Here is a 144,179-nt window from a genome sequence, read left to right as displayed (position 1 = left end):
TTTGGAGACAAAGGACACTACAGGCAAAGATGCAACATTGCAGTCCCCCAACCCAGGATACTCCAGCAGTGGCTGGTGCCGGACTCCAAATGTGTGTTGCTGTGAACAGCACACACCACCTAATCTATAAATATAAGATTAAAAATCAATCTATCCATCCATCACGAGCAGAATAATGGAGTGCCTTCCATTATTCTGTTTGTTACACATACTGTTGGGAACAGCACCAGAGCAGTCTTTGCCGATTATTTTATTATACACACACACACATATATATATATATATATATATATATATATATATATATATATATATATATACATACACACATACATATATATATATTTTTTAAACGAACAGGGTTGCACGGCAACCCATAAAAAGAAGCCAAACTCTGAAGGGCACTTAATACAGAAGACCAAGGGTTGCAGGGGTGGAGAAGCTTCTGTCTTACGCTATAGTTGTATATTAAAGTGCGAGCTCCAACAGACCCCTCAAGCAACCCATAGTAAGCAGTGTTCCCAGGTTGGATGACGGTCAAAAATAAAAATCCCATACCACTATATACAGATCTGTGGCAACAAGCTGTTTACATAGGAAAGCAGTTTTTGTACTGCAACTTCCATTCAATGCTGTTGCACTACTTCAGCTTCATACATGCAGCATGGACACCAATAGGAAACTGGCATTTTTTTTTATTCATTTAAAGGAACCGCAAAAAAAAAATAAAAAAATACACGTCTTTTCATATTACACAAGTATTTGGGCTAAAGGAGCAAGTTTATTCAAGAGAATGTCATAACATTAATTTAGCCTATTTCTGTGAATTCTAAAATCAAAACAAAACAAAAAAAAAAAAAAAAAGGGGGGGGGGGGGGAGGGGGGAGAACAAAAATAACAGTAGACCAGCATTTCTCTATAACTTAAAAGCTATTCATATTAACCCCATCAGTACTGTGGGGTCTGCAGCATGATATGGTACACTCCCAGGTGGAAATGATTTACAAAATCAATCATGTATGAAGAACTAAGTCATCCCTTTACTGTATACGTAACTGCCTTACATGTTTATTGCATTGTAAGAAATGGGCTAGATGGGGTTTTTCCAATCACCCAGCAGCTTTTTTGTCCGCTGCAAACTGAGCTCTTCAAATGGGCCTTGAATACAGCAAGTCTCTTTATCGTAGGTTAATTGTCCACCCAGGGTTCTCTATGTACCGTGGGCACTTCAGTCATGCAAATTAATTCGCCCTATTCTAAATGCAGGTTATACTGAGGAGGTAAATGAAAAGCCCCCACCTCTATCAGCCCTTAGGGTGAGGAGATAGAAGCCAGATTTCCTTACAGTATAAAGAGGAAGAAGGCTTAAAATATATGGATTAGTGGAGAAGACAAGAATTAAGAAAACATGAAATTTCAGTTTTAGGTTAACTACGACATTGGGGGGGGGGGGGGGAAGGGACAAAAACTCAGCAAAGAGAAGTGTGAGCAGAACGCATTTAAGGGAATAAGTGACAGGAAATGTTGGCTGGGGTTCTCACCATCTTTCACAGTGTGACTGCCCACCCGCACAATGGTTACAGAACATAATTGTAAAATTAACCCGGGTAGTCCGAAATGACGTTTTAAGAATTAACAAAGTTTAGTCTTATAAAAGCCCCAGATAGAATATACATTGTTACCATCAGACATGTATAAACACTGCTCTCTACTGTAGAAATCTGAAGATTCTTAAAATGTATCACCTGATCTTGTTCTCCCAAAGCAAATATTCCCAGGTAATAAAATCGCTGTGTTTAGTATATTGAAAACTGTTTTTTTTGTTTTGTTTTAAAGGGAAACTGTAATGTTAACACTGAAGGAGAACAGTAGTAATCCTGACAGTCTAATTGTTTGCAGAATCAGCCTGACGAGACCAGGTTTCTTCTTCCACCCCAGAGTCATAGTCCTCGTCCGTCATTTCCCGATTTTGCTTTCTGGAAAAAGAGGATGCAAGTATTACAGAACAGTGACAACACTAGGCAGGGAATAATCGGATGTATAACACATATTGAGTGCGTTTTGTTATGCGGAAAGTAAATCAGTTTACCTATTAAATTCCATAAAATTGGCATAAAACCTCGCTATTGGGTGAAGAGGGGTGCAACTGAAGCTTAGGAGATAACGATAAATACAAAGCATATGACATACTGACAAAGGCCATGGCTAAATGAATTGACAATTCAAACAATAAGGATAACCACCCCACCCCCTGATGTCTTTAAGAAGCCAGCATAGCTCATAGTAATTTAAAATGACATTCGGGCAAGTCAGTACTTGCAACACCAATGTTTGACTCTAACGTACCAAGTTATACAGAAGCCTAAGAATCCTCCAGTATGGTCTTTAGTTTGTAGAAGTCTAAAGAAACCCAGGGAAATATAGGGGAGAAGACAATGGTCTGACTCAAATGCTGCTAAGCAGTACTTCTAAGCACTGTGCAGCTTCTACTCCATCAGTGTTAGGAGTCCTGTACAACTCAGAGAGCATAAAGGACACATGGCCCAGTTGAAATCTGCAGGTGATCCTACTGATGAACAGTGAGGGATGCCCAGTATTCTGTAATATTCACTTACCGAATATATCTGGGTTCTTTCTTCCCTTCAACCACTTCCTGGTCCAATTCTACACACACTATGTCAGAGTTTGGAACTTCAAACATGGGTTCAAGAAGCAGTTTCTCCTATAAAATAAAATAGGACATTTAAAAAGGATGAAAAGATTAAGAACCCCAAAACAGCCTGCATGATCACAGATTAAATCACAATGACACAGGCAAAACACAAGTCTATTTCTGAGCCATTACTGTGAAGTAGTTAATAGGCGGACACTGAAAAGTCCTTCCATTGGACCCTACATTGTGCTAGTAAGTTCACAGATCTGCAGTTGGGAGTCCCTCCATGGCTCTACACACCTTCTACTAAACTATTGTAGGATATTATCAGACCAGGCAAAAATTTGGCTACAACATTAAAAGACTCATGTTAACAGCTGAACGAATTTGGTACAGACTCTGTAACCTTTGCTTTGGATGAAGAGCTGGGCTCTGAGAGGGAAGTAGTTGCTAACTCCACAAAGACTTCAACCAGGTCACCTCTATACGGTATAAAAGGCAGAAATATCACTAGAGTGACTAAACAATAACAAGACGTGAAGTGTGCTGGTAGGGGATGAGGGGCTTATAATTGAATTATCTCCTTGAGCCCAAGTTTAAGTAACAGGAGCAATAAGCACGTCTTTGTATCATCCAATGCTCCATGAGAGAACTAAGGCTACACAACTAGTAACAATTAATTGGGTTTGTCCCCTACCTATCTTAAAATAATAACAAGAGAAAGGTCAGTCTGGTATGGTCTTCCGTGTACACAATACCAAAAATCCCGTTGGAACTAAGAGAAATCAATCTTTTAATTACATTACTAGGGAAGCTGTATTAGAGAGTCTCAATTGAAGGTGAAAACTCCATTATGATAAACCGAAAATCCAAATGAAGAATTTTGAATACAATGAAGGAGTTTTCTGAGAAACACGACCCATCCCTCACAATGTTGTGCTCAGACAGATGAGACACTTGGAAGCAACACAACAGTGATGCAGTCTGAGGTATACAAACATTTTTCAACCATACCGAAAAGGAAAATCGGGAACAGGTGATTAAGGGGCCCATTGATCAAGAATCACGTACTCAATGCGATCTGGGCGCGATATCACCGCCCATGATCGCTTTGAGTAATGTGCACGGAATGAAATGACAGCATCGGCTGTCTCTTCACATGCGCTCTACAGAAAACGCATGTGCGTCGCCCATTGCCGGGGAGGGTTCCCCAGTAAATGTTGTGAAGTGCTGCCCATAGGCTACAGCAGTACAACGCCATCTTCAGAGCTTGTTAAATCTGACAGCTTTGCAACCCTCATAGAAAGCTATGGGGGCTGCAGCTGCTATTGGAAATATTTAATGATAAATAGGCCCTCATACCACTACAATTTCCTACTACAGTTAAGGCCAATCCAAGAAGGGATGTCTACACCCTGGAGAGGGCCTCCATCACTGACATAAGAGCTGAGTATAGTAGAAACAGTCTAGTCTCTTTGAGGAAAGTTTATCAAGTAAAACAAAAAGTTGAAATGATACCATGCCATTTACCGGCAAGTCAGATCAGTGACAGGCAAAAGATGTTCTTCTGTTATTTTCCTCAAGATATATAATAGGATTTATAACTAAAAGAATCCCAGGACCCTCACCATGATTGAGCGGAGTCCTCTAGCACCAGTCTTTCGTACAAGAGCCAGCTTGGCGATGGCCCTCAGAGCACCTTCAGTGACATTTAATTCACACTGCAAGACAAAAACACATTTCAATGAATCGGTCAATTGACCATTATTCAGGTGTTCTAAGCTAGGAGCGCCAGAAAACAGACCAGGACCCTAAAGTAACAGCCAATGAACAGATGCATAGAAAAAAAACCCACATTGGGGCACTCATCGATACGGCTCAAAGGCTGAAACGTTGATTAACTAGTGCAGAGATTCTAGAATAAAATATGCCCCTCTGCTGCAAATATAACCACACTACATGTTCTAGAGGCAGAGAATGGACATCAGATTTGCACAATATAAAACATATACAGATGTGTCCTCATTCACTGTGGCTTCACGTCAAACAGCCCTTCTCGGCACTCCGGGGTGACTCGGCCTTGCCGAGTAGCTTTCTCGCTCAAATTGTGTGTCTCCTATTCACAAAACTACTTTGTCTCTGAATCAGGGCCAGTGTTATCTAGCAGACGCTCTGAATCAGGGAGTTTTTTCTTTTTTTTTGTTCGGCCTCCTGGCCGCTCGCATAGCTGTGGGTGACCACCCACAGCTATTGTGAGCAGCCAGGTTGATGGTCGCGATGGTCAAGACCATCGCGACCATCGGGCTTGCGACGAGACCCTTGTGGTAGGGTCTCGTGGCCGCAAGCCCCAGAGAGCTTCTAGCTCTAATAGAGCCGTAAGCTCTCCCACTGATATCACTGGAGATATCAGTGGGGCCGCCTCCAAATGGCAGGCGTTCCTTCGGGAACGCCTCTGTTTGGCCACCCACCCCCCCTGCCCGCCTACCAAACGGGGCGAGCTGTCACTCACCATCGACAGCTCGCCCCCTTTGGTGCGAGACCCGGAGCGACGGAGCACCCTTTGCTAGCCGGGTCTCACGCATGCGCATGACGGAGCAAGCTCCGTCGTGCGCATGCCCAGTGGACAAACATCGACCCAGTTGCGAGAGCTCAGCGATTGCGACTGGGTCTGAATCAGGCCCACTGATCAATTTGATGTGTGACGTGTGTATCGGTGTGTGGAAGATCCGAACCTGTATATGAACTTCGATGATGCAGCTTTTTTTCATAACAAGTTTACGTTGTGCTTCATCAGAGATTTTGTACGCGTGTAAAAGCAATTCCTGTGCGGTTATAGTCTCAGCCCAGCGTCTCTAGCATACTGAGTGGTGTTTCACTGTGTCAACGATGGCATAAGACAAAATAAAAAAAAAAACCCCACCACACTACTCCTCTCGGAGCGACTCAGTTGCGTTCGGCGTCTTGCGCCATATTTTGTATTTACAGTAGGTGTATAAGGACACATCTGTATGTAGTGGCAGTCAGGACAAGATGCCCCCAAAAAATGAAATTGCTTCACTGTAAAACATTTATAGAAGTGATGCAGAGCAACACACCACACAGATCTTACACTGAAACACTGGTTTGGGCGGAGGTGCCTAATTAAGCAGATTTTAAAGCAAGGAATAATAATCAAACCTTATCCATGTTGAAAAGGGCTTGGTATTGTGGCACGACAGCATTACGTGGCTCTGTGAGGATGCGCATGAGAGTCTGCTCATCCAGACTGTGAAGAGGCACCACTACAGGAAGACGCCCTACAAACTCCGGGATCATGCCAAACTCCATGAGATCCCTAGCCTCAACATGTCGTAGCAACCGGTCCTTCTCTTCAATGTCTTGTTCAGCGTTAGATTCAGAACTCGAATTTGCCAGTTCTGCTGCTGCTGCCGCTCGACGCCCTTTGCCCAGGTTAGAGGGTATGCCAAATCCCAGATACTGCCAGAGAAGAAAAAAAAATTAGATTTCAGTAATACGTACAGCAGGACAAAGCCAGTTTTTTAAAAAAGACATTGCATCTTATGAATTGCCTTAGTTTTGCCTTTCTGAAAAAAATAAAATAAAAATCACTAAGCTTAAAATACACTTTGCCCAACATAAAACATAACCGAACTAGTAGTGACCACCTTATCTCTACATGTAGAAGTCCTGATAACCGGACAGAACCAGAGATGGTGGATCTTATTTACAATCAGGTATGCAGCTATTGTCCAACACTTAAAGAGGTTACCCCCCAGTGCTCTTCAGAAAGACAGGAAGTCTACTGTGCATAAGAGAATACATAGCCGCACAACTGGTCAAGTTGGTTTAAATTAATAGCATATATTCTACTAAAAACTGAACTACAAGTTGCATTAACCTCTTCTGACCTGAAAAGTTTGCACTAAAGAGTGATGCAGGCAATTTAGTCATTCAGAACAATAAAAATATATGGATCAATAAAGATGAGCGCATAGTGCCTATTGGCTTGGACATGGATTTGACAGACTTGTCTCAGAGAAGGAAACATCTGTCTCTGGACTACCCCTGTTGTCCTCTAAAGGGGAGAGAAAAATCGTCTGTGCCCTGATCAGATGGGAGTTCTGGAGGAGCAGGTGGCACTCTTAGTTGGCTGTTGGCAGGTCTCCCTTGGGTAGGTAGGACTGAGAAGATGTAGAGGTTGATGAGGCAAGCTGAATGAAGTGTGAAGGCTTGAAGCACTTATGCTCCAAGTCTTCACACTGTTGAGATATGCAGTAGCAGGCACAGAACCCGGTAGCACTGATTGAACACTTACTGCCTAGGAGAGCTGTCAACCCACCATATCTGTTACAGGTTGGTCTGGCTTGTGTACAGGACCCGATTGATACTACACTATCTGAGACTCCAAGGAAGCAGTGCTGCGATACCCCAGAATATGTGTGAGAATGACAACACCATCAGACATGCCTCAAAGGGCCATCTGAAGCAGTCACACTAAAAACTCGAAAAAGGAAATTTTTGTGCCCATCTCCAGGACAGGGCAGTGGAGAATAGACTCCGGGAGAAAAATATGGAGTTATGTGAAAGAGCAGAGTCAACCCCACAAATGCTGAAGGAGAAAGCACGGAGACAGGTACACACCAGCTGCACACTCTTAGTAATAACAGGAAGGCTTTTCCTTACAGCATCTAGAAGATTTGTACCTAGAATAAGACAGGCCCGGAGACAGGGGGTGTACTAGGTGGACATCTATTACTGGGCCCCAGCCACCCAGGAGTCTGATAGTCCAGCCCAGCACCTGATTGCCGTCGCCTACGAAGCCTACCTGTGCTGCTGCAGTGAATACTGCAGGGCACTAGCATGACTTTTTTTTTGGGGGGGGGGTGTTGTTCTGGTGCCAGAGAGGGGACAAAGGCTGGAGATGGTGAAACAGGGGGATGAGACTGAAGAGAAACATGGGGGATGTTTCTGAAGACATTGGGATGGGTCTAGAGAGACATGGAGAGGGGTGTGTGAAGAGATTGAGCTGATGGGCGGCCGGACTATACTTTCCAGGGTGGGATGGGGGTCCCAAAAACTTGTGTACTTGGCACCAAGATTTCTGTTGCAGGCCCTGAGAATAGATCACAAATTAAACCCTATAGTAAGGCCAAATGAAATACAACTGCTCTATAGTAAAGTGCAGATAGCAATGATTAACGCCCCAAATATTAGGGTAAACAAGGCAATGGTTCCTCAACGGTCCCTCCACAGAATAGATACCCCTGACTCATGGTGCCATTTACAGTTCATCACCATATAATCTGCACCACAATGGATGTCAGATGTTTTGAATAGTAAAATCTGCTATTTAACAACACTTCTGTCAATATAATAAGCATAGGGCTGAATTCAATTAGCCTCAGTGCTTACCTCGGGCTTGTAGCTTCAGGCTTTAACGCTTGGAATTATTCAATTACAAGCCCATTTGCTAATGTGCGTGTTAACCCACAGATTTTAATGGTAAAGTGTCCAGAGTGATGAGTTAATGCGCTTATGGCGTTTGCAGTAAAGGCAGCCGCCATAAGCATCGACTTCAGTCAACAGAAATCTGCTGTAAGTGCAACCTGCGGGCTGCAACTACATAGCCCGGGGCACTTAACCTGGGAACTATATGCCTGTGGTAAGCACCGTGGGTAACTGAATCTGGTCCATAGTAGATATGAGCACATGGTTGCAGAAAAAGGAAGAATTTTATATAATATGGGTTATGCCAAGTGCTTTCCACTCTGCCATTTAAGCAACAGCAATAAATTCGTAAATGTAACCTACTGTAAAAACCTTAATGGAAGGCTAGAGAAACCCCTCCACCTGTGACCACAAACCTTTTCATTCTTCCTCCTGCTGATGACCCTGTCCAGGCCATTGAAGGCTCCAGATGCTACAAAGAGAATGTTTGTTGTGTCAACTTGTACAATTTCACCACGTAGCTTCCTTGAGTTTTTCTCTGGGACATTGACAATAGTGCCTTCTAGAAGCTTCAACAAACCCTGCAAGTAAACAGCAGTATTTTTACATTTATAGACCCACATTATGTAAATCTGAAGCATGTGAGCTACAAGTAAAAGGCAGGCAAAGGATTTATCTCACCCTGCATGTACAGCAGCACCACCTACAGGTCATAAAGGGAAAAACAGAAAACACTAAAAAGGTTATACTGTAGTTAGAATAAATTACCTGCTGCACGCCTTCTCCTCCCACATCCCTCAGCTGGTGGATTCCAGGAACACTGCCTATCTTGTCAACCTCATCCAAAAACACTATTCCTGAAAGGAAACGCACAAAAGACACTTATTAACTGTGGCATAAAAATGTATGCACTTTTCAATTATCTGATATTTCTAAATTTTGGTTTTGTTTTTTTCCTAAAGACCTAGATGAAATCTATGAAAAGGGATGGTTGTACTGGTCACTGCACAGACAGTGGATTATACTTCACCCTACAGTAGCAGATAGGGCATTGGAGAGTCCTCTCTGTAACACCCTGCATCTACTCAGGTTCAGCAGAGAGATAAGGAAGGAGCAGAAGAACCCAGATACACATTCCTGGGTGTGTTGGTATCTGTCTCACGCTTAGTAAAAGGTATGTTGGCATGACCAGGTGGCTGCATCGCAAACACAGCCTGCTGATGACCCAAGACATACCACACGAGAGACTGACTGATTTCTATTCAAGAGCCATAGAAGACGCACTCAATCATAGAACAAATTGGGCATCTAAACATTTGAACACATACATATCCACAGACCATGCATCATATCTAAGTAGTAAGGCCATGCAAGATCATAGGGCCACAAAGATGAACAACCCTTGGCCGATTTATAAACCAGAAGACAACCTGGGATTGGAATGATAAACCTGAACAATGGACCGCTTTTGTGCCAAAAAGTATGCAAAATTTGCCAGCTAATATGCTTTGCCAAATTAATAAACTAGGGAAAAAAAAAAACAATGTTCCAGCAGAGAAAACAAAGGGGAGCAGACTGTAGATTCTCAAATGAAGCATTGCAGAGTACCTTAAGAACCAGGTTCAAGTTCGACAGAGACAAACAAGAGACGCAGATAGGACAAAAATAACCTGGTCATTGCATAAACACTGCAATCTGGAAGCAACTGTTGCTGGGGAGGGTTAAATATAGATCAATACTTATTTCAGGTCTCTTGGAAAGGGGAATGTCCTACCTGTAAAATCATTTTTCTGAGTCCATGGGGGGACACTGGGACTGTGGGTATAGGTGGAGCTGCAGAAACCTGGGAACCAAGGAGGTAACTTCTTTGTAAGCAGCACAGGCTCCTCCTCCCCATACCCCACCTGAAGCTCAGGAAGCCACTTATTCTTAACATGCCTGAGAAACAGGAACGAAGAAGAGAAGACTGGCACACATGTACAACAGACAGACTGACCAACTGTCTTGGAACCGGGTGCCGGAACTGTGAAACTCCCAGCCAGCCAGCCAGGGGTGTGAGTGTGTCCCCTATGGACTCAGAAAAAAGGATTTTACAGGCAAGACAAAAATCCCCTTTTTTCTTTCATCCAATGGAGGACACTGGGACTGTGGGATATCCCAAAGCTGTCCCTATAAGGACAAAAGTCATAATGGCAGAGGCAAAGGTGTCAAAGCTGTAAAATTTTATGAAAGTACTGGCAGAGGAGCACATGTCTGCCTTACAGAGCTGATCCGCAGAAACACCACCGTGTGCTGCACAAGAGGCCCTCACAGTCCTAGTAGAATGAGACCTCATCAAGGTCAGGACATGCTTCTTTGCCAAAAGATAGGCCTGACAACTTAGAAGACGACGCAACTGCCGTGCCAAAAGTTTGTTTGCAAGCTTGTGAAAGTCAAAGGACGAATAGAGAGTCAGACTTCCGAATATCCTTGGTCCAGTCAACATAAGAGCGAAGAAACCTGACCATGTCCAACGTGAGCAGAGATTAACTAGAGTTCATAGAATCAGAGGTTGAAAGGGAAGGGACCACGATCTCTTGATAAACGTGATACCACCATCAGGAGATAGTCCAGATGGGTGCAAAAATGAGAGCGGTCAGGATGGAACACAAGTAAAGGTACGCGATGGGACAACTTCCTGCTTTAACTTGCAAAGGACTTGTGGAAGGAATGCAAATCGGAGGAAAAAAACAAACAAAAAACACACGAGTGAAGATTCACTGTACCATGAACGCATCTACCAAGAAGGCTCCCAGGTCCCGAAAGCCATAGGTGAGGAAGTTTGTGGTTGTGCCGAGAGGCCATGGTTCGGTTGGCCCCGCGATGGATCAGCACCTGGAAAACCCCAGGATACAGAGACCACTCACCCGAGTGAACGTCCTGCCTGCTGCGGAAGTCAGCATCCCAATTATGGACTCCCGGAAAGTAGACTGCCCACAGGGCTTGGAGAAAGAATTCCGTTCAGCGGAGGATGGACTGACTTCCTTCAAGGCTTCAGGACTCTTGGTACTGCCTTGATGGTTTATGTAACAGACCGCAGTCATGTTGTCTGATTGTCAAGCACGGCCCTTCCTTCAACACAGAGCAGTGAAGGTACAAAGTGCGCGGTGGACCATTTGAAGCTTCAAGTACAGTTATCGGCAAGCCCACCTCCCGAACCATCCACCTGCTCTGAAAGGTATGGCTGCCGGTGACTGCTCCCTAGCTACAAAATTCCCAATTTTTCCGATCTTCTGGAGGAAGTGGATAAAAAGGATGAGACCCGCTTGGACACACAGAATTTCAAATTAAAATGTGACCAGGATTCCGCCAAAATATCCTCAAGCCGGGGAGGGGGGCGCCGGCTCCTTCTTTCATTTGAGAAGGGGCTCTTCTGAAGCCGGGAGGCATCCGAATCCTTAATAAGTAAAGCAGTTCTAACTTTTACAAATGCATCAACGTCAACTTGAGCTAGGTCCTCGTCGTGAGCGGAGGCATAATCCATTTCCGAGAACTCACCCTCTTCCAAGGAATTGTCAGACTGTCACGGCCTGAATGGAGAGGCATAGAACTATCCCTTCAAGGTGCCTTGCGTTTAAGTTGGGGGCTCCAGCATGTGATGCATGGAGGGTTGAGATTGGGACAACCCTTGAACCCAAGCCGCTTCCAGAAGGTCACTGTTTGTCCTGAGAGTAAGGTGAGAAGATCCGCCGGAAGCCACTGATGAGAAGGGCACTGTTTGGAAGACTGCTAGCTGAGACGCCAACTCCTGCATGGCAAGAGACAAGGAGGCTTTTCCTGTGGGGTCACCACCTCCAAGAGAGATTCATACTACTCCTTCACAAAACACCAGTTGCAAAGGCTAGTGTGCTCCATAGCAGAGCATGAGAAATTTTCTTTACAGGTCTTGCAGGTATAAGCACGCAGCACAAGAGCACCCCCTACTGGGAAGCCTTTGCAGAGGTACCCTAGGAGGACAAAGTTTAAAAAAAAAAAGTAGGAAATAAGTAGCTATGCACTTCTTAAGCCAACAATAAACAATGAGTAGCAGACAGAAATAATCAGACAAGAGATTCTAGAAGAAAAAAAAACAAACAATTCGAGTGCTCAGAAATAAATAAACCAGGCACAATAGTCCCAACAACCAAACACCAAAAAGGTGAGGAAGGGGATTAGAAAGAAAAAAAAAAACAAAAAAACAAAACAAACAAAAAAAAAAAACACAACTGGCACCACAAAAATGAGGTATAGGAGGAGGTAGGAGGTCAGGCAGGCATTACTGTGAGGCAATATGGTTGCTCAGTGTCTGAGAGTGGGAGGAGAGAAGAGCCTTTGGCGGGGAGCCAAGACAGGAACTAGCCATAGGAAGGATGGAGAGAACAGGGGAAGTCCCCACCCCCTTATGGCCAACCCCAGGGACCTGCCATCTAATAATGGTGCCCTCATTGCAGCAGTGTCCCTGGTGGTCTAGTGGTAGCACAGAAAGAACTGTGCACCCTTGCAAGGGACGGTGGCTGCCCACCCAGTTGGTGGCATCAGCCGCTATAGTCCGGCTCCACACAGGGTGAAGAGCCGCTTACCTACTCCTTCTTCCAACCGCGTCTGTGTGCTGAGGAGGTGGCCGGTGACACAGACTCAGTTGTCAGCACGCCAGCCGCCGGAGGGGGGTTATGGAGCAGTCAGCAGAGCGTGTAATGGTTAACGATGACAGTCCAAATTTAAACAGAAGTTTAAAAAAATAAATAAATTAACAGATGCTGCTGCGCAGCCCTGAAAGTGGCTGGCATGAGCTATGGTAATTTCTGTTGACAAATTCGTTGCGGGGCTTCAGTGATTCGCCCTGGGATTCTCTGCTGAATTGCCGGGACATTCGTGGCAGGCTCTGTGTGGGAGACCAGGCAAGACGGAACACTGGTAGCTTCCGGGTTTCAGCTACGGCCGGTTTGGCTTGAATGGCCTTTTTGGCTCTGGCTTTGCATATGCATTTATTAGCATATTGTTCCTTGTTCCTTCCACTATCTTCTGTTTGGTAAGGACATCTCTATTGGCCAAAATTGGATATTCCCCACTGGTCGGGAAAGCACTCTTCTGCCGATGGCCGTCCACAATAACGGGATCCGCGTTTCCAAGTTTTCGTTCCTAGTTTGACTGCTACAAGGCTCATTCCGGCCGATCTGGTCTCTGTGCCTTGAGCACCTGGAAGTGGGTAGTTCAGTTCAGGGATCAGGGATCCACAGCACGGAGGCCGACAAATTCTCGCTAGCCATCTGGAACGTGTATCTACAGGTTCCGCTTTGGGCAGGTCGTCCTTCTTCCTCAGTGGGTGATCAACTCTGTTCAATCTGTTCTAGGCCCTACCATTTGGTAGAGCCCCAGCTCCGTGTGTTTGCAACACAATAAAGGTCTGTGCTGGCGTGCATATTGCACACAGAAAGTATCTCAATTCGGCCCTCTTCGGAGGTTCTGCTTGTGACGGAAACTTCGGCTTCACAGTTACAGCCTTCCTAGGTCGCTTGTTTGAGGTACTTTCGTATCAGTGCTGTATCCCGACTTTTGTAAGATCTCCTTTGCTTCCTTGACTGCGCCTTCAGTTCTGGGGGTGGCACTCGACACGTCTCTCCAGCAGTGTTTTTCTTGCGGTGGGCAATGCACAGACCCTACCGAACTTTGTCTCAACAGTTCGGTCATTGCCTCGTCCGTCGACCTTGTGGAACATTCGGTTGTTGGGCATGATGGTCTCCACTTAAGGACCATTCAGTGGACCAGGTTTACTCACGGGAGTTCCAGTGAGTAATTCTGCAAATTGGAAGGGTTGCTCGGCATCCCTCTCGTCTGTTTCTCATTTGTCCGCCAGCACTAGTCAACTTTCAACTTCCATTGGAGAGTTTCCGTTCTTCTCCTTCAGGTCTAATCCTTGGTCCTCCAGGATTGGCTCATTGTAACCATGGCTGCGAGTCTCCTGTGCCGAGTTGCAAGGAAATTACCTTTTCGGCTCCAGGGCCTTGGGTCACCGTCAACAACGGCTCGGCTGATCGATGGGCTTGAGCTTCAATCCATCTTTTTGGTTCTCTTGGGGGCCCTGTACATCCTCACCGGCTAGCCGGTCGGACACTAACCCGGCGGTGGCATATGTACAGTTTCCTGCCAGCACTAGAGTGCATCGCCGATGGTGGAGGAAGCGGTGGTCATACCGGTAGTGGGAAATTGGACAGCGGACTTCCTCAGCACAACCATGTTTCTCCCAGGGCAGTGGTCTCTCCTTCTGCGCAGGGATTTCATAGCCTCTAGGCACAATTTCGAGGCACCACAGTTTTGTATGTGATCCAGGTATCCGGTGGCTTCCACAGTGGATGCCTTTACGGTTCCGTGGACTTTTTTTTTTTTTATCTAGAGCATCGGTTTCTGCTGATCCCACTGTTCCCTGAGGTCTCCAGGTGCATCAAGGCTTCCCGTGTGAGAGTAATCCTAGTGGCTCCAGCCTGGCTAAGCAGACGTTCTCCCAAGGTCGGTAGGTCCGGGGTGGTGTCTTCCACTTCGTCCAGACATGCTGCAACCCTTTTCTACAAGGGCACTTTTCCCGATTGGTTTCACAACCTGACTTGTGTGACAGAGTAAGAAAGCTGCAGATTTCTCTCTCTCGGTGGTCCGTACTCAGCTGCGTGCCTGGGCAACGTTTCCATTTCGCGCTTACCTCAGAGTTTGAAGATTCTACCTCTTGTGGTGTAACCATTACAAAGTTTTGTCTCATGTTTCTTGGCCTTCCTTCTGGAGGATTTGGAGGCCGGTTGATGACTTAGTTTAGTGACTATACAGGCTTCGGCCCCGTCATTTTCTTTCCAGCAGCGTTTTACTTTTCTTCAGAGAGTCCAAACCATTTTCACAAGGTGTACTGCGTATTCAGCCACAGTTTCGTCCATAGGTGGAGCCTTGGAATCCTAATCTAGTCCTATCGGCTCTCACACAGACTCCATTGGAGTCGTTGCGTTCAATGGATCTTCAGTTATTTGCTTGGAAGCTGGGTCTTCCTTATGGCTGTTGCCTTCCCTCTGCATAGTTCTGTGTTTAGGGGTGGTCTTCCATGAAGATTGTGCGGTTCTCCGTACAGGTTTTACGTTCCAGCAGACACGCGGTTTCTACCTTGAACTTACACCAGAATATTGTTCTTCCGATTCTGCCTTCTTCTGCGAATTCCCAGGACTGGGATGATCTTGCTTTGCTAGTTGTGCTGAGCTCTGCAGATTTCCTTGGACACTTCTTTGGTATGCCGCACTGTTCTTTATGACACAGGTACACATGGTTGGCCAGCTACTCAGCAGACCCTTGTGCGTTGGATCCGCTTGGTCATCACTCAACCCTGTTCTGGTGCGGGGCGACCGCCACCGGACCAGGTGCCAGCACCTTCCACTAGGACGGTGGCGATCTTATGGGCAGTGCAACAGGGGACTTCAGCCAGCACAGTTCCATCCTGCTGCTAACTGGTCTCCTATCCACAAGTTTGCTAATTTTTACAGTTTAAAGTGTTTTGCCTCCGGCAGCACCCACTTTGGGCGTACAGTTCTCCCGTCAGGCAGCCTGAGCGTTCCCTCCCTTGGGAGCAGCTTTTGAACGTCCCACTGTCCAATGTTCCCCACCCTTGCTGCAAGAGAAAATACGATTTTTGGTCAACTTACCGTTGAATCGTTTTCTCTTTAGCAGGCTGGGGAACAATGAGATCCCTCCCTCATGCTCAGTCGTGTGAAGTTTTGGTTCTTGACAGTTTTTTTCCCTACTGGTTTGTTTGGTCATTCTAACAGTTTCATGGGGTTCCTGCTACTCCTCTCCAGACTCTTTTAAAGCAGTACTGGTATTCTGGGACTGCAGGGGTAGAAGTGGGGGGGGAGGGGGGGTGTGGAGGAGTTTAATCTTTAAATCTACAGTCTCATTAAGTGCCAGCACCAGCCCTAACCTACAGTGTTCCCCACCCTGCTATAGAGAAAAGAATTTAACGGTAAGTTGAGGAAAAACTTATTTTCATAGCATTATCTCCAGGAGATAGGTTGTCAAGCTCCTCTTTAATCCTGGCTGTAACTCCAGTTCCTCCTCCACTGATCCTTATGGCGCTTGTCACTATCCGTTCAATAACAAGAAGCAATGCATCACTGGCTGGGGTCACTTGCACGAGTGTTATGGACATGCTCTGCTATTGATGCTCTACTTTCCTAAATACTATGACAAATCAGGGGCAAGTTATTTGAAGAAAAAATTAAAAATACAATAAATATAATGATCATAGCCAGTAACTAAATATGGACAGACCTGCCAGCATATATTGCAACATCATTCATTTCTGATTTAACCAAACCTGTTCACATAAAGACGATTATGATGCAAGACCACTTAGGAGGTGTCCACATACATCTTGCTTCCTTGCGCGTTAAACAGCCCTTCTGGTCGCCCCATGCAGAGGCGTGATTCAGTAGCGCTGAGCGTCTTTTCATGCATCCTATTACCTTCAAATGCGCCTCATTCACAAAGCAAAGCAAATAGGACCCACTAGCAGCTTCTGACGATTAAAATATGCGGCATGCCTATATACTGTGTGCGACAGCCGCTGACACTGTACCGTAGCATTTCGCATGCAGATGCATCCACAGTTGCACATAGAATATAAGCATGTCGCATATGATTTTAATCAGTATGAGATGCTTGGGTTTCCTATTCGCATCACTTTGCGCACGCTTTATGTTTAACGCGACTTGTAGTGTACGGAAGTAAGATGTATGTGGACACATCTGTACAGTGGCAATGGTTTAAACAAATGATGGCAAAATGTAATCGGCTGGCGGTACACTTGGACGGATCTCGGTAACAACAACAACACACCTTGCTGAGCCTTCTCCACATTGTAATTGGCATCCTGTAGCAGTTTGGCAATCACCGACTCAATATCCTCTCCCACATAGCCAGCTTGAGTCAGAGTGGTGCAGTCACATATAGCGAAGGGGACATCCAGGCATTTTGCTAGTGTCTGTGCAAGAAGAGTTTTACCTGTGGGACAGAAAAAGCAAAAAAATGTAAAAAGGAAAGGAAAGACCAAGTGTGGACAGCTATGTTGTTATTTGCACAGTGACAATACTGCTCTCAAGGAAACTACAAACCAATAAAAACAAAAAAAAACAATTTACATCACTTATTATAGGTTCTGAATGATTGCTATAATGGGATCATGGACACTACCACTCAAGTCTATGGGCCTGATTCAGAGCCGGATGCTCTGACCAGGCCCATAGCGGACTCGCTCTGAATCAGGGCCCTCTTCCATTAAAAAGGAGCGTCCTCCTGGACGCTCGTATAGCTGTGGGTCACCACCCACAGCATATACAAGCGTCCAAAAATATGGTCGCGATGGTCTTGACCATCGCGACCATCGGACTTGTGACGGAGACCCTGCGGTAGGGTCTCCCTGCCACAAGCCCTGGAGTGATTTTGGATCTATCACTCCCACTGACATCACTAGTGATGTCAGTGGGGCCGGCTTCAGACGGTAGGCGTTCCCATGGGAACGTCTCCGTCTGGCAGGCACGCCCCCGGCACGCCCACCAAAGGGGGCGTGCTGTCAGTCACCATCGACAGCACGCCCCCTTTGGAGCAAGACCCGGAGCGACAGCTTGGCTGTCGCAGTCCGGGTCTCACGCATGCGCACGACGGAGCTCCCTCCGTCGTGCGCATGCGCAGTGGGGAACATCGACCCACTTGCGAGCGTACTGCCGCTTGCGAGTGGGTCTGAATGACCCCCTATGTTTGCAGTCACTAGACGGGACATGAAGATTATGTTCATCCTGCTCAGCATGAAACAAATAAAAGTTTAGCGTTAAAGCTAAAACCAGTTTATTACTTTGACAATAGCTATATTTAAAAAACATTCTTGTATTAAAATGAAACTCCAGTCTACATCTGGTGTTTGCCTATAGTATGGCTAAAACAAAAGTTAGCCCCACCAGAAAGACCCAACTGCTAGAAAGGTTACATTTTCAACAGGATTAAGATTTATCGGAGGTTCAAAAATGTATTTTGAAGGTAAATACCATCACCTATGTTACTGAAATAAGAGGGTTTCTTACCGGAGCCTGTTGGGCCTAGCAGCAGGATGTTGCTTTTCTCTAGTTTGATGTCGTCGTGATTGGAATCTAGCACATCCCCTCCTCGCCTCTCCTGGGGCATGTGCTGGTTCACCTGATGTTGCATAGAAGCTGCTCCAAGGGCGTTGGCGTGTTGACTGATCCCAGCAATTTGAAGCAGCTCTGATGAGAGAATAGCGTCCGGTTAAAAAGGTATTTTATTATCCCCATCTTAATGTGTCAAAAAAAGAAAAAACCCTGACAAAATCGGCGGGTTTAACACTGGAACACAAACCAGAGGTTATACACACGACTATTGCCAATAGGCTTTATATTCACATATGTATGTAGATAGATCTGTTACCCAACGTATACATGCACAATGTGAGGGTGGAACATGCAGGGTGCTTAGCATGGGAAGAGCTGGCAGACACATTGATAGCATGATAAGGGTCACATTTGTCCAAAGACTGTAACAAACACATCCACCATAAAAAAATTTCACACTTCTACTTAAGTACAGCGGTTCCAAGAATTTGGATGAAAATGAATCAGAAGTGAAAAGGGTCACAATGAGATCACACTCCTTGCGGCTCAAATTAGCCGACTGCTCTAGTTTTGAGGGATACGCCACAGAGGCTGCTCCAGTAAAATCTACATAAATTTCTGGCTGCAATCACACAACTTAAAACACACAATCTGATGAGAGACGTGGAACCACAATGCTCAGCCAGACCAGTGCTGTAAGATTGTGCTCGGAGGAGAGGGAACTTACTTGTGATTCTGTCATCCTCCCATCTTCTGATCTCTAACTCTATAGAAAAGGGATTGAAACAGTGAATGAAGCGATCATAAACCGGCTTAGAAGAGAAAAATAAGAAGCTGCTATATGTAGGAGCAGTGGTCCTATTCTGTGCAAGGGTAGACTACTATTCAGTTTCGAACTTGTTCCCAATACCAGAAAAATTGGTACCACTCAGATGATCCTAAAGTTCAGATTACATCAAACATCTATTTTTATATATATTCAAAACTGGGTGTGCAAGATATATATTTTCACTACTGGAGTATAAAGTGTACCTTTCACTTATAAGTTGAGGTGACAGCTATTTAGTGTCTTGAACTAATAATCAGCATATCAATTCTTAGATGAACTACCAGTAGCACAGAGGCAGAGAGATGTCTTATGCCCCAAGGATATCACTGATCGCAATAAGATGTTTTTCTAATGGTGCCACCAATGTAGGCAAGCATCAGGCACACGTTAAAGGAGGGACAGACAATACTAGCCCTTGTACAACTTAACCGCAAATTACACTTTTAATAATTGACTTTCCAGGATATCTGCACACAGCAAAGCCCAGTCGTGCCAGTATGATGGGAAGGTCAGAGGTAGAAAGCATGCACAAAGAGCAAAGGCAGAGGTTAATCAGTACACAAAGCAAGCAGCGAAGAGTGCAAACAGGACCATGCATACACCACGTCATTCACAGGGTCACACAAGAGGAAGGTGGGGGGTGAATGACAAAAGCAAAGCCAACATTGGAAGTAATTGATACAATGACAAAATACATTTACAATGCATGAAAGAGACAGCCAGCGTGTAGTCTGACGTGTCATCAGTACATAAAGCTTTGCAACTACTGCAAGAAATTCCAAAAGTATAGAAGGCAAGTAAAATAAAGAGGTTTTGTACTTACAGTTACAACAATGTCTAAGCATATGGTGGACTACAAACTAAAAACATCCATCTCCTGTCTATAACTGTCTGCTCCCACCATCCATCAGCATGCCACCAGCCAAGACAGGCAAATCTAATGGGAACAGCAAAAAGTCTCTTGGGAGGGATGCTGGGTCCCTCTAGTACAGTGATTCCCAACCTCGGTCCTCAAGGCACACTAACAGTCCTGGTTTTAGTGATATCCATGATTGTGCACAGATGGTTAAATCAGTATAACTGAGGTACTAATTAAGTCACTTGTGCTCAAGTATGGCTATCCCTAAAACCTGGACTGTTAGTGTGTCTTGAGGACCGTGGTTGGGAACCCCTGGTCTAGTATGAAGAAATGGATTTTACAGTAACTTTTCTTAATTCAGCATCAGGGAAATTAATCTGCCAGCCAGATGATGAGAGCCAAGAGTCAGACTAGAGCCGATATGCCAAACAGAGTATATACCTTCCCAACTGCAGGCTTAACCTATCTAGATTCAAACAGAGCAGAAAAAGTGCTCTTTTGTAAATGTGATACAGAATAAAGAATCTACTCGTAGAAACAGAAAACTGCCCCAAATACAGCTTGTGCAAAGTAGTTTCCAGCACCATCTCCTAACTGATGAGGAAACTGAATACTACCTTGGCTAGGAACAGGATAGACTGTCATAGTGAAAGACTAGAAAGTAACAATTTAGTGACAATTGAGATCCCCTTGTGCATCTCTTTATTCAAAACAGAATGGGAATTGTTATTTTTTATTTACAATGTGCCAGAATCCACAAATGTGCCATAAATCCTATAACCACCATGCCAACAGACCTTGCAAGAGAAAATATATACCCTGACCAGTGCAGCAATCAGCTTCCATTTAAGGAACAAGGTTTACAAAAGAGAAATCACCAAACACATACACACACACACACACACACACACACACACACACACACACCCCCCCCCCATTAAAAACACATTCACAAACAGAGTTGCAAGGCCTCAATGAAAAAAATAGTGATAAAATAAATACAACATGGAGCGGGGCAAAGAATATTTGTGGAATTTGGCAAGAAAAGATCTGAGCAGGTCAGAGGTCTCCACAGTCCATCAATTCTGTGGTCCAAGTTGTCCGATAACCAATATCTAGTTAGACACTACAGGACCAATAGGATTGCTTTCATTCTCCCCTCACGAGGACACAAGGATGGAGGGAAATGGTTGGTGACCAGTAAACACAAAAAGGTAACTGGAGGCCACCAAAGTGTCCACTAACATTCTTCAGCTTCAGCATCCTCATCCTATTTATGATCAGCTTAAACAGGATGTGAGAAGAGGCCCTCCTGTAGGTTCCCCAAAAATCCATCAGCTATTGGGGGGAAAAAAAAGAAAGAAAAAAAAGTCTAGTTATTACAAGCCTGCTGCCTATGATAGAGTCTGGCAACTATAGAAGACTGCCACCCATTGTCTAAGCCTGGGATATGAACCTTTCGAAATAGTCTACCTATTGGACTACACCCAGGACAGAATCCATAACGTGCATTTGGTGATTTATAAATAAACTGCCATGATTTGTCCATTCGCACCCACAAAAAGTGCCCCCCTCAAATGGATAGTTTATGCTGGAATGGTGCAAAAAAAAAAAAAAACCCATAAAGCTCTATGGCTTAATCAGGAGGAGAGATTTTGCAGAGATGGAATATTAATATGGTGCCCTAATTCAGTAGGTTGGTATCCATGACAACGGCTACCAAACACCAAAGTCAAAGGATCAACCCATGAGACACATCCCCAGCCCCACACCTAACTAGAGAAAATGGACAAAGTCAAAGAGGCTATGAGAGCTGAAAGACTTATCCAAGTGCCTGAGTAGCCATTTGTAGGATTCTGTAGTGAAATTTGGCAATCAGGACCACCTCTACTGTGGACGCCGCACTTCAAAATAATGTACAGAGGCTTTTGGTGGGGGGAGAATCAGAAAAAAAGGGAAGTCATCTTCCTCTGTAGACAGTGTGTCTCTTAAGCTTTGACGAAGTGCATTCTTTTGGACCAGATCATAGATGCTCCAGAAGGATCATGGTTAGTTGCAGGAGTCAGATCGGTCTCTGTTGATCATCCACTCCTGACATAGTTCTAGACATGTCAGCACCAGATATAACAATTGTGAATTAAGTCACAAGATCCTCCTCCTAGCTGCGTTGTCTGATCTGAGTGCAGAAAAAGCTGTTCAACCATGACCAAGTCTTACAGATCCTGCATTTGGCATCAATGTTCAGCAATTTAGACAAAGGTCACAGGTATCCTATCAAAAATATCCACAGGTGTTCTTGCTACACCTGGAAGACCTTGGAAAGCTATGGTAAGGTGGCTCTACTGTGTCTGAGATACGGTTGTCATCTGCGGGCAAGCAAGGTAGAGGAAAGTCTCTTAAATTATGAGATCCCCTTTAGTCATCCAAAGTATACCTAACGGTCTAGCTGCCAAGTACCCATCAGGACCCACTGTCAAACATGGAGCGCATTACCCGCCTCAGCTACAACATGGTCAGTGACCTGTTAGCACCAAACCACTCACCTGGCATGGGGTGAAAAACGAATGCCCAGTAAGGAGTGAGCCCAGCCAGGCTATGCCATATATTCTCCTATGCATTGCTTTCTGGTCCTAAGAATTGGGTTAAAACTTGTGTTAGATGTAGCAGCAAAGAGGGATCCCATGGTGGCATGCTGATGGTGGGATCACATCTGGAATTCTGCCGCCCTACTCCTAATGTCAAGCAGAGAGTCCCTGCACTTCCCTTACAGAGATGGATTTTTTAATACCATTTTCAATGAATAGAGAGACAAGAGATGCAATTCTTAAGTCACCCTGTATTGTAGATATGTACACTGCATACAGAATTGTTACAAATAACAGGATCGCACCCACCTCTCTGAGTTGATGAGGCCGGTTTCTCTAGATCTGCTTGGTGTTTGACGTGAATTGGGATGTTACTATATATCCGCTTGTAATGATTGTACACCGCAACAGCAAGCACCTTTTTAGCAAATGACTGGCCCACAACATACTTGTCGAGGTAGTTATAGATCTGAAAGAGAATCACAGTATTCAGTGAAACAGAATTAATGCAATAACTGTACTGCATGCCTCAGTAATGCCACTTAGCTGCAATAAGGATTCTGGCCACAAAACAGCTCCCTAAACTGAGTGCAGGTAACAGGTGCACCTTACATATGTGGAGTACTTGGACATGACTTATAATTCAGTAAGAGAAGGGAATCGCAAATTTACCAAGGGATTGGGGGCCTGATTCAGAGCCGGACGCAATTAGCGCTCGCTCGCCCAGAAAATAGGGGTGGCTATTCAAATGAACCGTTCGCTCTTTGCGGTCTGTTCACGCCTCTAGGTCTGAACGAGCGACCCAAAACTTGCGGTTGTTTTTTGGAAACATACGCCCCCTGGCCGCTCGCATCCTACGTCATGTCCGCTATTTATTAGATTAATCGAGTACATCGACCAGCGTATGAACTGCTCGCTATTCTTGTGGTTGGTTTTTGCTACCACAATCTTGCGAGCAGTTATGGCTATAAAATAACCCAGTGACGTGCTCAATGACGCTGCTGTTTTAATTATGCACACCCATAAAACACCCGTTTTGACCTTTAAGCACGCCTGCGTTCGGATGTCCACTTCCCGTTTTCAAGCACCTTCCCCTGTTACCACCCACATACGCCTCTTTCTGTCACTCAAATTATCAGGCATTCGCTATTTTGCGAGCACATGAATTTCGACCGCACTGACTGGTTCGCACATGCGTATAACGATCCGTACGCATGCGCAGTTGGGCAAACATCGCTCGGAGCGAACGAGCGGCCGCTTACGAGCGGCTCTGAATCAGGCCCTGGGTCTCTTCCACTGAGAACAGTGATGACAGCGCAAGTGAATTAAGTAAAGTAGCTTAACAAGCAAATAAACTTTAGGTAGTTGGGATAAGAAAACAAAAATGTACTATTCAGTTAACGGGTTGGGTATAAAAGTCGCCATTTAAAATCCTGACCCAGGGTGCCCAACAGATCAAAATTCAGATGCCGGCTGGTAAGTATACTTAACCATCCCCCCCCCCCCCCCCCCCCCACTGGTGCCTAACACTAACCGCCCTTTTCGGCACCCCCAACCCAGCCCTGCGCGGCGAACTGCTCGTGAAGTCCTGGTTACCTACGTTCACTATGCCAGGCGTCTGTATTTAGATGCCTATATTTAGTGCCATGCCAGGTTTTCTGGGTCAGGACTCTGAAGGTCGGCATTTCAACTGCCCTCATCCTGACTACATCACTCAGTCAAAATATCATAGTGTATCTACTAATTGTCGGAACAAGTCACCACTGCCATAAAGATACAATACTTGGCAGCAAAATTTGGTACATGCTTCTCAGATAATGATAGAGTAGCTCTCATATGGGCGATTGTTACAGAAGAAATATCCCGCTCGCTATGCCGACACAGGCAGAAAAACATTTTGGCAATGAGGGTTCATGCACCTTTTTAGGGGGTGGAGGAGGTTTCTGTTGAAATGCTAGTTTCACAGCTTCAGCAGCAGTTTCTGGTTCCCGGTTTATAGATTTCTTTGAATCTGCCCCTGACAGCACAACAAAAAAGTGGTGGCATGTCCCACACTTCACAAAACGGGTAGAGGCTGCAGTGAGAAGATGGGTAAAGTGATTCAGAGAAAAACAGGTCTAAATGATCAACGTGTGCCTGGGTTAGTACAAATCACGGCTGTGGCCGCAGGGTAGAGGTAACCAGAACTTACAGATGAAGGTATGTACGTGGGTGCACAAGTCTCCGCACTTTGGGCAGTGGAGCTGATTTCCTCCTTTACCTGAACTCCTAGAGGTTTTCTTGCCGCCTCCTTCACTCACTGTCTCCTGTCCATAAAAACGCACAAACATGAATAAAACAATCAATACAAGAACGGAGCTCCAGTAATAAATAAACGTTCCTTCTAAATTTGGTAGAAGGATTTTGCGGCTCTCAATATTACCGTGTTTCCGTCACCAGATCCATCTTTGCTGGCTCCGTCTTTGGAGGCAAAATACACAGTCGCTTCGGAGAAAGTCCTAAATGGAATTTTCCTTAGAACGTGAACTTCGAGAGTTCCAGGTCTTCTAAAAACAGACAGATGCCCCCGACTGCACACAGCACCTAAGGTGAAGAGGACAACAGCAAAAAATGTAGTGAGCAAGGACTTCTCCCATCCCCAAGTGTATTGCTGTTAATGTAGTGGCAAACGCAGGATTTCTAGAGGGGGGTTTCCAAATGCTTGATTTTAGAGTGATTGTGGCCAGTCCAAGGAAGAGGGCATAATTACCACTTATCCAGCTTTAATATGCATCATACAAAGTGTATTGTGTGTCGTAATTCCAGCATATACAGGACCAGAGATCATAGTAAGCCATTAGATGCGGCAGTAGGGCCATCCTGCCTGAGCTGAATGTATTTATTTTAGATGTGGGCACCATTCCAGAGTATTAGAGTAAGTCCGGGAGTAGCAGAATAACCTAGCACTGCCCTGGACATATATGTACATATTGGGCTCTATAGCAGCACATCCCTAACAGTGCATGTTTTCCAGATCTCCTAGTTGATGCACAGGTTATTTATTAATAGCTGATACATGTAAAAAGAACCACACTAATTATTTCATTTGTGATACTGAGAACAACATGTAGCACTTGTAAAATTCTATTATATTGTGGTCATGGTGTGGGCTGGGGAGGGGGGTTTCCAGGCAGACGGAACCCCCCCCCCCCTGCGTTTGCCTTTGTAATGTCTACACACAGTGAAGGCAGACATTTGTGTTACAAGCCTAGAGGTAGTTCAGCAATTCATGTATTTGGCAACAGTTCTGATGATGAAATTGATATCAGAGAATATGAAGAACCTGAAACATGAAAGAAGTCTGGTCTGCATAGAATATGCCTGATACCCACACAAGCATTAATTTAATACCTTTTACCAACATCTTTAATGTTCACAAAAAGCATGTAAATGGGTCTAAAAACAAATAAAACCCAGGGTTTGCATTTTTACTAGCACTTGGGTTGTTGGGAGTTTATTTTTTAAAAATGTATCTTTTGTGCAGTCAGTTGGAAAGCCCACAGGGGGCCACCAAAAACTAACAAGTGTTTCTTAAAGAGAACACAGGTGTAGTGCGGGGTGAAATCACCTGCGGCCCCATTTCCATCAAGGCAGATGAGTTTGCAAAGCAAGATCGCAGCGTTTGAGAAGGAGCAGACGTTTAAATAGGTTTGGCGGGGTGGGAGTGGAGTTACCAGGGCTTTAACTGCCAAAGAAAGCGTAGCGCACATCAGTTTTGCAGAAGATTAATTAGTTTTCTTCTTTTTGCAGAATGAGATTTAAAAAGGAGAGAGGGATGGAGAAAACACTTTATTAAGGGGTGTACTTTAGCAGAGAAGCACATTTCCAGGGGCAAATAACTTCTCATCCATATTTAATAAACACAACCCCGATAACCCCTCACCAACTCATTTCAGTAATAATTTAGGCTAAATACAGTAGTATTTTCATTAAAATAAATAAAAAGTTATTGGAAAAAGATAGCTCTAAAATTACTTCTATTAGCAATGTGGAAAACATCACAGGAATTTCTGATCACGAACGCAGATAGTCATAGGTATATAATCATAAGTTACATATGGGAAAATAACTTGAAATACAAATTGGAACATTTACTATTCCGGCCAGTGGAAATATGAGCGAGCCATTTGCAAGGCATGTAATGCACAGTACACATTTTACATGAAAGTAATGGGTGGGCTGGGCCTTGAACTATACTATGCACGAGGATCGCAGATTGCTGCAAATGCCCACTGCAATAAATATTAGTAGTGAAGAAATAAAATAAATCTTATCTAGAGGAAGAAAAACATAGCAAGTAATCTGGCAAAATATTTTTCAGAACTACTTTTCAGAAACATTGGTAATAAGGATTAATATTGTCTTCAAATACTGGATTTAGTTATTATTTAAGTAGCTTTTGAAATATTTAATAGCTGTGCCAGATATCAGGTCTTCTCTAGTCATCTAATTTTCATCACCATCTAAAGATGGCCATACACTGCACGATATATGTGCATATATCGTGCATGATATAGGTGCTATATCGTGCCGTGTATGGGCACGATATCGTACCTGATATCATGCTGCGCGCTCCCGTGGGGTCGTACATCGTATCCCCAGGTCTTCCTACAAAACCATCTGACCTGGGATACGATGTACGATCCCATTCAAATGGTGGAGGGGGGAGCCGGCATATCGTGCGGTCTGCGGGGACCGCACGAATGCCGGCAGTGACAGCACGATCCGTCTGCTGACGGATCGGCAGTTGCACTACATGGTGCAACGCACAGTGTACGGCCAGCATTAAATAGCAATAAGATTTATATAAAAACAGCAAAGATTATACAATCCAAAAATCCAGGCTTTGAGCAGTAATGGGGGGTGGGGGGAAAACTAAAAAGTAGACCGTACATTTTTCTCCTGAGGACTGGTAAACAGTTTTTGCAGTTTTAGGTGGGCATTTGAAGAATTTTCTCATTGCTTTAAGTGTGAATAAGGTCATTTTAATGGCAGCCTTTTGTTGTAGTTTTGGTCCAATGTGAACCTGTCTTGTTACATTTATCCAACAATATCATCTCTACACAACTCTTCCCTACTGCAGAATAGCTGCCACCTCCCAGGATGGGTACAATTACAAAAATAACATCAGGAGAATACTGTATTCTCCGGGCTTTACTGTCTGAAAGACTTCTAAAAGCCGCCAAGTTGGAATCCACAGAAGACAGCATGGTGGCCCAAACAAGTGCCTCCATCATGTGAATTATTAAAGAGTGGGATTCTAGTTTGTGACTGTTACCTAACAGCAGGTTAGGCATTTTTTTGTGACCACTGTACTGGTCCTATCTGATGGCACTATATGGCACCTGACAGGTCAGCTACTGCAGGCCGACCAGGTGGGTGCTACCCTCAAAATATACAATGGGCCAAATGTAATAGGTTAGAGTTTAGAATATGTGAGAATTTAGCAGTAAACTCTCACATTTTTTAAACTTGCCCAATGTAATAGAGTCTGAGAACATGCAAACTCGCATGTTTTTAAACTCCAAAAACAATGATTTAAACTCTCATCCAGATATTTTCCCATTTTGAAAATAAAACTCGACCAATGTGAGAGCTTACTGCTAAACTCTCACATTTTCTAAACTCCCACCCTATTACATTTGGCCCAATACATTTGCATGTGTTGTTGCGTTGAGATCTGGCAGAGATTTTAAATTAACATAATTCCAAGGTAGGGTTAACACCAGATTTCTATATATGGAGAACAGGTTTTATATACCGTATATACTCAAGTATAAGCAGAGTTTTTCAGCACATTTTTTGTGCTGAAAAAGCCCCCCCTCGGCTTATACTCCAGTGATGCTCCTGGACCAGGGCCGGTTACGCAGCTGGGAAGGGCACCACATATTGGAGGGCACCTCACTCAGTTGTGTACCATGCGGGCCGCGGTGCAGACTGTGTCTCTGTGACACAGCTGCACCACGTGTGTAGCGCTGACCAGACAGAGTTCGGTCAGCACTACACAGTGCCAAACACACAGCCACCGGTGCCAGCAGCTGTGTGTTTGCTGTAATTAGCAGCCGATGAGAGTCTGTCAACCATCTTCCGGCTCCCGCAGTGGGTAATGGGAGAGACGTCACGATGTCCTGACGTCTCTCCCATAATGCAAAGCAGCCGGAGGAGCCGGTAGCAGCGTCGGGACCAGGACCGGGGTTTCAGGTAAGTGTTTTTTTTTTTTTTAATTACGTCTCTCTACTGGGGGAGCTACTACTGGGGGCACTACCAGGGGGGATATTACTATTGGGGGCACTACCAGTGGGGAGATTACTACCAGTAGCTGCTGCATTTCCCACCCTAGGCTTATACTCGAGTCAATAGGTTTTCCCAGTTTTTTGTGGTAAAATTAGGTACCTCGGCTTATATTCGGGTCGACTTATACTCAAGTATATGCGGTAAATAAAACTTAATAGGCTACAGTTTAGTTTAACTAAGTGGATCTCCAAAATATTTTAGAGTACTCTGATGTATTTTTTTCTTTTCTATCAAACTTACGAATACTTGGAGATGCTACAAAGATTTTTTTAACCAGAAAATAATAGAAATTAATGTTTTCATGATGTAAGTAAGAACACATTTTGTGTTTTGATTACAGATCCAATATAAACCTAGGTATTGCAGAGCTGGAGAGTATTATTATAGTTTATTTATATGGTGCCGCAAGTGCTCTGCAGCACCTTACAAAGTACATAACCAAAAAAGTGACTTACAGAACAATACAATGCAGAACAAGGACATTGATAATATACATTGCTACATTAGCGACCCATAACACCCAAATAAGCAACAGAGCATAAGCAACTGATACCCCTTTTACACCAAAATCCCAGGTCAGACCCTGGAATTTGAACACTGGTCAATCCCGGGTTGAACTCTGCTTCAGACCCAGTTTACACTGTAACTCGACCCGGGTTATTCCACAGTTTGCCCAATTTACACTGAACCCGGGTAATCCCTGCTTTTCTCTATAGAAGTCATTAAAAAGGGTCTGTTTTAAGGTGGGACAAAGATGGTCACATAAAGCAACAAAAGAGGGGTGGGGACTGCTTACAGCATTGCTACAGGCTGCTTTTCTGGCTGTGTATCAGCCTGCATTTGTGGCTGCTGGTCAGGCTGTGGGGCAGGCTGCAGTTCTGGCTATGGCAGGCTGTGTGCCTGCCTGCTTTTGTGGCTGCTGGTCAGGCTGCTGTGGTGCAGGAGAGTGATGGCTTCATGTGCGTCTCTCTCTCTGCAGGGCACTGACAAAGTACATCATCTGCTGGTGCCCCAGAAGCTCCAATAAGAATCTTTTGGAGCTAGCCGAGTCAAATAATCCAGGTAGCACCAGTTTACACTGCCTCATGACCCGGGAACAACCCGTTTTCAACCCTGCTCTCAACCAGAGTAAGATTGTCCGGTAAATCGACCCGGGTTTTTTTGTTGGGAGCCGTTCACACAGAGCCTCAACCCGGATCGACCTGGCAATAACCCGGGTTATTTGTTTGGTGTAAAAGGGGTATTAGTGTTAGGTGGCTTACTGGGGAGTAAGAAGTAGATGAAAATAAAGGAGAAGCACAAGAGGGTAGAGGGCCCTGCTCACAAGAGCTTACATTCTAAAGGGGAGGGGCAGACAGGCATGACACAGATGGGGTAGACGGGGAGGAGGGAGCATGTAGCAGAAAGTTAGGATGAGAGCTGGAAGGCATTGATGAAGTAGTGGGTCTTGAGAGCCTGTTTGAAGGACTGTAGAGAGTCTGATGAGAAGAGGGAAGAGAGTTCCAAAGGTGGGGAGCAGCACGGGCAAAGTCTTGGAGGCGGGAGTGGGAGGAAGCAATCAGTTGGCATGAGAGGCGGTGTGCATTTGTTGAACAAAGAAGGCAGACAGGAGAGTGAAGGGAGATTAGATCAGAGATGTAAATGGGAGAGAAGTGTGTGTGAACTTTGTAAGAGTGTGAGCACCTTGAATTGGGTTCTGAAGGGGAGCCAGTGGAGGGCTTGTAGGAGAGGGGAGGCAAATGTAGAGTGTTTGGAGAGAAAGATGAGATGAGCAGCAGCATTGAGGACAGACTGGAGAGGAGAGAAATGGGAGTTGGGGAGGTCAGATAGGAGGAGGTTACAGCAGTCCAATCTGGAGATGACCAGTGAGTGTATTAGGGTCTTAGTAGCATCCTGGGTGAAAAAGGGTCTAATCCTGGAAATATTTTTGAGATGGAAACGATAGGACTGTGAGAGGGTCTGAATATGTGGTTTGAAGGAGAGGGAGGAGTCCAGGATAACTACAAGACAGCACACTTTGGGGCTAGAGGATATAGTTGTGCCAACAATTGATAAAGAAATTGTGGGAAGTGGGCTTATGTGGGAGGGTGGGAAGATAATCATCTCAGTCTTAGACATATTGAGTTTAAGAAATCGCTGGGACACCCAGGAAGATATAGCAGAGAGACGAGTGAGGAGAGAGAGGGAGAGGAAAGGTAGATCCGAGTATCATCAGCATAGAGATAATAATAGAGGTCAAAAGAGCTGATGAGCACCCCTCAAGAGGATGTATAGAGGGAGAATAGGAGTGGTCCAAGAACAGAACCTTGGGGAACACCTACTGTAAGAGAATATGTGTGGGGGGGAAATCAGTCAGAGGTAGGAGGACAGCCAGGAGAGGGCAGTGTCACGTAGACCAAGGGAGTGAGGGATTTGCAGCAGGAGAGTGTGGTCCACAGTGTCGAAAGCAGCAGAGAGGTCAAGGAGAAAGCAGAGAGTAGTGGCCCTTGGATTTGGCAGCAAGGAGGTTGTTGCTGTATTTTGTGAAGGCAGTTTCAGTGGAGTGGAGAGAACGGAAGCCAGACTGAAAAGGGTCAAGGAGGGAGTGGGAGGAAAGAAGTGTGGTGAGGCGGTTGTAGACAATAGGCTCAAGGAGTTTGGATGCAAAAGGGAGGAGATGGGTCTGTTGTTGGCAAGAGTGTTGGGATTTTAAGAATGGGGGAAACAAGGGCGTGTTTGAATGCAGAAGGGACAATGCCAGATATGAGGGAAGAGATTGAGGAGGAGGGCAAGATGGGAACAGGCGCGAGGACAGAGGTAGCGGTGGAGACGTGAAGGGATAGGGTCAAGGGGGGAGGACTGGATAAGGGCCATGACTTCCTCTCCAGATACAGGGGAGAAGGATGTCAGTGTAGGTAAAATGGAAGGGATGATCCGGGAAAAGAGGTGTAGTGCTGGGGGACTGGTGAGATATGTCGTCCCGACTTATGGATTCAATTTTAGATGTAAAGTAGATAGCAAAGTCAAGGGCAGAGAGCAAGGAGGGAAGGCAAGGAGGGAGTTCAGGGTGGTGAAGAGACGCTGGGGATTTGAGGACTGAGAGGTTTAACGGTTCTCGCTTTTACCTTAGAACCCACCAAACACCACCTGCCAACAAGCACATTAAACAGTGTGCTATTTTCAGTGGATATATCTTTACTCAAGATAAGCCCCTCCAATAGGCCAGCTCATTCGGTAGTTCCCTCTATCTCCTAATGTTGCATTTCTTATGTGTAAGTTTCCTTACCCAGCAGGTCTAGAATATGACACAATGGGAAGATGCCATACACACAGCAGTATACAATAGCTGCAATTACTGAGAGACTGTCGGAAGACAGGTTCACTCTATAAAAGTATAACATTAACAGTTGTAAACTAGAAGTGCAAATAGAAAACATTTTGTAAACCTCTGAAAAGTATATATTTTCTAATTGACCAACTTTATAGACAAAATATATTCCTTTCTGCTTACATACGATACCATCTTGTAAGCAAAATGTGTCATACATTGTTTAACTCATGTTATTTTTTTTATTTCATTAGTATAACATTATTTTATTAAAGGTGCGTACACACGGTACGACATAAATGGACGATATGAATGATAACGACATTATCGTTCATATCGTGCATTTTTCAGCCACCAACGACCTGCGATGAGCGAGCACATATGGTCTATATCAACCATCTCACGTGCATGCAGGCCAACCTGGTCGTTATCGTCCAGCACACCCAGGAGTTCAAACAACGATATCGTTGTTGATCATCCCGTGTGTACCCACCATTAGTCATGAACATACACTACCAAAACAAAAACATAAACAAAGTAAAAAAAGCATCAGGAGATAAAAATAAGTTAATTTGAAGCCAATATATAGTGCTTGGATCAAATGTACAAAGGATAACAATATTCTGCATGCTGCTCCTCAGAGTGAAAAACAATAAGAGAAGACTTCAGGGACTTTCAGCACAAACTTGTCCTGGCACATTAACTGATGCCAATGTAACAAAGACAAAATCAGTACATCTTGGTTTCACAACCTTCCCATCGATTACCACTTTACATAGGCAAGAACAGCTGTCTGCAAATGTTTCCATGTACCCCATAATTCATGCAAGTTTTAAATCAAATAACCCCCTAAATGTATAAGTATCTGGGTCTTTTAATCAAATAACTCAGAGATCTGTAAGAATGCTTTAGTAGCCCATAACTCAAGTATACGTTTTAGGGCCCACCAACTCTCAACCCGCGCACAGAGACCCCCGGCTCTCGCCACCCACACAGGGACCCCCGACTCTCTGCTGCATCCCAACCACTTTGTGCACCTTGACCTGACAGCTCTCAATCCCCCCCCCTCCTCACCCTGACAGCTCTCCCTCTGCACCCTGACCTGACAGCCCACTCCACATCTCTCCCCTCACCCTGACGGCTCTCACTGGACCCTGGGCAACACCATGGTGACTATAGAAGAGACAAAAACCCAGAGAAGCGGCCATCTCTGCCCCGCTCATGAGAAGCGCTGACCTCTATGTAGGGAGCTACTGATGAGAATCCTGGCGGCGCAGGAACAACTGGGAGCGGACATGGTGCCGCCGAGACGCCGGGCCAAGGGGGTGGATTGGACGGGGCGGCGGGATGACGGTGGGGGGGGGGGGGGAAAGAGTGTGCTGTGCCCAAGAGAACCCAGCCGGTGTCGTGTGAGCCCAGGAGCCGAGTATGTTGTCAGCCTCTCAGCCAATCAAAGCTCAGCTCCAGAAGAGGTGACGATGACGTGCCGCTATCACGCCCTCTTTACGTCATCACGTCGCGGCTTCCCGACCAGCGTGCGTTCCACAGACTCCGATTGCCCAATAGTGAATGGGAGACAGAATCTCCGCCATCTTACTCCCGCCAATGACAAATACCAACTGCCTCTAACGCAGCCAGTGGGGAACTTAGCCCAACATGCCGGCCCCCTCCGTGTACATACACAGCGACTCGCCTCTCTCTGCGCTGACAGAGGCTACAGGGCGGAGAAGGGGGGAGTCCCATGTAAAGCAAACAAAGCTTTTATTTTGGGAACTGCTGAATGTCAACAGGTATTAGCCAGTAGCAAACATGGCGGCCTGCTAACATGACGTCACCACTCACCCCCTTGACCCCGAATTCCATTGACCACGTGTTAGCGTTGTGACAGCTTCACATGAGCTCTAAGCATGATGGGAGTCTCTGGCAGAGCATGCTGGGAAATATAGTCTCATACACATGAGAGATTCAGGTGCACTGGTCGAGGGTGGCAGGGATCCTGGTACACAGCACATGACATGTATGTCACCTACATGCTACATGGAAAAGCCATAGGCCCGCTGTATGTAACGTCAGGCAACACGGTATAGCATTGGGTTGGAGCACGTGAGGAGGCGTCACATGACAGAACCCGGAAGCAGGTGACAGTGAGGTGGGGGTGTGTGTGGGCAGCATCACTGCTAGCTGAGGAGAGACTTGAGCAGTGGAGTGGTGGTCACTGGGAGGAGGTAATTACTAATGTGCTGCAGGGGCTGGTGGGGGGCTATAGCAGGGAGCTCTGTGCTGCAGGGGCTGGTGGGGGGCTATAGCAGGGAGCTCTGTGCTGCAGGATGCAGAGGATGCTGCTGGAGCAGTGTGATGTCTGATACATGCACTGGGGTGTCCTCAGTGTGCTGCACATTAAGTGATAGTGGGTAAACAATGAGGCACAGGGAGCCTACAGCTACACAACCCTGGGAAGTGATCTCACCTGTCTCTGTAAGGCTACATGTGACTGCACTTTACAGTCAATCACTGGGGACATTTATGTACTTAACTGTTAAAAGTTTCTAATTCCTGAGGCAGTCCTCAATTTTAAAGATACGTGTCTTTCTCAAAAGGAGAGTATTTTAACGTTGTCAATTATGTGTGTAGAATGCCATTTTATATGGTGTAACACCTACTGTATCTATGTAATTACAATGTTTTGTTATGGTTTCGCTGATGAGCAAAAGCACACACCTATTAAGTGAATTAATTGTCAGTTTACACCCTTTTAATATGAGCAATTAGGCGGATGGGACTAAAGGCTCCCTCCCATACATCAGCAATTGATTGCAGCTATCGTGCAATTTGCAATCGATTGTGTAGAAAAATCTTTCCCTATTTCAATCGATTGTGGCAATTCTGCAATCGATTGAAAAAGGGAAACATTTTTCTACACAATCGATTGCAAATTGCACGATATCTGAAATCAATTGCTGATGTATGGGGGCCTTAAGAATTGCATGTCTTATGCAAATAATAATGTTCCCACTAAACATGGCCTACTGTGTCATGTCTGACCCTATCCCTTCATACTTTTATACTTATATGTTTTAGATGAAAAGGCAGCCGTGTAATGCACCAACATCTGTACATCGTGCAGAGTGAATTGTACTTGTGTGTTTTACTACGAAATCCATGCGCTAATAATAGGTACATGGGACATATTTTCTTTATTAACATTTGTTTTTATAGCGCCAGCATTTTACATTGCACTTGACAATTGGGAACACAGTAGTAAAACAAGATTGAGTATTAGCAGACAGAGAGGTAAGAGGGCCCTGCTTACAATCTAAAGGGAAATAGGAATTTGATACAGTGGCCTAATACCCCTTTTACACCGGAGCTAAAACCCGGGTTTTTGAAGGGTTAACCCGGGCAGCTCCCTGGTGTAAAAGGGCAGAGGGTTGGATCGCCTGGTCGAGTGACCCGGCAATCAAACCCAGGTAACTAGCAGGGTTTAACACGGGCGTAGCCCGTGAAACCCTGCTATGGGAACAGCGCACTCCGGGTCACGAAGACCTGGAGTGCGCTGCTAGCCGGCCGATTGGTCCGGCTTCAGTGGCGCTTGTAGATGACGTCATCTCCAAGCGTCCACTTTCACTCCGCAAAAGCCGGGTCTATGCAGACCCGACTGCGGTGTGAGCGGCGCTGACTCGGGAATATCCTGAGTCAGCGCCGGCAAAATTCCGGGTCTGATCCGGATAGGAACTTTGTTCCAACTCCGGGTCAGACCCGGAATTTAGGTGGAAAAGGGGTATAAGAGGCTGATTCTGAGTTGGAAGTAAAAATTAAAAAAAAAAAGTAACTTTGTTTCTGTAACAAACCATGGGCCGTATTCAATTAGAAGCGAAAAGCCATTTTCGCGTAGTTTTTGGCGATCATTTCGCCTCTTTTTTCCGCCTGTTCTGAATTCGCCACTTGCAGTTTTTGCCTGTTTTGGAATTGAATAGCGCACGATAAGTTTCCGCTTCAAAAGCATGCAATGTTGGTGGAAAGTCTGGCAGGCGAAACTTTTCCGCGGATGCAAAGCTAATTGAATACCGCCCCATGCAGGCTATATTTTGGCTGCTTTTGCATGAAAATCCAATAATGCATTAGAGCAAATGACAATCAGCAACTTTGCTTCCAAACACCAGAAAACACGAAAAAGATCGTTCAGGCAAGTTGGTTACATCTGTCTGAACAACAGCTTTCATCCGTTTTCCGGTGTTTGGGAGCAAATGGCTGATTGTCATTTGTTCCCATACATTACCGGATTTCCATTCCAACCAACCAACTAGTTGGATGGTTGGAGGAAAGTTTGTCTGGTGTATGGCCAGCTTAGTGTTACATATTGCACAATCCAGCCAGGTTGCAAGCTAAAAAAAGTGGTTGGTGGGCTGAATGATCCAGCAGTGTTGGTAATCCGGGGTCTGACAGTTTTTTGAGTATGGAAAGAACACCTGCACCGTTTGTTTGAACTGGAGGGCAAGTAATTAGGTAGTTTAGTGGGTGGTTCTGGAATTTGTTAAGCTTGTCTGAAGAGGTTGATTTTTTTAAAAAATTTTTATGGAATGCTTGGGAGCTAGAGAAACGTCTACTGTGCACGCAAAACAGATTGTAGGGGTGAAAGTAAGCTATGGGGAAGACCAGTAGGGAGGTTATTGCAATAGTCCAGGACCAGGACCATGTCCTGGTCCTGTATTGTATTGTTCTGTAAGTCGCTTGTCTACAACTTGTTTATGTGCTTTGTAAGGCGCTGCGGAACATTTGTGGCGCCATATAAATAAATGATAATAATAATAGTCAATGTGGGAGATAATGAGTTCATTAATTAGTTTTTGCAGTATATTGTGTGAAATGTGTTCTGGAAATATTTCTTAGGGCTCGATTCAATTCAACGCAAAATAAATAGCGCCGGGAAGGAGCTCCCGGAGCTATTCAATTAAGCTCGTTGTTAACCCCCGACTATGGATTTCTTCCTGCATCCCTCCTGGGGTGCGAGCAGAAATCCGACAAAACTACAGACGCGATGCTGTTTTTTGCCTTTAGCGGCGCGGAAACAGCATTGCGCCGGTCAGTCTAGTCGGAGAATGGCAGTTTTCGCGACTAAACACCATGTTTAAGGCGCGAGGGCCGCGAGAGTCGGCACTCTCCAACAAAATAGCGCACTGAATTGAATATCTCCGTGAGCTCCTTCCCAGCGCTATTCAATTCGCGTTGAATTGGATCGAGCCCATTGTGTGTGACTGGATTTGGAAACAGATGGAATGTGGGCAGCGAAGGACTGTTCCAAGTCAAGGATGACACATTGGTAGGGTGGTTAGGGTTTTGTTGTGTTATCAGCAAAGATAGAGATGTCAGCATACTTCCCAACTGTCCTGATTTCAGTGGCACAGTCCCACTTATAGGGCACTGTCCCGCTGTCCCACCTGTGTCCTGCAGTGTACCGTCCGCGGTCAGGAGATTGGGGGACACTGTGCACCGCTGTTCTGCATAGCAGAGCAGCGGTGAATGAATGCGGCGCCCATTTAGTGCCAGGAGGAGGCTGGGAGTGCTGCACTCACCCCCAGTATGGAGGTGGCGAAAGGACATGCAAAATGAAATAGCAGAAAGACAGTCCATGGCATGGGCCATTACAGAGTGTGAGGGGTCTGGAGGGGATAAGTAAATATGGGTATCACCCACATACAGATGATAATGAAATCCAAATTAGCTTATTAGCTTTCCAAGAGAACTAGTACAGATAGAAATAAGCAGAAGGCCCAGGACATAGGGCCTGATTCAGATTTGGGAATAGAGATCTCTCTCTCTCAACTGATCATCTTGGTGAAACCATGCTGCACTGCAGGAGGGGCAGATTTAAAAATGTGCAGAGAGATTTAGATTTGGGAGGGAGGTGTCCAAACTGACATCTACATTGTAGAGTAATAATAAAGCTGTGCAGCATTTGTGGGCTACATGTAAAAGCAGCCAGTATTTACCCTACATGCAAAAAAATTTTTATGTATTTACACCCCTTGCATTGCAACATGGTTTGTCCAGGTACACAATTAAGTGCTATCGCTCTCTGTATTCCCAACTCTGAATCAGGCCCTGAGCCTTTGTATTACTCCCAGTGTTCTCCCCAGAAAAAAATTTCAGCCAGGTGGCATCAAGAAGTAGCTGGGTGGGGGCCTTCGCAATAATAAAATGTTTTAAATCAGTTTTTTTTAACAGCCCGTTCATTTTTTTTTTTTTCAGCTCCAACACGGAGAGAGTGGATGCAGATCTACTCTCTTCAATCAACTGTTTCCGCCTTAACAGTGCGCCTGTGCTTTTATAAAGGGGGAGGGATCTTTGCCCTCCAGTCTGACACCGCCCCTGCACTGTGATTAGACAAGGTCCCCCCGCCCCGTTGCAGTATCCACTGCCCGGCAGTATCAACGCCCAAACGTTGCATTCCCTTGTGGTTAGCGAAACGCAGGTGTGCCAATGTGTTTGGACAGCGTTGCAGAGGCGTGCATAAATTATCCACTGCGATGGTCTACGCAGCTTGTGTACTCAGCGTGCAATGAAGTTAGCAATTTCTGAGTAAGGTCAGAGCTTGTGTAAGTGTGCGTGAGCCTGCGATGGTACTCTATTGTACCGATGGTTTTGCAGTCCTGCTAAACATTATGGATGTGTGGTAAGATAAGGTGGGCGTCCTTGTGTTGTAACGAGATTGCATTGCGATCACAATGGCTTAGCATACTATCGCAGTGAGCTTTTGCCTTTAGACTTAGTGGTGATCAAACCTTTCACCATCTTAATCAGTGGAGTGTTGGGAATGAAAGCTGAACTGAAGTAGGTCTGATAAGGTGTGTGAGGCAAACCTGTCAAGCAGCTTGGAGGAACAAGGGAGCTGAAAGATGGGACGGTATTTTGAGAGAGAGTTAGGATCAGGATTGTGGGGTTTTTTTTAGAATCGGAGTAATCTCTGTGTTTGTGAATAAATTGGAAAGCTGCGACTACAGAGATACAGTACAGATATTCATTAAGGTTGGGATAAGCACAGGAGACAGGGATCAGGGGATTTGTGAGGGTATAACAACAAGGGGAGAGGTAGTAGCGTAGGAAGAAAAGAGTAGATTCTTCATTTGTGATGGTGCCAAAAGATATGGGGAAGGAATTGCTATAACAGCATTGCATATAATGGAAACATGACAATAATTTTGCTGTGTGCTAGTTCAATATAGTGATCTAAAAAATTGAAAAGCACCATTGTAAAGTCACTTAATAGAGTATGTGGGGCTGGGTATGAGGTCCCGGTGGTCGGGATAACGCTGGTCAGAATACCGACAGCTGCATCTCAACTATGAAATCCCGACAGCGGTAGGTAAGTATACTACTACTAACCCTAACTCCTACCCTAACCCTGGTGCCTACCCTAACCTCTCTGCACCCTAAACCTAACCCTACTGCCTGACCACTAACCCTCCCCTAACCGTCGATACTTACCTTTGGGATGCTGGCGGTGGAGATACTGCAGCCGTGAACACGACGCTGTCGGGATTCCGGCGCTGGTATGCTGACTACATCCTGGCAGTGTGACCAGTACTTACTGTACATGGCATGGAGTCAATGTCTTCCATAAGGGAGGCAAAACTCCACTTCTGGTCTCTGTTGAAATAGTGTGATCATGGAGGAGGGGGAACCTAGTGATCTTTCTGTATGTGAATATTAAAACTGCATAGTGTTAAAGAAACTATCACTCGCCTAATATATATGTGACCTATAAAGACGGTAAGCTCTCAAAACTTTGGGCCGGATTCAATTAGCTGTTAGCCGAAACGGCTTCCGTTGGCTCTGCGGATGTGTATCAGAGCTGGTTTCTGCTCAGCCCACTTTAATTGTATCCCACGTGACCCCTTATTGAATATGGCTCTTGATCTCGTGTCTGCATATCCTTTTGCCAATCTTAGCTGTATTTATTTAGCATTTATATTTTATGTGTTTTTATATTTAAATGTTGTATGATTGGTACTTCTGACTGTCCAGTAGTAAGGCACCACTTATTTACCCAGTGTGAATTTTCCTTGAACTTGTGTAACAGAGACCAGGCTAATTGTCATTAAAGGATTAGCGATAATGGGGCTTATGCAGAGTTGGCCACAAAAAGAGGGCACGTTATGTTTGAAACACTTGATAACACTTGATAATACTAGCATATTTTCATCCATATGCAGAGGTTGTAAAGCATGTCTATTAGGCATCAATTATACTACAAAAATCTCCCTAATACAAATTAAACAACTCACCATTTGGGGTGTCCAACTTAGACATATAAAAATTTGCTTAACCATGCTTACATAATGCCCAGGTGACAAAGAAAGTACCAACCACTGTTACAATAGTGTTCACAAACAGCAATAACAAGTGGTTTGTTGGTAGATGGTGGTAGTGGTTAGTGGCACTATTTGTTCCTGGCCATCCACAAATAATATGGCTTTCCCATGTGTGTGTATATATGTTTTTGTTTTTTGCAATTGTGCAAACATGACCATACTGTAATTGGCCTACATTAGAGTAACCCCTACCCAGCCCTGTGCCGTCTATCTAGGTCAGGGGTGGGGAACCTTTTTTTTTTTCTGCTTAGGGCCATTTTGATATATACAACATTATTCACGGACCGGGTGCAGGCCACGCCCCCTCTGTGTGACATCATACAGGGGTGGGGTCACAATTGCCGGTGATTACAGCAATGCCCGAAGCATCCTAAGGATGTTGCGGGGAGCTGTAAGGACATCCTAAGGACGCTCCAGGCGGCACTGTTGCATAGATTCTGGCTGCAGGGTGCCATTCTAGGCAACCTGCTAGCCAGGTGAGGCTAGCAGATAAAAGCTCCAAGGGCCAGACCAAATGATTCTGCGGGCCTTATATGGCCCCCAGGCCTGAGGTTCCCCATCCCTGATCTAGGTGCAGAATTGTATACATTTGCATGTGTGCATATGCGCGCACCTACTGTTCTGGGCATGTGTATTGTAAATTCCCGCAGGATATGCTCTGCCAATCAGTGTTACTCATTCTGCATCAGTTCCAAAGTCAAAAACCTGTTGCTCGAACCCACTGTTACAGAGCGGTGCTGTCCCCTGAGTTATATGCAAGCCTTGGTTACTAAATCTGATTACATTTGTCTTTCTCACTTCAGAGACGTTATATTTTCCACTGAGGCTATAAATCAAATTCTGATTTTAACAGTTTGGATATGAGGTAGTTTAGATTGCTTCCAATATTTTGCTGTCCTGCATTTCACAGCATCTTATACATGTAGGTAATAATCCAGGTTTTCCTTCCATAGTAATTACCCCTAGCCTAGCCCTCCCGGGGAGGGTGCCTAACCCTAAGTCTCCCTGGGAGACCCTAACCCCCAGCGCAGTTATCGGCTCCCGACGCCCGGCTTACCTACGATCGGTATGCCGGGCATCGGGATATCGGCATGGGGCTAACGATAGGCGTCGGTATTTAGACGCCTATCATTAGTCCCATGCTGGGCTGTCACTGTCGGGAAGCTGGCGGACGGTATTTCAACCGCCGACTTCCTGACTACATACCCCGTTAGAACATAGATTTTCTAACAATTTGCTGTTTTTCATGCTCCTGAACTTCCTTAAAATGACTCAAGATTATTTAACTCATAAACTCTTTCTAAAAGGCTGGGCTAGACCATAAAAGGCTACACTGTGGTCATGGGTTAGTTTCTGACCAGGGCCTTATGTGTTTGTGGAGTTTGTATGTTCTCCTTGTGTTTGTTTGGGTTTTCTCCCAATATTAATCTTCAGTGTGTGTTCTTATGGTTGGGAATATATGTAAGCTCCTTAGAAACAGGGATGGATGTGAATGACTTAATATTCTCTGAGTGCTGTGTAATACTGTATATAGGTGCTGTGTAATACCCCTTTCACATTGCAAACCCGGGTCGCATCCGGGATTTTGTACACTGGTCCATACCGGGTGCTACCCCTTTCAGACTAGCGGCCCGGCCCGGCTTATTGCCAGGTCGATGACGTCCTCTCCACCACGTACCGAGCCGGTGCTTGGAGATGAGTTCATCTCCAAACGCCATTTTTTCCGATGCCGTGACCAGGTCCCGTGTCGCATTGACCTGGGTTTACCCGTTCACTCTGTACTGCAAACCGGGTTGAACCTGTGCTCAACCATGCTTGTTACCGGGTTGAAATGCCAGGTTATTTCAACTGGGCCCTTTCAAACTGCACAATAGCCTGGGTTGTTGCACATTCACACGAAATAACCCGAGTTATTGCTGGCGGTGTAAAAGTGATATAAATAACTTGAATAATCTCTCATTGGCCGCAATTCAATTCAATACGACGTTGAATAGCACTGGGAGTGAGCTCCCGGAGCTATTCAATTCAGCGCACTGTTAAGTCGGAGAATGCTGGTTTTCACGACTTAACCTGGATATTTAATAGTGCGCACCGGCATTCTCCGACTAACGTGCTGGTCGCACGGCTGTTAGCGACGCCCTAAGCCAGAAAACAGCCGCACGGCCGGCACTTTTGTCTGACTTTTCGTTGCATCCCAGGAGGATGCGGGAAGAAATTTTTTTAGCCCAACCAAACATTGCGTTGAACTGAATAGCTACAGAAGCTCCCTCCCGGGCTGTTAGGTGTTTTTAGCTATGTTGGTAACTCCTCTTTTCCTGACTTTCAAAGTTTTATAATCTGCTTTATTATACACTTGTGTCCCACACGCTCTCTGTGTATTACTTCTGTCATAAGCTTCCTGTTTAAATAATCTCCACAGCTTGCATGATATTTCATTTCTTTATATTTAGCTTACACTTGATAGCATTTTAAAAGGGAATCCTCCTAAGATACAATATAGGGAAGTGTGTGTTTGTTCGGGGTAATGAAGGGTGATGGTGTAATTGTCAGTATTAGGAGCACTGGTGACAGTAGAGACATAGTGGAACTTTTTGAGCCTCGTGCGCTTTTTCAATAAAGGGACAGTGTATGCCGCAAAAAGGGGCGTGGTCTCAAAAGAAAGGGGCGCGGTCACACAATAGTATCCCCAATTCAAAATACGCCACACAGTAGCACAATCTTATTCACATTACACCGCACATAGGACCTGATTCAGACCCGCTTGCTAGATGCGGCCGCTTGCTCCCAGCGTATGGAAATTCAGCTAAGTGATGTCAAAGCAGCCACTCGCACGGCAAGGCAGAAGCACTTTGTGTTTACAGACGCCCACCAGCTTGTCTTTAGCTGCGTACATCATCTCCAGGAAGTATATACAACCATCGGTACATCGGGTTCCTTCGGAACTGACCGTAGCGCTTGCGGTTGACTGTACCCTACCGCAAGCACTGTGAGCACTTAAGTGTATTATTCAACCAGGTGACGTGTACTATGACGCTGCCTGTTAAATATGCACTCCCCAGAAATGGCTTGAAAACACTCTGGCACGCCTGCGTCCGCTACTCCACTCCCCAGTTACTAGTGACCTGCCCCTGTTACCACCCACAAACGGCCTCTCCTGTCACTCATTCCACTGGGCTGTCTTTGCAGGGCGAGCGAGCACATTCCGATCGCACGTACATGGTCTGCAACGAGCGGTCGCTTGCTAGCGAGCAGATCTGAATCAGGTCCATAGTGCCCCTGATTCACATCACCCCTCATAGTAGTGTCCTTTATTCATGTTATGACACACATTAGTGCTCCTTATACACAATGCCCCCAGTGGTAGTGCCCCTAATACACATAATGCCCACATTAGTACAGCCCCTCACACATATTGCCCACTGTAGTGGTGCCCCTTATGCAGAGCCCACAGTAGTGGTGCTCCTTATGCAATGCCCCCAGTGGTAGTGCCCCTTATACAAAAAAAAACACAATAATTGCCTTAAGCCACGCTCCTGCGTCCGCTGCCGTCCAGTCTAACTGCTCCTCGGAACTATGGGAGAGATGTCATGACGTCTCTCCCTTCAACCACTGCGGGAGCTGGAAGGCAGAACTCAGGTGTGAGCTTCAACCTCCGGCTGCCGCTGTAGTAAAGGAGCCAAGCGCCCACTGGTAACAAAATCTCAGTGGTCGCCAAGCACTTCGACTGACCGGGTAGACGGCGCTCATTCCGCCTACAAATAGAACTGCCGGAAGCCTGGTGAGTGCCCGGTTTGGTGGATTATGTTTGTATGAACACATGGATTTACGCTGTCCTGCTATATTTCTACAGGAGCACCCCTGCAGTTGGATATTGCTGTGAGTGCAAGCTTACACACACACACACACAATACAGTATACAAGCTGGGATACCCGGCGTTGCCCGGGTTGAAGACTGGACCCTGAAGTACACCTGCAGCCTTAACTTTTTTTACATTGTCCTCACCTATAATCTGCAAAGCTATGCAAATTAGGAGTAAATGACAGTGCAGGCAGGCGTATTCTCATACCGTTTGGAATGGGGTATATCAGGAGCAGACTGACAGAACAGAAATCAGTATAGCTTCCAAAATCACTTGAGTTTCAGAATTCACCAAAGAACAGAGGGAGTGATTCAGCTGCGGGCGGATATGTTATCACAGCTGCTAACATGTTAGCAGCAGCGGTAGCTCTAATATTCTTAATGCAGCTGGGTCCAAGGATGCAGCATCGGATCATCTACGATCCCTTCGGCCGGCTGAGCAACCATAGGGTTACGCAAGTCGACCACCGCAGACCGGAAGATCCTGGCCTCTCCATTCCCCCCCCAATGGTGGTAACACGCCTCCGTTTTGGAAACATAGACCGTCATCCGCCCCCTCCCTGCCCAGAAATGGCAGCACAGTCTGCTCCCGGGACGGCATACGGGATCGCACACCCGTACTGCACATGCACTGTACAGGTCAGTCGAATGTGCAGTTTCCCGATAATCAAGTCACTGCAACCAACTCTGCAGACCATATTTAGTATGGCTGCCATCAGGGGTGGAATGCCATGACTGGAGTCTCGTTCCCAGACAGAAGGAGGCCCGCCCACAGTGGCACTGTGTGGCTGTGATCAATCTCCCCTGCTCTTTGTAATCTCCGTATGCTATGCTTTGCCAGGATCAAAGATTGTGGGTCATTCCATGAAATCTAGGACATGATACATGAATATAAAATTTCAAATAACCGCTAACATTTTAGTACATTTATGCTGCTAAAAGATCGTAGTATATTAATGTGACTATCACAGTGACTTAAGATGATGTAGTTAAAGTTGGTGACTCGTTCTCTGTTGGATATGATGGATGGAGTTAACCAGAGGAGATGAAGGACATCAGAGATGGTGAATACTTAGTGAGCACAATGGAGCAAGCTGGCAGCAACGGGAAATGGCCATCATCACCAGATGAAATATTTTATACATCGTCACAGTTAATCAGGAAGATTAACAGGCCAACATTGATTAATTTGTGTGCATTCTACAGGTATGAGTAATTTGTATCAGAGCCCTAAAGGTGCGTACACACTGGGCGATAAAGTGGACAACTGAACGATAACGATATCGTTCAGTCGTTCACTATATCGTCCATTTTTTACACGAAAACGATGAATGATAACGACGATGCGCGTTCCCGCGGGTCGTTCGTCATTGTCGTTCATCGGGCAAACATGCAGGCCAACCTGACGATAGCCGGGTGCTGAACGATATCGTTAATGATATCGTTCAGCAGGTGTGCTCAATGTCATGAACGACATTGAGCACACCCTGCCAGGGACACACTAGACGATATCGCTCAGGGAGTGTATCATCTAGTGTGTATGCTCCTTTAGACTGGGAACAGAAATGTAACATGAGTCGCATGTAAGAATTGATTTTAAGTATAGTTTTGGTAACATTCAGTTTTTTGTTTGTGTGTCAATCATAAGTTTATGGTCTTTTATAAGTGTATAGTATAACAATCATATTGTAAAACTAATTAGGAGAGCAGGTTTAAATAAATAGCCCCGTCATTTCTTATGTCCATTCTGTTGTAACATGAGTCACGCATATAAACAAATAAAATTTAACTACTAAGAGTGTACATATTTTTTCTGCTTCTAAGCATTAATAATGATTACCTACCCCATATATTGTAATATTTTAAAAATGTTGAATTTCAACTTCATTTTTGTGTGTGGGGCATTTAAAAGGGTTGGGTATGAAATCCTGACTGTTGGAATGCCCGACAACCAGCATCCCGACACCCATAGGTAGTAGTGGTGAGTATTTTTCTAACCCTTCCTCCCCGGTGCCTAAACCTACCCTCCCCCTCCCCGCACCCTAAATCTAACACCCCATCCCCGGTGCCTAAACCTAACCTCCCTGTACCCTAATCCTAACGCTCCCTACCCGGTGCCATAACCCTAACCCTCCGCCTACTGCCTAACCCTAACCCCATCCTCCCCTAACACCCCAATACTTCAGGATGCCGGTGGTCAGGATACTGGTCCCGGGATCCTGACCTGTGGATTTCAGCGCCGGTATTCACATGAAAATTAACATGAAATGTAACACGAGTCACATGGAATGACCCTTATGCTGGCTTTCACAGTTTGAATATATTGCGTGCTGAGCTGCTCATGAGCCTGCTAGGCACTGCGTGTATGAAGCCAGCTCCAGAACCTGTGTAATTTAAGACACTCCCGGTTTTATGGGATTGTGTGACAGTGTGTGGCCCGGACAAAGTTTGAGCCTAGGGAAAAACCTAATCCTTGTCAAACTGCACCACCCTGCCAAATTTGTTAGAGCTAGGTGCAAAACTCTGGCGATGCATAAAGGGGACACACACACACACTTTCTTGCTTATTATATAGATATATATTTACAGTGTAGATGCAGGGGCGTTTTTAGAGAGGAGGGGGCCCGTGTGCATCCCCCGTCACGGGCCCCCTCCTCTCACTCCGGAAGCCTTCTGACTCGGCTGACAGGCCACCGCAGAATCAATAGAGTCTATTGCGCATGTGCAGATCCCCGGAGAAATGGCGCGGCCACCATTTTCCCAGCGAACTCCTCACTGCGCATGCGCAAAACACTAGAAAAATGGCCACCGTGGCCATTTTCCGGCGTTTGAGCAGCGCTGGGAGACACGACGCAGGACCTCGGAGAGGTAAGTTTTACATAATATGGGTGTATGGTGCAGGTATGCAGTCGGGAAGCCAGCGGACCTAATCCCGACAGCCAGCTTCCCGACTGTCATATCCTGGCAAGGGTCTAAAGACAGGCGTCGATATGCCGACGCCTGTCATTAGACATACACTGGGAGCCTGACACCCGGCATCCCGATCGGAGGGACGCCGGGCGCTGATAGCCGCGAGGGGGGGGGGTGGGTTAGGTTTAGGGTTCCCGGGGGGGACTTAAGGTTAGGCACAACCTCGGGAGGTTAGGTTTAGGGTAGGGGAAGGGGGGATTAGCGTTAGGCACCCCCGGGGGGGACTTAGGGTTAGGCACCCCCTTGGGGACTTGGGTTTAGGCGGCGGGGAAGGGGGGGTTAGGTTTAGGCACTGGGGGAGGAAGGTAAGGATTAGGCACTCTTAAGGGAGGGTTAGGGGGTAGAAATAGGTTAGTATATACTTACCTTAGACAATCGGGACTTCCTCCTCTGCCGGGATGCAGCTGTCGGGATTCCAACTGCCGGGCATGGGTCCGGCGGTAAATCATACTGATTGCGTGGTGCGGGCCCCCCTTGAACCCGGGTGCCCGTGTGTACCGCACACCCTGCACCCATTATAGATATGCCCCTGTGTAGATGGCAACATTTTATAATAGTTGAAAAGAAACCCATTGCAGATTATACATACTCGTAGAATAAAGAGGAAAGCCTGAATGGAGTGAGCTTGTAATTTAAAGCCGTTTATCCATAAACAGCCTTTTATTGCAATATATATGTAGAGAGAGACCAGTAAAAGAGACCAGCTTCACTTGGCTACAGATTTATGTTCCGCATAGCTGTATTGGCAGTGCTGGGAGGATTACAGGGAAAGGTTAATGCTCACGGCCTTCAGAGTAACAGACTTAGAAAAAGTTGACATTTCCACATTGTAAAAATACAAAGATAGGCTAAATTCAGTTGCACATTGCAGGCACCATGTCTGTCTTATGATTGTTATTCCTTATCATATATACAGTATACAACAATGTGGTGATACGCTGAGCATTTCACAACCCAAAGAACATGTGACGCACAGGATACTTTAACCGTTTAAGTGCCTTCTGGAAAATGCTGTGGATTTTGGACATTGGTTTCTAAATTATCAGTGGCCCATGCATAAATGCTCACCCTAGGGAGTTTCTGCTAACCTGAATTCTGTGCAGTTTGTGCACTTGTCTGATGATGCATTTGATCGCAGGTTCCAGCCCAGTACAATGTGTTTGACCTCCTTGGCTTGGATTAAAGGTGTGCGCTATGCCTGGTTTCTATGTGGAAATGTACCTGCATTATCTAATCTATCCCCTCTGTAGAGCAGATATTTATCACAGAAAGGAAGGCATTGTGTGTAAGTGTTTGCACTCTGTGTCTCCTGAGACTGACTCATCACATGCCTGCTCTCCTCCCCACAGCTCTGCCGACCCTTCTGCTCTGCAGCATGGGAGCCATCAAAATCTCCCCCGATTACAACTGGTTTCGCAGCACAGTTCCACTAAAGAAGGTTTGTACTATGCAGGGGACTTTCAGGAAATGTCTCCTTTATCCCTCTCTTTATTTTGCAAATGGTTAGTCTGAAACTGGTAGTATCCTGTGATTGATTTGTGATCTGGTAGCAGTATCCCATTAACTAATTATGATGTTCCAATGACTGGTATGTACACATGGGGGGGTTGTCGTGTAACAAACAGTACATATTGCAAACGCTTGTTTTAATCTATTTATTAACATGGATTTGAGATGGGTTTGACTTGTAAAGTTACATTGAAGTACAGGTATTCCAAACTTGTCTGTACAAAACTGCACTGTGTTAAAGTTTCATCGCCTTCTTTCCGACCATTGGTAGCTGGCTAGATTATCATTTCTCATATTAACACTCAGCTGCAGAAAGGAAGAGAAAGTGGAAACTAATATCAGTTTTTATAAACAGACCTGATCTTTCAGCTTCAGAGAGAAAGTGGGAACTTTATTATATTATGTCAGGAACTAATGTCACATGATGTAGATACTTTTAACTACTACAGATTCAGGAAATATTTATTCTCAGTAACTGGTGCAAGTCGCCAATGACAGCATGAGTTTTATGTAGGTAAAAAATAATATATAACATGTATGCTTATATGTGTGTGAGATTTTACAATTGGGTATTATTTCAGTGCTCTATAAATGACATCTGTTATACAGGAACTGTGAAATACAATGCTTTCAGGAAAGGCAATCTGGAGGAATTGGTTGGTCGCTGAACTGCTTTCTAGGATTTTGTTAGTAGTCATGTCTCATTAACCCAGTGGTTCCCAAACTGGGCGGCACCGCTGCTCCCTGGGGTGCAGCAGCGATGTCACTGGGGTGCCCTCAGCAGCCGATGGCCTAAAGAAGGGTGGCCAGAGTATTTTCATTTTGTTTAGAATATTTTATTTTTGCACGTGTGGGGGAGGGGTTGGCAGAGCGGGGGGGAGGGGGTTGCTGCGATGAGCGGGGGGAAGCTGGCACTGTAAAGAAACTGGCAGCGGATCGTGTGGTTTCTGAATGGGGTCTTACAACGCAGTGCATTGTGGGAGATCAGACAGGAAGTGTCTGTTTTGATATGAGGAGCGATGCCGCAAACGGCGCTGACGATCACAACTAAAGAGACATGGAGGGGGCAATGGGTAAGAATACCTCAGTTTTTCTTTCTTTTTTCAATACTTATTTTGGACCGAACTACTTAAAAAAACGGGACTGCTCGGTGATTATTTTAGCTTCGGGATGCCTTGAAAAAATTCTGGAGACCCTAAGGGTACCTTGAACTAAGAGAGTTTGGGAACCACTGCATTAACCTATTAACTTTGATGTTTAAGCTTAATATTTATTATCCGAATACTTCTAATGCTGCATACACGATGTGTGTATGCGGCGATATCGTACTAGGCGGGGGTGCTGGCATCGGCAAGTGTATGTCAAGTAGCGGAGCAATGCTGCATTCAGCAGCATGGCAATGCTCGCGATAACCCCAGATTAGGCTGCATGTACGGCCGACTGGGGTTATCATAAACAAACAGCGTGAGCGCGCATCGCTGGCAGTTTTTAGCATAGACACTAGACGATATTTTTAACGATATCGTTATTGCTCAATCGTTCAAAATGTCAGGTAGGGTGTACATTATTATTATCCTATATTCCTACGGTGCCACAAAGTCCTGCAGCACCAATGAGAGTGGTAAAACAAACCGGTTATACCTAACAAAATTTCAGGTTACATCTACTTATTGATCTAAGGGCCTGAATCAGTAGAGGGCTCAGTTGAATGGATCACGCAGATTCCCGATGTTCGCGAATCCTCACATGCGCCAGACACTTACTGCACATGTGCAGTATGGGTCTGTGGTCTCGCGCACAGTTCCGGTAGCAGACTGTCAGTGATTGACAGTCTGCTGGCATTTCTGGGTGGGGAGGGGGCGGCGACTGCCTTTGTTTCCCAAAACGGAGGTGCATCACGCAGTTAAGGGGGGAGGTCTTGACGAGGCCAGGATTTCCATTGGATAACTGAGCTTTCCTAGCCTTTTTTGTGAATCTGCGGCAGCTGGCTTGCATGACCGCATGGGTCAATTAGCTGGCCAATAGAATCGCAGTTTATCCGATGACGACTCCTGCTGCATTACCATACTTCAGCTGTCGCACCTTCTAACTTGTTAGCAGCTGCGATAGCAAATGCGTCCTTTGCTGAATTGGGCCTTAAATTCATATGATAGCATATATAGGCCCAAATCTATCCATGGAAAGGAGAACATTTTATATCATTATTACCAACCACTGATCTAGTATGGCTTTTTGAGGGAACTTTATGCACTGTAACCAAGTGTATTCATGTTTGGGAAATGTCAAACTGTACACAAATCTATCCCCTCTCCGCTTACGTGCTGTAACTGGGTTGTAGTGACGCGTTCGCACTTAGGCAATGCTCAGAGAGTGTATGTCCGTGTAATTGTGGGCTATGCCTTGTTGTACATAATTACACTTGTTTTGATATTGATCTTTTGCACTAAGATTAGGACAGTCAGGCCGCAGGGATGCAGACAGAGATACGACTACAGACAAATAGGTGGGCGTACGCATTAAGGGCCTGATTCAGCTTTGGGAATAGAGTAAGATAGAGCAAGTAACTGATCATCTTGGTGCTGCACTGCAGGTGGGGTAGATATAAAATGTGCAGAGAGAATAAGATTTGGGAGGCATGTGTCCACCCTGAGATCTAAATTGCAGTGTAATAATAAAGCTGTGCAGTATTTGTGGGCTACATGCAAAAGCAGCCAGTATTTACCCTGCATGTAAAATGAATATATGTATTTGCACCCCTTGCATTGCAGCATGGTTTGTCCAGGTACACAGTTACTTACTCTATCTTACTCTATCCCACAGCTGAATCGGGCCCTATGTTCTATATGCACAATGCGGGAACAGTTGCAAATGACTTGCATTCTACTCTGCGTCGCTCCCTATGTCCATACGTTCTCTTCATCCTTAATGCTTAGGCTTAGAGCCTGTATAAAAGCCCACTTAAAGGGCATAGAAATGGCTACGTTGTGTTTTCCTTTCTTGTTTATGCCATATTTATAGTAATTCTACATTATTTTTGTTCCCCTCAGATTATTGTGGACGATGATGATAGTAAAGTGTGGTCTCTGTATGATGCTGGCCCTCGTAGTGTGCGCTGTCCCATCATATTCCTGCCACCAGTCAGCGGCACAGCTGATATCTTCTTCCATCAAATCCTGGCACTGACCGCCTGGGGCTACAGAGTCATTGCAGTGAGTAGGTGGCGTTTGGTGCTTCTCTCACCTGTTACGCAGACATCTGCTGATCCCAGAAAGCAAACCTCTTACCTTTTTGTTTTTTTCAACAACTTTATTTAGCAATATATCCATGGGTATCATAAACCTCTAACAAATGTCTGTAGCATACCCTTGCTCAGTTCCATATTGGGCTTTTCGCTCCATACTCTTGCATTAGGTATGTATATTGTACAGTAATTCCCCACTTGCTTTTTTCAGCTTCAGTATCCTGTTTATTGGGATCACCTGGAATTCTGCGATGGATTCCGAAAGCTTCTGGATGATTTGCACCTGGATAAGGTGAGAGGAGGCCCAGTGCCATGTTTATATATGTACAGTCACATGTCCTTGTGGAGTAGTTAAATATATAGTATCCCTATAGATTGTAAGCTTGCGAGCAGGGCCCTCTTACCTTTATTTATGTCTTTTTTGTATGTATGTATGTATGTATGTATGTATGTATGTATGTCTGTCTTTTACAACCCAGTAAAATGTTAATGTTGATTCAAATTGTATAAAGCGCAATGGAATTTGCTGCGCTATATAAGAAACTGTTAAAAATAAAATAAATTGTTAACTCTCCTGACACTGCATCACAGTTCTACTGAATAAAGTGGGTGTGATATCTGAATGTAACTTACCTAGAAACATGGAGATCGCACTGTCTGCCTATTGTCACTTTGTCTTTCTGGATGGACAGGTGAGGGGGGAGGATGAATGGTATTTAAATGTACATACATAACTCCACTATGCTGGGAATTCCATTACTTTAGTAATAGCAGTAGTTGGCCTGGAGTATTCTTATTTATGGTTTGCTAGTAACTGAACCAATATAATCAGGAATCTCAAAAGCCCCTTGTCTCCTATGTTTGTAGGTCCACTTGTTTGGAGCATCTCTAGGTGGTTTTCTGGCCCAGAAGTTTGCAGAGTACACACACAAATCTCCTAGGGTCCAGTCCCTGATCCTTTGTAATGCCTTCAGCGACACCTCCATCTTCAACCAGACCTGGACAGCAAACAGGTGAGGGTGTAACATTTGGCCCAGCTTGGGTTGCGTTCTTCCAATGTTCTGTTAGTTCATTTACCGGCGGCCGTTGAAATCCCGACTCGGGATTCAAGATAAGCGTCTTTAAAGCTAAATTTAACTTTTTTGCCTTGCATTTTGAATTTTGACAATATTTTCCAAACCAAAATGCTGGATTTTGCCTTGAAAAAATTACTGCTTGTTATTAACACATGGTACTTACGCAGGAAGCCAGCTGCACCACACGCAGAAAGTCACATGAGCAAGTCATTCTGGCAGTGTTGGTTGTCTTATTGATTAATGAAATGGTCATCTCTGAGGCTCTGCCTAGGTGACTGTAGTGCAGAGAGGTATGCAAACTGGTTATCTGAAGCACAGCAGGTAAACCAAATGAGTGATTACTCTGTCCTGGGAAACCTAGGAATTGCTACACGTGTAATATTCTAGAGCTGTTCCTTGCTGTTATTATATCTATTGAATGTCTCACTATCCAGTGTAGTTTATCTGGGTACCAGTGTTAGGCTGGGAACACACTATGATGACTGATCGGTCAGAAGACCTATCTGTCGTCCTTAGCGGCCAGTTTGTAAGTTAGACATATCGCCAAGTGTGTATCCAGCATTAGTGTGCTGGTCATGGGTGTCGCAGTACCTGATGCTCTAACTTCTTTCTGTTTTGCAGCTTCTGGCTCATGCCTGCATTCATGCTCAAGAAGATCGTTTTGGGAAACTTCTCATCTGGCCCAGTAGATCCGGTCATGGCTGATGCCATTGATTTCATGGTCGACCGGGTAGGAAGACTTCCTGTAAATCTTACCTGAATAGCTTATTTTTGTTTTGCCCGGAAAGTTGTTAAAACTAAAGGCCAATAAAGACATTTATTAGATGATACTGAATGCAACTTACATGGGTTCCAATGTTCCTCTCGATTCAGCTCCTTGCCCTTGCTACCAGGTCATAGGCAATGGTGGTGGTGGTGTCCCTACTCTGAATTTCATATGAATGGACAGTTTACAGACGACACAAACACTAGTGTTTCCCCAGTGTGACCCACTGAATGCAGTGCTATCAGAGATGTCTACCTAAATCTTTCCACTGTTATTGTACACGATTTCATTGCCAGTGGATTATGTTAGTGAAGGTTTTATTGTCAGAACAAATTAGTTTGTTATGGGAATATTTGTTTCTGGGTAAAACATTTGTGCAGTCTTCCAATCTAATGCCTGTAAGTGACTTTGATGTTTGTTCCTTGTAGCTGGAAAGTCTGAATCAAAGTGAGCTTGCATCTCGTCTCACCCTGAATTGCCAGAACTCCTATGTGGAACCCCATAAAATCAAGGACATCGCTGTCACCATTATGGATGTGAGTGCGCCTTCTCTGTATTTTCCTTACGCCATACAGTGCATCCGGAAAGTATTCACAGCGCTTCATTTTTTCCACATTTTGTAATGTTACTCCTTATTCCAAAATGGAATAAATTAATTTTTGTCCTCAAAATTCTGCACACAATACTCCATAATGACAACGTGTAAAATGTTTTTTTGAGATTTTTGCAAATTGAATAAAAAAAAAAAACTAAGTCACATGTACATAAGCATTCACAGCCTTTGCCATGAAGCTCAAAATTGAGTTCACGTGCATCCTGTTTCCACTGATTATCCTTGAGATGTTCCTACAGCTTAATTGGAGTCTTCCTGTGGTAAATTCAGTTGATTGGACATGATTTTGAAAGGCATACACCTGTCTATATAAGGTCCCACACTTGACAGTGCATGTCAGAGCACAAACCAACCATGAACTCCAAGGAATTGTCCTTAGACCTCCGAGACAGGATTGACTCGAAAGCACAAATCTGGGGAAGGGTACAGAAAAATATCTGCTGCTTTGAAGGTCCCAGTGAGCACAGTGGCCTCCATCATCCATAAATGGAAGAAGTTCGGAGCCACCAGGACTCTAACTAGAGTTGGACGGCCGTCTAAACTGAGCGATCGGGGGAGAAGGGCCCTAGTCAAGGAGGTGACCAAGAACCCGATGGTCACTGTGTCAGAGCTACAGCATTCCTCTGTGGAGAGAGGACAACCTTCCAGAAGGACAACCATCTCTGCAGCAATCCTCCAATCAGGCCTGTATGGTAGAGTGGTCAGACGGAAGCCACTCCTTAGTAAAAAGCACATGGCAGCCCGCCTGGAGTTTGCCAAAATGCACCTGAAGAACTCTCAGACCACGAGAAACAAAATTCTCTGGTCTGATGAGACAAAGATTGAACTCTTTGGCATGAATGCCAGGCGTTATGTTTGGAGGAAACCAGGCACTGCTCATCACCAGGCCAATACCATCCCTACAGGGAAGCATGGTGGTGGCAGCATCATGCTGTGGGGATGTTTTTCAGCGCCAGGAACTGGGAGACTAGACAGGATAGAGGGAAAGATGAATGCAGCAATGTACAGAGACATCCAGGATGAAAACCTACTCCAGAGCGCTCTTGATCTCAGACTGGGGTATCGACCCTAAGCACACAGCCAAGATATCAAAGGTGTGGCTTCAGGACAACTCTGTGATTGTCCTTGAGTGGCCCAGCCAGAACCCAGACTTGAATCCGATTGAACATCTCTGAAGAGATCTGAAAATGTCTGTGCACCAACGCTTCCCATCCAACCTGATGGAGCTTGAGAGGTGCTGCAAAGATGAATGGGTGAAACTGCCCAAAGATAGGTGTGCCAAGCTTGTGGCATCATATTCAAAAAGACTTGAGGCTGAAAATGCTGCCAAAGGTGCATCAACAAAGTATTGAGCAAAGGCTGTGAATACTTATGTACATGTGATTTCTTAGCTTTTTTTTTTTTATTAAATTTGCAAAAATCTCAAAAAAACTTTTCACATGTTGTCATTATGGAGTATTGTGTGTAGAATTTTGGGTACAAAAATGAATTTATTCAATTTTGAAATAAGGCTGTAACATAACAAAATGTGGAAAAAGGGAAGCGTTGTGAATACTTTCCGGATGCACTGTATCTTCCACTCTTCCCATTTACTGTTACCTGACTTCAAACCCTCACTATTTCTGTGTATACATCACTTTATCTGCAACATTAATAAACCATGGTAACCTATCTTGGACACAGACAGGTTTATCTATTAAGTACTTATAGTGTAAACTGTTTTTCACTGCGTTTTTTTTTTTTGTCTTTGCACCAGTTTTACCAACTATCCCCCGACATTTATTTTCATTCCCTGATCCACTAAACCCCCCCCCCCCCTGTAGTGGGTGTTGTCGTGCTGGTGTCATAGCAGTTCAAAAACTTGTGTGAGACCCACTACTTACACAGAGATGTAGCCGCCTTCAACTGGCCTTGGCAATAGACCATGCTGTAGGAGCAATGCTCAAAGTCCCTATAGGCTATTGTCCAGAGTTGAGATGGTTTTGTGACAATCTTGTTGCCTGTAATTTTTATTCAAGCTTCGTCTTGTGATTCTTCTTTATTATATCTCATTTTGAGACGACTTCAAACAATAAATATGTTGTATATTTATGCAAACACTATTTTTACACTTGTACCTTTTGTACGCCTGTCTCTTACTGTTTACAGTTTATACTTCCGACTTCTGCACCTCCGATCTCAACAATCGAGTTGTTCCAGTATGTGTTTAATAAGTGCAATTATCCATTGCAGTAACGTTTCTGCTTTGAACAGGTATTCGATCAGAGCGCTCTATCAACAGATGCTAAGGAGGAGATGTACAAGCTGTACCCTAATGCTAGGAGAGCGCACTTGAAAACTGGGGGTAACTTCCCTTACCTGTGCAGGAGTGCTGAAGTCAATCTCTATGTGCAAGTAAGTTCTGGTTTCCTGTGTCCAATAGCGCAAATAAAGCCAATAGCTTTCTAAGCGTGAAGCCTGACATTTCCGCACACCAACTACAATTGGTTCCATTGTTGCTATATCTGGCAGTGTAAACTAATCCGAAGAGCTTTCTGAAAGTTGCCCTCTTGCAGAGAAATAAGCTGCTCAGCCCGGTGTTGCCAGGGATTCAGGGGAAAAAAAACACAAATGTTTTTCCTTATTAAACATGGTCCCACATGATTGAGCTTATTTGGTGCTGTCAATGAACAGCTGCATAACATTCTAATTTGGTTTCTATCGCCACCATGTGCTCAATTGTGAGTTTTGTTTCTACAGTGCAAAAACCCAGAGCTTTGTCACAGGAAATCGCACTGAGGGGGTAACCATGCGTTTTGAGACACATGCTATAAATTGCAATAACAATCTTGATATATGGGAAGACGCAGATGATTTGGAATGTGTAAGGGCGCTGGTGCATAATGTTACTAATTAATTCAAAACTGTGGATCGTCACTATTCTATTTATGAGTGCAGCCAACTGGAAAAAATAAAACAGGCTCCATATATCTATCGAGCCACGAACTGCATCGGGAAAATCGGCAACTAATGTATGGGGGTGCTAAAAGCTGCTGATTGGCTGATGAGGTTCTGAATCTCACACTAGTAACTCTTGATACTGGAACAATCCCGACCAATGGCGTAACTAAGGGAGGTCGGGCTGGGTACGTGCCCTGGGCACCGTCGCACCGGTGGTGCACAGGGGGGGCATCCAGGTCAGTGGTTAGTGTGTAGTGCGGTCCGCACTACACAGTAACAAGCACACCAACAAGACTCTCATTGGCTGCTGCACCCAGGGCCGGAGCCGGGCTGGAGCTCACTCATGAGCTCTGTCTTCCGGCTCCCGCAGTGGGTGAAGGGAGAGACGTCATGAAGTCTCTCCCATAGTGCCGAGCGGGACTGGAGGAGCGGGGATTTAGCCAAGTAGAATTTTGTCTGTGTGTGTCTACGTGTTTTATGTGTAAAAGGCACTACTACTGGGGGCAATGTATATTGGGCACAGCATAGGGGGTCACTATATAAGGGGCATTACTGGGGGCACTGTATATTTGTTATTGCATAATGGGCACAATATAAGGGGCACTATATATTGGGCACTGCATAAGAGACTACTGGGAGCACTGTATATTGAGCATTGCATAAGGGGCACTACTGACGGCACTGTATAAGGGATGTTATATATTGGGCACTTCGTGGGGCACTGCATAACGGGCACCGTCTAAGGGGTAGGGGGTAGTAAAGCTGAAGGCGAGTCTGTCTCTGGATTTAAGACAGAATATTTGTACAGAGAGAAAAAATGATCAGGTCAGCCTCGAAGTCTGTCCAGATTTGTGTATGTCATGAATAGTGACAGAAGACCACCTGGGCCAGGTATGAAGCTACATAATATTTATGTAAATTATATAGGTCGTGTTCCCCCTTCTTTCTGGTGATTGCACAGTACCCGGTCTCCTACCCAACCAGATAAATTGCGCTGCCAGTCTTTTAGAATTGGGAGGGCAAAATAACTGCCAATATTTAGAAAAGATAAAGAATACTGGCAAGGAGCTTCATTTATACATGTAGTTCTGTTGCCAATCTATAACGTAAACTACTAAACGGAGCGTCCCACCCTACTCTCTTGCCGTCCTTCAAACATGAGCACCCATTTGCTCAGTCCCAATTTAGCAAACTAACCCAAGTCTTCAAATGGTTTCTCATACATTCACGGGGGACAATGGATACAGATATATAGAGTACATGGATATAGATAGATAGATAGATATATATATCTGAGTGCAGTGGCAGGATTATAGTCACTTACCTGCAAAAGTTCAAACTTCACCCATTCCATACCCTACTGGCTGCCAGGGATTCAGTCTCTTTTTTTTTTTTTTTCTTCAAGTGTGTGTCAGGACTGTTTTTGTTTGTTTGTTTATACTTGTTGCTGCCAATTTTATTTTTTTTTATTTTTCCCTTGGATCCCTTTTATTGAGATATGTTTCAAGTGTATATAAATATTTGTATTGCTATTACTTTCATGTGGTTTGCAGCATTGTAATTTGTTTTTTTTATTTGTATTTTTATGGCAGGCTACAAATTTTACAGCTGCTTGAATTTAGTACCAATAGATAGCTAATAATAGGTCAATATAAAAGAATTGATTAATGTGCACTCTAATTTTTTTTCTTATATACAAGTTATGATACATATTTAGGGTCTTTGAATGGTCATTTAGACATGGACTAGTTTTTATTTGTTTTGATTTCAGATTCACCTGCGTCAGTTTCATGGCACCAGGCATGCGGCCATAGACCCTGCTATGGTCAGTGCAGAGGAACTCGAGGTACAGAAAGGCAGCCTTCAGCCTAGTCCAGAGCCTACTGAAACTGAAACCTTACCCTGAGCTCCAGAAGTGGCCTGTGCACTCTCATGTCTGCTAGCAGGCAAGCCACCCAGCATTTGTGCTACTGTGTATTTCAAGGAAAGATTTGTTTGGAGACCCTTTCTATATACAAAAAAAACAAAAACCTAATTAACACCTATACCACTTTGCAATCTCTAGGACCTTTCCTTGCTGGGCATATTCTCTATTGCTGCTACTCACTCTGACTGCCAAACCACAATAGTGAATTAGTCTGTAGTGGACTTGTATGAAAAACTCTCCCACACGGAAGCACTTTCTGTCGCTAGCAGGTTGCGAGTTCTGGAACTGGCTCAGGCTTTCTCCCCTTCTGTATATGGCCGCGGTTTGGGAACAGAGATGAACATAAATCCCTGTGTTCTGGTCATGGTGACTGATCAGGGATGGATCTGTTAACAGTAATCACATTTAAACAATATCTTGACTACCTTAGGGGCTCATGATATGAAAGTGGAAGGAGAGCGATAGCCAGTAGTTGCAAATAATAAGGTTATTTGTGTTGGAACCATCAACCAGTTCAAGTGTTATAATGCCACGTCTGCAATGGAAGCTGTACCATCATGGATTGCCTAGGAGTTTTTTACCATTTCATGGTGGTTCTGAAACCTCTTTACCGCTTATAAATACAAACACACATTTGGGCTTTCTTATCCTAACCTTCCCCATGTCATGATGAACACTTACTGGAGGCTGGGAAGCACTGTCCAAAGAAGTCTATTGTGAGCTTATGGATTGACATGGCTAAGGGCAGGGCTGTTTGGGGGTTGGCACCACCCCCTTATCTGGTGTGTATATATAGGAGAATGGCATTTACAAGAGTGGATTTCCACTGGTGTTTAAATTGGGTATTTTAGCCACATGACGAGCATATCGTAGCAAGAGCAGATGGTTATCACATGTTTCATCAGGATTAATCCCTAGCAGCGAATGTTGTAATATATTATATAAAAGCACTGCTAGTGTGTAACATGCAGTGTCCTATATTAGAAAAAAATCTGTAGGACATGTACAGAAATACCATACAGGTCCAGTGCCTTATTTCTTTCTCCATTGTATTCCGAGCGCAGTTGTACATAGTTTAATTGTTTATTATGAAGTTGTTTTGTTGTATGTGATTGATTTGTAGTATGTGATGATTCTCCCCTTCCCATCATTCTCTCTACTATTTCAAAGTGCCAATTTCCCTATAATCCATGATACTGAGCTCCCAGCAGTGCTGTCATTTCCATATCATCTTTTAATCTTACTTTGGAAACATTTAAAAGTAGGATTCTGTGTAAAACTTTTGATAGTCTGATTTATTTGATAGTTTTGAATAAAACAATGTAATGAAAATCATGTAATGAACGTGTGCTCTCTTCATCTTGACTTTCACCTTTTCTGAAGGTTCATTCCCTGAGGTTTCTCTTGGTCTTGTATATAGAACAGAAAGCTGTGGTTACTGGTACACGTGTCCTATGTGCGCTTTCCTGATTTCTACTAATTCCCCACTGATTGAGTCTAGTAGGCAATGGGCGTTTTTCAACTACAGCAAAGAGAAAAACTGTGGCTCGCCAGCACTTGGTGAACTAGAAGTCCCAACCAGCTGGAGAGATTTGTAGTTCAACAGTTGATCAGCCCCAGAATGCCGATCTCTGTCCCTGAATCTTTTTACAATGGTGTTATGTTTAGGCAGAAAGTGGCATCTATTTAGAGTTCATAAGGGGCAACATTAAAATAATGTCCCGCTTGCTTCTCTGAATCCATAAATACTGTACAGTCCTCTACACAGATTTATCAATCACCTCCTCATCAACAACATGGTAACATCACATTGTGAGACAATTTCATTGTTTCTACACCCATTTACTGTTTGATGTGGTTCCATTTATACAGTGTTCTGCTGAGAAAGGTTACAGAATATAAATATCTGGTTTAGTGCAGTTGATAAACCACTTATAGGACAGTCCCCACAATACTTTTTTGTCTTTATTTGTATTCCTCATACAGCCAAACTAACAGGATGTATGGGGATAGTTTTTTTTTTTTATTTGGCACCCAAACTAAGGATGTCTCTCAGGAACACACATGACCAGGTCCTGCTAGTACATTAGATGGATATGCTCTCCTTATCCCTCATGGATATATATTTATGGTGTTATAAACTGTAATAGTGTCCATCCCTAGTAAGGTCATACTCTATACCAGTGATCTCCAACCTTGATTGTGTTGAGAGCTACTTGAGAAAAATAAGACCTCTTGAAGAGCCACATTTTATTTTTGAAAGCTAAGATGATTTGTGCAGGGAGAACACAGTGGGTGGCCCTGTCCCACAAGCCCTTCAAAGTGCCCGATCTCTACTGTGATGCTCGTGGAGAGTGGGCAGTGGGGAGCAGGGTGCTGTTGGATTATTTGTGCAGGCAGAAGCAGGGCGCAGAATTTATTATGCAGGTGGGACAGCGGAGGCCTGGTCCCACACCCCCTTTTCAAAGTACCCAATCTGTACCTTTTGAGAGCAGATGTATTATGGCTGGTGGTGGGACAGTGGACACTGTCGGCACTGCTCTAATACACACAGCAAACAGTCAGCGCTGCTATGAAAACAAACTGTCAGCGCTGATCTTAACTTTTAGCTGCTATAGACGCAGTGAGCCTGCTGGCAGTGACGGTCATGCCGCAAATGACGTTCTATGCGCGCCTTGCCTTAAAGCGAGCTCCCGTCATGCGCTGCCCCACATTTGCCGTAAAGCGCGCTACAGCCGCGCTGCCAAGACAGGCTACCCGGATTGCAGCCAATGGTGAACGCTGCTCTATACACACATGGCCAACATTTTAGGAGCTGAATAAATGCTCCTATAAAGCTGTGACATCAGTCTAGCTCTTGTGGCTCACTAGTCACACAGGAATACTTTCTGGTGGTAACATCCAAGCATTGGGTGGTAAGTAAAAGAGGAAATTCTTAATTTATTTGGCAATTTACTCATAGAATTGAAGTATGAAGCTCTGATCACCGGGGAGCTCCAGAGAAGGGATTGGGTCTTATTTGTGTTGTATGGAGAAGTGACTCCCTAAAGGTGTACCACTACTTATTACTTTACTGTAGGCATCAGTGATCTCAATATTTGTGGATATAAATTGGATAAAATGTCACTAGATACAAAGTGACCAGAACAATTGTATTCAGAGTGAAATACACTGAAGACACCACAATTTTCATCCATTAAAATGTTTCTGGGAGCCCCTAATGGTTCAAGCCCCTAGTTAGGCACTTTCTCTCTTTGGCTTCTTGGTAAGTCAGCCTGTTCTTTTTTTCTATTACTTTTTGTCCTTCCCAATATGTTACGTTATTTCATGCTGACAAGTCAAGATTAAAATTATTATTTCACAGGATGCCGAAGACGGCAGACGCACTCCATTTGTGCTCTGTGTGTGCCCCTTAATGTCATCCCTGTGCATCGCTGACAAACCTAAAGTTCTGACCATTGACCAACACTAACAACTATGCATTGCAACCTCCATGCAGAGAGGGTTCCCCAGCCCCACCCAGAACACATGTTTGTCCTTCCACCCTATGGCAGGAATCTGCACTCTTTGCATCCTCTACTGCACAGGTTCCCAAACTCGGTCCTCAGGACCCCAAACAGTGCATGTTTTCCATGTCTCCTCACAGCAACGCAAGTGAAATAATTAGATCCATCTGTGGATCTCTTAAAATTTGTCAGTGAGTAATGAATACACCTGTGCACCTGCTGGGTGACCTGGAAAAAGTGACCTGTGTGGGGTCTTGAGGACCGAGTTTGAGAACCTCTGCTCTACTGACTAACCCCTGATTAGTTGTGCCACTAAGGCACATGGCCAGCTACCACCCACCAGCACTCAACTAGTTTACACCTTCAAGGCCCTTGTTGCAGTTCCCTCTAGTGTGCGATTTTGCAAAGTTAAGACGAGTCCCTGAGCGACGTGGTCAGACCCTCCAACGTGACCCATTCCATCCGGTACACAATGGTCTGCTCCTGGACTTCCCACCTAAATTATGATTGCAACCAGCTGTGGTGAAACACTTTTCTTATCAGTTGACTAGGTCAACACAAGTGAGTAGTCCAGGAGCAGAGCATTGTGTACCTGATGGAAGGGGTCGTGTTAGAGGGTCTGCGTGGTTGCTCTCCCAAATGTGAACAATGGTGACACTGGACCACAGGTTCCCTAGTCTCACCCTGCACAGTAAGTGCAGATTGCCATGATGGCAACTACTATTTCCAACACCTGGTGCACCTTGCAGATGCCAGTCGGTAAAATGCACTGTCTCTGAGGCTGACTGGTTTGTCTTTTCCCAGGTCACACCATCCTTTGTCTTGGGTAAGTTTTGGTGTAATTCTCTGCAAAATCTACTACATCCATCTTGATAATTCTCTGGCCTCATTGCAGTCTGATGGGCTTCAATCCAAATCACTCCAGTTCTTAGTGATTCTGCTGACACCACAGTGTATTTTTTTTTTCTTGCTGTGAAGCCCACCATTGATTGTCTAGTTCAGTGTTTCCTAAACTCCTTCCTCAAGGAGCACTAACAGTGCATGGTTTTCATTGTTCCTAGTTGGAGCACAGGTGTATGCATTACTGGCTGACACATTTTTAAATATCCACAGGTGGAGCTAATTATTTTACTTGTGATTCTGTAAGGAGACCTGGAAAACATGCACCGTTCATTCTCCCTGATGATTGAGCTTGGGAAACACTGGACTCTAGTTGATATTTGTTTAATGTTGAATTGTATTGATTCCATTGTGCACAATGAAACTTTGCTGTAGCTCTGTGACTATCCACTAAGTGGCATCACATAAGCTTTTCTCTATTCAGCTCGGCCTTACTCAAAATGAGTTGCTCCATTCAGTCATCATGCCACGTTAAACCTGCATGGAAGTTGTGTTTTCCAATCAGGCATATTACTCCTTATAAGAAGTTTTTGCAAAAGAAGGAAAGATGAATCCATGTGACTCTGCCTCACACACGAACTCATTTCTTAAAATGTCAAACACACTAAGGAATCCACCCACAGTCTGTTCTACTCACTCAAAAAAATGTACCAAAATCCACAGCCAGATCATCATCTGCGGCTTTGAGCAATAGTTTTAAAACTGCAATATAAATTTAATGTGAACTCAGATTTGCTTAGCGTATATCATATATTCCTATTGACATTTTAAAACTATGATTACGAATGTCCAATGAGACATTGCACATTTGGGGTCCCGGATCACACTCAAAGTGAAAAATCTAATGCTCTTCTTTCCCAGGTGAGGGGCATGGTGGCAGGGATCCGGTCTAAAGATCTACAGTAAAAAGGTAGACAATGTCTAGATAGACACCAGATGTTAGACCGTAAATAGGTCAACAGGGACAAAAGGTCAACATGTACAAATGGTCATCAGGGTCAAAAGGTCGACATGAAACTGGTCGACACTAATTTTTTTTGCTTGCTTAGGTTTAGGCACTTACCATGACGGTCAGGCACAGGCACTTACCGAAGGGTTAGGCACTAGAAGGGACGGTTAGATTCAGGCACCTACCCCGATGGTTAGGCACCAGGAGGGAGAGCAAGGGTTAGGCACCAAGGGGAGGGTTAGGGTGAAGATTAGGGTTAGAAAAAAAAAAAAAAAGTGTTGACCACTTACACGTTGACCTTTTTACATGTCTACCTTTAGTGTGTCGATCTTTTGTCCCTGTCGACCTATTTACTGTCTAACATCTGGTGTCTATCTAGACATTGTCTACCTTTTTTTACTGTAGACCTTTCAATCCACCTCCACATCCATGGTGGCAACTGCTTTGAAAAGGAGATATTTGTCATTTAGAATTGATGATCGTGACAATAGAAACCATTGACAAAACATCAGAATTTGCTGTCTCTATGAAGACATTCTGCAATAAGACTTTATCTACGATCTTAATAAAAACTTTGGCGCTCTCTCCCAATGACCTCATTGAATTTGTCTGAGTGCATAGAGCAAAGGGACTACCACCAAATGAGAATGTAATTTGTAGGCCCCTTTATTTCATACAAAAGGAAGACATTATGAAGACAATGCAGAATTTTGGTGGTGTGAAGCTCTCTCCTGGATAATGCTCCAACAGTATAGGTTGTTGAGACCCGATGAGAAAACTACCTAAACAAATCTAAAATAGAGCTGGGGATTCCCCTTGAACCTTTCAGTAGTCCCCAATGGAAAATTGATCTCATTAAGAACATGTTCCGACCTAGACAACTTCTGCTTGGTCTTGTAAAGATTGAGGTCCTTAATTTGCAGTAATTAATTGTCCAGACTGATCCACCACCTATCCTGCCCAGTGGGGAAAGATGGTAGACGGTTCAGCGGCCAAACCGAAAACTAGATTCTAAGCAACACCCACAAATGGACACTAATGGAAAGAACTTGTATTGTATTACTTGTCTTGTTTTTTTTGTTTTGTTTTTAATCACACTTTCTATTGGCAGCAGGACATTTTGGTCCCAACGACCCTTTGTTCGCCAGCTAAGGATTAACAACAATCTCAAAGGCTACCTTGTTACATTCTCTTTTCTAGCTTATGATCATTTGCTACCTGAACCCAGCTGGGACATCATGTACCAACCCTTCCTCTCACTGTTACCAACACAGGGATTTAAACTACATCCCGTTGTGCCTTTTTGTTTAGCTGTACAAAGGGCCTGATTCAGAGATCTACGCTAATGCCATGGCAGCTGTGATCCGGTATGACGCTGAGGAATGTATTGTGACGCCGGCCTGCAGCCTTGCATATCCAAGCATCTGCGCACAAAGACGCAGCATCGGTTACAGATCCTTTGATAACCAGATGTCCGAGCAGCCCTATAGCGCAGAATGACAGAGTACTGAGACACCAAAGCCACTTTCACTGCGTACAGACACGGGGTGTAACACCCCCCCCAAATGGTTGGGACACGCCTGTGTTCTTTGTCATCACTCCCTGTTACCTCCCCCAAATACTCCCTGAGCAACCACAGTGTTGTATACACTGTTAGCTCCCACTGTGCCCAAAAACATGGGGACACTTCTAGCCCCCATTTCTACTTCATGGTCTATAGGGGGTCCACAGGGTTGACCTTGGGGTATAGCTGGATCTGGATCCACGGGCACCACGCAGTTAAAGCTTTAGCTGCTCCCAGGATGCTCTTGGGTCCATCCTCCTCTATACCCCGCCCCCGAGCCACAGGCACCTCAGTTTGAGTTGGTGCCCGGCCAGAGTCTGGTCACCCTGCGCAGGGGGGCTGCAAGAGCAGCACCCAAAAGCTTTTTATTGAAAAAAAAAAAAAGCCTGTTAGTTTTTTAAGTTTAACAGGGGCTCTTCAGTGTGGCAGCGAAGGGCTGTCTGTACAGACATCCACGCTGCCGCTCTTACTCCCCGCTGGCGCCGCGACGCCAGTATCGCACTGGGGATTGCGGCGGGAGGCCAGAGTCCGTACTAGCCGGACTCTGGGTACCTCACTGGACTGCTGCCGGAGTCGCCGATTAGCGGCGGCTCGCGGGTCTTACTCTATATGCAGTCCTTTGCCCCCGGTTCTAGGGGACAGACCGGGGGCTGCTAGCGGTGGCGGCGGGCTCCCCTTCCAGAGGAGGAATACCCCGCAGTCCACTAGACCACCAGGGTTATTTAGCAGCAAGCGGGATGCCAGGAACCCGGGGGTTAATAGCTAGCCAAGGGAAGGAAGCCTTCCCTGTTTAGCGGCTCCTCCACTCAGCTCAGAGCGCCTTTCAGCGCGTAGTCTGGCGTTGCTGAGCTGCAGTTACTCGGCCACTCCTCCTCTGAGGTCTCTGGGGCCCATTTTCTCTGTGGCAGTGATCAAGGACAGTGTACACAGTGCTATAGCCCTCCCAGACACTGAATCTGGGAGGTTGATTGTAGTGGAAAGGTGCAGTGAGTATATCTTCTCTGCATGGTATGTGACTTTTGCTAGTGCTGCCTGTCTGTGCTTATTTCTACTTACTGTCACAGGATGGCCTGTGTAGACGGTGCCAGGTGGTTCCTGGCCCGTCAAAACCTCCTATGACGCAGAAACCACCATGGGCGATGTTTTCTCAGGTGCTGGTGTCTATTGCGGACCGTCTGTCGGTCCCGACTGCTGTCCCTACTAAGGCGTTGCCCCAGCCAGCCGTCCCCCATTCCCCGGGTGTCCCGCAATTATTGCGTAGCCCCCGGGTCTCAGTCTGTTGTCCTTTTAAGCGGGGTTACCTATGTATTGTCAAAGCTGGATAATTGGCTGAGACCAGATCAGTTTAAAATTGAAGCGTGCACAACGCCATCTTGCGAATGGCAGCTAGACTCCATTTTAGAAACAAGAATCTGCAAGACGCCATTTTGCGACCAGCGTCACTTTAAGTTACAACTCACGAGCTAAGAACAGATGGCAATGTTTTTTATAATCTACCAAGGGCAACTAGATGAAAAACCTCTTGAGAAAAAAGTAAATAGAATAGACAATGCACCAGAAACTGTGAGTGCTTTACATACAAATTGGGAATCCCAGTATGCAGATAAGTATAGTTGTGGCAATTGTAATATAATCCAGGCATTGATCTACACAATTGGATTTGTCTGAATCCTAAACAGGTTTTAGTTTCACACCCAGACAGAATGGCCCTAGCTTCACAGCTGGAGGTAACACATTTGCATTGCAGTCTGAAACTGTGAGTGAGGAATGATATGTGTGTGTGTGTGTATGTGTATATATATATATGTATGTATATATATATGTATGTATGTGTATATATATATATATATATATATATGTATGTATGTGTATATATATATATATATATATATATATATATATATATAAATATGTTAAGTCCATCATGGATGGAATCTCATGCATAAACACCGCACATTACGCACAATTGAGCTGCTAACATGATGCCCAGTAGCGAATGCACAATTATTAGAATCATGCGATTGCATCTTTCACCATTTCACATACACACATTATGCTTAAGACCCCAAATGAAAACACCGTTTAGTGGCTAAATGCGCACGCATCTGTCCCCAGTTAACTAGCGTCTTCATATCAAACCCCGTACTCTCACACATTACATATTCACTTACAAGGTTCCATTAGCGTTAAGGTATAAGATTTAGGTTTGTTCAGTTAATATAAACGCTGTGAAATAAAGATATTTGGTAACTAAGGTATTATACATGCTAAACAAGCCGTGTTTGGTTTTGTACTGATGCATACTCTTTCCACAATATTCCGGTGTAATCGGTGGGGAGATCGCATCACGCATTCTCGAGTTATGGACCGCAGAGACTTCAAGCAACAAAATGTATTAACTGTTAGGATGTTACAGGGGGCGGGAAGGGAGAGACCCCCAGTTGTTAGAGGCTGGGTGAGTCTATTTGAACCAGCCTGTTAAATGCTCCGTAACAAATGGATTCCCCTTGGGTACCAATAGCATCAGCAACAAACGTCTCTATTGTTTTGCCTATTCCTGGGGGGGTATAAATATGTGTGCTCCAACATTGGGTCTTTAGTCTTCATGCTGAATGCTGACGGACGACGGGTTTCTTGCTGATACCTAACATCTGGACCAGAGGCGCTGCGTATGTATACTGTACTTGGGTCTGTATAATTCCTTTGCGCTAAATTGTACACAGATCATAGCGTGTAACTGACTGTACTTTTACTTGAATAATACTTTGTGCTTTGGAACCACAGATTCCAGGTCTAAGTCTTTATTTACTGTATGACTGCGTACGCAAATTAGCGTCATCCTTAGAAGGTATAGGCAGGATATTAGAAGGTATAGGAAGGTGTGTATAGAGGTTCTGATCCAATATCATCAGAATATACAGGCTTCCCCTGTGACACAGCAGTCTGTGGTGCCCTTTCAGGCCCCTGTGGCGACTCCTCCACCCTGGGTGGATGTGCTCTCCAACTCAGTAAAAAAATTTGGCGGCCGCGTCTTCAGCTTTTCAGTCAATGTTGCAGGATGACATGCCTTCTAGGGCATCAAAACGCACACTAATGGCGCAGGCGGTGCATGTATCGGACTCGGAGGGGTCCTCAGATGATGGGGAGGTTCATGATGACACTAACTCGGACACATCGGTCCAGGAAGTGGATACCAAGTCGTCCATTAATGTGCGAGCGCTGGTTAGGGCGGTGCGAGCCATTCTCCTAATAGAGGATGAGGCACCAGCTCCTAAGTCGAAGTATCCTAGTTTAAAAAAAACTAAGGTGGCTTCTGCGGTGTTTCCCCTGTCTGATCAGTTGACGGATCATATGGCGGTGGCTTGGCAGGCGCCCAGTAAGATTCCTACCACAGAAGCGGTTGGCTTCTAATTACCCTTTTCCTGAGGCACATTGTAAAAAATGGGAAACTCCACCGGCGGTGGATTCCCACGTCACCCGTTTAATAAGGAGCGCTACTTTGCCATTACCGTCTATATCCTCGCTGAAGGATCCCACGGACAGAAAAGTTGAGACTTGCTTAAAGTCCATTTACTCCCTCTCAGGGGCAGTGGCCCGACCGCCCATGGCCATCTCCTGGGTGGCCAAGGCCATTGAGGGTTGGGCCAACGCATTAGAGGATACGTTTCCGGATGTCCAGAGGGCGTTGTTAGGACAGATGAGAGACGCTGCTTCCTACATTGGAGAAGCCTCTTTGGATGCTAGTCTGCTGACTTCTCGAGTATCGGCTGCAGCAGTGTCTGCCCGCCGATCCTTATGGCTGAGGTCCTGGAGAGCGGACTCTGATTTAAAGAAAGGCCTGGAAGCCTTACCTTTCAATGGAGAATTGCTATTTGGTCCGGACTTGGACAAAATAGTGGATACCCTGGCTAAATCCAAGTCAGCTTTCCTCCCTTCAGCAGCAACGCCTGCCAAGGTCCGGAGCTCGGCCTTTCGTTCCTTTCAGGTTCAGGGTAAGGCAAAAGGTCAGTCCTTCCCGAGGCAGTCGGCGGCTAAGACCGCCTCTAAACCCAAGAAGCAAGCCTGGAGTGCTCGGCACCCTTCTTCCAAGCAGGAGGATAAACCTGCTGCCTGATGGGACGGGCCTCCCTCTGGGGGACCTCAGAGTGGGAGGCTGACTTCTCCAATTTGCCCAGTGTTGGCACAATACCACCACGGATGCCTGGGTTCGAGAAGTAGTCTCTCAGGGGTACGCCCTGTCTTTTCGGGTCAGGCGGCCCCACCAGTTTTTTTGCACGAGTCCTTCTCTGGACAAGACCAAAGCTTCCCAGATTCAGGTGGCTATACAATCCTTGCTACAAGCAGGGGTCATTGTTCCCGTTCCGCAGTCTCAACGCGGGACGGGGTACTATTCTACGCTGTTTCTGGTACAGAAGCCCAATGGTTCTCATCGCCCTATCCTGAATTTGAAGTCTCTGAACAAATACCTCAGAGTTTCCAAGTTCAGGATGGAAACGTTACGTTCCATCATTCTGACGATGGAACCCGGGGATTACATGGTCTCCCTGGATATCCAGGACACCTATCTACACGTGCCCATAGCACCAGCGGTATCTGAGGTTTGCTATCCTGCAACATCACTACCAGTTTCGGGCGTTGCCTTTTGGCCTTTCCACGGCTCCGAGGGTGTTCACCAAGGTGATGGCAATTATGGCCGCCCACCTTCGGGGCCAGGGTATACGGCTGCTGCCATATCTGGACGATCTTCTGCTGGCGAGCTCCCCGGAGGTACTTCTTCGACATCTCCACCTGACCATTGCTTGTCTTCAGGCACACGGGTGGTTGATAAATTGGAAGAAGTCATCTCTGATCCCATCACAACGGATGGTTCATTTGGGAGCCCTTCTGGATTCTCGTCAATAAAGGAATTTCCTGACTCCGGAAAAGGTGTCCTCCCTACAACTGCGGATACACAGTTGCTTGAGCAGTGCCAGGGTGTCGGTACACTCGGCCATGAGAGTCCTAGGGTCCATGGTGTCGGCATTCGACATGGTGGAATTTGCCCAGTTCCATTCCAGGCCCCTGCAGGGGCAGATTCTATCGGAATGGAATGGGTTACCTCACCGGATCCGATCCCAGACACTGGTCTTGTCCTCGGAAGTGCGCCAGTCTCTAGCTTGGTGGCTTCAGCCAGCTCATCTCATCGAGGGTCGCCCCTTTTGGATCCTGGACTGGGTTCTGCTCACAACAGATGCCAGTCTCAGGGGTTGGGGGGCAGTGACTGGCTCGTTGTCTCTTCAGGGCCGTTGGTCTGCGGAGGAAGCAGTTCTTCCCATAAATGTGCTGGAACTGCGGGCCGTGTACAGGGCTCTTCTGTCGTCAGGCACCGCTCTTCACGGAAGGGCAGTTCAGGTGCAATCCGACAACGCCACCACGGTGGCGTACATCAATCACCAGGGAGGAACTCGCAGTCGAGCTGCGATGTCGGAGGTGTCTCAGATCCTGGCTTGGGCGGAGTGCCACCTTCCAGCAATCTCGGCAGTCTTCATCCCGGGAGTCCTCAATTGGGAGGCAGACTTCCTCAGCCATCACGACGTGCATCCCTGGGAATAGTCGCTTCTCCCAGAGGTGTTTCAACATCTCGTGGACAGATGGGAACTGCCGGAGTTGGACCTGATGGCCTCCCGTCACAATTACAAGTTACCCGTGTACGGCTCAAGGACAAGGGACGCAGGCGCAAGCCTGGTGGACGCGCTGTCGGTGAAATGGACATATCACCTAGCGTATCTGTTCCCTCCGATCTCCCTGCTACCTCGGGTACTAAGAAAAATCAAACAGGACGGGGGCATGTTTCTGCTGGTGGCTCCGGCGTGGCCCAGACGTCCTTGGTACTCCGATCTCAGGAGCTTGTCCGTAGATGCCCCGTTCCTTCTGCCTCAGCATCGGGACCTGCTGTCTCAGGGGCCTTGCCTTTACCCAGATCTGGGTCGGCTGTCTTTGATGGCGTGGCTCTTGAGACATTCGTCTTAAGGTCCCGGGGCTTTTCAAGCTCTGTCATCAGTACCATGCTGAGGGCGCGTAAACCTGCCTCTGCATGGATTTACCACAGAGTGTGGCACACTTACTTTCAGTGGTGTGAGTCCAGAAACTTTGATCCTCAGGTGTTCAGGGTTTCTAGGATTTTGGCATTTCTGCAGTCAGGTCTTGACCTGGGCTTACGTCTTGCTTCCCTGAAGGTGCATGTATCGGCTCTGTGTGGTTCCAACGTAGAATCGCTACACTGCCTGACGTTCACACCTTTTTCCAGGGTGTTCTTAGAATCCAGGCTCCCCTTGTGGCTCCGTGGGACTTGGCGGTGGTTCTTCGGGTCCTGCAGGGACCTCCTTTTGAACCTCTTGAGTCGGTTGACCTCAAGTGGTTAACACTTAAGACTGTTTCTCCTGGCAATTGCTTCGGCCAGGAGGGTATCCGAGTTGGGGGCACTTTCCTGTAGTCCACCCTTCTTAATTTTTCACCAGGACAGAGCAGTGCTTCGCACTCGTCCTGAGTTTTTGCCTAAAGTTGTCTCTAAGTTCCACATCAATCAGGAACTGGTGGTGCCAGCTTTTCAGTCCCGATCTTACAGCTGGCGAGGCTTCGTTGGATGTTGTCCATGCTCTCAGAATTTATGTTGATCGGACTGCTTCTGTTAGAAGGTCCGATTCGTTGTTTGTCCTCTTTGGTTTTCATAAGAGGGGTTGGCCTGCCAACAAACAAACCTTAGCCCGTTGGCTTTGTTCTGTTATTAGGGAGGCTTATGTACAGGAAGGTTTACCTGTTCCAGCCTCTGTTAAGGCTCATTCCACTCGGTCTGTGGGTCCTTCTTGGGCTGTTAGATGTGGTGCCTCCACTGCTCAGCTGTGCAAGGCAGCCACTTGGTCTTCCATTCGGACGTTTTTGAGGTTTTATGTGTTTGACACCTTTGCCTCTCAGGATGCATCCTTTGGGCGCAGGAGTCTCCTTTCTGCACAGGAGCGTCCTCGCCCTTAGTTGAACTGCTTTGGGACATCCCCAAGGTCAACCCTGTGGACCCCCTATGGACCCTGAAGTAGAAAACAAGAGATATGGTAAGAACTTACCTTTCTTATCTCTGTTTCTAAGAAGTCCATAGGGTCCACAGGGCGCCCGCCCTGACGCACCTGGCTTCAAAAGGGCTGTGTTGCTGGTCACCGGTTTTCCGTCTCCCTTTTCTGTATGGTTTTCTTGTGTGTTCCAGTCTTCCTTCTCTCTGTTTAGTCTCCTCCTCCGGCCTGGGCTTCTTACCAACTGAGGTGCCTGTGGGGCGGGGTATAGAGGAGGATGGACCCAAGAGCATCCTGGGAGCAGCTAAAGCTTTAACTGCGTGGTGCCCGTGGATCCAGATCCAGCTATACCCCATGGTCAACCCTGTGGACCCTATGGACTTCATAGAAACAGAGATAACAAAGGTAAATTCTTACCATATCTCTTGTTTTTATCCTGTAGTGGTTTGTTATATTTATTTAAGCCAGCTTGGTTGTGCCTGTAAAATTATAGCTGCTTTGGAAATACGGGAAGACTCTCAGGAGTTCCTGCAGCAGCACCAGATCACACCCTATTACATAAGCCCCATTTACTTAATTCTTACTGCTGCAAATGTCTCAATTTCTGCCTCTTTCCCAAACCTTCCTCCCTTAGGCTCTTTTCTCGGTAGTAGATGTTAGAGTCTAGGTTAATTGATTCCACCCCTACTGAGTTCAGGGATTTGACAATATAAACTACTTTTTATATAATTATTATTATAATATCAATATGAAGTAGGGTGGTCCACCGGTAATTTTCAACCATTGATGATTTGCACCTGGTTGCGATGGCTTTTTCCTGTGATGGTGGGGACCAATGGTTCTCTTTCAGGTCTCCTTTTCTTTATAAGGTCGTGAAGCATTGATAGTTCAACGACCTATGTTTTCCCGACAGCCATTAATAATTTAAAAAAGTGACCAAAATTTGTATTTACTTAGCGCTTAGTCCAACAGATTGTCAACTATATTTAAGCTGCTGCTTCTAGTGATGAATGCTTACTAATATTGCATCCAAAAAACAGAAAAAGCAATTAAAAAATTAAAAAGCGCTGCTCAAATATAATTATTGATATTGTATTTTATTACGTTTTTTAAAAAAAATATATTCAAAGATTATTAAAAACAATTCTGATCATAACCATATATGACCATACATACATGAATTCATATACAATTTTTATTATTATAGGTGATAATTCTAAAACATCATTAGTATTGGATATCCATTGTTACCACATCACAATGACCTTAATTTGTCACTATTTTATGTCTCCAGTTAGTATTAGTTAGTAGTCTCAGTCCAATACATCAAAAGTTAGTGAAGTCCAGTTTTTTAGTAATAAAGCATGCTTATAAACTTGTTATCTTTTCTAGTTACCACATGTGATGCATCTCATGCTGTTTCTGGAACTTCCTTGAGATGAAAAGGAAAAAAGAAAGGCACTCCTTATATTTCAGGTACACGGTCTGTGTTACCACAGTGGAATTGTTCAATATAATGTCTGTATTAGACCTAATTTTTACTCAATCCGCTGTCAGGATTTCCACAATGCAGTCTGGAGAGAAAAAATGGTCACAACTTCTTTGGATGGATTCTCACCTTTTCGACAAGGCACAAATTGCAATAATCTTTTGAAACAGCATAAGATGCATCACATGTGGTAACTAGAAAAGATAACAAGTTTATAAGCATGCTTTATTACTAAAAAACTGGACTTCACTAACTTTTTGAGACTGCTAACTAATACTAACTGGAGACATAAAATAGTAACAAATTAAGGTCATTGTGATGTGATAACAATGGATATCTAATACTAATGATGTTTTAGAATTATCATCTATAAAAATTATATATGAATTCATGTATGTATGGTTATGATCAGAATTGATTTTAATAATCTTTGAATATATTTTTAAAAAGTGTAATAAAATACAATATCAATAATTATATTTGAGCAGCGCTTCTTTTTAATTAATTTAAGGCTAGCCCTTCGATGGATAACCCTGGTATGTCGTCTTAGGAGTCATCTCCTTACTATGCCTACCTAAAAGGGCACCATGAACGAGGAGAAGGGTGGGCACAAGGAACCTAGGCATGCAAGAGAGGTGTAACCATGCCCACACAATGCTGTGACCATGCCGTCTCTGCACACATTTGTGCCACTATGGGGCATGGCATAGCTTTCCTCATGTGGGGCTATACCACCTTTAGTACTAGGATCGCCCAATGTATCAATGGTCCTGTCCACCTAGACGCCATGTTTTATCCTCTCATTTTGAGAACACATGACTAATGTTTGTTGTTCTTCACTCTTGTTTTTTCCACTATTCCACATGGTGGTGTGTATGGTCATACCATGTATCCACAAACTTGTTATTGGTCATGTGCTTTGTTAACTTTTAAAAATCAAAGAAAGTTTACACTTAAATTATTTCTCAAAACAGGATGCATTTTTCAGATGTACATATTCAGTATAGTTAGCTGCTCATTATAAAGAGAAAAAACCAATACAAAACAACTGTTTTACAGGGTACAATTTATTTAACAGCATAGCACTTTACAGACATCCCCTTCCTCTATGCTCCTTGGCAGTTTGGTCTGACCATGTCCAGTCTGTCTTATCCAATGAGCCAGTTCTCATAAGGCACACTGCCCAGTTTTGTTTTGTTTTTGTCCCCTTGTCTGCTGCCCATAGTGTAAAGTCTCTGGAAGCAACATTAACATAATGCAATTGTTCAATAAACGTTACCCGGGTCATTGGTACCAGATGTGCAGGATCCCCACTGCTTGTGCTGTTTGTGTGCTGATATGAGGGGCAGCTGGTGGTTGCATACAAGATCAACAATATTTTCCCACTATGGTGGTGTTCTCCTTTTAACAAACAATCCAGATGGTGTTACATTTTGAGTCAGTCTCTCTCTCTATATCTATATATTGTTATCTTACTGTGCAGACGCTGAGATCAGGGCTCTGTGGAGGCCATATCATCACTACCAGGACTCCTTGTTTTTTGATAGAGAGATATATATATATATATATATATATATATATATAAAAATATAATGCTGGATCACAGGAAAGACAACACAGATTGATCCCAACAACATTTCAATGTTATTAAAACTTTTTTTTGCCAAGGTGCATCCTGAAAAATGTTTTAACAAAATAGAGATGTTGGTATCAACCTGTGTTATCTGACAAGTGTTTACTTTTCATTGGGTGTCGCTGCATCCAGTGTTGTGTATTTGCTAACCCAGTGGTTCCCAAACTTTCTTGAATCGCGGCACCCTAGAGTATCATCAATTTTTTCATGGCTCCCCTGGGCCAAAAATGTCTTATTGAGAAATTCAGAACGAATGATTAAATGAAGCAAATTGTGCTTATCTGTCATCCTAACTTTCAGTTATGGAGTCTTGGACAGAATTGTGCTTCTGTTTGTACACATTTTTTGATTGGCAGCCACAAGCACTGGTTTTGCCTATCACACTGATTATAAATTATTTGATTTGGTCCCAGACCACCAACCTGAGGCACCCTTGCAAGTGCTCTGAGGCACCCCAGGGTGCCATGGCATCCAATTTGGGAACCTCTGTGCTAACCTCTATGCGGTGTGTTATGTATTGGAGGGCACCTGCTTAACCTAACCATGTTGTGGAGTGCTGCTTACTATATGACGTGTCCCCATTTTGTCACTCTTGGGGGTGTGCCCGGCCCTTACGGACATGCTAGGCAGCCCCTAAGCGCTGCGGTCACTATGAATGGATGCCGCATCCATTCACCGGTGGTGACTGCTGCACCGTCGTTTTTCCCACCTGCGGGACACTGCGGCCCGCGGGAGGGGACAGAACCCGCAGGGTGTTTCATCGGGGTGCTGTGCCGGAGGGCAGGGCGCAGCGCACCACTGAAACAGCCTAGCGGGAACGCTAATATATATTTATATAGAGAGAGATACACATACACACTGGTGTAGCTGTGTTGCCTAATCACAGTGGAAGCAGCTATTATACGAGTTGAACCAATATTCAGTTTATGGCTACAAAATGGCTGCCTTATCTGAGTGTAGGCGACAGGTGAACTTTTAAACATTATTATGTATTTCAAAACCCTTAAACATCTCTGTTGTACTCTCCCTCTCTCTGTACGTAAAAAAACCAGCCATACACATCAATATAAAATGTCATGGAATGAATTTACCCCAGCTTTGCGTCTAGAATGAAAAAAAAATCTTTTGTTGAGCTGCTACCAAGAGTATAAATAAAAGTGCATGTTACTCTGGAGCTAAGAATCTGCCACCGTTTCCACGTGGCAATGCTGATGAAGAATTTGCATAGTATCAGCACAGAGTCAGGAGGCTCTGTTAAAGCACCATGTGATATAGTTCCATCTGGCACCTAAGGCTGAATGTTGGTCAAGGCAGTTATAACCCCTGCTCTTCTGCAGTAACAAAGACTAGCATTACACTATACTTGGCTTATTTTACAAAAAAATATCCTTTCTGGAGTCTATAGCACAATCAGGATCAGGCAGTCCTAGCTTGTTAAGGAACATGTCGTACTTTATAATGGTGTTCAATTTCATTGCATTAGAAGCTCTATAATTAGACAGAAAAAGATTGTGGTGCACAATTGTATTGTTCGTTAAAATGTAGCTACTTCTAACTGAGCAAATATGTGGAAGAGATAGGAAATCTAAATAAAATGTAAACCATGAAAAGCTGCTGTATTTTTTAGTGGAAAATAAGTACACATTAGAGTCATAACTAACCTATCTACTTGTGATTAATCTATTTTATTTGAATCAAGACTCTCCTAGTCCTCTCTCATCCTTGTACGCTACAGCAGATCTTGTCAAGCAGGCACTACTATAGTTAGATTATCTCTATAGAGCAGTTTTTCTTGGCTGCATTGGGATGTGAGAAACCATAGAAAATTACACAAGCATCATTGCTCTTGATGTTTCCATTATTATTAATATTAAAGAGTGCAACATAGTTAACACAAAGATGGTCAGCCTCTCTAAGAATTCTCCCTAGATTATGCTTTATTTTTGGTTTGGAATTTTAGTTCACGCTTAAGGGGAGATGTATCAAGTCTCGGAATGTTGCCCAAAGCAACCAATCAGCTTGGAACGGTCATTTATCTAGCACGGTCTTTGAAATGACAGGTAGCAGCTGACGGGTTGCTTTGGGCGACTGCTCCACCATGTCTCTCTCCAAGGCTTGATACAGAAACAAGTATCATGCAGAAGCTGGTCAGAACTGCTTGCCACCATGTGAAATCAAATAAAACCTTTACAATGTGTAGCATATTACTTAAGCCAAGTACCTTCAACATAGAGGGTCTTGCCCATTTTCTGGTGGTTTTGGATAAGATATTGTGAAATGCGTCAGTAATACAAAACATTTTTTTTTCTCTAGTTTAACAAAAGGGTAAAAAGAGATTCTTACAAAAATCCCTAAAATGTATCAGAAACGTACACAAATATTGGCGGCATGGGAGCACGCAGATTTTCCCCACTGCTTTATGGTTATTCGAGATTCAAGCACCTGGATATATTTTGCATGAGGAATTGCAATCATCTTTTGGTCTCTTTCACAAAAATGTAAAAACTTCTGGCCCTGCCCCCCACCCCAGTGCATACAAAACGTAATTAGAAAATGCAGCTTGCCAAAGCCCAACTCTTCCTAACCCCCATAATGCATCAGTAGTGTGCTTTAGATTCACAAATGACATATTAATAAATTACCTGTTCTCACTGTAATGTTTTGACAAATGAGACATCTAAATTGTGCCTTAAATTATGAAGTCTCCAAAGTACTTTTTCTGAGTTTTGTATTCAAATGGCACAGGAGGAATTGTATTTGGATTTAGATGCAGCCCTTTGTGCTGTAGATTGAACATCAGTCTCTGAGGCGTGTGACGCAGGTAGTAGTGTCATCTCCACATGGGGAAGATCTCGCCATGGTGGCACTTACATGGCTGCACACTTCTTCGGGGAAGAATCATCTGCATTTGCCTTTTTTCTGATGCTTTCTGTGGAAGAGGTTATGTAATGAATGGATCTTTAATACATTAGGCAATTCTGTATCTATAAAAGCAATCAGCTTCTAGCATTTATAAAGTATATTCTATAAAACAGTAGGTAGAAGCTAATTGGTTGCTATGGCCAACCACTGGTCCACTTCTCCATTTGTTTGGTATATTATCTTGCATTATTACAATCTTTTCTCTCTCTTTCCTTCTGTTGTATACAATGGGACAGCTAAGGGCCCCACTCAAGGTCACCTACCTCTTTTAACACCCACGGTGCTCTCTTAAGGTGCCCACACACTAAGCAATATTTTACACGATCAGCCTGATTACGACGCATCGGGACGACAGATCGTATAAAATATGTCCCAATTGTGAGTCTCTACTCACGATTACGATGCCGATGCGCGTATCCGCTGGTCGTACATCGCATCTTCAGATCTTGCCTGCTGCAGGCAAATCTGAAAATCTCAGTCACGATGCACTGGAATAGTATAGGATGCACGATAGATCGTGGGTCAGTTTGGATAGTTTTTAACACCAAATCGTGCCCACGACTGCAGGGGGAGAAATCGGACACAACATCGGATCGTGACCTGAATGCCTAGTGTGTAGGCACCTTTACACCTGCCTTTATGTGCTGCCTCCCGCTGTCTATATCACTCTATGGGTTTTATTTACGAAGCTTTGGCTTCTGACAGCTGCTGCTTCCCGGCAGGTTGCAGGTCAATATTTTAAAATAAACGGCACCTGCAGTCAATGTAGAGGCCAGCGTCCTTTACACTGACTGCGGGTGCTGATTTAATAAGAATTTACTAAAGTGAAAGTTTTTAGAAGGAGAGATGTTGCCCATAGCAACCAGATTCTACTTCACTAGCACCTTCTAGAAGATAATAGCTTAAATCTGATTGGTTGCTATGGGCAACATCTCCACTTCTAAAAACTCTCACTTTAGTAAATTTACTCCTACGTCTCCCCCTGCTGTCTATAGAACCATGGGGAGATGTATTTAAGCCCGGAGAGCGATAAAGTAGAGAGAGAGAGAGAAAAAGTAGCAACCAATCGGCTCCTGTCATTTTTGAAACACAGCCTGTAACATGACAGTTAGAAGCTGATTGGTGGGTAGTTTTATTTCTCTCCAAATTTTGATACATCTCACCCTCTGTCTTATATTTCTCCCCATTACTGTTCATCGTGTCTCAAGTTGGCCATCCCTTCCCTCCGCTCATGTGCTGTTCCTGCTTTGTCTTCTATGGACCCTGTCTTATGTTTGTAGCCATCATCAACTGTTAAACACTGCCTCTAAGTTCTTGGCTCATGTCCACCCCCTCTTCTGTCACACCCATAAGTTCTCTCTTACCCCCTTTTCAGTATGCTCTTCTCTCCTTGTCTGTCCCCACATTTTTCCATCCTCTCTCTCATTTCACAGTTGCATTTACATTACAGCACCAATGTGGGGCTGCCAGAGCAAACAAGGGCATTGTGTGAGCTGTTGTGTTTTCCCTGCTAAGATACTGGATGTGTGTTGTCCTTTGCAGTCACATATGCTCAGGGCCGAGCATCGCTCCCAACCAGCATCACCCAATAAAACAGAATATTCATCAGCAGCACTGACCTGCCAGATCTCTCCTCCCGATGCCAACCAGCCCCTCATATAATCCTTTTACTGGGTTATCTCCTGCCATCACCACTCCATGCAGCCAGATCAGCAGCATCCTGTGCCCGTGGTCTCTGTAGCTTTTGTTCCCTAGTGTATAAATAAAACAAAAGCACCGTAAGATACAGTAAGTCACTGCTGTGTCCCTTCCTGGTGAAGAGGGAAAGGATCCAGTGTCATATTAACGCCTAGAGATGGCGCGTGGCTCTGAATACCATTAGAAAACACAGTTACATTAAAACATGATTTATGTACTGAATATATGGGCCCAAATGTAAGAGGCTCAGATCTGCTGGTGCCGGCGCGATTCTGGCAATACAGCCGCTAGATTTAAAGCAACAACTAGTTTTAAGGTAAAGACCATCTGGTTTTGCTTTAAAGCTAATTGCCTCTTTAAATTTAGCGGCTATATCACTGGAATCGTGCCAGGACCAGCAAATTGGACCCTGTTACATGTGTGCCTTAGAGTAAGTAAAGGTTTTTAACACAGAAAAGGCTTAAGTTTAAAATTTTGAATGATAAATAGGAAAACCAGAAAATCTAATTTTACCTATAAAAGAAGTTACATTTTCCACTCAATAGTTTCAACTGTACATTTGCTGCATGTATGTGTGCAGTCCTGTTATGTATACTCATTGGGGCCGATTCATTTTTGAACGTCTATAGGATTGGGCGCCCGTTGGGGCAATTCAGTTGCTCCGTTCGGACGCCTAAAGCTGCGGGGAGAGACACTTTTCTTCTCGCAGCCTCCTGAACTATACCTGGCGCTTGCAGCTGCATTAAATACTAATGGGCGCCCGAATAGAGAAATGGTTGAATTGCTCCGTCGAGCACCTACTCGTATAGACACCCAGGAGGGGGTGGAAAACATTTTACACGCACCCATTGAGCAGATTCGATCACCCATTGATCGTGCCAACTATACGAGGCACTCTCTGTATGGCCTACCATAAATGTACCTGTCCATTGATGCTCTATTGCACGGATGTGGGCATCGGTGAACTTCCAGTAGTGTGCCAGCTTTTTCCACTCATTGGGTTTCAGGTACTTAGTCGCGAGTCTCCAGATGACGGAACGAATGTGCTGTGTTTCCAGTCGATGGTCCTGTCTGAAGGTCAAATGTCTAGCCACCCAGGAGTCTGAATCACTGTTCAGATTGTCCTGTGACAACACAATGTAAATGTACTGAACGGTCAGGTGCTCAAAACGTCTGCTCTAAAACACACTACACAATGTACTTGTGTACCTTCTCCCACTTGTAGAACCGATCTGCCTTGATAATCATGTCGGCCAAGTTGATGTGATTCCCACGAGCAGCAACATCAAGCGAAGTCTTACCTTGCTGGAAAGTGAACAACAATGGTTAGAGCGCCATAGCTGTTTATACCATTTTTCCTCCTCTGCTAGGCACTTCTCATAGGTCCAAAGTATAATATAACCCAGTTTGTTACCTTGTCTTGTAGCTTCAGGTTCACTCCTGCAATGAGGATCATTTCAGCCATGTCTTGCCGCCCGTTTTCTGCTGCAATATGGAGAGGGGTCTGCAGTCTCTGCAAACACACAAATGTCATAAAACCCCGGGATTCTGCATTTACTATACTTTGGTATAAGTCAACCTGAAGCTCTTTAAACACTGAACTTTAGCTCCCAGAATCATCTGCAATGAGTCTGGCTGCATGTTACTTGTACTTTGACTGTTCCAATGTGTAGGATATTATAGAAATATATATATTTATAACATTTGTATATAACTGAAGTGTATACAGGTGTGTCCTCATACATGTAGCCTCAATATGCGAAGCAGTGCGAGACACCTGGCGCGTGTAAAGCAGCGCCGAGCGGTGTAGCGTCTTTTTAGTTTAAAAGTGCGCCTTAGTTGCAGCACGATGCGACAAAACCGCTTCATGAGGCTGCACTGAATCTGTACAACGGAACTTGGCACAACAAAAAAAAGTGGCAGCCGCTGCAGTGTAGCACTTCATATACAGATTCAAGTGTCGAATATCAAATTGATCAGTGCAGTCTTGTGAAGCGGTTTTGTCATATCGCGTTGCGACTAAGACGCACATTTGGACCAAAGAGATGCTGGGAGCAAGCCGAATCACAAAGAATCTGGCGCGCCGAAAAGGGCGATTTGCTGCGACTGCGGCGATAGTGTATGAGGACACATCTGTATAAGATATGCACACTCAGTGGCCACTATATTAGATAAACCTTTCTGATACTGGATAGGACCCTCCTAAAACGGATTCAGTATGATTGGCCGACAGTTCAAATCCCGGCAGCAGTGAAAATCCTGATCATCCCAAGGTAAGTATTTCCTACCCTATTCTACCCCCTAACCCACACGCGCACGCAGGGGGGGTTTCCGAGTACTTAGAAACCCCCCCCTGCCCGTTGCTCCATTCGTCACTGGCCCGAGCGGCTGAGCAATTTTGCTTTTTTTTTTTTTCAAGAGCCCCGACTGCCTGGGCTGGCTGTAGGGGGAGCTCAGCGCGCAAGCCCCTCCCAGTCAGTTCCCGCATAGGGGCACCATCGTGACCGGTATCTGAGGATGAGCGCGCCTGCTGCCGGGTGACACAGTGTAATCCACTGTTGCCAGCGCTGTCGATTCCTGTAGCCGCACGCCGTGGGTGGAGGTGCGTGGGGAGGGGGGGTTGAGTGGGCGGGCGGCGGGGGTGGTGCCAGACAGTATTTATTTGGCTAAGTCTGTATTCATGTTCTTAGGTAAGCGCTGGCTGCGCTGCAGAGTGTGTCTGTGTTAGTGTATGTGTTTATGAGTGTGTCTGTCAGTGTGTGTGTGTGTGTGTGTGTGTGTGTGTGTGTGTGTATATGTGTGTAGGCTAAGGGAGGGGAGTGAGAAAAGCAAGGCGAGATTCAGATCAGGACCTGTAGGAGTATGTACACTGTAGAGCAATTTATTATAAAAGTGTTAGTATTAGGGACTACTACAGGGGGCACTGCATAGGGGCACGACTATTGCGGGCACTACATAGAGGGGTACTATATAAGGGACACTACTGGAGGGCACTGTATAAGGGGCACTACTGGGAGAACTGCATAGGCGGGGCTACTACTGGGGGCACTGCAAAGGGGCATCACTACTGCGGGCACTACATAGGGGGCACTGTATAAGGGGCATTTATATATTTATTTGTGGCTAGATGTTTTTCAGAAACCAAGAATTTGGAAACCCCCCTTTCAAAATCCTGCGTTTGCCACTTTAACCCTCCCTTAAGGGTGCCTAAACCTAACCCCCCCCCCCTTCCCCGCCGTCCACCGGGGGGGTGCATAACCTACCCCCGGGGATGCCTAACCCTCCCTTCCCCTAGCCCAGTGGTTCTCAAACTCGGTCCTCAGGACCCCACACAGGTCAATTTTTCCAGGTCACCCAGCAGGTGCACAGGTGTATTCATTACTCACTGACACATTTTGAAAGATGCACAGGTGAAGCTAATTATTTCACTTGTGATTGTGAGGAGACCTGAGGACCGAGATTCAGAACATGTGCCCTAGCCTAACCCTAACTTCCGGGGGGGGGGGGGGGGGGGATTCCGTCCATCGGCTTCCCCCTAAAACAGCCTGAATTCTTTGTGGCATAGATTCCACAAGGGGCTGGAAATATTCCTATGAGGGGGAAGGACATAGAATTACATACGTTGCTCAATTGGTATTAAGGAGCCTAAACTGTGCCCAGAATACAATCCCCGCACCAGTGCACCCAGGGGCTTATTTATAATGGGTGCAGGGTGTATGGTGCACATGGGCCCTGCACCCATATTTAGTTATACTTAACCTTTCAGCAAACTCTGGACTGGCGCTGCAAAGCAGCAAAAAATTCACAGGGAAAATGGCGGCGACCATTTTCCCTGTGACTTGCGCATGCGCAGAAAAGATGTCCCTGGGAAAAAGGCGCTGACGGCATTTTCCCAGAGACCCGCATGCAGAATCTGACAGAGAGAAGGGGAGGTTGCACACGGCACCCACCTCTCTTAAAAACGCCCCTTAGTGCAACACCAGGCTGAACAGTAGACACAAGGCAGAATGGATCCACGCCTAATTCTGGCTCTACCATCGGCACGTCGCAGCAGAAATCCTGTCCACTCTCTCATTAGTAAGGAATTATGGCCCACAGAACTGACACTCAGTCTACATTTTTTGCACAATACCATAGACACAGACTGCTGTGTGTGATAATACCAGGAGATCAGAAGTTCCTGAGATACTGAAACCACACAGTCTGGCACCGTAATCATTCCGCGGTCATAGATGACATTTCTTTCCCCATTATGGTGTTTGGGCTGAACATCAGCTAAATCTTTAGACCAGTGGTCCTCAAACTCCGTCATTGCAGTCCAGGTTTTAAGGATACCCATGCTCGATTCCGAATGCTTAAATTGACTGAGATACTAATTAAGTCACCTATGCTCATTCATGGATATCCTTAAAACGTGGAATATAATGGCGGAGTTTGGGAACCTCTGCTTTAGGTCATGTCTTCATGCTTTTATGCATTCAGTTGTTGCCATATGATTGGCCGACTAGATATTTGCATTAATGAGCGAGTGAACAGATGTACCTAATATAGTGGCCACTGAGTATGTGATACAAGTTATGATGCTCACCCATTATATTTATGTACATGTTTCTACTAATGTTTTACCTCATGTACAAATGTATCCCTCCGGTCAGTTTTGTACCCATAGCTCTGTTTATTTGGAGGTTGTTTATAAAGCCCTAAATCACCTAGAATTCCACAGGTGCACCTAGATTTCTGCCAAAGCACAAGGTGTCCAGAGTGGGATGATAAGAGGGTATCCCAGAGATTATAAAAGTAGAGAGGGCACAACTGCAGTACAGCCACTTCCCCTCTACAAGGATTTATATCTTACACCAGCTCAGATCTGAGGGAAATTAGGTCACGTCCTACACTATTAATGGGGTGGATTGTGTACCAACCGGGTCTTCAAAGTGGACTTTCATATGACTGTTATACATTTGCAAGGTGCATTTCTTTAGGCCCCCTAAGTGCACTAGAAGCACATACAGAGTAAGCATGAGTCTTGTAGTAAACTTGGCAGATGATTTAGGTGGACCGGTGTGTTTTCCAGTGCACTTTGTACATGGGAACCATTGTTTCTGCTACTCCCTAACACATTATAGATATGGTGGGTGATCAATTCTTACATAATCCGTAATGTCCATGTCACACTCGCAGTCAATAAAAAGCTTCACCATGGACGAGAAGTTCTGCAGAACAGAGATGTGCAGAGCCGATGATTTTTGCTAAAAGAGAATAATTAATTTCATGTGACTCATGCATTCAACATTGATACAAGCTCAAACAATTTATACATTCTGGTATATCCAGTATGGGAGAACACAATCTATACATTCTGGTATATTGAGTACAGAAGCACACAATATAGACATGCTGCTATCTCCAGTACACAATATAGACATGCTGCTATCTCCAGTACACAATATAGACATTCTGTCATCTCCAGTACATAATATACACATTCTGTCATCTCCAGTACACAATATAGACATTCTGGTATCTCCAGTACACAATATAGACATGCTGCTATCTCCAGTACACAATATAGACATGCTGCTATCTCCAGTACAGGAGCACACAATATACACATTCTGGTATCTCCAGTACACAATATACACATTCTGGTATCTCCAGTACACAATATACACATTTTGGTATCTCCAGTACACAATATACACATTCTATTATCTCCAGTACCGGAATGCACAATATACACATTCTGGTATCTCCAGTACATTAGCACACAATCTATACATTCTGGTATATCCAGTACAGAAGCACATTCCCTTAATCTATACTTTCTGTACAAATGTGAAGATCACATTCTATATGTTCATATTAGACGATCTAGCACTTAGTGTTCCGCTACAGCCTATGTTTTCATGATTGCGTAGTGATCAGCCAGCTCAATGTAATGGACAAACAATGTAATCATCCTGACTCACATTGGTCACCGCGTTGAGGTTAATTCCTGCATCAATGAGAGTCCTGGCAATGTCTTCATAACCATGGAAAGCAGCATAATGAAGGCAATTCATCCCCTTCTGTGGAGCACAGACAACTCTTAGGTATTGCTGCCTGATGCTGAGCCCATATAACTAAGAACATTTTGCAATAGTCTATACATTTCTAAATTAGATGACCTTCACCTCAGGCTCTTTTACCTATGGGCAACATTACTAGCTAATTAATAATAATACAGGTAGCTACAGATTTAATTATTGCATAGTGCCTTAAAAATGTTGGTACTTTAAGAATTCTAATACTATTTATGTACTATCGGGGGTTACAACAACAATAAGGCTAAACTGATTATTTGGAAATGTCAAGAGTAATGTGAGATATTGTGATATTATTGAATAATATGTGGAACTAACCTTAGTAAAAGCAAATGAGCCATACATCCCAACATGACCCCTACCTGGAGGGACACAATGCTCTGTTCCAGGACTTCCCTTTTAAATTAGGATTGCCATCACCTGTGATGAACTAGTTAATTGATAAGAAAGGTGTTTCAACTCAGGTGATGTTAATAAGAATTTAAGAGTGAAGCCAGGAACAGAGCATTTTATCGCTCATGGAATGGATGATGTTGGGTGGTATGGCTGAACTATAAAGTATTTATCCAGGCTTTGGCTATTATGATATCTTGGGGGTAATTAGCTCAGCAGAGGGTGGATTGGTGCAGTGTTTAGGTGCTTAATGAGGGTCCACACACAGCTCTCAATTAAATAAATGATGCTTTACTTTCCAGCATGGAAAGTCAGGAAACAAACAGAAAATAATAAACAACCTAGCCCCTATTTAGGGCATCTGACTCACTTCTTGAACCCTCTCTATAAGGGTGCAGCTAATCTGCCAATAAAGTCTCTCACAGACTCTGTGCCTTCCTTGTATCCTCAGCCTGCAGCCCCGCTGCTTCAATGTCACATAGTCTGAGAGGTTTATGGTCCCCCCTTGCCTCCAGCAAGGTCCAGACACAGGCCTCCTGGCCCCCAATGGCTCACTTAGCTTCACTGGGCTCTCTGGCTGCCACAGTCCCACATAGACTGTTTCCAGCAGCAGCCTGACTTTTCTGCCTTCTCATCAGCCCACACCTGAGCTCTCTCCACAAGCCATTAGGCATCTTCCCACAATGCTTTTCTACTCTGTGTGGGCGGATCTGTCCTGCCCCACACACAGAATCCGCTGTTCACCAGTGCCATCTTTGGTGATACTGCCACACTATACAAAGGTCTATCCCTTACATAAATAAAAAGTTCACAACAAAGTCATACTGGGTGGGCCAGATAGTCCTTATCTGTCTTTATCAACCCACAATCTTTTTTTCTAGACCACAGGTTCTCAAACTTAGGACCTTATTCAGAGGCGGCTGTACGGTCTACGACCGCACGGCCGCCTCGATGTTTTGTCAGTGCGCATTCGCAAGAGGGAGCCGGCTCCCTCGTGCGCATGCGTGAGACCCGCTACGACCGACAGCGCTGGTCGTAGCGGGTCTCTTTCCAAAGGGGGCGAGCTGTCGATGTTGATTGACAGCTCGCCCCGTTTGGAAATCGGGCAGGGGGGGTGGCAGCCCAAACGGAGGCGTTCCTTTGGGAACGCCTGCCGTTTGGGGGAGGCCCCACTGACATCACTAGTGACAGAGCCAGAAGCTCTTCGGGGCTTACGAAAAGTGAGACCCTACCCTAGGGTCTCGTCGTAAGCCCCGATGGTCTCTGACCATCGCGACCATCACCCGAGCGGTCGTCAGAGCTGTGGGTGTTAACCCACAACCTAACGACTGCAACAGAGGCGGGCGGTCAGGATGCAAGTGGCCGCCCAGTTTCTGAGCGACAGCTTGCATCCTCCGACCGCCTCTGAATGAGGCCCTTAGTCTTCAGGACCCCCAAGCAGTGCATGTTTTTCAGAATTCCTCACAGAATCACAAGTGCAATAATTACCTCCACCTGTGACTCTTCTAAAAAGTGTCAGTGAGTAATGAATATTCCTATGCACCTGCCGGGTGACCTGGAAAAAATTAACTGTTTGGGGTCCTTAGGACCGAGCTTGAGAACCACTGTTCAGGACTGTATATTAGTACATACTACTAGTCCACACCCATTTTTAGTAATTGACAACTGAAAAAGCAGAAACATTGTGGATATTTCATGATATTCCCTATTAGATCTCTATGGGTACACACTGTGCGATATATCGGTCATTCAATCAAATGGCCAATATATCACGAGCATGTCGCGGGTGTGTACCTCCGATGTCTGTGAACAATGTAGTTCACTGACACATCACATCTGCTGTGCAGCACAGCAGATGGCCGATACCACCTGTACACTTGCTGGGCGGGCAAATTCAGATGGCCTCCCAGATGTGACGTCAGGACGATATGTCTAGCAGCCAATCGGTAAGTGTGTATAGCTTGCCTGATCGGCCACTGTGTCGGCACAGTGTGTACATAGGTGCAGCAGCAAGAGGCTCAGTAACCACTAATATCCATCACAAATTACTGTTTGAAATGGAGTACAGACAACTCTAATGGTGCATACACACAGGACGATTTTTTAAACGATTGGTCGTTAACGAAATCGTAATCGTTCAAAAAATCGTCCAGTTTCTGCCCCAAAACGATGAACGAAAAGTACCAATGCGCACTCCCGTTTGTAGCTTATAGTTGCCATTCATCGCCCGAACCTCCTGTCCAACCTGACGAAATTGTCAGGTTGAGCATGTTCGGGGATGAGGGAGGGAGCCCGCACTGAACAAAATAGTTCTTGATTTCGTTCAGTGTTTGTGCTCAGTGTCGTTAACAATACTGAGCACAACCCTGCCGGGGACACACAGGACGATTTTGTTCGGGGAACGAATTGTCCTGTGTGTATGCACCTTTAGGTCTCAACTCTAGAGCTTGTCAAGTTCGCATAAGTAGCCAGTGCTAATTTAATCCTCTTTCCAACCACAAGGTGGCAGTCACACAGCCTTATTTCAGGTCTTCCCTAACCTATTTCTGGCAGTGTGCAACATGCTTTAGTATCAGACTGATGTGTAAAATTATTGTCTATACAGTTGTATGTAGCATATGGAAAACATTGCCTTCATTTCATCACATCATTGGCATAGATTACCTCGGTTTGCACATTCACATCACACTCAGCTCCTATAAGTATTCTGACACAGTCAACGTGTCCTCCTTCTGTAGCAAGATGCAAAGCAGTCAGTCCTTCCTGTGGATGCACAAAATAAAGTGGATTTATAAATATTTCACAGCGGTTAATGCGCTGCTAATATTCCAGCCTGCGACATAGCTTACTATATACAGACCTATTACCATTCCACTACAACAATTCTTATCCCCATACCATTATTAAAGTCATCCTGCCACCTATACACAGTAGAAGCAGACATTTTGTGATCTGAAACTATATCCAAGAGAAAGAAGTCAAATTCACAAGGAAAACAGTGAGGCATGAGGCACTAATAAACTGATGGTTCAATATTGTTCCATTTCACAAAGTCGCTGCCCCCACTGTCTGTAACTGAAGAGTCTACTTTGATATAAAACTCTTGAGCTATGTTATTATGACCATTGATCCACTAATGAGTGAACTGGTGAATGAGAGTCACAAGTGGCGGCAGTGCTGATGTTAAGCGATTATTTTTGTACTGCACATACGTCCCGATGGATTTCTCCATTTAAAATTCATGCTGTCATCCTACAGTGCTGCCCTTTCCCTCTCTAAACAGTCATATTTCAAGAATCTCATCTCCTCCCAGTCCTCAAATCCCCAGCGTCTCTTTTCCACCTTCAACTCCCTCCTCTGCCCTTCTCCTCCTCGCCTCCCCTCCTTGCTCTCTGCCACTGACTTTGCTACCTATTTTACATCTAAAACTGATTCCATACTTCAGGACATCATATCCAACCAGTCCCCTAGCTCTCCACCTCCTCCTTTCCTGGATCTCCCCTCCCCATCCATTTTACTGACTCTTTACATCCTTCTCCCCTGTGACTGGAGAGGAAGTTAAGGCCCTTATCCAGTCCTAACCCCCCTTCCACCTCTCCCCTCGACCCTATACCCTCCCGCCTCCTCCGCTACCTCTCTTCTTCTGCCTGCTCCCATCTTGCCCACCTCCTTAATCTCTCCCTCTCTTCCGGCACTGTTCCTTCTGCATTCAAGCATGCCCTTGTCTCCCCCATTCTTAAAAACCTAACCTTGATCCTAACACTCTCTCTACCTACCGACCAATCTCTCTCCTCCCTTTTGCCTCCAAACTCCTTGAACGTATTGTCTACAACCGCCTCACCACATTTCTTTCCTCCCACTCCCTCCTTGATCCTTTTCAGTCTGGCTTCCGTTCTCTCCACTCCAATGAAACTGCCCTCACAAAAGTCAGCAATGACTCCTTGCTGCCAAATCCAAGGGCCACTACTCCCTGCTCATTCTCCTTGACCTCTCTGCTGCTTTTGACACTGTGGACCACCCTCTACTGCTGCATATCCTTCACTCCCTTGGTCTACGTGACACTGTCCTCTCCTGGCTATCCTCTTACCTCTCTGACCGCTCCTTCTGTTTCCTCTCACAACAACTCCTCCCCACCACAGCCTCTTACAGTAGGTGTTCCTCAAGGTTCTGTTCTTGGACCTTGTTCTTGGACCTCTCCTATTCTCTCTCTATATATCATCTCTAGGTAAACTCATCCGCTCTTTTGACCTCCATTATCATCTCTATGCTGATGATACTCAGATCTACCTTCCCTCACCTGATCTTTCCCTCTCTCTACTGACTCATACCTCTGTCTCTCTGCTATCTCTTCCTGGCTGTCCCAGTGATTTCTCAAACTTAATATGTCCAAGACTGAGCTGATCGTCTTCCCACCCTCCCACATAACATCATGTCCCACTATTTCTTTATCAATAGATGGCATAACCATCTCATCTAGTCCCAAAGTGCGTTGTCTTGGAGTCATCCTGGACTCTTCCCTCTCCTTCAAACCACATATTCAGAACCTCTCGCAGTCCTGTCGTTTCCATCTCAAGAATATTTCCAAGATCAGACCCTTTCTCACCCAGGATGCCACCAAAACCCTCAGAAATTCACTGGTCATCTCCAGATTGGACTACTGTACCTTCCTCCTATCTGGCCTCCCCAAATCCCATCTCTCTCCTCTCCAGTCTGTGCTCAACGCTGCTTCTCTGCTCATCTTCCTCTCAAAATGCTCTACATCTGCCTCCCCTCTCTTACAAGCCCTTCACTGGCTCCCATTCCCTTTCAGAACCCAATTCAAGGTTCTCACACTCACAAAACCCTCACCCATTCCTCTCCCATTTACATCTCTGATCTCCTCTCCCCTCATTCTTCTGTCCGCCCTCTTCGTTCACTTAATACACGCCGCCTTTCATGCCAATTGATTACTTCCTCCCACTCCCACCTCCAAGATTTTGCCCGTGCTGCTCCTCACCTTTGGAACTCCCTCCCTTTCCCCATCAGACTCTGCACCTCTCTACAATCTTTCAAATGAGCTCTTAAGACACACTACTTCATTAAAGCCTTCCAGCTCTCATCCTAACTTGCTGCTACGTCTTCCTTCCTCCCCGCCTACCCCATCTGTGTCACTCCTGTTCGTCTGCCCCTCCCTTAAAGAATGTAAGATCTTTCGAGCTTGGCCCTCTACCCTCTTGTGCTTCTCCCTACTGTAATTTAATTTATCTCTTACTCCCCACTAGGGCAACCAACACTCGGCTGTTTATGTGGGCGTAAAGGTCGCTAATATAGCAATGTTTATTATACATGTCCATGTCCTGCTTTGTATTGTAAGTCACTGGTTACTTATTTGTTCATGTACTTTGTAAGGCGCTGCGGAACACTTGTGGTGCCATATAAATAAATGATAACCATAATAATTACTGACAGCGGACGCACTGAGGATTTGGACACAGAGTGATTGACAGTCAGGGAGCATTTGAAGGTAACGGGAGGGAGGGGCAAGTCAAACACTTCGGGAGGGGGGTGTTACAGCCTGCGATCGTGTCCGCAGTTACGATGACTGACTTCCAACCGTCATTCTGGGCAACCATAGGGTTGCTCAGAAGATCGATGGCGTGACTGTGTACGCAAGTGGCGGATCAGAGACGCTGCCGATGGGCCTCTGCAAAAATCCCGGTGGCTGCGCCATTTGCATATTTATACAGAACCTCTGAGTACGGAATTACAGACGCGACAGGATTTGCGTTCACCTCTGAATCTGACACAATGCCGATATTTACACAGATGCCGCACTGCGCTTGCACAGAGACTGTATTGTGATTATGCTTGCACAGAGGATTCACTCGCAAAGTTAGGCAAACACAGGCGTGTCTAGACCGTATAAACTCCGTTTCATGGGCGTGCATAAATTATCCATTGCGATCTCCATCGTACATCAGAGCTCTCAGCGTGTCAGCAGAGGCATCGTAGGACAGGTATGAGGAAGCAGCAGTGGGCGTCCCTGTGCTTGGCTAAGCTTTGGAAGGCATTAGCATATTTCAGCAGCTGTGATCTGTAAGAGATCGCAGTTGCATTAGTGTAAATCTCAGAATCAGGCCCCATTACAAAAGTTATTTTTTTTTACCCACTTCCACACAAACCTTGGACCATCTCAGGTGTTTCCTACCCAAGATTTGAGCATTATCATTAGGCTTGTGCTGAAGAAGACCACACAAGTTAAATGGCATGTGATGTAATATGTATCCTACTACCTCATTGCAATTCAAGCTACTATACAGAAATGTGTGACCCTGGAATATGAACTAAGGGCCTGATTCAGAGCCGCTCGTAAGCGGCCGCTCGTTCGTTCCGAGCGATGTTTGCCCAACTGCGCATGCGTACGGATCGTAATACGCATGCGCGAACCAGTCAGTGCGGCCGAAATTCGTTTGTTCGCTGAATAGCGAATGCCTGATAATTTGAGTGACAGAGGGAGGCGTATGTGGGTGGTAACAGGGGATGGTGCTTGAAAATGGGGAGTGGAGATCCGAACGCAGGCGTGCTTAAAGGTCAAAATGGGCGTTTTATGGCTGTGCATAATTAATACAGCAGCGTCATTGACCACGTCACTGGGTTATTTTATAGTCAGAACTGCTCGCAAGATTGCGTTAGGAAAAACCAACCACAAGAATAGCGAGCAGTTCATACGCTGGTCGATGTACTCGATTAATCTAATAAATAGCGGACATGACGTAGGATGCGAGCAGCCAGGGGGCGTCGTTTCCAAAAAAACTACCGCAAGTTTTGTTCGCTTGTTCAGATGTAGAGGCGTGAACAGACCGCAAAGAGCAAACGGTTCATTTGAATAGCCACCCCTTTTTTCAGAACGAACGACCGCAAATAGTGTCCGGCTCTGAATCAGGCCCTAAGTATATTAAATGGTTCACCAGAAGAAAACTCAACTAAACAACCAGGAAACACCATTAGACTAACTAAAGTGAATATTACACCATAGAGCATCATTTGCATTTCTGTGTCATCCTGCACCTAGTTTTGCACAACTGCACCTGTGTTTATGGAGGGTTGGGGAAAGGTCCATTAAACCCTGCTTTACCATATGAACACTCATACCTGAGGAATGGCAAATGCCGACATCCTACTTTACAAGGGCACAAGAAATACCAGCATATTTTATTACAATTCATTGCTCAATGTCTGCTAATCATGTTTACCCTGCTACGATTTACAGTGCCCATATTTATAATAAATTAATAACATGTTAATGCACATGTGAAAAGCCTGTAAATAAATCTTTCTGAATAAAAATGATGCTATTTAAGTTTTCATGCTACTCTTATTGTTAGTGGCACAATCATGCTGCTCAGTAATTTCATGTTTATATGGGGCCCAAGTCTTTATTTACAATATAATGACTTAGCATTTTATTGATCCTTTCCTTTCCACTCTGTAAACCAGCATGTAAATGGGTAAGATACTTAACATTACTGTTGTAAATGAAATGTTCCGTTTACTCCCTAGACTCTCAGAGGCTTCAATTATCACTTAACATCAGAGTTAATTCTAATTACTTTTTGACCTTATTCTTCAACCATCTTGACGTAATGTATATGATTGGTGAATGGGGTGCCTGATTAGCGACGAAAATATATTTGTAACTTCACGGTGTCCAGATTCCACTAGTTGTTGCCACGTACCAGGTTTTTGTCATTCAGCTCCACTCCAGTTTCCACAATTTTCTGTAAGACTTCTGTGTGCCCGTTCTTAGCTGCCAAGTGCAGGGCCGTGTTTTTCTCCTGAAATACGATGGTAGCGTTGGGACAATTCACTAATGCATGACCCTACACCAGGGGTCTTCAAACTTGGCCCTCCAGATGCTGTAGAACTACACATCCCAGCATGCACTGCACATAGTTTTAGCATGCTGTTATATCAAAAAGGTGGCAGTGCATGCTGGGATGTGTAGTTCCACAGCAGCTGGAGGGCCAAGTTTGAAGACCCCTGCCCTACACCATGAGATAAGTCACAAGTAGATATGAATACAGGTAATAAAGCAGCTTTTGTTACTTGAATTCTTTTACTTCAGAGTAATAAGTTTTAGTAGGAACATGTTCTAATAAATGTTTTATACTTTCGTTCACTGATTTTGCAAACACTTTTATGGGAAACGCAGGCTACAAGCGGAATTTACTGACAGCACATGATCACTAATAAAAGATAGCTTGTCATAAAAGAACATGTGGGAACATGTGGGTACAGGTCTAAGGCTGCTCAGTGTAACTTTTCCCTAGGCTTCGTGGTTAGTCTCACAGGCCCTGACTGAGGACCAGGTCTCTGTGACGATTTAGACAGGGGTGTAAGTGGAAGAACCAATCAGAAGCTGCGATTGCGGACAGGGATACCACTGATTGGTCCCCACATTCCTGTTCTTCAGATATTATACATTATAAATTCATGAGTTAAGATATCAATGAGAGTCAAAAGTAGTATTATTATTGGAAGAAAAGATCCAAATTAAATAAGTTTATAAATGTCAGGATATTTTTCAAAAATATTATGCAAAGCGTCTGTGCGAAGAAAGAAAGACGCAGGACTGAGACATTTGTTATATGTGAAGCCGCTGAGCGTGACAAATCTCTCTCCAATAATCCAATTCAGAAACATTATGCAGCACATTTTGGAACTGATTTTGAGTCGCGCACAAGTTCTAATGCGGCCGCATCTCGTTTTAGCAAATAGTGCATGGGCCGCAGCCTATATACACAACGTACAGCAGCTGTGAGTCGTAGGCATCCCAGTTGTTTATTACTGATGGCAGGATGGGCATTACTGGGCCAACAAGAGAAGCCTCCCGTGGGCGTGGAGCCAGCGTTGTGCATATAGATTGTGCGCATCATCTTCTCCACAAAGCATGGGGTAGGTGTAAGTACTGCTGCCGTCTGAGGGCTGGTGGCGGTGTGATCGCATATATGTATATGACAGAATACGGGGGAATAGTCACATAGAATTTACCATCGCTGTAGGTGGCTGGAGTGGGGACACATTACGGCTCACTCAGAATCCGCCCATTTATGTTTAGGAGCCATTACTAAAGCAATAGTACATCTGTACTACCTGGGCCTTTTACTATCGCTATGGGTCACAAGGAAAGTCACGCCTTCTGGATCTTGCTGCATGCGGCACTGTGAATCCTATGGGGACTGCAGCAGATAGCTCCTTACATATGGGTTTGTTTGTAGGTGCCGTAAAACCTCAGAAAACTTCATTTTTTTCTAAAGTTTTATTGCAAAATGGCTTCGATACATCCAGCCTGGTGTAAAACATACTTCCTTACAATGCTGCCTATATATTGTACATACACATTCTCTGTTATCTTTTCTTGTTGTGGTGATGCTGTTTTTGCAGATAATTTGTACAGAACACATTTTCCAATAAATGACGTGGAACAGTGAAAGTAAATACTGAAGCTGCACAATAAAAAGACCTTGCAAATTATAGAGATAGAGATCAGCCAATAACAGGGTTGTTCTAGATGTGATTTCTGACTCATTGCTCGGTGTGCGGGCTTGTGTGCCTAGGGTACCTTGTCCTTTAGGCTGTGCTGACACCCAGAACCTATCAAGAATTCCACTACTTCCATCTTGCCATGTTCGGCTGCCAGGTGAAACGCCGTCCGGCCGAGCTATAAGAGAAGAAGAAAACCAGTCATTTTACACTGCTGCAGGTTTGCTATCACAACCACAAGATGGATCTCCTGCTGCCCTGTACCAGGGGTGCCCACTGCTGAGATGTAGGTCATTAGTGTCAATATAACATTTTCATAGTTCAACGTACACACATGATCTGCTGGCTCAAACAATAATGGATACTCAGAACAAATGATAAATTGTGCCCATGCAGTCTATGAATTCACTTGTAACTAGTGACATCACTGAGGAACGCTGCATGCAGTCATTGTGTGGGCTTAGCCAGTATTCATGACAATGTTATCTTTAAAAGTTTGCTGGTGCTAGTGACACTGATGATGTATTAGGTGCTTGCATGCTGTCACTATGTCCTTGTGATTTGATAGACTGCATTTTTATCAGCAAAATGTTTGCATGCAGTGTCAGGTGCCATGTACACATGAATCCAATACTAAAAATAAACACTATATATGACCTGTATACAGAAAGCCAAACTGTATTTAAAATCAATTGAGTGCTGTACTTTCCACTATAGGAAGGAAGAGTATATCATATATATGTATTTTTATGTGAAATAAATATCATACTGTTTCACACTATGAACGTGCTTTCCTTATGTCTTATATGATGTGTTCATGAGGAACAGCATGACACTAATGGATTCAAAGTGTTGAAAACCATGTATATATATTGAAGGATTCAGGACTGGGCTCATATTTTGACCTTCTCAATTGGACTACAGTGGAATCAGTACATTGGAAGAAAAACGATTCTAAAACACGTGACTATATGACAGACATTTGTTGAATTATTCTTATTTAGAAATTTTCTCTCTCCCCCAACTAAAATTTGGGATTCGTTTGTACCTTTGGAGGTAGAGCGCTTGGACCTATATATTCATATGTTATGTCCTATTGGGGTTACCTGGGGACTAGAGTAGAAACCTCCCTGCGTATCGTGCAGTCCCCCCTCCCCCGGTTTATGATTTATCCAGTAAAATAACTTCTCCTATTTTAATCACCCAATCGACACAGAAACATCACTGTCACCAACGCGGTTTATAATGTGTATTTCCATATAAACAAAGTTTTACAAGAGAAAGAGTTGTCTGCCACTGTTGAACTAGTTAAAAAACAATGTTAAAGTCATTTTTGCTTAAAATTTTTTAATTCATAGAAAGCCATAACTTACAATGTTGACCTGCCATATAAAATCTCCTATTTCCCCTACTCCATATTTAGCAAGCAGCCCATTTGCCATTAACCCCTTCTATTGGCCTTGCTCTGTGAACCCTGGTGTTTTGGAGTAAGTAAATCTAGGTTCTCTGGCAAACCGAGGCACACCAAAGATGACACTGCACAGCTCGCACACATAGCAATTCCATATAAATGAAAATAAACTGAAAAATGTTTTATTGGTAACACTGATTAACTAATATGAAACTACATTCCAAAGAAATAAAATGCAAAAAAAAAAAAAAACATACAACGGGTGAGGCTTTTCTGATGATGAAAAGAAGAAAAAACACCAATCTCCACATTTTTCTTGGGAATGAAAAACACGAGGCCTGAGGTGAACGCTGTTGTGGCATAGGATGCAAGTTGACGATGTTTTCAGTCTGTGGATGTGTCCCGATGGTTACCGCTGGGGAGATGTATCAAACCGTGGGGAGAGATAAAACGGAGAGAAATAAAGTACCAACCAATCAGCTTCTAAATGTCATTTTACAGGCTGGGTTTGAAAAAAAGACAGCTAGAAGCTAATTGGTTGGTACTTTATCTCTCTACACTTAGGATCTCATTCAGACCCGGTCGCAAGCACCGATGTGCTCGCAACCGGGTCGATGGGTAGCCCTGCGCACGCGCAGCGGCCGCACTGCGCGTGCACAAGAAACTCTCACTCCGGAGCTCGCTACAAAAGGGGCAGCTGTCGCCTACCGTTTTGTGGGCTGCCGCACTGACATCATCAGTGATGTCGGTGGGGAGCTTCCTGCTCCATCAGAGCAGAAAGCTCCCTGGGGCTTGCGGTTGCCGAGACCCAAAATTAGGATCTCGTCGCAAGCCCCGATGGTCACGATGGTGATCACCATCGCGACCATCAACCTGGTCGGTCGTTAAGCTGTGGGTGGTAACCCACAGCTTAACTAAAGACCAGGAGGCCGCACTTCAAAAATGAAGCGGCCGCCCTCATTCAGAGAGAGCGATCGCTTCTTGCGACCGCCTCTGAATGAGGGCCTTAATCTCTTTGAAGCTTTGATACATATGGATGCAGAGTAAAGCAATTTTAGTAGTCGTTCCTGGGAGGTAACGGGGTGGCTAGCCAGATGCGGCCGTGTCGCAGCCAGCAACTGCAGCTTTTTCTGTAGTTGCACAGATTTTGGCGGCCAAGTTCAGACAGATATTCTGTGCCTCCATAGGGCTGGTGCAATGTTCGATGGTGCGTCCAGTGGTGCAGATGCTGCAATTCCTATACGCAAATTGGTGGATTAGCGCCGCAGTCGGTGGGCGTTTCTGTACCAACTACATCAGCTGTGCCATTATCATAAAGGCGCAGTCGCGCTATGGAAAAAGTCGCAGTCACAGTAGTATTAGCGCCCACCTCTGAATCAGGCTCACTGTGCGCTGGTCTCTTATCTCTGGTAGAGAAGGAAAACATGCCACTGTTTTAGGTCACCTGATATTCCAGCTTCGATGTACAAACCTGTAGTATAATACAGTGTGTGCTCCCACACCCACCACTAACTAAACACTGTTTACTAGACACAGTCGCTCCCTACCTTCTCTGAGGCACGCTGTGTTTGACCTACAAATATGTTGCAGCGATATGGAGGTTTTTATGCAACGTTGCAGAGACACAGGGCCTGACACAGGACGGAATTGTACAGCTGCACTAAAGCAGCTTTGCAATTCCATCCTTGTAATTATGGTAATGCAGCAGGAGGCGTCACGCCTCCTGCGTGCATTACTTATCCGAGCTGCGTCCAAGGACGCAGCATCGCATAATCTGCGATATCATCGGCCGGCTAAGTGACCCATGGGGTCACGCAAGCCAGCTGTCGCAAATACTAAAATCTCCATTAACCGATGGAGATTCTGGCCTCTTCCCTCCCCCCAACAGCGGCCGTCGCAGATCCAACCCACAAACGGCAGAAGACTGTCAATCACTGACAGTCTGCTGGCGCTCTGCATGCGATCACGCAGGACTTGTACTGCACATGCGCAGTATGGGTCTGGCGCCTGCACAGATTCCTGACCATCGGGAATCTGCATTCAGCAGTGCACGCTAAAGCCCAAAGATAGTACTTTCCTTATGGCTAATACTATAGCACTGGTCAGGTAGCTCTAAGCTGTGAGTAATCACTAAGGGCACTGCTTTAAGGGGATCTCCTGTAGGCCCTCTAATTTTGCCTGTTACTGCAGTCCCATAATGAGAGGTAAAGCCAAGCTTTTCATCACTAGGCAGTGCCATCTTCAGATGGTATTACTCTATACCTGGCAATGGGGGATCTATGAAGCCAGAAAGGCTTCACTTGATCCCCGCTGGGTGAAACTACTGTGTGCATGTGGGGCCAGTGTGCATTTTACAGTCAGTGAAGGACTAAAAATCCTTGCAGAGGTGGTGGGTTTTAGCAGTGTCTTCAAAAGGAGCCCCAGATTGGTAAATTGCGACATAAATAAAATTGTATATCTACGATAAGTGGCGTTATAGATTATAGATAGAATCAAACCATTTTAAATATAGCTCTTAGGGCCGTATTCAATTCGGAGCGAAAACAAAAAAAAGTAGTTTTCGCCCTTTTTTGGAGATAATTTCGCCTACAAATGTATCTCCGTATTCAATTCCAGTCCGTTTTCGCCTTAGCAAAAAGTCAATGCACTGAAATAGGCAAAGCTTTATCTCCACTGAATGGCAGGAGGAAAAAAGTGCAAAATCTATATTTTTGGGGTGCAGATGTTGGGGAAACCACCCAGAACCCTTGGTACACCCCCCCCCCCAAAGGACAATTCACCCAAAAAAAGGGAAAAAAAATACAGAAACACCCCAAAAAATGAAATATGGGGCAAAAATGAAAAAAGTGGGGGGACAACTTCAAAAATGAGCGAAATAAGCTTCTGGGGGCGCTGTAAGAAGGGGCCAAGTGTTTTTGGGATTGCAGGTGCTTGTATGACGAAGGAATTTCACTTTTTGGAAAACTTCACTTTACAGACATTAAAATATGCTAGTACCCATTTTGAAGCACTCCAAATTTGATGTAACTATTATTTGCTCCAAAAAACACTGCTTTATGCCATTCTACACCACTTTTACCAAGACGCTAATAGCAAGCAATTACCACCACTTAAGTACCCAAACTAGTTCAATTAGGGCTAATACTAAACTACCATAATGATTTCCGAAGTCAGCCCATCTTTTTATGGGGTACAGAGTGATTCCCCCAATTCAACCTGCAATTTACGCCTGTTTTACATTCACCGGGTCCCGTTTTCGCCTGTTTGGGAATTGAATACGGAGTAAAATCGGGAGCGCGCACAAAAAGTTTTCGCCTCCAAAACAGGCGAAGGCGGTGAAAAGTCGGGTAGGCAGAACTCTTTTGCCGATGCAAAACTAATTGAATACGGGCCTTAGTCAGAGAACTAAAAACTAAAGGAAGAATGTGATGCATTTTTACCACTGCACCATCCATATACAGGGCGGACTGTCTCTCTCGGAGTCATATGGGTATATTTACTAAAGTGCAGGTTTTTAGAAGTGGATCTGTTGCCCATGGTGTATGGGCATGAGCAGGGGTGGTTTGAAAAACTTATACTATAACTTTGTGTACTTAATGGCAGTTTAAGATCCACAGGTGGACCCTTGCCCTTCATTAACCAGTGGGGTCACCCAATTCTGAACGAGGTTAGGTGAATTAACTACTATAATTAGTACTATTTTAATACCTGCAACTTTTTTGGAATATATGATATGGACCATGAATGCCGGAAGCTGCACCTACGGTTCATCTGGTTTGTTAAAACCAACACTGATGATAAAACAGCTCTTATGATCTAAATGGCTATTCTGAGACGCGATCAAGCTGACATCCTGTAATAATGAAACATTGCTATTTTCTCAGTTGACATTTCTAAACACTCATTTACATTGTTCCTGACACACATTCCACTGTGAATGGATAACTTTCTATTTGTCTAGTTGACTGACAGAGGACATGCACCTGCAGTCATTATTTTCACCTTAAACTTTTGCCTAGTTCAAGTTCGTAGAGTAAAATATTTACCTCCCAGAAGTGTTTCTATGTACTGAATTCCAAGCTAAGTAGTATCCTAGAGGTCACATAGAAATATCGGTTCCTTCCTGTTTGTTGATCAGTCAAACGAGGCATTTATCATACACATCACAAAAATCATAGGGCCTAATTCAGCAAGCACTGCTCAATGCCGATTTCCGATGGTCAGGAATCTGCGTATGCGCCATACCCCTACTGCGCATGTATATACACACACTCTGTATATATGTAATATATATACATATATATAGCCCCACCTAGCTTCTCTAAACCAAATAAAAAAAAATGATAATAATAATAATAATTATAATAATAAATATATATATATATATATATATATATATATATATAACACAAATTCAGCGCATGCCTTGTTTCATGTTACTAATAATAATAATATGTGACTCAATATTGTATATATCAAATTCTATTTAATTTCTCAATAATAAGATGGTTTATGTTACAATCTACTAAAATATACACTTATTGTAATTTTGACACCGTGCAGCCAGAGCGTGTTCCACCTATTCTGAAATCTGTCCGGTACTTGGACTGAACTATATTTCCTATATTTTTATAAATTTTATGTTTGTATTGTATTGTCTATGTATACCGGAATTAGGCTGCACGGTGTCAAAATTACAATAAGCGTATATTTTAGTAGACTGTAACATCAACAATTTTATTATTGAGAAATAAAATTTTCATTTGATATATACAATATTGAATAGAAAAGATAGTATAGACAGATCAGCGCAATAAAATATAGAGTGCAGCCACAATTAGTACAAAGGGTAAATATCCACACAATTACCACAAAGTGACATGAAAATATAGAAGTGTGTACCACGAGTCAGGCGCTCTCCATATACCATAGATATACACTGTGTGATAACACTTATAAAATTAGGGAGATAATCACCCTTAAGATGATCAGAATATGCACTATTGGTTTAGAATCAATGTTTATTCATCTGTACATCCAGTCACACTATAGGATAACTTCTTTCTTTATCCTAGAACCTGTTAAACATGACTCCCATTGTACTGCGCAAATGCACAGTTCCAGGAAGACATAAAACACAGAACATAGTGCAATAAACCTTTGGGTAACACAGATTTTTAATTATACAAGTTGCACTTACAAAGTTGAAAATGATACAGGCATAAAACGATATCCAGTATTGGCAAACAGCAGCAGTCTGAATGGAAACCCCGGAGGTTCACATGATGTTACACAGGACACTGGGCCTGATTCAGAGACGCTCGCAAAAAGCGAGCGCTCCCTCTGAATCAGGGCGGGTTTTTTTTAGTTGCGTCCTCCTGGTCGCTCGCATAGCTGTGGGTGACCACCCACAGCTATTACGAGCGGCCAGGATGATGGTCGCGATGATCAAGACCATCGGGCTTGCGACGAGACCCTTGTGGTAGGGTCTCGTGGCCGGAAGCTCTTTCACTGACATCACTGGTGATATCAGTGGGGCCGCCCACAAACGGCAGGCGTTCGCTCGGGAACGCCTCCATTTGTGAAGCCACCCCCCCGGCCACGCCTACAAAACGGGGCAAGCTGTTGATCAACATCGACAGCCGCCCCTATGTTCTGTGTTTTAGGTCTTCCTGGAACTGTGCATTTGCGCAGTAGAATGGGAGTCATGTTTTACAGGTTCTAGGATAAAGAAAGAAGTTATCCTATAGTGTGACTGGATGAACAGATGAATAAACATTGATTCTAAACCAATACAGCATATTCTGATCATCTTAAGGGTGATTATCTCCCTCATTTTATAAGTGTTATCACACAGTGTATCTCTATGGTATATGGAGAGCGCCTGACTCGTGGTACACACTTCTATATTTTCATATACAATATTGACTCACATATTATTATTAGTAATATGAAACAAGGCATGCGATGAATTCGTGTATATATATTTTCTTATTTTAAATGTCAGTGATTGACAGTCTGCTGCTGTTTTGGGACGGGAAGGGGGCAGCGTCAGCTTCTGTTTCCCAAAATGGAGGTGTGCTGCCGCTGTTGAGGGGAAGGAGTGGAATGGACAGGATCTCAGTCAAATGACGAAGATTTCCTGGCCTCTTTTGAGCATCTGCGATCGCTGGCTTGAGTGACCACACGGTCACTCAGCCGGCCGATGGACACGCAGATGATCCGATGCTGTGTCCAAGGACACAACTCGGATCAGTAATGCATGCAGGAGCCGTGACGCCTCCTGCCGCATTACAATATTACTGCTGCGATAGCACAACCATCTGAGGCTGAATCACCCCTACAACACGCTGCTCCAATGAAAGTAAAAAAGACTGCACAGACTAGACCTAAAAGGTGCTAAGGAAAAAAAAACAAAGCACATCTATATAAAAACTGCATTGTATTTTATATTTTGTGCCTAGCTTTTCCTACAGCTGAACCTAGGCACACAATATAAACCACAACACAATTTGTATAGATGTGTTTTGTTCTTCCTTAGCACCCTTTGAGTACCGGCAGTTTCCCCTCTGCTGCAATAATCTGGTTTCAAATTATGTTAAAGAAACTCTAGCATTATAGTTTTTACTTTTCTTTTTGTTCTTAAGAAGCAAAAACACATCATCCTTTACTGAGAAATGTATTGATTCGCTCTTAGTGTGAAGGTGCACTGTTTTCTATTAGGATTTTATAGATTTTTTAATATATCAAGAAACAAAAAAAAAAAAAAAAAAAAAAGATATAAATTTTTTAAAATTGTATTGAAGTGGAAAATTGTTTGTTTTTGGGAAGTCTTTTATTCAATCAGACTTTGTTCTGAAACAGTGTATGTGCTTCCAGTTTTGGTCCTACGGGGCATCTATATTGATGAAGTAGTCCAGTGACCTATGCGGTCCACCAGCATCCCACTGTGGATACCGAGCCACAATTCAAAACATCTAACCCAGAGTGACTCTGAATTATTAAGTGTTGTTGGTTTTATACCATCACTGACTTAGGCCCTCATTCAGAGCCGCTCGCTATTTGCGGTCGTTCGTTCTAAAACAAGGGGTGGCTATTCAAATGAACCGTTCGCTAATTGCGGTCTGTTCACGCCTCTATGTCTGAACGAGCGAGCAAAACTTGCGGTTGTAATTTTGAAAAATACGCCCCCTTGCCGCTCGCACCATACGTCATGTCCGCTATTTATTAGATTAATCGAGTACATCTAACAGCGTGTGAACTGCTCGCTATTCTTGTGGCTGGTTTTTTCAACCGCTATTTTGTGAGCAGTTCGGAGTAAAAAAAAAACAAGTGACGTGGTCAATGACGCTGCTGTATTAATTATGCACTCCCTTAAAACGCCCGTTTTGACCTTTAAGCACGCCTGCGATCTAATTCCACACCCCCGTTTTCAAGCAACTTCCCCTGTTACCGCCCAGATACGCCTCCTTCTGTCACTCAAAATAGCAGGCATTCGCTATATAGCGAACAAACGATTTTCGGCCGCACTGACTGGTTTGCGCATGCGTATTAAAATCCGTAGGCATGCGCAGATGAGCGAACATTGGTCAGAACGAACGAGCGGCCGCTTACGAGCGGCTCTGAATCAGGGCCTTAATTCCAAAAGACTTGTAAGAACACAGTGGTACAATGGTTCACATTACTGCCGCACAGTATACATACATACTGTACATACATACTGTACATACATACATACACACACTGCTGGAGCTTATTACAAGCAGCACAGACCACCATTACTGGTCTAATCCACTTACATTAAGTCATTTATCCTGTGCCATCATCTAGGGAGCTGGCTTTAAAACCTATTCAGTAAGACTACTACATATTCATACTCAATATTTAAGCATTAGGCAGCTGGTTTTCCACTGGTTAGTGTTGAATTCTGAACTGTTAATTAGCTGCTAAGTCGAAGTCTGACAATTGCTTAGAATGGCTACTTACTGTAGATTTGCAAAGTGTTTATTTATTCATAGACATCTAATCCATGTACAGCATTGCATCCATACCTGGTGGTATATAGCATCAAATATATGCACATGTAAGCCTCTCTCATTTACCTTGTCCACCTTATCTAGCTTGATGTTCTCCAGATCCTCCATAATAAACTCCATGACCTTGATGTGACCTCGCTGTGCCGCACAGTGGAGCAGGTTCAGCCCATTCTGGAAATACAATGTACGATATGAATCCTGGACACATCTGCTACAATAGCACAAAAATGTGTAACCAGGGTCTGATTGTCATGGCCACTCCATTTCCAAACTTCCAACTCCTCACACCCATAGTACTACAGAGTACAAGGTAATCTGATGCTCCAGAGGATAGGTGACCATACGAAAGCCAATCCCACAACAAGAGCCTTTATAAAGGTCACAAATCTTTCAGGTGAATTATCATAGCCTCTATATTTTACATTCCTAATGAAAAACAGTGATATCAGAACAGTCCAATCAAAAACAATAATGTATATACAGGAGTCTACTTACACATCACTTGTATAGTAAATGAGGTTTATTAATATAATCCGGTATAAAAAAACAGTAACATTTTATACAGCTATGTACCATTACAAACAATCTGCATAGATATTTGATAAATATCCTGTGACAGACATAGTAAGAATTTGTACACTGACACATTGAGGTCCATTTAAATAACAGTGTCATCCAAAAACAATATGGGATATGGTAAGAACTTACCTTTGTTATCTCTATTTCTACGAAGTCCATAGGGTTCCACAGGATACCTTGGGGTATAGGTGATGACGTCAGGCATCGGGCACCATAGAGTTAAGTTTTCAGCCTCCCAGGATGCACTAGGGTCCCCCTCCTATACCCCGCCCCCGAGCCAAGGCATCTCAGTTACGTAACAAGCCATAGGCCGGAGGAGGAGAAGGAAGAGAGAGAAAAAAGATCTGGACACACACAAGAATCACATTCTCACCAGAGGGAGACAAAAAAACCGGTGACCAGAGCAAAGCCCATCTGCAGCACAGGTGCGACAGGGCGGGAGTTCTGTGGAGCCCTATGGAGTTCGTAGAAATAGAGATAACAAAGGTAAGTTCTTACCATATCTCATATTTTATACTTCAGGGTCCATAGGGTATCCACAGGATACCTTGGGGATGTCCCAAAGCAGTATCCTTCAAGGGTCGGGACGCTCTTGTGCTGAAAGGAGAATCCGCCGCCTGAAGGAAGCATCCTAAGAGGCAAAGGTGTCAAACACGTAATACCATACAAAGGTATGGACAGAGGACCACGTGGCAGCCTTGCAGATCTGGACTGCAGAGGCACCACGTCGAGCTGCCCACGAAGGACCCACAGACCTAGTGGAATGAGCCCTCACAGAGGATGGAACCGGCAGGCCTTCATGAAGACAAGCTTCAGAAATTGCCATACGGATCCAACCTGCCAAAGTTTGCTTTGAAGCAGGCCAACCCTTTTTACGGAAGCCATAGAGGACGAACAAGGCGTCCGACTTCCTAAACGAAGAAGTGCGGTCAACATAAATCCTTAAGGCCCACACAACGTCCAAAGTGGCCTCACCCACTGAAAGGTCAGGTGAGTTAAAAGCCGGCACAACGATTTCCTCGTTGATATGAAAACGGGAAACAATCTTGGGAAGAAAATCAGGACGAGTGCGCAGCACCGCCCTGTTCCCATGAAAAATCAAGAAAGGGGGTCTACAAGAGAGAGCCCCTAAATCAGAAACACGTCTGGCCGAAGCGATGGCCAGAAGGAAAATTGTTTTAGCTGTCAGCCATTTAAGATCCACTGAGCCCAGTGGTTCAAACGGCGGTCCCTGGAGAGCCCTCAGGACCACAGCCAAATTCCAAGGCGCCACCGGTGGAACAAATGGCGGCTGAATTCGAAGAACACCTTGCATAAAGGTGCGCACAGCAGGGATTGTAGCAATCCTACGATGGAACCAGACAGACAGGGCAGAAACCTGCACCTTCAAAGAAGCAAGGCGAAGCCCATGGTCTAGTCCCAACTGTAGGAAGGCTAGCACTCTAGACAGACGGAACTCCCGAAGTGCATAACCTCGACACCACTGGAAGAACGTATGCCACACACGATGGTATATTCTTGCAGAAGACGGTTTCCGAGCTCTTAGCATAGTTCGTACTAAAGAGCTGGAAAACCCCCTGGACCTTAACATGGCCGTCTCAACAGCCACGCTGTCAAAGACAGCCGAGTCAGGTCCGGGTGAAGACAAGGACCCTGTGACAGTTGGTCCGGTCGTAGCGGCAACCGCAGAGGAATGTCCACGGACAGACCCTGAAGGTCTGAGAACCAGTGCCGTCTGGGCCACGAGGGAGCTATCAACAGGAGCGTCCCACCTTCCTGTTTGAATTTCCGGATTACCCGTGGAAGAAGGGAAAACGGAGGAAAGAGATAAGCAAACCGGAACGTCCACTGGACGGACAAAGCATCCACCAGAGACGCCTTTTCGTCTCTTGTGCGAGACCCGTACACCGGCAACTTGTTGTTGTGCCGTGACGTCATGAGGTCGATCTCTGGAAGACCCCACCTGTCCACCAGAAGTTGAAAGACGTCCTGGTGCAGAGACCACTCCCCCGGATGAACGTCCTGGCGACTGAGAAAGTCGACCTCCCAGTTGAGGACTCCCGGGATGAATACTGCTGATATGGCCGGGAGATTGCGCTCCGCCCAGATCAGGATGCGGGAGTGCCGCCCGACTGCGGGTTCCTCCTTGCCGATTTATGTAGGCCACGGTGGTGGCGTTGTCTGACTGGACCTGCACGGGATGACCCTGGAGAACTCGATGGGCCTGCTGGAGAGCATTGAATACGGCGCGGAGTTCCAAGATGTTTATCGGAAGCAAACAAAAATGGCAGCTGCTCAATCAATCCAGCAGTACTAATCAGGTGCATGAAAGGGAGGGGTCACACTAAGTAGAAAAAGGAGGGGGATTTAACCCCCTATTGTACCTCAGCACACTGAATAATACCTGCAACAATATATGAAGACTATATGGTCATAGAAATTCAGAGATATTAGTTGCATGCATTTGCAAATACATGGGAGGCTGCTGGGCCACGTCACGACTTCTCTGTTACCAGCAGTCCCTAACACTAAAGGGTTCACGTCCGGGGCGCAGTGCACCCCAAAAAACGTCCAGCCCAGGACCCCCCCAGGGCATCACACGAAAATGGAAAAAGAGTGACAGTGCAGTGTAAAGTATAGCTGTGTGTGAGTAATCATTAAGTGTGGAATGAGAGGTTAAAATATATGTGAAAAAATACATGAATAATAAACAAACATAAAAGGTGATGTGAAAAGCAACTATGTGTATTAAGTGGTGATGCCCTGAGGAGGCCCAGCCAGACCAGTCCCGGGGGCCCTACGCCCAAACGCTCACCCCAAATGTAAAATATACCAATTATAAGGCCTCATGATAAAGGCACATATATAATTTTGTCAAATGTAAGGCCTCATGATAAAGGCACATACATAAATGCATCCAAATTGAGAGCCAGCTTACCTGGGAGTCACCCCTGGGAACTCCAACTAGCACTACTAGAACCAGCATGCCCTACTAATGCTGGCTCCTTCATGCAACTCATAACAAACAAACAAAAATGGCAGCTGCTCAATCAATCCAGCAGTACTAATCAGGTGCATGAAAGGGAGGGGTCACACTAAGTAGAAAAAGGAGGGGGATTTAACCCCCTATTGTACCTCAGCACACTGAATAATACCTGCAACAATATATGAAGACTATATGGTCATAGAAATTCAGAGATATTAGTTGCATGCATTTGCAAATACATGGGAGGCTGCTGGGCCACGTCACGGCTTCTCTGTTACCAGCAGTCCCTAACACTAAGGGGTTCACATCCGGGCGCAGTGCACCCCAAAAAATGTCCAGCCCAGGACCCCCCCAGGGCATCACACGAAAATGGAAAAAGAGTGACAGTGCAGTGTAAAGTATAGCTGTGTGTAAGTAATCATTAAGTGTGGAATGAGAGGTTAAAATATATGTGAAAAAATACATGAATAATAAACAAACATAAAAGGTGATGTGAAAAGCAACTATGTGTATTAAGTGGTGATGCCCTGCCCAGCCAGACCAGTCCCGGGGGCCCTACGCCCAAACGCTCACCCCAAATGTAAAATATACCAATTATAAGGCCTCATGATAAAGGCACATATATAATTTTGTCAAATGTAAGGCCTCATGATAAAGGCACATACATAAATGCATCCAAATTGAGAGCCAGCTTACCTGGGAGTCACCCCTGGGAACTCCAACTAGCACTACTAGAACCAGCATGCCCTACTAATGCTGGCTCCTTCATGCAACTCATAACAAACAAACAAAAATGGCAGCTGCTCAATCAATCCAGCAGTACTAATCAGGTGCATGAAAGGGAGGGGTCACACTAAGTAGAAAAAGGAGGGGGAGAGGTACAATAGGGGGTTAAATCCCCCTCCTTTTTCTACTTTCTGTTTATCGGAAGCTCCTTTTCCGCCTGAGTCCATCTGCCCTGGAACAAGTGTGGACCCGTGACCGCTCCCCAGCCCCAAAGACTGGCGTCCGTTGTCAATAGGACCCAGTTCGCCACCCAAAACGGACGACCCTTGTTGAGATGGGTCGTCTGCAACCACCAGGCAAGGGACAGGCGAACCGCCAGAGGGAGCACCATCGTCTGGGATTTGAGACTCTGAGGCAGTCCATTCCATTTGGACAGGATCAATTCCTGCAGAGGTCTGGAGTGAAACTGGGCATATTCCACCATGTCGAATACGGACACCATGGAGCCCAGTAAACTCATTGCCGAGTGAAGAGACACACGGCGACTCTGCAGACAACTGCGCACCCTCAACTGCAAGGCAGAGATCTTTTCCCCCGTCACAAAGATCCTCTGCTGACTGGAGTCCAACAAGGCTCCGAGGTGCAGAATCCTCTGAGACGGGATCAGGGTGGACTTTTGCCAGTTTATCAACCAGCCGTGCCGTTGCAGTACTGCAATCGTCAGATCCAAATGGTGTAGAAGGAGCTCCGGAGATCCTGCTACCAACAGAAGGTCGTCTAGGTACGGCAACATGCGGACTCCCTGCAGCCGCAGGGAAGCCGCCATGACCGCCATAATCTTGGTGAACACACGTGGTGCTGTCGCCAGGCCAAAAGGTAACGGCCGGAACTGGAAGTGATCGTTGCGGATTGCAAACCTGAGGAACTGTTGATGGCGCGAAGGAATAGGGACATGCAGGTAAGCGTCCTGTATGTCCAATGACACCATGTAATCCCCAGGTTCCAGCGCCAGAATGATGGACCGTAGGGTCTCCATCCGAAACCTCAGCACCCGCAAGGACTTGTTGAGTGCTTTGAGGTTGAGGATCGGACGGTCATACCCATTGGGTTTCCGCACCAATAACAGATTTGAATAGAACCCCAGGCCCCTCTGGGAGAAAGGAACAGGCACTATAACTCCAGCCTGGAGCATAGTGTGCAAAAACTTCCACAGTTCCGTGGCATTGTTCCAGTCTGATGGAAGACCCGTGGTGAAGAATCGGGATGGGGGTCTGTGCCGAAAGGAGAGGGCATACCCGTGAGAAACCACCTCGTGAACCCAACTGTCTGTCGTGGTTACCGACCAACACTGGGCGAACCGTAGCAGGCGGCCTCCCACTTTGGGATCCCCCAAAGGGAGGCCCGGACCATCAGGCCGCAGGATTGTCACTGGACTTAGGGGCCGGATGTCTGGTACTCCAGGCCTGCTTCTGGGGCTTGGCCGATTTCTTCGGGCCAGCCTGTCGGGGAAAGGACTGTGCTTTAGGCCTACCCTGGGCCCTGTAAGGCCGAAAGGGCGACGTACCTAAACTGGAAGGAACTGCAGCAGACGGGAGACATGCCGATTTGGCTGCCGCCAGCGTGGCTACAATTTTGTCCAGATCCGGACCAAATAGGACTTCTCCATTAAAAGGCAAAGCTTCCAAGCCCTTTCTGGAATCAGCGTCCGCCTTCCAAGATCGCAACCATATGGTGCGACGAGCCGCCACAGCTGCCGAAGAAATCCGAGAAGTCAGGGTACTGATATCTAAAGCTGCTTCATTAATGTAAGTGGCCGAATCCCGGAGATTGCCTATCAACTCGGTCTGTTCAGCCGAACAGTCGGAATCCAAAGACGCCTCCGAACTATCAGCCCAGCACTCCATAGCTCTGGCTACCCAACAAATGGCCATAGCTGGCGTGGCTGCCCCCCCCCGCGAGGGAATAAACGGACTTTAGGCAGATTTCCACTTACGGTCCGTGGCATCCTTTAAGGAGGACATGGAGGGCATGGGCAACGTGGCACTTCGGACCAGGCGTGTCACATGGGAATCCACCTGTGGCGGGGATTCCCACTTAGCAAAATAATTGTCCGCAAATGGATAAGCCACTGTTAAACGTCTTTGAGGCTGATACCGTTTGCCAGGATGTTTCCACGCCTCCTCTAAGTGGTCCACTAATTGACCCGAAGGAGGAAACACTGTGGCGTCACCCTTAACATCTTTGAAAAAGGCATATTTGGATTTTGATACCAGAGGTTCATCATCCTCAATAAGTAAAGCTGTGCGGACTGCACGAATAAGGCCAGGTATATAAACCTTAGATTTAGCGTCCGACTCTTTAGTACGGAGAGGTTCCTGGTCCGAAAGATCCAGAATCTCCCCATCATCGGTCGTCCCCTCGTCATCCTCATAAGGAGTGGACAGAGACGCCACCGGCCGCTTATGAGGCCGCAACGCAGACTCCCCTTGTAACACGTCTGACAAATGCTGCACAGAACTTGTCAGAGAATTAACCCACGCAGGCTCCTGAGAGACCTGAGGAGGGGAAATAGGGAGACTATGGGGTACCATCAGTTGTCTTGGGAACCCCTGCATGGTTGACGACACCACTGACTGCTGGGACAATCCCATCTGAGGGAACGCAGGTTGCGGAGCTAACTGGCCCACTGGGGTTGTAAGCGCTTTAGCGAAACAAGCCCAGGGCGGTTCCTGAACCGGAGCCGTGACAGTAATTGGCCGCGTCAATAAAAAACACTGCCGACATAGCCCCTCCGCGCTACCCTCCCCCTCCGCTATAGGTACCGTACACAGAAGCTGGAGAGGAAAATCATTCTCAGACATGATGGCAAGTATGTGACCCCTCTCACTGATACGCGTTAGTATAGTGGGAGAACTGCCCTGCAATCACCACACCGCAAGGGCTTTAGCAGAAGAAGAGCAGAGACAGTGAAAAGGCTGACAGTAGAAAGTGAAAGTACAGGCAGCAGACGCTAGCAGCAGTCACATACGATGCAAAGAAATTAATCCCTGCACTATCAGCGCTGACCCTCAACTACGCAGACACAGGGTCTGGTAGGACACAGCGCTGCATACACAGACCTGTTCCAATGGAGGAGAGGTATGCCGGGGGACCCAGACCACGATGCCACCGATCAGCAGCTTCCAGCAGCGTTTACCATACTTCCATAAAGATGGCCACCGAGGAGCAGAGAGGAGGCCGGCCTGGGGGAGGAGCGTTGCCACAGGGCCGATCGGCAGGTGCAGAGAGGGCTGTGTGCAGCGGGGGAGGCGCCGGCTGTGTACAGGGAAGGCGCGCTCCTCTGGCATGCAATTAACCCCTGGGACGCCGCAGCGCTACCGCTCAGCTGCGGTCCGCTGTCCCAGGGGGGTAGTGGAAGCGCAAGTCCGTAACCTGGCTCCACGCTGCAGCCAGTCCCCTGGGAGCGCCCTGCCTGGGACTCCGGACCATGTTTCAGCGGGGACCCACCGCGGGACCCCGCTGCTTACCTGCTGTCCCCCTTAAATCCGGCCATGGTCCCAAACATCTGGGGTCACTGCTAGCTGTGACCCCAGATGCCAACCAGCATCCCCGGATCAGTACCGGCGTTCTGGTACCGGCGGGGGTGTAGGGAAGACAGCATGGACGTCAAGAATGACTGTCCATGCTGTACCTCCAGATGTGCAGCCACAGCTGCCTTGTAGAAAACTTCAGGGGCTATCCTTAGCCCCCCTCTAAACAGGTGCATCCGACTCCGAGCTGGGCACCAACGAAACTGAGATGCCTTGGCTCGGGGGCGGGGTATAGGAGGGAGACCCTAGTGCATCCTGGGAGGCTGAAAACTTAACTCTATGGTGCCCGATGCCTGACGTTATCACCTATACCCCAAGGTATCCTGTGGATACCCTATGGACCCTGAAGTAGAAATAATGAGTTTTTGCCATACCCCATTCTGCCAACTCTTCTCATTGGATAGTGCAACTTTTGTGATCCAAAGTTGACCCACAATTCTACAAGTTTACCTGCTAGAATAGGCGAGTATGGCACAGAACTATGTTGTCCCAAATCAACAGTAGCGCTACAGTTCTGCACTGTGATACAAGAACCTTATTGTATACTTTATTTTTGGGAAGGGGAGGAGTCATGTGTCTGGACCCTTAGAAAAATGTCTTTGAGTGACAGCTAAGCTTTGCACCCCCAGAGGAAGCAAGACAACAGCGTGAATCACCATGATGTGACTGGTTTGTGCTATTGACCAACCCATTCAAGGGGATTTTGGGTTCTACTGCCTAGGTATGCTATAGTACATGTATGATGTCTGTCATCTGCAACTAACCCTCATAGTTGTAGTTACGCTTCTGTGAAAGTCACATTCCCGATAGGATGAAGATCCATTTGATAACCTGAACTACAAATTTATATTTATTATTTACTATAATGGAATATTCTCCACTACTTAAATGTGTTGAATAGGGCATTCGCTAGTTACAAATCAGTAAAGGTGCCCACACACATAGCGACATTTTACACGATTTGGCCGATTTCGACAAATCGTGAAGACGAATCGACAAATCGTGAGTTTATACTCACGAGCACGATGCCGATGCGTGTCCCCGCTCGTCGTATATCGCATCTTCTGATCTGCCGTGCTGTAGGGCAGATTAGCCAATCTGGGATACAATGCATTGGCTGCAAGATAGATCTTTAGTCAGATTGGACATTTTTAACTCCAAATCGTGATCACGACGGCAAGGGAGCTCCCGTAAAGTTCATGAGGAAATTGGCCATAAAATCGTATCGTGAGGACATCGGTATGTGTGTGGGCACCTTAACTGTGTTTTAAGATATAACTTTGGAGAATGCAACACCATTACATTTTATAAATACCCCATTTTGGCTTCCTCAAATGTCATTATCTCATCCCTCCTCTACTTGTCACCTGGTAGTAACGTAAAATTAAATTGCTGATTTTTCCTTTACACATAGGAAACATATTAAATATAAAACCTCACCTTGTTCTGGCAGCTGATTTTGGCTCCAGCATTGACAAGCATCTGCAGAATCCTAAGGTGGCCAAACCACGATCCCAGCAACAGAGCATTCATTCCAAACTGGAGGCAAAAATCACAATGAGCAAATCAAACATCGAATGTTATAGATTAGTGTTTTCAAAGTTTCCATATATCTGTGGAAAAAGGAGTGACAGTAGCTACTGCAAATCAGGTGGCTGGGAGCAATAAGCAAATGAGAAAAACAAGGACCTTTAAGAGGCCCCGAAGAGTCCCTACGGTTTGGAAATCATGCCTCTGTGTACCTTTTTGGTATCAAACAATTAAGCAAGGGAAGACAGAGCCTGGTTGGGTGAGGATATCTTGTGGGTTTGTTGGATATTTTATATATATATATATATATATATATATATATATATGTATATACACACACACACATACACTCATATATACACAAACACACACACACTATATATATATATATATATATATATATATATATATATATGTATACATACACACACACACATACATATACACGGTCACCAAATAATGCTGGCATGAGAGCTGCAGTAACATTAGTTCACTATTACCAGTGATCTATTTTCAGTGAGCAAAAGGTAAAGGGGGCATAGTGTGTCCTATGCCCTAATATGGCCAGAGCCTCATGGAGGCTGAGTTTTCTCAGCAAATCCTATGTGGAAGCTGCATTCATGTGCCTGGTCATGGGTCTCCATGGCAACCTCAATACAGGAAAACTGACCATGAGCCATTTCATTAAGTCCCAGACAACATCGGAGCTGCAGGTTTGCCAGGATCTCCCCGTCTGTACTATAATGAGCGTATTGTCGAGTTGTCTTTGGACAGTCCATTGTCTCTAGTTCAGCTCTGAGATCTCGGAAAGAACACTTGCACTACTCATTATTACACAATGAACACATGAGTAAACGACAAGACCTCTTTAAGAGCTGTCATAGTTTAACATAAAAGTAGAACATACTGTTTGCTTACAACATGCATTTTAGCAATGCAATTAGGTACAGAGTGAAGCTAGCCAAAATCAATGATTAATTACATTTGTTTAATGTTATTATCTATTGCATATGTTGCACTGAATAGGGAAAGTTAAACATTCTTACATAAAAAGTAACTGCTAATCTTTTAACACAATAAAAGGTCCCCTGACAGACCAGACACTTACATTGTCCTCCTCATCCACAGGCACATCATGTTCCAACAGCAGCTTCACTGCCTGCTCTTGTCCAGCCCCTGCTGCCCAGTGTAGGGCTGTCCTGTCTACCTGAAACACAAGTAAAGGGCACAGGGGGTGACCGTGATCCAGTGTCTGTATGTATCAGCCTGGGGCAGAAAGGCAACAGCTATCAACAGTTGAGAGAACTGACATCGTCCTGACATAGCTGCCTCTATCTGGCTGTATGTTTCTATATTTATGATCTTCTGATGTGCACGTTAGTTCTACCTCGCCATTCCTACATGTACTTTGCTTTTAGGACTATTGAACATTAAACAGATGAAATTCCCTTTCACATACAGGACATGGCATTGTACTTAATGGATCGGCATAAATTCCATGGCTGACAAGCTTACATTATGTTTCTTTAGGTGTGTTCCTATAGTATATCACTATACCATTATATTCCATATTCACGGGAAAACTGGAGTAGTAATGCAGGACACGAAGCATAGTGTTGTGCGTAAGTGTATTACTGATGTTTAGGGGTAGATGTACTAAGCAGGGGCTTTTCTATAATGGGTGCAGACAGGGTGTGCTGGGCACACGGGCCCCTGGGTATTACCGAGTGGTAATACTTATCACTCGGCCTCCGGAGTCCCACATAGGCGCCGGTATCAGTGCTGTCAAAATCACCTGGAAAATGGCCACCGCACCCATTTTCCCGGCATTTTGCGCATGCGCAGTAGGTAAAACAGAAGGAAAATGTCCACGGCGCCATTTTACCGGTGACCTGCGCATTCGCTGTATACTGCAGTCTACCGATGCGGCGTTGCGTTCAGTGTGCTGCCGGAGAGTGAGGAGGGGGTCCCGGACAGAGACTGCAGATGGGCCCCCTCCTCTCTTGAAACGTCCCTGGTACTGAGGGGCTGGAGAAACATCTCCAGAACCTTATATAAAATTCTGCTATGGAGCCCACCATGCACTGTTCTGCTATTTTTAAGCGCAAAGGACATAGATATTATATGGAAAATTAAGGATTGCATGGGTTAGTGCAGAATTTGAGGGGCACAGGGTCATGCGTGAGGGTTACTGATATGTGCAGGCATTTTATCATATTAAATTACTATAAAACGGCTTCATATAAGGCTCTTTATTTCTCAAAGTTGCATTTACAGAGAAGCACCAGTGTCCCCATTATAAGTACCCTGACAGTAGTGTGAAAGGGATACTGTACCTACACTGTTCTTGGCTCGGACATCCACCCCTCTCTTAATTAACTGAAGCATCTTCTCGGTGTTGTTAGTTTTTGCTGCGAAGTGAAACTCTTGCTCGGTGCGGAGCACTGAAACAAACAACCAGGAGGTTACAAATCACCCAAACAACAGAGTAAAAAAGAGCGTTGGATCAACTGGTTCTACCACATAGAGGTTCTATGAGATTAATACAGCTGTGGTTTAATGTAAAATGTACTTTCCCAGAGGTGCCGCTACTGGGATGTCTGCATTTTCTCAGTATAGTTCCCCAAACTCTGGAGTTTCTAATAATATAATAATAATATATTTTTTTATATACACTCATGCCTTGTAAACCAGAGCTATGCAGAAACTAGGACATTTAAAATTGTATGTAGTGATTCTGGAACCCCCAGGAGACAGTGGTAATAATCAAGAGATCCACATAGAAAAGAGGAGTGCGGGTGTGGGACATAGAAAATACCATTATAATAGATATGTATTAACAGTCATGTACATGAACAGTTCGTCCTCTTCTACAGCCCAAAATATGTTTTTGCAGTAACTTACAGTCAGCTATAATCAGCCTATACTAAATAATGAACAGAAATCTATGCACATTTTCTCTTATTGTTAAATTTACCACCACTCAGATTTGGAAATGACTGGATAAATAAGATCTTGCTTCTAACTGCTTTATATATTGTACAATAACTCAGAGCCAGCTTATCTAGAAAGTTCACTCTGTATTAGGTCGCTATCCTTATTGCATCTTAATGCAACATACACTATTCTCAGTTGCTGATGTTGTCACAGTTGTGGTTGTGGGCTTGCTGTGCTCTGGGCAGTGTGTTTGTATTTCTCACACATAGTTGCCTCTGTGCTCTCCCTCCATTCATTAGTACTACAGAGAGCAGTTATACAAATTACAGCAGACAGGATGTCATCGTGTGTGAGGGCTCGAGGGGACACACTGCAAATAAATGAATGATCTTAATCAGTGCAGACCTCACTCAGCTCCTCGCTGCACAGGGAGATCTTGCTATTTTTAAGAAGCAAGTCTTGGTTAACTCCTTTGCAGTTGAGATACTGTAACCTGTCATACTGAAGAAGTGGATGTTTTAACTTAAGCTGGTCACGCACATCTGTAATACTAATAATCGTATCAAGCAATTGATCCAGTATCACAGCTATGTTGCCCTTATGTGAACCTCAAATTATTCTGTCCAAACTCAATTCCATCATTATTAGACATTTTGGTAAATGTGGTTGGAAGGTGATGGCTACTGACCAGTGAGTGTGGTCATCTAGTGGTCACACTGACAGGTCCTAGTGACAGCAGCAGGAATATTACTGCTTAATTCGTGCCATATGATTTGGCCAATTGCATGCAGGCATGCTAATCCTACCACTTGGCACTTGGGTACAGTATCAGGATCAGCCCATGTGTGACCACATTACAGAGAATACTATCCCCAAAGTCTGTACTGGGCAGTCATAATTCCCATTACTGATAGAAGGTACACAAGTCTCCGTGTTCTTTATGGCACAAAAAAATAAAAAAATATTTGCTGACAATCTTCAATATAGCGATTCAATGCCCTTCGTCATTGTTATCTGTCAGTAAATTTGCTGACAATAGTCCGTTTTTTGGCAGTTAGTTAACAAGACACAAAGAAGAACATACAGACATTACTACTGTACAAAATACACACACACAACAATACCTATTCCTTTGTTTTTAGACATTTTCATATTAGAGAAAAACAACTGCATCAGTAAAGAGGTAACTGCACCAGTAAAGAGGTAACTGCACCAGTAAAGAGGTAACTGCACCAGTAAAGAGGTAACTGCACCAGTAAAGAGGTGGCAGCCTTTGATTTCCATAGAATACTAACCAGATATATTGCTTGAAATGTTAGCAACAATTCTATAAGGGGCTTTCCCACTGTAAGTGGGCGCAGTGTCTATGTCTGACGCAGGCAAACGATTTTATCAGTCTGCGCAGGTGTCCGTGTCGCACTGTGCACGTGTCCCAATGGTTATCGCAGGGGACGCAGAAAGAATTTAGATGCAGAGAGAGAATTTCAAGTGGGCGTTCTTGAGTGGCAGCAGGCTGTGGCTAGTCACATATGGGCTTGTCACAGATGTGTTGCGGTCAGCGACTGCAATTTCGTTTGGCCATGTTCAGATAGACATTCTGCGCCTTAGTGGGGCTGGTGCAATCTTCCATGGTGCGCCTTAATACGCAAAGCGTCGGAGTACCGCTGCAGCCGGTAGGCACCTCTGTACGAATCAACTGCGACATTAGCATAAAGGCAAAGTTGTGCTGCGTAAAAAGTCGCACTTGCAGCAGCATTAGTGCCCACCTCTGAATCAGGCACTATGTGTGAATTTGACTAAACCTGCTCCGCTTGCAATAATAGTACTTTGGTTGGGAGCCCTGTAGTCTTCATTATGGGGCCAATACAGAGTTGCACACAAGTTGTGCTAAACTACATTCACATTGCGTGCATGAGAATAAATGCCGGTATTCCCCCATATGCAGAGCTGCATGCATGTAAGTGACTACACTGCCTGTACTTGCATGGATGGTTTTATAACAATCAGTTTGCACTTACACTAGCCCTATACTGTACCTGGAGCAAGAGATCTTTCTGAAAACAAACAGAGCTCTTCGTACACACATCTCTACATAGCCTACAGTTCCAACTACACACCCTCAGGCAACTTAGCCTACGAGTGAACGCCCCATTACTAACCAGTTATGCCCCTTCAGCAGCAGTGGAGATGCAACTGCACTGCATATGAATTGTCTGTCTAGGCGTGCACTCGGCTATGGGGAATGAGCAGTACTAAGGGGCCCATTTATTAATGATCGCATTTTGCAATGCGATCAGGGCATGCATTGCAAAATGCGATCATAGCGGCCGTATGTATTCACCGGCACATGCAGGGTGATGTGGCCGGAGTGCCTTCGGGGGGCTGCAGTGCATGCGCAGTCCCGCGGACTGCACATGAGCGGCGCCCATTGCCGGCGGAGGGATCTGGGAGATCCCTCTGCTGGCTGATATGCAGTAAGTGCCTATAGACTACAGCGGCTAACACTATCTTCAGATGGCGTTAGCTGCTGAGGCCAATATCAGCAATGCTTCGCATTCCGGATATTGGTACATTTGGCAGCATCGCATCCCCTATAGAAACCTATGGGGGAGGCGGCTGCCAGTGGCAATGGAGGGATCATATCGGAGATAGCTGCTGCGGTCCCTCCTTCATACATCCGGGGGATACTTAGTATTTGAGGTAAACCCCCGAAAACGTGTGTTTTCGGGGATTTTACCTCAAATATTGAATGATAAATGGGCCCCTAAGTCACACATCATCTGTCTACAACAGCCCCTATTTTGTTGTCTTTTTATACAGGTGCCAACATGAATGATCATTACTTAACAGCAGCATCCAGGTTGATTCCACTAGTACCACATTCATTAACTGCAGCCATGAAATCACAATACTATAAGAAACAGCTGTTTGGATGTAATTTGTAATTTTATTTAATTAGATTTAACTACATGTGAATTTTTGCATTCATTAATAAGACTGTCAAGACACTATTCTCTCTTGTGTATATGACACTTCATGAAGTTATTATATTGTATACAAACAGGGTAATGTGACCATCGCATTGACCATTATCCAGGGCTGGATTAAGACTTGTGGGGGCCCTGGGGCAACTAAGTTGTGGGGGCCCCCACCAAGCCTCATAGAGCCTACCCCCCTCCCCCGCCACACGGAACCTACCCCTACCCCCACCCTCCCACACACTCTAACACATTCATACACCTATATACATACTAACACATACATGCACATATGTACACACTAACACATACTGTATATACAATAACATACACATATATATGTACACATAACATACATATACATACATACATAAACAAATACAGCCACAAACACATACATATATACACATAAAAACACACATATACATATATAAACAATAAAACAGTACACATACACTTACATTTTATGCAGCTGCTGCTCACTTCATTAGGCTCCGCCCCCTCGTGTCGTAATGCTGCGATTCGCGGGTCATATGGGGGCGGGCCTTGTCGTATCGGCCTTTATTCTTGTATTTAATTTTGTTTTTTTGTCTAATTCTCTCAAGAGGTCACTAGGGCATCAAGGAGTATAAAAGCCTAAAGTATACCAACATAATATACTCACACTATCGCTGGGTACATATCCAATCGATCTTTCCACCGACCGAGCGGCCGATTTGGTAAGTTATACACACTTACTAATCGGCCGCTCTATTGTCTGGACAGACATCTCAACTAGGCGGGCACCCAGTTGTGATGTCAGTGGTGGTCCCTGCAGCCAGTGTACAGGTGATTGGTGGGTCGCCCGTACACACAGGTAGATGTACCAATACATCTGCAACATATTTCAGCATCTGCCGTGCTACAGGGCTGACCTGATGTCAATCACAGGCATATCGTCTGTACACACTGACAGATGCACTATGCAGTGTTGTTTGTCGGCTGTAAGAACGACATATCGCATAGTGTGTACCGAGCTCATGATTAGAGCATCATAGTTTGGTCAGTATGTTTAGGATTGATTGACAACATGTAAATGAGATGTTGTCCCACCTTTTAACAAAACTCCTTGGCTACGGTGGGGAAACTGTTGCAAAATTCCACAGTTACCCAGTATAACAGATACCCATGAGAGGTCCTACAGGGGTGATTCAACATTTACATGTCATCCCTTGTACTTAACCTTAGTTTGTGTGATACATCTTACAATAAAATGCAGTTATCAGCCATCAGTAAAGCGCAAGTATCTACTATGTACTTGTACTATTATAGTTTACGTTGGGGATATTCTAGAGTGCATAGTTATATTGTATTACTTATTAGTAACTGGTAGGTATCTTAATGGGAATTACTGACAACAACAAAAATAAGCAAACCTGAAGAATACATGTGAGCAAAGTATACACACCCAATGACACATTAGTTTGTAGAACCACTTTTAGCAGCAATAACTTGAAGCAATCATATTCTATGAGTTTATCAGGCTCTTAAGCTCCGTATACACGGAGCGATCAGACAACGATCAGATATCTTTGTCTGATCATCCTGCATGTTCGATATCGTACATTCAGCACATGCACGAACCCCCAAACAACTATAATGACCTGCGATCAACGATTGCGGGTCCTTATAGTAACCAGTCTAACCTGGTCGATATCGATCAGGTTGGCCTACATGCACGGGCGATGGTCGGTATCGACCATCCGTGCCCACGCATCGACCATCGTTTGGGGATTGGAAGGGCCCAAAAACAAGATGATATGAACGATAACTAAATAATCTATATCGTTATCGTTCATATCGTCCTGTTATATCTGACCGTGTGTACGCATCATTACATTGTATTTGAGGAATCCTTACAAACTGATGGGAGTTCATTGATGACTGAGGGCATTGTTCATGTACAGATGTCTTATGGTTCTAATACAGCATCTCAATGGGGTTGAGGACTTTGTAATTACAAAATGTTAATTTGCTACTGTGCTTAAGATCACTGTTCTGCTGCATGATCCAAGCTTCAGCATCACATTTTCCTCTAAAAATACTCTGGAGAAAAGAGGAATTCATAGTGGATTCAAACATTACAATCCATCCTATATGATATATGGTGATGCACACACAGGGTCTCATTCAGACCCGCTCGCAAGCGGGTCGATGTTGAGGCCCTGCACACACGCAATGGCTGCACTGCGCATGCGCAAGCCCCAGAGTGAGAGAATTTCTCGCTCACTACAAAAGGGGCGGCTGTCGATGGTCATCGACAGCTCGCACCATTTTGTAGGCGGGGTGGGGGGGTGGCTGGCCAAACGGAGGCATTCCCGAAGGAACGCCTGCCGTTTGGGGCGGACCCACTGACATCACTTGTGATGTCAGTGGTGAGCTTCCGGCTCTATTAGAGCCGAAAGCTCACTGGGGCTTGTGGCAGATGAGACCCTACCACAAGGGTCTCGTCGCAAGCCCCAATGGTCGCGATGGCCTTGAAAATCACGACCATCAACCTGGCTGCTCGCTAAAGCTGTGGGTGGTCACCCACAGCTTAGCGAGCGGCCAGGAGGCCGGCTCATTATATTGAAGTGGCCGCCCTCATTCAGAGCGAGCGCTCGCAATTTGCGAGCGGCTCTGAATGAGGTCCTCAGTGCTTGGTTTTGGCCAAACATGGAGCTGTACATTAAGGACCTCATTCAGAGCCGCTCGCAGAATGCGAGCGTTCGCTCTGAATGAGGGCGGCCACTTCTCTTTAATGAGCCGGTCTCCTGGCCGCTCGCTAAGCTGTGGGTGACAACCACAGCTTTAGCGAGCGGCCAGGTTGGTGGTCGCGATGGTCAAGGCCATCACGACCACATTGGGGCTTGCGACGAGAACCTTGTGGTAGGGTCTCATCTGCCGCAAGCCCCAGTGAGCTTTCGGCTCTAATAGAGCCGGAAGCTCACCACTGACATCACGAGTGATGTCAGTGGCGCCGCCCCCAAACGGCAGGCGTTCCTTCAGGAACGCCTCCGTTTGGCCAGCCACCCCCCCACCCAACCTACAAAACGGTGCGATCTGTCGATCACCATCAACAGCTGCCCCTTTTGTAGTGAGCCCCGGAGTAAGAGAATTTCTTGCTCCGGGGCTCAACATCGACCCGCTTGCGAGCGGGTCTGAATGAGACCCTGAGACCAAACAACTCCACTTTGTGGGAGCTTTATCAAAGCACGGAGAGAGATAAAGTGGAAAGAGATAAAAGTATCAACCATCTGGCTCCTGTCATTTTTGAAAAACATCATGTAAAATGACAGTTAGCAGCTGATTGGATGGTACTTTATCTCTCTCTCAGCTTTGATAAATCTACCCCCCTTCCCCGGAAGTTGTGCTTTTCATTTATATGCAACTTTTTTCCTGAGAGAAGGGGCTCTTCTATGTACCTTTCAATGAAGGCCACACATCTGTCATATATTTGGTGGTAGAATCATGGATATGCATATACAGAAGCAGGTACATCCCTGGATGTAACTTTAAGTTCTGATTTTCATGTGAATTTCCTGTGAAAATTGGCAAATGTTCTCCATTTATAAATTGTTTTTCTCCCTGAAGAATTAAGTACTTTTCATGGTAAATAGCCACATGCCTAACACTTTTCAAGCTGATGAGCAGCAACATTTGCTGAGACTATATACTATAATCGAACCGATCAGCCAAATATCGGCTGATCGTCTCAATAATTGGGTAGTGTGTATGCAGGAGCTTTAGCTGATAAATGGCTTCAAACAATCCTGCACCGGTCAGACCGGGATCTGATGTGCTGCACACGTTATCTTGTTCCCGACTGCCCGATCCCGTCGGGACATCTGCAGAAATCACACACTGAGGGGGTCATTCAGACCCGCTCGCGAGCGCAGGACGCTCACAAGCGGGTCGATGTTACCCCAATGCGCATGCGCACGACGGAGGGAGCTCTGTCGTGCGCATGCGCGAGACCCGGACAGCGACAGCCAAGCCGTCGCTCCGGGTCTCGCACCAAAGGGGGCGTGCTGTCGATGGTGACTGACAGCACGCCCCCCTTTGGTGGGCGTGCCGGGGGCGTGGCTGCCAGACGGAGGCGTTCCCATGGGACCGCCTACCATCTGGGTCCGGCCCCACTGACATCACTAGTGATGTCAGTGGGAGTGATTTTCGCTCTGATAGAGCCAAAATCACTCCAGGGCTTGCGGTCACCGAGACCCTACCGCAGGGTCTCGTCGCAAGCCCGATGGTCGCGATGGTCTTGACCATCGCGACCATCTTTTTGGCCGCTCCCATATGCTGTGGGTGGTTACCCACAGCTATGCGAGCGGCCAGGAAGCCGCTCCATTTTTAGGTAGGAGGGCACTGATTCAGAGCAAGCGCTCTGGATCAGGCCCTGAGTTAAAAATTGCTCAGTGTGTACAAGTACACACCGGTCCGATAATTGCTCTGTCGGGTCAGAGCAATTATAGGAACGGCAGAATATATCTGCTAGTGTGTACCCAGCATTAGGCTGATGTATTTTCTCCTTGATACTGGTAGTATATTAGTAAAATCCTGAATGCTCCAGACTGAACTGCTAAAATGTCTGAGTTATACACAGGTGGTAGAACATCATCGTGATCCAAAAATAAAGCACACTTGACTAGCAGTACCTGGCTTATATGACCTCTTTCATTGATAAGGATGGGTGTACTTTCTTTCTCACACATGGCCTCTTCATGTTGGCTTTTTGCTGCATAATAATACTAATAAAAAGGAAAAAGTGTTACGGGCCAATTGTCAAACAACAATGCCCCTATAACACCAGACAATCAGCCATACACAGCCTCACCCTCCTTACGTGTGATACCAACCACTGCTCCAGTAGCAATGTTTAAATACAAAACCAGTTTTTCACAGTGACAGCAAACTAGCCAGTATTGCTACGGTAATGTCTCCACAGGGACAGGAAACATGACGCACTGCTCTGTCTACAAGATCAACAATCAGCAGTGAAACAATAGAAAAATATTTGTGCACAAAGAGACGCTGCTAATCCAGTTCTCTGTTGCTATAAATATATGGCAATTACTATGTGGGTGTTGCATAGGTAAATGCTGAGAGTTGTAGCCCTGCAAAAGCCATTGGGTCAAGGACTGGCTGCAAACTGAGGTTGCTTTAATTTTGGTATGAAGTAAAACATTTACTACTGGTTACAAGTATTCAGTGTAAATCCTCTAATAAATTGTTAAATTATGAGTAAAGGTGCCCACACACTAGGCGATATGTTACACGATCAGCCCGATTCCGACGCACGATTCTGTCGGGGCAACAGATCATGTAAAATAAGTCCTAATCGTGAGTGTTCACTCACGATCACGATGCTGATGCTTGTCCCCGCTGATCGTACATCGCAACTTCAGATCTTGCCTGCTGCAGGCGAGATCTGACAATTTCAGTCACGATGCACTGGAATAGTTAGGAGGCACGATAGATCGTTTGTCACATTGGACAGTTTGTAACACCAAATTCTTGCCTACGACTGCCGGGGAGCTGCTGGGGAGAGTTCAAGGGGAAATCGGACACGATATCACATCCTGACCACATCGTCAAGTGTGTGGGCACCTTAAGAGGTCAGCAAAATGGAAAACTTATCAAACTATGCATGTATGGGAAAATGGTAACATTTCAGGTCTGGGCAACTATAAATAACAATACTGCAGAATGTAACCATCATACAGCAGATGAAATTTACATTCACAATTGCCAACATAATGTTCTGAGACACTTAGCTAGTGGGTGGGTGCCATCTAACAACATAAGCTTTACAAACACAAGGTACCACACCCTCTCCTCAAATACCGCTGGTTCTACGCATAATAAATTTGGTGGAATTTGAAATGTGTCTATAATAATGAAGAAATAATGTGAGCTACTGAGATATACATGCTGCATACTGAATAAGAGAAGTGGTCCTGGGTGCTGCAGCTCAAATCTGCCCCCTGAAATCAGTGACAAAGGACAAGAGAACTGAGCAGCATTTTAAGAGCGGTGTTGTAGCATTAGAACATTAATAATTATTGGGGGGGTCAAGCAGATACATTCCATAATGACAATCTTTCCTCAGTGTGGGGTGGGGGCACTGTGTGTTTGGTTTACATTCTTCTGGCAAGTGTTGCTGTCATTAGTGGTCCCCAGCCCTGTCTTCCTGTCATTGTTCCCCTTTGGATAGTACTATGCCAGCAAGATCTGTCATAAGCATGGCTATACTGTATGTGTGCCCATGATAGATCAGGGGACAGGGACACCGATGTTAGGGAACGAAAGTGATAGCAGCGCTAACTCCCTGGTCACCTGTTATAATAAGCACAGGTGTGCAGCGTTTCCTATGAAGGGTGCAGCGTTCCCTGTGAGGGGTGCAGTGTTTCCCATGGGTAACTCGTTGCTGTACAAGAAAGGACGGTGCAAATGCCCATACATAGCACAGCCCCATCAATAGCCGCCCTAGCAAAGCGCAACAGCCCGAGCGCAGCACTACTTACAGATCTCATCATCGCACAGCAGCGCACTCTCCATCCCAGAGCCGACCTCAGCTCAGCCTCATCCCGCCGCCGGCCCTCACCACAGTGCCGCCCTTACCACCACCACCACCACCACCACCGGGGCAGCCTGCGCCCTCAGGCAGGGAGACGGCTGCAGTCAGTGCGCAGGAGCTTGCCGGCCAGCGACGTCACGGGGGGCAGATGCCGGGAGAAGGAGGAAGGGATGAGGGGACAGGGGGATAAGAGGAGGAGAGGGAGGGATGGGAGGAGAGAATGATCCTGGCAAAGACGCCTACCTTACCTCCTCCAGCTACATGCAGTCGGTAGACTCGCTACACCTTTATATGAATTGGATTTTATTGTAAAATGTAGGTTTCATGCACAGATTTTCACTAACAGAAGGCTCTGCAGGTCACGGCAAGCTCTGCCACTGCTCCACATGTACCTAGGGTGCCCTATGCCCTCACAGATCCGTTTCATGTGCTTATTTCATGACAGCTTTTATTCATTATCGGTGGCACTAGCATGGATACAAATCTATAGGTGATCAATGTCACAAAAATGTATATGTATATTTATTGCTTGCTTGGTGAGTTTTGTCCTCAGCTTGCTTTTGGGATTACTTGTTTAGGGAGTAACCGGTTTGCAGTGGCGTAACTATGGTATTTGGAGCCCAGGGCAAATTTGAAAAGGGAGCCCCCCCAACGTCCCGATATGTGTGCGCGTCGGGAAAAAAATGGGCGTGGTCACTTAAAAGTGGGGCGTGTCAACATGCAGTTGTGGTCCCTCTTATGCAGGCCCATAGTAGTGCCCCTTGTACAGTATCCCCAGTAGTGGTCCCCCTTATACAGCCCCCAATTAGTTCCCCTTACTCAGTGCCCCCAGTGGTGGTCCCCCCAAATGCAGTGCCCTATGTAGTGTTCCCCCTTATGCAGTGCCCCCAGTAGCAATCCCCACAACGCAGTGCACCCAGTAGTGGTATCCCCTTATGCAGTGCCCTTTATATAGTGCCCCCAGCAGTAGTCCCCCCCCATGCAATTTTCCCAGTAGTGGTCTCCCTTATGCAGGCACCCAGTAGTGATCCCCCCCTATCTAGTGCCCCCTGTAGTGGTCCCCGCAGTGCCCCTGGCAGTAAGCCCCTTATATAGTGCCCCCAGCAGTAGTCCCCCCCTCCCATGCAGTGCCCCCAGTAGTGGTCCCCCTGATGCAGGCCCCCAGTAGTAACCCCCCCTATCCAGTGGTCCCTGTAGTGGTCCTTCCTGTTATTGCCCCCAGTTGTGGTCCCCCCAGTGCAGTGCCCCTAGTAGTAGGCCCCTTTTATAATGCCCCCAGTAGTAGTCCCCCCCAAGTAGTGGTCCCCAGTTGAGGTTCCCCCTCCCGATTAAGTGCCCCCTGTAATAGCCCCCCCAGTAGAGGTCCTCCCAATAGTGCCCCCAGTAATAGCCCCCCCAGTAGAGGTCCTCCCAATAATGGTACCCCCCCATTGTGCCCCCACCCCAGTAGAGGTCCCTCCAGTAGTAGCCACCCCCTCCCCTGTTGTGCCCCCAGTAGTGCTGACAGGTTTTTTTAAAAAAATATATAAAAACATACTTACCTGAATCCACGCTGCTGCTTCGGACCGCGACACCTCTCCTGCCGCCGCCCGCCAGTCCTCCTGGGCTGGCGCGCTCAGCATAATGGGAGAGACGTCATGATGTCATGACGTCTGTCCCATTACCCACTGCAGGAGCCGGATGGAAGCCCGGCTCCTGCAGTGGGTGCTACAGCAGTCAATGAGAGTCTATCTGATTCTCATTGGCTGCTGTTTAACACACGCATCGCCGCCAGCGCTGGCGGCGATGCGTGTGTTATGCACAGCCTAAGCCCGCCTCCTGGCGCTATTGGGCAAGCGCTCAGGGGTAGGGAACGGGCTCAGGTGTGCAGCACAGGACCGGCGCTGGAAGCCTAGCGCCGGTCCTGTGTAAATGTGTAGCGCTGACCGCACTCACTGCGGCCAGGGCACGCACCCTGCTTGCCCTGCCCTAGTTACGCCACTGCCGGTTTGATGTTGGTAGTTCTTGCACGATGGGATCATTTCAATTAGGAGCGAGTTTGCAAAAGCGAGTTAGTTTCATGGGGGGAAGCAGTCGGGAAGCTGACGGACGTAATCCCGATCGCCGGCTTCCCGACTGTAAACCCGGCAAGGAACTGATGACAGGCGTCAATATCCCGACGCCTGTCATAAGAGCTACGCTCAGAGCCTGACACCCGGCTTAGCGATCGAAGGTAAGAGCCAGGCGACGGGCACGGATAGCTGGGGGGGGGGGGAGGGTTAGGTTAGGGGCTCCCGGGGGGGACAGGGTTAGGCACACCCCCGAGAGGGTTAGGCTAGGGGAAGGGGGGGTTAGGGTTAGCCACCCCCGGGGAAGGTTAGGCTTAGGCACCCCTAAGGGAGGGTTAGGGGGGAGAATTAGGTTAGTTATACTTACCATAAGGACAATCAGGATTTCCTCCTCTGTCGGGATGCGGCCGATGGTAAATCATACTGGATCCTTTCATGGAATACGTCTACATAAAGTGCGCACCTGAGAAATGCGAGATTCAACTAGAAAAAGCTAATGGGGCAGATGTATTAAGCTCTCGGAAGCGATAAAGTGGAGAGTGATAAACGACTAAACCAATCAGCTCCCAACTGTCATTTTTCAAAAACAGCCTGTAACATGACAGGAGCTGATTGGCTGGTCATTTATCACTCTCCACTTTATCACTTTCCAGAGCTTCATACATCTGCCCCCTTATGCGGTACTCGCAGGGAGGTTGCACTACTTTTCTACAAAAAGCGACCTGGGAGAAGTACAAAAAAAAGTGGGGAAACCATCCTGGATCCCCAAAAATTGGGGGTCCAGGATGAGATAGCAGGACCATACAGAAGGCTGTTAATGGCCACATGGAAAGTACTGGAGGTTCGAAATATGTGTCGAATGGCTGATTTTTCCACTTTTATTAATGGTTGAAAAAGATAGCAAGCAAGCAAATTAAAATCTTTCCAGCATTTTTGGATACAGAAATATGTCTGTAGTAATTTTTCAGTGTTTTCGTATATATTTAGTAAAAAGTTGGAATAAACGCTTTTACCTCTCATCTGCAAGTTCAAAACTCCCCTCTCTCATCAATACATCTCCACATACCTATCCCACATCATTTACACCTCCACATACCTATCCCACATCATTTACACCTACACATACCTATCCCCCATCATTTACATCTCCACATACCTGTCCCACATCATTTACACCTCCACATACCTGTCCCACATCATTTACACCTCCACATACCTGTCCCACATCATTTACACCTCCACATACCTGTCCCCCTTCATTTACACCTCCACACACCTGTCCCACATCATTTACACCTCCTCATACCTGTCCCACATCATTTTCACCTTTCACCTACATATACCAGTCCCATATCATTTAACAGATTATTGAGCTTTTTAGAGAAATTCACTTCAAAACTGACACCTCTTTTTTGGCCATGGGGTATATTTACTAATGTGCGGGTTTTTAGAAGTGGAGATGTTGCCCATAGCAACCAATCAGATTCTAGTTATTATCTTCTAGAAGGTGCAAGTTAAATGATAAGTAGAATCTGATTGATTGCTATGGGCAACATCTCCATTTCTAAAAACCAGCACTTTAGTAAATGTACCCCTATGTGATTATTCATTTGGGGAATAGAACAAGGGAAAGGTGGTGGGGGTGTACCAAAGTTTCTGCACCATGTCCCGACATTTTTACTTTAGAATAAAGATTTTTCCTACCTTTCCACCTTTTCCTCTGAAAACCAATGTGAGTTTGAAACTGAATAGCAAATCTAATTCGCAATGCAAGTTCACCATGAGAACGGCTCACGGGACCCAAATCGCGCCTAATTGAATTGAACCCCAAAATGTAGCATAGCAAAGTAAGTGTAGGTTCTTAGGGGCGTATTCATTGACATTTGTGGTCCGGCCCACATCCTTATCAGCGGATATCATGGCGAATTGAAATATTTTATTGGTGCTGTTTATGAAAGAGCAGATGCACCAATGAGAGCACGATCCGGTGAAGAGGAAAAAGTAAAATGATCGAAAACCCTATAACTCAGACCTGGATTGCTTCATGCCGTAGAAATTTGTGTAGATGTAGCCTAGAGGCTACAATAGTGTTAGCTAACTGCATCACAAAATGGGAATTTTTGATGCAAAATCTTAGAAACTGCATTGCAAGTCCTCTTAAAAACCGTGTATGCTGCGGTACCCCTTATTAAATATCCAACATGCTGAAATATTGTAGAAAGCAGCAAAAACAGCTTAATAAATAGGACCCTGGGCTCCGAGCGATGTTCGCACAACTGCGCATGCGTATGGGTTGTAATACGCATGCGCGAACCAGTCATTGCGGTCGGAAATTGTGTGCTCGCAAAATAGCGAATGCCTGCTAATTTGAGTGACAGAATGAGGCGTTTGTGGGTGGTAACAGGGGAAGGTGCTTGAAAACGGGGAGTGGAGATCCGAACGCAGGCGTGCCAAACGGTCAAAACGGGCGTTTTAAGGGTGTGCATAATTAACAAAGCAGCGTCATCGACCACGTCACTTGGTTGTTTCTTAGCCTGAACTGCTCGCATGATTGCGGTAGGAAAATTCAACCACAAGCACTGCGAGTAGTTCATACGCCTTTCGATGTACTCGATTAATCAAATAAATAGCGGAGATGACGTATGATGCGAGCGGCCAGGGGGCGTTTTTAAAAAAATAGCGAGCGCATGTTTCGTTCGCTGGTTCAGACATAGAGGCATCAACAGACCGCAAAGAGCGAGCGCTCAATTTAAATAGCCAGCCCCTTTTTCTGAATGAGCGAGCGCAAATAGCGTCCGGCTCTGAATCAGGCCCCCTATTCCTTATCAGGCATCAGGCTGTCTATGTCTAATGTAACTCTCGGTACTTAAGTTTAATATATTGTGCCTCCACCCAAGCTTAATGTAATAGCAATATGCTTAATAGGCTAGCTTGGGAAAGCCTATAGATTTATATGTATACTAATCAATAGTATTGGTGTCACTTTCATATATTAAATTGCATCACATATAAGGTATTCTCTAACTATATTTCTACTTTCACCTTAGGTCGGGAATGAACGGGATAACGGGATACTCCGCAGGTAAGTAACGTTTTTACACAATTTATCTTTCTCATATACTTTATGAATATGGAATATATGTAACTTTACAAGGTCAATTATATTTTACAATATCAGCGTTTACCATCTGAATTATTACACTATGTAGTTATCTAGTAATATAAATAATATAACCTTTTAACATTTACTCTCCTGAATACATAACACATTCGCACATATTTCAAATAACAGTGTGAGTGTAATGTCCAAACCCTTCCTTCACTTCCTACGACACATCGATGCTGAAGTAGATGGTTTAAATTATGCACCACACGTGCACTAGATCCTTAGTTTCTTTACAAATCCTGAGTATATAATAATGGATTCCTGGATTGTAGTAAAATAATCCCTGTAAAACAGTCAACTTTACATTAGACCGTAATTAGCGGCTTTTGGTTATGAATCCGGTTAGCAGTCTTGACACCTTAAAACTATCTCCATAATACTGCTTTTATACCTAAATTCCGGGTCTGACCCGGAGGTTGGAACAGGGTATCAAACCGGATCAGACCGGGAATTTAGCTGGTGCCGACCGAGGATATTCCAGGTCATCATGACCCGGATCGCGCCGTTTACACTGCAGGGTTTTACTCATTCACTCCCGTGTTAAACCCTGCAAGTTACCTGGTTTGGATTGCCGGATCACTCGACCCGGGAACCCAACTCTGTCACGTTTTACACCAAGGAGCTATCTGGGTTAACCCTGCTATAACCCGGGTTTTAGCTCTGGTGTAAAAGGGGTATAAGATGAAATATATATATTTACAGTCCACTGAAATGTTAACTAAGCAGAGTTCAACGCAGGAGTGAAACGTTTCTCAAGTAATAGCTACTTTCCCTTATTACCAGGTTAGGTGACACTGGACACTTTGTATTAACAAGATAACTAAATACAGTATAGGAGTCTGTTCTATTCCTCCAGAGTTTATGCTATGTAACTAAATTAAAGTACTTTGTATCCTTAGGAGCTCAGGGATTTTTAGAAATTTTCCTCCTCTCAATAAATTAGTGTCTTCAGGTGAGATCTCTTACTGCAGTCACTTGCAGATACCTTTCCAATATATTATATTAACAGGAGTGGACTAAGGCTTGTTGGGGCCCTGGGGCAACTAAGTTGTGGGGGCCCCCACCAAGCCACATGGAGCCTACCCCCTTACCCGCCACACGTTAAACACGCACACACACATATAATATATATATGTAGCAAACATATATTTTATATAACATACACACTAAAACGCACATATACAGTATACACACACAAACACATACACACTAACACATATACATTACATACACAGTATACACACACTAGCACATATTTACACATTAACACATACATACACACTAACACATACACAGTATACACACACTAACACATACTGTATATACAATAACACATACACATATATACACATAAACACATACATACACACATATATATTATATATATTCTTCCAACAGTTATCAAGATAGTGGTATTTACCACTATAATAGGTACACCTTTAATCTTAAGGGTGTTGTCTGATTGGTGGTGGAAAAATATTTCCTGGTTGTATTGCACTAGGAGGCGCTGTTTCTCATTTTCTTGTTTAGAGACCTATTTTGAACTGTTGGAACAAAGGTTGCCTGTAGAATAGCAGCCCCCCTTCAATGAGGGGAAGTGCAAGATCATTGGGACATAAAGAACTGTCCAGGACTGAGAAACAGTCACAAGTGGGCTAGTATAAATACCATCGAGTGAATAGCGAACCAGCGCCATACAACACTGCTTTGTGTTATATATATATATATATATATATATACGCAGTATACACACACAAACACATGCAATATATACAATAACACATACACATATATACACATACTGAACATACACAAAACAGTATACTTACATTCTATGCAGCTGCTGCTCACTTCATTAGGCCCCACCCCTCGCATCGTACTGCTGTGATTCATGGGTCATATAGGGCGGGGCTTGTTGTGTTGGCACCGCCCTCATTTCGGCAACGGTAAAAGACGGAATTGGTCCGTCAGGGGGAGTTTCTAGGTACTCAGAAACCCCCCTGCGTACTCTAGTGGTGGGGACCCCTCTGTGTGTGGGGGCACCGGGACGACCACCCCTGTCGTCCTTCCCTTAATCCGGCCCTGTATATAAGCATATACGTATGCACTAATACGCTGAATTACTCGGCTCTCCTATATTTATGTTTCCACAGGCTAGGTAGGTATCTTAATAAATAGTATATGCCAGTGTCTAGTATGCCTGGGTAACTGAAATTATCCCTGTACTGATAGAGCGGTAGTGATACAGTGAAGGGGTAATGTGGTTAACACTACTCACAAGAGGTAACAGCGCTGCTGCTGTTACCCGATGGTTGGACACGATGATATCAAATTGGCCACACCCCTCATCTAGTAGTGATCTTTGTCTAAAGCAGCGGGTTGCTCTCCTTTCCCCAGCAAAACAGCGCCCAGGAGGTTTAATATAACTAGGCTCCTCTTTGGCACCCTAGTATAGGCACCAGTAGCAGGAACCGCTTTTTCTGATATGTCGGCACCTCCCGATCAGCACTGTTTAAGTGCTGATGGAGCACCCTGGCACCGCAACAAACCCCTTGCTGGCCTCACGCTTCCTGACTCCCTGATGCCGCTGATTACACCTCTACCTATGCAGTGCCGGCAAGTCAGGGTGGTGTGCTCTGAAGGGGGGAACCGCTAACTGGCTGTTCACCTGACAACCCTGGCTTATATAACCCTTGATTGCCGCATGCCTCCCTCCTACAGTTTAACCCCTACATTGCCCTGCATGCTCCATCCCCCTTGCAATAACACCTGCCCAGCCATTACAATACCGCATTTCAATTACATACATAGTAGTTACCTGCATTAACAATTCCTACATTTTTAACACATATATGTTACCTCATATACTCTTTACATTGAGATATATTTTAAATATCTATTATTTACAAAGTAACCATGAACTTACCTTTTTTATCTAATTTTATTAGCCCATAGTTGGGTTGACTACCAACATATCACTAGTAAACAATCATGTTTGCCCATCAGTAAGTAAACATTAGGGATTCATACTTATCCAACCACAAATTGGACCTGCTTCCCAGTTTTGAAGCCAGTAGATCCAAACACTATATAACATACAGATACTTTAACATTTTTGTGAACAACCAATGAAATGGCAAAAACCATCTAGGACGATTTCATAAAGCCCTCCTCAAAATATTTGTCAATCAGCTGACTCCAGAAGTGTACAGCTCATCTTCCGGTACTCCTAGAGTGGGTTTCTGCTTAACTGCACATTACAGAGCTGTCTGCTAAGTACCTAGATAATATGTATAATATGTTTCGCTGTATCTATGTTGTTGTGAATTAAAAATTTTTTTGCAGATAAGCAATTAGTCTTCTCACTAAAGAGTAGTGAGCCCAAATGATGTTTTAAATTCATTGGTTGTAATTTTAAACACCCCATGACCCCCTTGTTAATGTGCCCCTATATAGTTAATACTAGATAGATATGTGGAAGATATGAGGTTTTTCATACATACACTAAAACGGGTTTGGTACGATATCCTGGCGGTGACCATCCCAACGGTCACAATACTGGCAGCGGAATACCGACGGTAAAAATCCTGACGCATGTTTGTAAGTATTCTAACTAGGGGTGTGCACCGGCCACTTTTCGTGTTTTGTGTTTTGGTTTTGGATCTGGATCTTTCTTCGTGTTTTGGATCTGGATTGGTTTTGCCAAAACCACCCTTCCGTGTTTTGGGTTCTGGGTTTTGTGTTTTGGATCTGTATTTTTTTGAAAAAAAGCATAAAAACAGCTAAAATCACAGAATTTGTAGGTTTTTCTGCTCCTATGCTATTATTAACCTCAATAACCTTAATTTCCACTCATTTCCAGTCTATTCTGAACACCTCACACCTCACAATAGTGTTTTTATGTCCAAAAGGTTGCACCGAGGTAGCTGGATGACTATGCTAAGCGACACGAGTGGGCGGCACAAACACGTGACCCATCTAGGAGTGACACTGCAGTGGCAGACAGGATGGCAGTTAGAAAAACTAGGCCCCAAACTGTACATAATGCAAAGAAAAAAAGAGGTGCAAGATGGAATTGTCCTTGGGCCCTCCCACCCACCCTTATGTTGTATAAACAGGACATGCACACTTTAACAAATCAATCATTTCAGCGCCAGGGTCTGCCACACAACTGTGGCTGAAATGATTGGTTCGTTTGGGCCCCCACAAAACAAGCTGGCAATTAATGTGTCCCTGCACAAACTGGCTCTACGGAGGCAAGATGTCATCCTCATCCTCCTCATCCACCGATTCCTCACCCTCTTCAGTGTGTACATCCTCATCCTCACAAAGTATTAACTCGTCCCCACTTGAATCCACCACCACAGGTCCCTCTGTACGTTCTGGAGGCTGGTCTCCCTGGAAGAGCTGATAATTCATTTTGATGAACATCATCTTCTCCACATTCTGTGGAAGCAACCTCCTACGCCTTTCGCTGACAAGGTTCCCGGCTGCACTAAACACTCTTTCGGAGTACACACTGGAGGGGGGGCAACTCAGGTAAAATAGAGCCAGTTTGTACAGGGGCCTCCAAATTGCCTCTTTTTCCTGCCAGTACAGGTATGGACTGTCTGACATGCCTACTTGGATGCTGTCACCGATGTAATCCTCCACCATTCTGTCAATGGTGACAGTATCATATGCAGTGACAGTAGACATGTCAGAAATTGTTGCCAGGTCCTTCAGTCCGGACCAGATGTCCAAACTTGGTCCTGCCTGCCCTGCATCACCGCCAGCGGGTTGCTTAGGATACCTAAGTTTTTTCCTGGCAGCCCCAGTTGCGGGAGAAAATGAAGAAGGAGCCGTTGACGTGTCACGTTCCGCTTCAGCTGACAGTGTGTTCACCAGCAGGTCTTTGCACCTCTGCAGGCTTGTGTCGGCCGGAAAGAGAGACACCACATAGGCTTTAAACCTAGGATCGAGCACGGTGGCCAAAACGTAGTGGTCTGATTTCAACAGATTGACCACCCTGGAATCCTGGCAAAGCGAATGAAGGGCTTCATCCACAAGTCCCACATGCCGAGCGGAATCGCTCCGTCTTAGCTCCTCCTTCACTTTCTCCAGCTGCTTCTGCAAAAGCCTGATGAGGGGAATGACCTGACTCAAGCTGGCAGTGTCTGAACTGACTTCACGTGTGGCAAGTTCGAAGGGCTGAAGAACCTTGCACAACACGGAAATCATTCTCCACTGCGCTTGAGTCAGGTGCATACCCCCTCCTTTGCCTATGTCATAGGTGGATGTATAGGCTTGTATGGCCTTTTGCTGCTCCTCCATCCTCTGAAGCATATAGAGGGTTGAGTTCCACCGCGTCACAACCTCTTGCTTCAGGTGATGGCGGGGCAGGTTCAAGAGTGTTTGCTGGCGCTCCAGTCTTCGGCACGCAGTCGCTGAATGGCGAAAGTGGCCAGAAATTTTTCGGGCCACCCAAAGCGTCTCCTGCACGCCCCTGTCGCTTTTCAGAAAATTCTGCACCACCAAGTTTATTGTGTGAGCAAAACATGGGACGTGCTGGAATTTGCCCAGATGTAATGCCCGCACAATATTGGTGGCGTTGTCAGATATCACAAATCCCCAGGAGAGTCTAAGTGGGGTAAGCCACTGGGCGATGATTTCCCTCAGTTTCTCTAAGAGGTTGTCGGCGGTGTGCCTCTTACTGAAACCGGTGATACACAGCGTAGCCTGCCTTGTAACGAGCTGGCGTTTCTGAGATGCTGCTACTGGTGACGCTGCTGCTGTTGCTGCGTAAGGTGATACATCTACCCAGTGGGCTGTCACAGTCATATAGTCCTTAGTCTGCCCTGTTCCACTTGTCCACATGTCCGTGGTTAAGTGGACATTGTGTACAACGGCATTTTTCAGGACACTGAGGACACTTTTTCTGACGTTTCTGTACAGTCTCGGTATCGCCTGCCTAGTGAAGTGGAATCTAGACGGGATTTGGAACCGGGGACACACTACCTCCATCAATTGTCTAAATCCCACTGCACTAATGGCGGATACCGGACGCACGTCTAACACCAACATAGCAGTCAAGGCCTCAGTTATACGTTTTGCTTCAGGATGACTGCTGTCGTACTTCATCCTCCTCGCTAAGGACTGTTGGAGGGTCAATTGTTTAGTAAAAGTAGTGGTGTTCCTACTTCCTCTCTGGGATGATGAACGACTCCCAGCAGCAGCAGCAACAGCAGCAGCGGCAGCAGTAGGCGTAGCAATGCAGGATCCTCCGGAGGAATCCCGGATAGGAGAGTCAGTCATGCCAGTGATATGGCCTGCAGGACTACTTCCAATCCTAACTAAGGAGGAAATTGACGAGGAGGGAGTTGACGGTGTGGTTTGCAGGCGCTTGGATACAACAGGACAACGGGATTTAGGTGTCCCTGGACTGCTTACGGTCTTAGCCAAAGTTTCTGAACTTGACAGTAACTTTTTATGAACGCGCTGCAGGTGCCGTATAAGGGAGGATGTTCCTAGGTGGTTGACGTCCCTACCCCTACTTATTTCACCTTTACATATGGTACATATGGCAAGACAGTTGTTGTCCGGATTTGGATAGAAATATTGCCAGACCAAAGAGGTGGAATGTTTGGTCTTCTGCCCAGGCATGACCGTGATGGGCTTTTTCATCCCACGGACAACAACTGTCTCCCCCGGAGCCTGATTTAAACAAACCACATCACCATCAGAATCCTCCTCGCCAACTTCCTCCTCAGCGCCAGCTACACCAGTATCCTCATCCTGTTGTACTTCAACAGTGACATCTTCAATTTGCATATCAGCAAGTGGACTGTGGGTGCTCCTTTCAGCACTTGCAGGGGGCGTGCAAATGGTGGAAAGAGCCACCTCTTCCCGTCCAGTGCTGGGAAGGTCAGGCATCGCAACCACCACCACACTTGGACTCTCCTTGGGGATTTGTGATATCTTCTTAGAAAGCACAGTTCTTCGCTGTGCTTTTGCCAGCTTAACTCTTTTGATTTTTTTAGTGGGAGGAGTGCTTCCATCGTCATGTGAAGCTGAACCACTAGTCATGAACATACTAGGGATCGACCTTAGCCGTTCCTTGCCACTCCGTGTCGTAAATGGCATATTGGCAAGTTTACGTTTCTCTTCAGCTGATTTAAATGTCTTTTTCAAGGTCATTTTCCTGAACTTTGCCATTTGGGATTGTATGTGCCCTCTACTATGACATTGGGCATCGGCCTTGGCAGACGACGTTGATGGCATGTTATCGTCTATGTCATGACTAGTGGCAGCAGCTTCAGCACTAGGAGGAAGTGGTTCTTGATCTTTCTCTATTTTATTTTTATCGGAGAAAGTTTGGTCCTCCATTTATGTTATATCGATTTGATATATACGTGCGGCTAAACACAGAAAATAATTTTTTTTTGGGTTTGGACTGGAGTGTACTTTGTGGGTTACAGCACCCTTTAACGGTCAAGCCAGCCGGCCCTTTACTTATGACACAGGCGCACGCTTGGCACTACTTTGCTGATGCACGTGCGGCTACTGCGCACACAATTCACAAACACAGAAAATAATTTTTTTTTGGTTTGGACTGGAGTGTACTTTCGGGGGTTACAGCACCCTTTAACGGTCAAGCCAGCCGGCCCTTTACTTATGACACAGGCGCACGCTTGGCACTACTTTGTTGATGCACGTGCGGCTACTGCGCACACAATTCACAAACACAGAAAATAATTTTTTTTTGGTTTGGACTGGAGTGTACTTTCGGGGGTTACAGCACCCTTTAACGGTCAAGCCAGCCGGCCCTTTACTTATGACACAGGCGCACGCTTGGCACTACTTTGTTGATGCACGTGCGGCTACTGCGCACACAATTCACAAACACAGAAAATAATTTTTTTTTGGTTTGGACTGGAGTGTACTTTGGGGGTTACAGCACCCTTTAACGGTCAAGCCAGCCGGCCCTTTACTTATGACACAGGCGCACGCTTGGCACTACTTTGTTGATGCACGTGCGGCTACTGCGCACACAATTCACAAACACAGAAAATAATTTTTTTTTTGGTTTGGACTGGAGTGTACTTTCGGGGGTTACAGCACCCTTAACGGTCAAGCCAGCCGGCCCTTTACTTATGACACAGGTGCACGCTTGGCACTACTTTGTTGATGCACGTGCGGCTACTGCGCACACAATTCACAAACACAGAAAATAATTTTTTTTTTGGTTTGGACTGGAGTGTACTTTCGGGGGTTACAGCACCCTTAACGGTCAAGCCAGCCGGCCCTTTACTTATGACACAGGCGCACGCTTGGCACTACTTTGTTGATGCACGTGCGGCTACTGCGCACACAATTCACAAACACAGAAAATAATTTTTTTTTGGTTTGGACTGGAGTGTACTTTCGGGGGTTACAGCACCCTTAACGGTCAAGCCAGCCGGCCCTTTACTTATGACACAGGCGCACGCTTGGCACTACTTTGTTGATGCACGTGCGGCTACTGCGCACACAATTCACAAACACAGAAAATAATTTTTTTTTTGGTTTGGACTGGAGTGTACTTTCGGGGGTTACAGCACCCTTAACGGTCAAGCCAGCCGGCCCTTTACTTATGACACAGGTGCACGCTTGGCACTACTTTGTTGATGCACGTGCGGCTACTGCGCACACAATTCACAAACACAGAAAATAATTTTTTTTTTGGTTTGGACTGGAGTGTACTTTCGGAGGTTACAGCACCCTTAACGGTCAAGCCAGTCGGCCCTTTACTTATGACACAGGCGCACGCTTGGCACTACTTTGTTGATGCACGTGCGGCTACTGCGCACACAATTCACAAACACAGAAAATAATTTTTTTTTTGGTTTGGACTGGAGTGTACTTTCGGGGGTTACAGCACCCTTAACGGTCAAGCCAGCCGGCCCTTTACTTATGACACAGGCGCACGCTTGGCACTACTTTGTTGATGCACGTGCGGCTACTGCGCACACAATTCACAAACACAGAAAATAATTTTTTTTTGGTTTGGACTGGAGTGTACTTTCGGGGGTTACAGCACCCTTTAACGGTCAAGCCAGCCGGCCCTTTACTTATGACACAGGCGCACACTTGGCACTACTTTGTTGATGCACGTGCGGCTACTGCGCACACAATTCACAAACACAGAAAATATATTATTTTTTTAGCACTTGGGGGGAGCACCCCTGATGGACAGAGCACCCCCTGGACAACACTACAGCACTCCTTTAGGACTGGGACACTGCACAGGACTTTGGAGTGGACACAGCCCCTATGGAGAACTGACTGCACAACACAGTCCAGCCAGCCCCTATGGACTTTGAAGTAGTGGACACAGCCCCTATTAACAACAGCAGCACAGCACAACACAGCCAGCCCCTATGGACTTTGAAGTAGTGGACAACAGCAGCACTACACTACACTACACTACACTACACAGCCCTAACTCCCACCCTCCCTCTTCACTGTCCACAGCCGAGTGAGAAAATGGCGCCGACGCGGGTACCTTATATAGGATCCAAAACCCGCGAGACTCGGAAGGCGGGATGATGACGTTTTGCCTCGATTTCAGATCCGAGTCAGGCGGGAAAAGTCGAGCCTGACTCGGATCGGACTCGGATCGGGGGGGCTCGGGGGGGTTCGGATTTCAGAAATCCGAACCCGCTCACCCCTAATTCTAACCCTAACCCAACCCTCCCACAGCCTAAACCTAACTGTCCCCTTTGGCAGCCTAAAGGCTCGTACACTAGACGATGTGCTGTATGAACGATATTGGTCAAAGATTTTCCTTGAACTTCTGTAGTGCAGGACAAACGATATTGTGTGTACACACTGAAAGATATCTTTCAGTGAAGTCATCCTGCCACATCTCTGAACAGGCAATTCTTGCCGATTTTCTCAGATTGGACGGCATGCACGGATGACAAAAGACGCGTTAAGCGCATCGTTGGTCGTTCACTGCATACACACTGAACCATATGAACGATATATATTGTTGAACGATATCGTTATCGTCCATAAGAATCGTCTAGTGTGTATGCTGCTTTAACCCTAACCGTCCGCTACCTAAGCTTAACCTAGTGGCGTTCCTCCCCGCACTGATACCTGGTATGGGGACGGCTAGAGTGCACGATGACAAAGGGGGCATGGCCTCACATCAATGGGCGTGGTCTTACAGGAGGGGCATGGTCTTGCGGCTTAACCCCTGTTCGGCCTTATTACTCGGGGGTGGTGGGGGGTGGTGGGGGGTGCCGGAGGTGCGGACTGCCCTTTGTGCAGTGCCGCTCCTTTACTGTGACAGGAGTCGAGTGCTGCACTTAATGCTACAGTGCAGCATGTGGCTCCTGTCACTGAGGAGGAGTTGGCACCTTGGTGTCACCCCTCGGTGGGTGACAACCGGGTGTGGCCCCCACCCCCCTTGTGACGCCACT

The 144,179-nt window shown here is 45.3% G+C and overlaps 3 protein-coding genes across 8 annotated transcripts; 1 reads left to right on the top strand and 2 right to left on the bottom strand.

Annotated features, from left to right (window-relative positions):
• Positions 1 to 679: 679 nt before the first annotated feature.
• CLPX (caseinolytic mitochondrial matrix peptidase chaperone subunit X) lies at positions 680 to 33,638 on the bottom strand. 2 transcript variants are annotated; one of them, XM_088452723.1, is made up of 14 exons: positions 33,414 to 33,637; positions 24,960 to 25,120; positions 24,729 to 24,843; positions 24,457 to 24,611; positions 22,847 to 23,006; positions 18,992 to 19,030; positions 18,220 to 18,399; positions 16,982 to 17,146; positions 8,870 to 8,958; positions 8,518 to 8,682; positions 5,831 to 6,130; positions 4,282 to 4,374; positions 2,616 to 2,722; positions 680 to 1,976 (listed from the first exon to the last, which is right to left on the bottom strand). In XM_088452723.1, the coding sequence occupies exons 1-14, from the start codon at positions 33,472 to 33,474 to the stop codon at positions 1,886 to 1,888; spliced, it is 1,881 nt and encodes a 626-aa protein (XP_088308849.1). In that variant the 5' UTR covers positions 33,475 to 33,637; the 3' UTR covers positions 680 to 1,885. The 2 variants fall into 2 exon arrangements, with proteins under 2 accessions (XP_088308849.1, XP_088308850.1); XM_088452724.1 differs by lacking the exon at positions 18,992 to 19,030 and having other exon boundaries at positions 33,414 to 33,638.
• Positions 33,639 to 34,053: 415 nt separating this feature from the next.
• On the top strand, positions 34,054 to 60,782 carry SPG21 (SPG21 abhydrolase domain containing, maspardin). Of its 3 annotated transcripts, none has more exons than XM_088452872.1 (9): positions 34,054 to 34,194; positions 48,725 to 48,813; positions 51,932 to 52,093; positions 52,337 to 52,417; positions 52,993 to 53,138; positions 53,823 to 53,931; positions 54,396 to 54,503; positions 56,834 to 56,974; positions 59,292 to 60,782. In XM_088452872.1, the coding sequence occupies exons 1-9, from the start codon at positions 34,134 to 34,136 to the stop codon at positions 59,424 to 59,426; spliced, it is 1,032 nt and encodes a 343-aa protein (XP_088308998.1). In that variant the 5' UTR covers positions 34,054 to 34,133; the 3' UTR covers positions 59,427 to 60,782. The 3 variants fall into 3 exon arrangements, with proteins under 3 accessions (XP_088308998.1, XP_088308999.1, XP_088309000.1); XM_088452873.1 differs by having other exon boundaries at positions 34,108 to 34,315; XM_088452874.1 differs by lacking the exon at positions 34,054 to 34,194 and adding an exon at positions 34,316 to 34,402.
• Positions 60,783 to 75,957: 15,175 nt separating this feature from the next.
• On the bottom strand, positions 75,958 to 128,660 carry ANKDD1A (ankyrin repeat and death domain containing 1A). Of its 3 annotated transcripts, XM_088452720.1 has the most exons (15): positions 128,465 to 128,660; positions 118,345 to 118,448; positions 117,113 to 117,211; positions 115,915 to 116,013; positions 106,660 to 106,764; positions 97,226 to 97,324; positions 95,340 to 95,438; positions 90,289 to 90,387; positions 87,118 to 87,216; positions 86,299 to 86,397; positions 82,563 to 82,661; positions 82,358 to 82,453; positions 82,071 to 82,272; positions 81,070 to 81,201; positions 75,958 to 79,457 (listed from the first exon to the last, which is right to left on the bottom strand). In XM_088452720.1, exons 1-15 carry the CDS (start codon positions 128,496 to 128,498, stop codon positions 79,396 to 79,398), a joined length of 1,527 nt encoding a protein of 508 aa, XP_088308846.1. In that variant the 5' UTR covers positions 128,499 to 128,660; the 3' UTR covers positions 75,958 to 79,395. The 3 variants fall into 3 exon arrangements, with proteins under 3 accessions (XP_088308846.1, XP_088308847.1, XP_088308848.1); XM_088452721.1 differs by lacking the exon at positions 128,465 to 128,660 and having other exon boundaries at positions 118,341 to 118,420; XM_088452722.1 differs by lacking the exon at positions 128,465 to 128,660 and having other exon boundaries at positions 117,113 to 117,207; positions 118,345 to 118,415.
• Between the last annotated feature and the right edge of the window lie 15,519 nt (positions 128,661 to 144,179).

Source organism: Taudactylus pleione, unplaced genomic scaffold (assembly GCF_031769625.1).
Source record: "Taudactylus pleione unplaced genomic scaffold, aTauple2 ptg000556l, whole genome shotgun sequence".
Taxonomy (NCBI): domain Eukaryota; kingdom Metazoa; phylum Chordata; class Amphibia; order Anura; family Myobatrachidae; genus Taudactylus; species Taudactylus pleione.
This window is presented reverse-complemented; position numbering and strand designations above follow the sequence as displayed.

Bases quoted from the DNA above. Each gene is read 5' to 3' on its own strand.
- ANKDD1A (XM_088452720.1), bottom strand. From the start codon at position 128,498: ATGGAGAGTGCGCTGCTGTGCGATGATGAGATCT. The intron at 118,449-128,464 runs GTAAGTAGTGCT...TGTTTGTTTCAG, and splicing joins GCTGTGCGATGATGAGATCT to TGCTCCGCACCGAGCAAGAG. The intron at 82,454-82,562 runs GTAACAAACTGG...TTCACTTTCCAG, and splicing joins ACCTGAAGCTACAAGACAAG to CAAGGTAAGACTTCGCTTGA.
- SPG21 (XM_088452872.1), top strand. From the start codon at position 34,134: ATGAGAGATTCAGGTGCACTGGTCGAGGGTGGCAGGGATCCTGGTACA. The intron at 52,418-52,992 runs GTGAGAGGAGGC...CTATGTTTGTAG, and splicing joins ATGATTTGCACCTGGATAAG to GTCCACTTGTTTGGAGCATC. The intron at 53,139-53,822 runs GTGAGGGTGTAA...TCTGTTTTGCAG, and splicing joins CAGACCTGGACAGCAAACAG to CTTCTGGCTCATGCCTGCAT.
- CLPX (XM_088452723.1), bottom strand. From the start codon at position 33,474: ATGTCCGCTCCCAGTTGTTCCTGCGCCGCCAGGATTCTCATCAGTAGC. The intron at 24,844-24,959 runs GTAATATTGAGA...TTTTATGGACAG, and splicing joins GATCTGGTGACGGAAACACG to GAGACAGTGAGTGAAGGAGG. The intron at 4,375-5,830 runs GTTTGATTATTA...TTTGTCTTGCAG, and splicing joins CCCTTTTCAACATGGATAAG to TGTGAATTAAATGTCACTGA.